At 42.9% G+C, this 144,179-nt stretch overlaps 1 protein-coding gene across 1 annotated transcript; it reads left to right on the top strand.

Annotated features, from left to right (window-relative positions):
- Window positions 1–32,038: 32,038 nt before the first annotated feature.
- Window positions 32,039–141,067, top strand: cfap46 (cilia and flagella associated protein 46; the record flags this gene model as incomplete). Its single annotated transcript, XM_084165574.1, has 60 exons — window positions 32,039–32,087; window positions 32,179–32,300; window positions 42,738–42,869; window positions 44,671–44,735; window positions 45,791–45,955; window positions 46,138–46,261; window positions 46,448–46,542; window positions 47,474–47,635; window positions 47,909–48,008; window positions 48,695–48,796; window positions 49,175–49,365; window positions 49,456–49,684; window positions 50,077–50,197; window positions 51,255–51,384; window positions 51,975–52,099; window positions 53,468–53,607; window positions 62,591–62,703; window positions 63,247–63,459; window positions 63,731–63,956; window positions 67,713–67,862; window positions 72,893–73,003; window positions 73,407–73,588; window positions 74,069–74,200; window positions 74,412–74,577; window positions 74,783–74,852; window positions 75,322–75,469; window positions 76,715–76,898; window positions 77,491–77,644; window positions 77,754–77,816; window positions 79,731–79,954; window positions 80,209–80,346; window positions 80,592–80,756; window positions 81,683–81,831; window positions 82,509–82,607; window positions 82,748–82,823; window positions 83,391–83,543; window positions 83,746–83,946; window positions 84,051–84,157; window positions 84,413–84,595; window positions 84,727–84,859; window positions 87,566–87,763; window positions 94,266–94,454; window positions 94,631–94,759; window positions 95,533–95,715; window positions 95,906–96,079; window positions 96,394–96,491; window positions 96,847–96,923; window positions 105,144–105,313; window positions 106,322–106,428; window positions 115,244–115,329; window positions 120,009–120,176; window positions 129,925–130,004; window positions 130,410–130,470; window positions 130,852–130,884; window positions 133,409–133,511; window positions 133,696–133,808; window positions 136,646–136,727; window positions 137,059–137,195; window positions 137,359–137,460; window positions 140,722–141,067. 60 exons carry the CDS (start codon window positions 32,039–32,041, stop codon window positions 140,847–140,849), a joined length of 8,010 nt encoding a protein of 2,669 aa, XP_084021700.1. The 3' UTR covers window positions 140,850–141,067.
- Between the last annotated feature and the right edge of the window lie 3,112 nt (window positions 141,068–144,179).

The raw sequence follows: 144,179 nt of genomic DNA, 5'->3' as shown, positions 1-144,179 counted from the left end.
GAGTGAACTTTCAGTAGACGCCTGTTGGATGTTGACATGATTGTGTTTTTTCCCTCACCAATTATTGTGAAAGCCTCAAACTGAGACAGTTTGATGACAACTTGCTGATTTTAATAGCCTATTTGTTCCAGTAACACTAAAGGAAGAACATGAAGAGAAAGTTTGTACAGTAATATTATTCAGACTGAGGGAGGGGATGGGAAGAGGCAAAGGGAGAAGGCGAGGGAGAGAGAGAGAGGTTCTGTTCTGTTACCATGGTACTCGAGTGCAGCGGTTTTGCAGAGGCTTCAAGATCGCACTGGATCCTGATGCTTTTGATCTGGCTCCCCAATACGCATCCTTCTCCTCCTCAACAACCTGCCATGGACCAGTGCTTTACCATGTGCCCTGATAACAGGAACAGCCAAAAGAGAAAGATATTTCTCAAATGTACATGTATGTTTTCACCATCCAGGCACACTTCCATTATGATTGAGTCAAGCAGTTCTTGAAAAGAAATGTGACGGAAATAATCCACTTTTTACTAAACGAAAGTCACGCAGGGCAGGTGCAGAGACACCATTCCCCACATGCATATTTGATGTGCTAGAGTAGTTACGCAGTCCATTACGTAGCCTTTCACATGTTTTCTTGTTTACATTTTTGAGAACACCTCTAGGTTGTTTGGGCTAACCCAAATTGGGAGTCCTTTGTTACTGTAACATGTTCCTCACAGAAGTGGGATGATAGGAGCCCTGGGACAGTGGGGGGTCTGCTACCATGCAGGCCTGGTCTGGGATAAACAATGTCTGCTTAATGTGCTTACTCACACTCATTATCTCAGTGGTACTGTCTGTAGCATCACATTTCAACCTTTCATCTGTTCTGTACATCAGACGTGGGTTCAAATACTATTTGAAATAATTTCAAGTTCTTTAGCTGTGCTTGATTGAGATTGCTGTTGCAATGGAACCAATAGTTAAAATAGGATTTGAACCCAGTTTTGCTGTACATACAGTAACACAGAAGGTAGAGGGGAGAAGAGAACAAAGAGACATTACAGTATGTGGGTGAGACAGCTTTGTGGTGATTGGTAGTTAAGATCCTACATTATGTACTTGAGTGTGGATCATGTGGAAATGACTTAAAGAGAGATGAAAATAGCTATATGATTGTGATTCAAATAAACTGACAGTCCTTGTCAGTTATAACAGGGCTGAGGAAGAGGCATTTAACAGCTATACTATAGCCTAGCTATTACATGAAAATGTACAGTAATATGAACATAATATATTATGTGGCTTATGGACAGGCCAATGTAAGAAAAGTGTGAGGTTGAAGAGGAGGCAGAGGAGGCGTTAAAAGCGTGGGCAGATGCTGCAGCACCCTGCGTCTCCTCTCTGATGCCTGTCACTTCATACTTATGGGAAGCGGTGGACAAGAGTGTGGTTAATCGCTGCTGACAATATGTTGGCTGTGTGGAGAGCGAAGGAGATGGGAGATCTGAACACCAGAGGTTTGGCGACCCACTTAATGAGCAGATCAATCAAACCCGAGGCTTATCTCAGGGGAATCTAAACTAATAAAATACATCCAGCAGACTCATTTATCTTTCGAGCACTTGTCCGCACAACTGATTAATAAGTGCTCAATGGAGCCTCAATCAACCCCCATTGGAACCATTAGGATTCTTTAATCATTGGATTTTGAGCAATTAAATAGCGCTGTCTTTATTAGATGTGATTTAAGTGTGCTGGAGTAGGATCTGAGCTCACTAGTGTGATTGCCCACTTGTGGTCAAGGACTATTGGACAATCAGATGCCATTGGGCAGTATGTATGTGGGGGGATTACTTATAAACATGTTTATAGCTAATCCTTTTGATTCGCCAAATGTAAGACTGTATGTAGTAGTGAGTCTTATACATACAGTATCTCAAGGTTACTTGTGTAATCCCGGTTCTCTGATAATATTAGTGAGATATCTTTACTGTGGGATTCACTTGGGCGATCACTAATGTTGAAGAGACCAGTCACATAACCTCTGTCGGAGACAGACAAGTCAAGGGGCAAATAAGGTGAGCTCCTCCCTCCTTATAAGGCCCCACTCGCCCACCCTCTGGTCATTCACGAGCATGCCTCTATTCCTTGCGCGGTTGCGAGCAGAGAAATGCGGTGAGATACTCACTCATGTTAACAGAGAACCAGTGTTATGCAAGTACTTGTTTCGATTTCTCACAGTGGGATATGGCCAACCCCCATATCGCAGACATGTTCTCTGAAGCCAAGGTAGTCCCAACAACATCATCCCTCAGAGGCTCCGACACTGAGGACAGTATGCACCAATGAAGCGAAGATGAGCGAAAAATAAGATTATGGATATACTAACAAGATACTTGTCTCTCCGCCCTAAAAATGGGAGTCGTTGTCCACAAATCGGAACGGCGGGCTGTCTTGCTCCCCGCCTTTCCATTCTTTGGATTGGTGGATACATCTAATTATTTTAATGCTTTTTGAAATATTCAATGAGGGTTGTTGATGTCAATCGCCTGTAGTCCATGGAGAGAGATGCTATGCTACCAGCCTCATACCATGACTATGCATAGCCATCTCGAGACAACTCCGAAATAGAGTTGCCGGGATGTCACGTGTCCTACTTGTATCAGTACACACGTAACAACCTAAGCATTACAAAACAAATAAACCTCATGTAGCAAATAAGCCATTCTTTTTTTGTTGACCAAATTCGACACTCTCTCTTTGACCTCCATACTAAACCATCTTGCTTGGTGGGCGAAAAATAAAAGAAAATACCACCTGCTGGAGGGAGACAGATTTTCAGTTGAGTTGGGCCTCTCTCTTCGCCTCTTCCTCTCTGCAGAAAATGACCAGAGGGCGGGTGAGTGGCACCTTATAAGGAGTGTGATTGGTCTCTTCGTCATTTGTGATCACCCGAGCGAAACCCACTGAGATATCGAAACTAGTATTTGAAAGAGAGACAACTACATTATTCAAGCTGACATTTGTAGATGTAAAGCCAAATGTTTACCAAGGTCAAACAGAATTGATCAAAAACACATGAGCTATGGAATTGTTTTATGGGCTGCGTGCCCTTTTCTCATTTTGTTATCTTGCCTTCAACATACTACAGTACTGAACATCCACAGCATAACACCTTTTCATATGGTAAATACACTGTGCATACATACACATCAAAATTGAGCTTTAATGTAATTCTCTGCTGGCTTTCAGCTGTTCCAAAATCACTAATCTCTATGGAGAGCAATCAAATCATCAGAAAGAAGCTGAGAAGGATTGAGCGATGGTTCATATAGTTTTAGTGCTGAATTGACAGGGTGTCAAAGCAACTAAATCCTACTCAAAGTTATGTACATGGATAAATAAACCAATGTAATCTGACATCTACAATAAGATCACAAACTGTATACCCACGCTAGCTATGTAACTGAGCATATGTTTTAATAGATAAGAGTGCTTGGCTCCGTCTACCACTAATTCAAAAACTGCAATTATAAACCAGCAGATTTATAACCAAAGATTATCTTCCATATAAAACCTGCCAGCTCAAACTAAACCCAAATAGGACAGTGACTAGCACATACTTTAAGGACATTTCAAACTGTCCACTCCTGCATTGCAGAGGTCGGCAGTCGCACTACCAAAATCTGTAGGGAATTAAAAAGGAAAAATATGAAAATGTCCAATAGCTCACAATGAATGGAGAGAGTGATTGAGAAAGACAGGCTCTTTAAGTGGTGGAGTTGGGTAAGGAAAATTATTTTTCACGGAGACTGATAGATGAGGCATTAAAAACTCAAGCAATGTGCCAACCCACTGGGCACATCACGTCATTTTAAGTTGGACAATTGGGTAATATTTGGTTGAGACATTGATCAATGAGATTACAACCTCTTTTCACCCACTCAGACAGCCAAAACGTTAGTTGAATTTCCAATGTGTTATCACTATGCTTTCAACCAACTAAAAGCACAACCAAATTCCAATGGAAGAACTTCTGATTTTTGGTTTAGTTGTCACCCAAATGTTTATCACTGCGCTTTCAACCATTTAAAAGTATAGCAATGTTCAAATGGCAATAAAATGTTAGATATTTTGTTTATTTATACAACAAATGTGCTGGATTACAGTTGAGATTACATTTTAAAAGTACATGGTGCAAGTGATCAATGCCATTCGAGATTCTGCGCAGATTATTACAGCAATTGTGAAGATCTCCAATCCAAAAAATTGTCAAAGACTCCAGTCACCCAAGTCATAGACTGTTCTCTCTGCTACCTCACGGCAAGCGGTAGCGGAGTGCCAAGTCTAGGTCCAAAAGGCTCCTCAACAGCTTCTACCCCCAAGCCATAAGACTGCTGAACAATTAATAAAATGGCCACCTGGACTATTTGCATTGACCCACCCCCCCCCCCCCCTTTGTTTTTACACTGCTGCTACGCGCTGTTTATTATCTATGCATAGTCACTTTACCCCTACCTACGTACAAATTACCTGTACCCCCATACATTGAATCGGTACCGGTACCCCCAGTATATAGCCTCATTATTGTTATTTTATAGTATTTTTCGTATATATATATATATATATATATATATATATACAGTGGGGAGAACAAGTATTTGATACACTGCCGATTTTGCAGGTTTTCCTACTTACAAAGCATGTAGAGGTCTGTAATTTTTATCATAGGTACACTTCAACACATTCTATGATTTTTAAGTAATTAATTTGCATTTTATTGCATGACATAAGTATTTGATCACCTACCAACCAGTAAGAATTCCGGCTCTCACAGACCTGTTAGTTTTTCTTTAAGAAGCCCACCTGTTCTCCACTCATTACCTGTATTAACTGCACCTGTTTGAACTCGTTACCTGTATAAAAGACACCTGTCCACACACTCAATCAAACAGACTCCAACCTGTCCACAATGGCCAAGACCAGAGAGCTGTGTAAGGACATCAGGGATACAATTCTAGACCTGCACAAGGCTGGGATGGGCTACAGGACAATAGGCAAGCAGCTTGGTGAGAAGGCAACAACTGTTGGCGCAATTATTAGAAAATGGAAGAAGTTCAAGATGAGGGTCAATCACCCTCGGTCTGGGGCTCCATGCAAGATCTCACCTCGTGGGGCATCATTGATCATGAGGAAGGTGAGGGATCAGCCCAGAACTACATGGCAGGACCTGGTCAATGACCTGAAGAGAGCTGGGACCAAAGTCTCAAAGAAAACCATTAGTAACACACTACGCCGTCATGGATTAAAATCCTGCAGCGCACGGAAGGTCCCCCTGCTCAAGCCAGCGCATGTCCAGGCCTGTCTGAAGTTTGCCAATGACCATCTGGATGATCCAGAGGAGGAATGGGAGACATGTGGTCTGATGAGACAAAAATAGAGCTTTTTGGTCTAAACTCCACTCGCCGTGTTTGGAGGAAGAAGAAGGATGAGTACAACCCCAAGAACACCATCCCAACCGTGAAGCATGGAGGTGGAAACATCATTCTTTGGTGATGCTTTTCTGCAAAGGGGACAGGACGACTGCACCGTATTGAGGGGAGGATGGATGGGGCCATGTATCGCGAGATCTTGGCCAACAACAACCTTCCCTCAGTAAGAGCATTGAAGATGGGTCGTGGCTGGGTCTTCCAGCATGACAATGACCCGAAACACACAGTCAGGGCAACTAAGGAGTGGCTCCGTAAGAAACATCTCAAGGTCCTGGAGTGGCCTAGCCAGTCTCCAGACCTGAACCCAATAGAACATCTTTGGAGGGAGCTGAAAGTCCGTATTGCCCAGCGACAGCCCTGAAACCTGAAGGATCTGGATAAGGTCTGTATGGAGGAGTGGGCCAAAATCCCTGCTGCAGTGTGTGCAAACTTGGTCAAGACCTACAGGAAACATATGATCTCTGTAATTGCAAACAAAGGTTTCTGTACCAAATATTAAGTTCTGCTTTTCTGATGTATCAAATACTTATGTCATGCAATAAAATGCAAATTATTTACTTAAAAATCATACAATGTGATTTTCTGGATTTCTCACAGTTGAAGTGTACCTATGATAAAAATTACAGACCTCTACATGCTTTGTAAGTAGGAAAACCTGCAAAATCGGCAGTGTATCAAATACTTGTTCTCCCCACTGTATATTTTAACTATAGTTTATTTAGTAAATATTTTTGTAACTCTATTTTCTTAAAACTGCATTGTTGGTTAAGGGCTTGTAAGTAAGCATTTCACGGTAAGGTCTACACCTGTTGTATTCGGCGCATTTACAAATAAAATGTGATTTGATTTTGATTTGATCTCCGCAGACCTGTGACGACCTATGCATGCTATCTTGAACATGAACACTTTATATGATTACATAAGAAGAAATGTATAGTTACAGTAACTTCAAAATGTGGCCATGGATGTGTTACTCATTTTAAGGTTGAATGTTCATTAGATCATAAAATCGCCTGAACTTAAAGCTATTTACTGTATTACAAAAGTAATATTGAATTGTGTTTGGTTGACAATGCAACCAAATATCAACATTTAAAGGAGATGTACTGTATCTTGGATGTACTGTATCTTGGATGTACTGTATCTTGTAGGTACTGTATCTTGGATGTACTGTATCTTGGATGTACTGTATCTTGGATAGCCAGTGGTCCATCTGAGCCACTCGCTTAATCCCATTCTTTAACTTTTATTTTTGGTTGCGTTAGAGACATGAATCAAACCTATAATTTGTTAACTTGTCGACAAGTTAATAGGCTCAACCAAAAATAAAAGCTAAATAACAAGGGCTCTATTTTTCAGCTGCCGCTAAGGAGGCGCAAGTGTCAAATGCACATTCGTTTGCAATTTCGTCATGTAAAAACTGCCGCAATGGCATTTTCCAGCCCTAACACCAGTGAAATAGAGCAACCTGGCACTACGTGTTTGCTGACCTGTGACCCACTGACACCGCCCCCCGGTTAGAGGGGAGTAAGGCATCCCAAGAGTTAACACACACATGGAACTTTATTTATACACACTGACGAAGATGAACATGGGGCTGTGGTGGAGTAGTAGTGGTTCTGTAGAAGAAAATGAAAGGCAATGAATGAACTTTTCACATGATCACAAGAGCAGTAATAACAAAAATAAAGGACTGTGTAAATGGCATATAATCCCTGAACATGTTTACAGGTTACAAGCTGTACAGAGGCAGCATTCATAATGCAACAATAACAACTAACTATATATACATAAAATCAAATCAAATTGTATTTGTCACATGCGCCAAATACAACAGGTGTAGGTGGACCTTACCGCGAAATGCTTACTTACAATCCCTTAACCAACAATGCAGTTTTAAGAAAAACCAGAGTTAAGAAAATAGTTACTAAATAAACTAATGTAAAAAAAGTAACACAATAAAAATAACCACAACGACACTATATACAGGGGGTACCGGTACCGAGTCAATCTGTGTGGGTACAGGTTAGCTGAGGTAATTGAGGTAATATGTACATGTAGGTAGGGGTAAAGTGACTATGCATAGATAATAAACAGCGAGTAGCAGCAGCGTAAAAAAAATGGGGGGGGGGGGGTCAATGCAAATAGTCCGGGTAGCCATTTGATTAATTGTTCAGCAGTCTTATGGCTTGGCACACAACTCACTTTGTGCACACACACGCCATCCCACATGTCCAAAGAGATATGAGTCCAGCTGTTATAAGCTTGCTGCTCTCTCTGTAACTGCTTGAAGGAGACTGAGTTGGGGAGGCAGGAATTGGGGATCTGCCCCTGGCAACTATAACCCCTAGCAACCAATTGGTTTGAAGAGCCAGTTTACGACCCATAGCCTAGCCTGCTAGGCTCCAGAGGGGGAGGGGAGCCTACTGCAGGAGTTAGAAAGTTACAAAGGCACAACATGTCTAAATATTACTTTTCAACATTTCCTGCTCCCGAACGTTCTCACGTAATATTGTAGGGCTTCCCTCATGCCCCTTTTCATGACGGCGCTAGCAGCCGTGTGAGTGACTGATTGCAAGCTTGCAAAGACCAACAACACAAACAAACGGACTATACAGCTACAAGTAATGAGTGGAGTTACAAACAGACTATACAAAACAAGTGAACGAAGTTGGCTCTTTTACAATGGGGGTCAATAGGAAATAATGTTTGTTTCCCCCATTTGAGGGCGTGGTCGAGGGGAATTCCTTATTATGAGGTGAATATCAAGTCGGAGAATATGATACCCTTACCCTAGGCCTAGGCTACTAAGACCGGTTCAAAAACAATGCGTCCAGTCTTTTTTTATCTTCGCCTTGCAAAGTAGCCTATCCATGGTGTAAAAGGTGTAAACGGTCTATCCGTCAGTGCCTTGAATTGAAAATATAGGCCCTACTGCACATCCTAAAACATACACACATATGGCTACCTGCATACTTCATTTTGATTGTTCAAGTTCCCATCCCCTTCTCCAAAGAGCACCTCTAATGCAGTTAGGGATGGATCTAAATTTACATAATGGGTACCTGGAGGAAAATGGGGGAGGGTCATGCTTTTTAAATCTAGTCTAGGGGAGAATCATGTAATTTGTAATTAGTTGCTTATTAGGCTATATATCGATATGTGCCCGAAGCCTCCCCTCATTTCTGATTCTCCGCTGGGCGCACAATATCAAGTGCGCGTATAGACTATTTAGTGTGGTCTCAATCAAATGATCCATAGCCTATAGAGACAATAGGCTACAAAGTGCATGCTCGGAGAAGCACAGAGCAAAGTAATATTTCTAAGATAGCTGCTGGGATGGTGTAAATAAAACTAGGCTGCATTACACATTGCAATGAATATTCCAACGCTGACATTTTTTGTGTGCTCCCTAACCAATGGCTTTGCTGTGTATGCCAACGGTGGCAGTTCCGATTATTTTTTTTTTGATTAGCCTATAGCCTATGTTCTGTTCAGTTTGAGAAGGAGAACGCAAAGATGAGAAGGAGGACCAGAAATCTTTGATAGCTTGCTACTACTATAATTATCATGACTCAAAGGGCAGGTCGAGGACAGGCAGAGGTTTGTAATCAGGTCAGAGTCAGGCAGGTACAGGACGGCAGGCAGGCTCGGGGTCAGGGCAGGCAGAATGGTCAGAACCGGGAAAACTAGGAAATAAACACTTGAGAAACAGGAAAAGGGGAAAGCACGCTGGTAAGATCTGACAAGACAAGATGAACTGGCAACAGACAAACAGAGAAACAGTAGACAAAGGACAGTGAGACACAGGTTTTATCTTGGACACATGAAGCGTAGGATGGATACGGAGGGTGCGAGGCAACAGAAGACGAACAGCAGAGGGGCTAAGGATTTTAGAGATGGGGAAAGGGCTGATGAAACGAGGGGAAAGTTTACGGGACAGCACCCGGAAGGCCAGGTCCCAAGTGGAAAGCCATACCCTCTGCCCAAGCCGATAGCGGGGAGCAGGGGTCCGGTGGCGATCCACCCAATAAGGGTGGCCGACGACCCAATGAGGGTGCAGAACGCCTTCCAGAACCGGGACGAGAACTGGGGACCACGATCGGAGACCATGTCGACCGGAAGTCCATGGAGCCGGAAGATGTGTTGCACCATGAGCTGAGCCGTCTCCTTGGCTGAGGGTAACTTGGGAAGGGGAATAAAATGGTCGGCTTTAGAAAACCTATCCACCACCGTCAAGATAGTAGTGTTGCCGTCTGATGGGTGAAGCCCAGTAACAGAGTCCAGGGATATATGGGACCAGGGGTGTTGAGTTACAGGGAGTGGTTGAAGAAGGCCAGCCGGAGCTTGCCGCAGAGTCTTATTTTGTGCACACACCATGCAGGCGGCGACGAATGCGGAGACATCCGGCACCATGGAAGGCCACCAAAAGCGTTGTCGGACGGGAGCCTGGATGGCAGGTCAGTCTTGAGGAATGTGCCCATTCCAGGACCGGGAATGGGCAGAGTCCAGGACAAACATCTGGTTAGCCGGGACAGGACGGCCCCGACTCCGACATCCAAGGCATCGACCTCCACCACAAACTGACGGGACGGGTCCGGATGGATTAAGATGGGGGCTGTAGTGAATCGAAATTTGAGGTCCGAGAACACCTGGTCAGCTGCTGGAGACCACGTGAAGGGAACCTTGGGAGAGGTGAGTGCTGAGAGGGGGGAAGCCAGGATGCTGTAACCCCGGATGAAGCGGTGGTAGAAATGTACAAACCCCAGAAAACGTTGCAGCTGCACTCTGGATGTGGGTTGAGGCCAATCTACCACCGCTCTCACCTTCTGTATGTGTCCTGCAGCGATGACGTATCCTATGAAGGAGATGGTGGAGCGATGGAATTCACACTTCTCCGCTTTAATGAAAAGCTGGTTCTCCAGGAGACGCTGAAGGACTTGTTGGACGTGTTCTTGAGCTGAACGGGAAAAGACAAGGATGTCATTGAGGTAGACAAACACGAACCGGTTCAGCATGTCCAGGAGCACATCGTTGACCAGGGCATAGAACACAGTGGGAGCGTTGGTCAGTCCGAATTGCATAACTAAGTACTCATAGCGCCCGCTAGCCGTGTTAAAGGCTGTTTTCCACTCATCTCCTTCCCATATCCGAACCGGTTGGTAGGCGTTCTGAAGGTCCAACTTAGAGAAGATGGTAGCTCCCTGAAGAGGTTCGAAAGCCGAGGAGATGAGTGGTAGAGAGTAACGGTTTTTTAACCGTGATGTCATTAAGGCCCCTGTAGTCGATACACGGGAGCAGGGTTTTGTCTTTCTCCACAAAGAAGAACCCTGCACCGGTGGGAGAGGCCGATGGACAAATACTCCCTGCAGCGAGAGAGTTCTCAATGTACTCCTCCATAGTCTTGGTCTCCGGACCCGACAGAGAGTAAAGCCGCCCCCGAGGGGGTGTAGTGCCTGGGAGAAGGTCAATGGCGCAGTCGTAGGGTTGATGCGGAGGGAGTGACGTAGCGCGGGCCTTGTTGAAGACCTCCCAGAGGTATAGGTACTCCACTGGAATGGCAGAGAGATCCGAGGCTTCTCCTAAGCCTGCAGGAGGACGTCCCGGGGCAGGCTGGGCCGAATGAAGACAATGAGCATGGCAGAATGGGCTCCAACCCACGATTCACCCGTAGCCCAGTCGATCAGGGGATTGTGCTTCTGGATCCATGAATATCCCAAAACCATGGGTACATGGGGAGATTCTATGAGCAGGAACTGCATACACTCACTGTGATTTCCTGATATTCGTAGGTCGATAGGATTCGCATTGCGGGTGACTCTGCCAATAGAGCGCCCATCCAGTGCTCTGACATCCATGGGAATGGAGAGGGGTTGAGTGGAGATACCCAGCTCCGACACCAAGGTTGCATCAATAAAGCTCTCATCGGCCCCAGAGTCAATGAGCACCCGGAGTGATTTGGCCTGGTCACCCCACAACAGAGTGGCATGGAGAGGGGTGCGAATAATGGGAGATTGGAAAATCCCTGTACGGCTCACCAGAGTGCTCAAACCTACTGATAAGCCTGGTCTTTTTAATGGACAGGTGAAAATATAATGTCCTGTAGTCCCGCAATAGAAACAGCTCCTGGTGTTCAGTATGCGTAAACGTTCATCCGGAGACAATCGAGCCCTTCCCAGTAGCTTGGGCTCGTGAGGAGGCGAGTCGACCGCCCTCTGTGATTCCCGTGAGCACTCGGGTGACATCGGATTCTCTCGGAAATGACTTTGGGGGTTTCCGGGATTCCTTGGAGGCGAGGTTGGAGGCAAGGGCAAGTGAGGGCGACAGGGAACAGATTCCCTCTCCCTCCTACGTTCTCATAGCCGCCCATCGATCCGGATGGTCAAGGCTACTATGGAGTCGAGGTCCATGGGCAGCTCCTGGGCTGCAAGCACATCCTTGATCACCTCCGATAATTCGTGAAGGAACATGTCGAACAATGCTTCCAGGTTCCAGGCACTCTCAGCCACCAACGTGCAAAATTCCACCGCATAGTCTGCCACACTACAGGAGTCTTGACTTAGCTGAAGCAGTTTACGAGCTGCAACTGGCAACAGACAAACAGAGAACACAGGGGAAAAATGGGGAAGATGGGCGACACCTGGAGGGGGGTGAAGACAAGCACAAAGACAGGTGAAACCGATCAGGGTGTGACAATAATTTATTTTATTAAAAACAATATGTTTCTTGCCCATGATGTAGGTTTATTTATCAGAGTTATTGACCTCACAATAAGCCAGATTCAAGTAACTTACATTGTGGTGCTGAAACATGAAGCAGCAGCAGGGGCACAATCAATTGGAAATGGACAGCTCATGGTGCTGAAAGTAGGCAAATTCGAATAGGCACAATTAATTTCAACCGTCTTCATTTTAATTAGACTTTACTAACAACAATAGGGCTTTGTATTGGAGCGTATTTCTTTTTATTTAAGAAAAAAGGGGGAGGCATACCTGTTTGACAGACACAATTAGGCTATAGGCTGCTATATCCATAGATTGTTCTGTCAATTCCTCCACCCACAATGCACTCTTTAAAGAACCTACAGTGAGGGAAAAAAGTATTTGATCACCTGCTGATTTTGTACGTTTGACCACTGACAAAGAAATTATCAGTCTATAATTTTAATGATAGGTTTATTTGAACAGTGAGAGACAGAATAACAACAAAAAAATCCAGAAAAACGCATGTCAAAAATGTTATAAATTGATTTGCATTTTAATGAGGGAAATAAGTATTTGACCCCCTCTCAATCAGAAAGATTTCTGGCTCCCAGGTGTCTCTTATACAGGTAACGAGCTGAGATTAGGAGCACACTCTTAAAGGGAGTGCTCCTAATCTCAGCTTGTTACCTGTATAAAAGACACCTGTCCACAGAAGCAATCAATCAATCAGATTCCAAATTCTCCACCATGGCCAAGACCAAAGAGCTCTCCAAGGATGTCAGGGACAAGATTGTAGACCTACACAAGGCTGGAATGGGCTACAAGACCATCGCCAAGCAGCTTGGCGATTATTCGCAAATGGAAGAAACACAAAATAACTGTCAATCTCCCTCGGCCTGGGGCTCCATGCAAGATCTCACCTCGTGGAGTTGCAATGATCATGAGAATGGTGAGGAATCAGCCCAGAACTACGCGGGAGGATCTTGTCAATGATCTCAAGGCAGCTGGGACCATAGTCACCAAGAAAACAATTGGTAACACACTACGCCGTGAAGGACTGAAATCCTGCAGCGCCCGCAAGGTCCCCCTGCTCAAGAAAGCACATATACAGGCCCGTCTGAAGTTTGCCAATGAACATCTGAATGATTCAGAAGAGAACTGGGTGAAAGTGTTGTGGTCAGATGAGACCAAAATCGAGCTCTTTGGCATCAACTCAACTCGCCGTGTTTGGAGGAGGAGGAATGCTGCCTATGACCCCAAGAACACCATCCCCACCGTCAAACATGGAGGTAGAAACATTATGCTTTGGGGGTGTTTTTCCGCTAAGGGGACAGGACAACTTCACCGCATCAAAGGGACGATGGACGGGGCCATGTACCGTCAAATCTTGGGTGAGAACCTCCTTCCCTCAGCCAGGGCATTGAAAATGGGTCGTGGATGGGTATTCCAGCATGACAATGACCCAAAACACACGGCCAAGGCCACAAAGGAGTGGCTCAAGAAGAAGCACATTAAAGTGCTGGAGTGGCCTAGCCAGTCTCCAGACCTTAATCCCATAGAATATCTGTGGAGGGAGCTGAAGGTTCGAGTTGCCAAACGTCAGCCTCGAAACCTTAATGACTTGGAGAAGATCTGCAAAGAGGAGTGGGACAAAATCCCTCCTGAGATGTGTGCAAACCTGGTGGCCAACTACAAGAAACGTCTGACCTCTGTGATTGCCAACAAGGGTTTTGCCACCAAGTACTAGGTCATGTTTTGCAGAGGGGTCAAATACTTATTTCATTCATTCAAATGCAAATCAATTTATAACATTTTTGACATGCGTTTTACTGGATTTTTTTGTTGTTATTCTGATTCTCACTGTTCAAATAAACCTACCATTAAAATGATAGACTGATCATTTTGTCAGTCTCGGACCTGCAAACACGATTCATGCAAGGCTTTTACTATAAAGGAGTTCTTTCCACCCCGACTCTTGTCCATGGTGGTCTGTGAACCCACAACCTTCTGGCCCTCAGCCTTATGTGCTATCAAAATGCCTGCGTTGCCCTGTAATGCTTACAGGACGAAGAACAGTTTCTAAAACTGCACATATAAGGCTTTGGTCTGTCCTATCCACTTTATGTTTTAATTATTATTTGGGGTATAGGGGAGGGTCACTTGTTTTTTTCAAACGTTCAGGGAGGGTTTAGGTAAAATGTATTTTGCTGAAGGGAGGGCCAACCATTTGCATTTCAGAGAGGTCCGATTTTCTTAATGTAACCCTTATTTGAAAAACCATTCACTCCCTTGCCAAAGTCGCGCTCCTCCAAACGTATTTAAATTATTCAGTCCTATAATACAATACAATTTACTGGAGCCTAGTATTTTATATTTTTGGAGAAGTGCGATGCGTAAGGACATGTAGGCTATGCTATACTCATTGAAACCAATTACAACAATGTTGGCTGCCAACACTCCAAACATAGGCTAGTAAGCAAACACTGGATGTTGATTTTTTTTACTGTTTCTATTACTCATTACTGTAGCCTATGCTATTTTATAAACTGTAGTATCAATCCACAATGGACCAGGCAGGGAGAGAATATTCAGTGACCACAGCTGAATTGGAGTTGATGACAACAGCAAAGACGTCAATAACTTACAGAACTTACAGAACTTGAGACAAACGCATACAGTATTAAGCCATGGAACTTGTTGATTGGCCAGTGAGTGGCCAAGTCCTTGTCAGACCTACAACTTGTTTATTAATCAAAACCCAGCCCTTTTGTGCCACCGCCAGCTATTGCCCTTCAAATTGTATTTGGTTGCGTTGACAACCATACACAATTCCATATCGCTAAATATCATTACATTTGAAATCAACCAAACCCTAGGCCTATTGTATTGTCTATTTCTAGTTTAATTATGTGTTGAATTGAATCAATAGCTGTTGATGACTTTGCAAATGCTATATAGGCCTAAGTAGCATCATTGATGATATATGAGTAATAATGTATGGTCACATTTCATTTGTACTGTTAAACCTACCCTTTGGAATGACTCTACTTAGTTTTCAAGTGATCTCTCAACAATCATTCTCACGATAGCACATTGGTAATAATTAGTGACAAATACATAATCCTTTTGTTTTAAATTTCACCCTCGAAACATCAGTTTATGTTGATGATTATTTTCAAATCTAATGTATTTTCCAAGTCACAATACGTTGACAAATTTACGTTGAAACAATGTTGATTCAACCAGTTTGTGCCAAGTGGGAAGAGATGGATTCACACCACTAACTACTCCTCCCCTGGTAGCAGCACATTATTATCTAGGATAGAGTTTGAATGTACAGATTTACGAACAAAACAGATCATGCGAGCATCATGTTATGCGAACATCATGTTTGGTGGTAGTCCACCAATGATTTGGAGTTATTACTGAATGGAAATGATTAATTCTTAATGACTGGGAAGAGATTGAGAGAGAGAACCATTTAAACTGCCTGGAACTCAGCCGCTGGCTCATTTGTCAATCAAAAGAGCTGAGTGTACTGGAGCAGATACTGTGTAGCCTGTTATATTGTTTTCAAGTGAAAAAGCCGGGGTGTGTGGTCAACCTAATCATGCCCATCAAAACCAGGGCATGCATGCAGCCAGAGACATGGTCCTCATGTGGATTGTCGCATGAAACAATGGGAAGGACATTGAGCACAGAGCAAAAATAGAGTTAGAGGAATGAAGTTAAGGCACTTAACCTACACCCCTACATATTTATTTGGACAGTGAAGCTAAAAAAATTAATTTGGCTCTATACTCCAGCATTTTGGATTTGAGATCAAATGTTTAATATGAGGTGACAGTACTGAATGTCACCTTTTATTTCAGGGTATTTTCATACATATATTTTTTACTGTTTAGAAATGAAAGCACTTTATGTATCTAGTCCCCCATTTGAAGGTGTCTTAAGTATTTGGACAAATTGTGACTCTACAAACTTGTTGGATGCATTTGCAGTTTGTTTTGGTTCTGTTTTAGATTATGCTGTGCCCAATAGAAATTAATGGTATAGTGTGTCATTTTGGAGTCACTTTTATTATAAATAAGAATATAATATATTTCTGAACACTTCTACATTAATGTGGATTTTACCATGATTACGGATAATCATGAATGAATCGTGAATAATGATGTTTGAGAAAGTTACAGAGGCACAATGATCATACCCCCAAGACATGCTAACCTCTCAGCATTATCAATTAACAGGGGAGGTAAGCATTTTTTGGGGGGTATGATATTTGTTCCTCTGTAAAGTTCTCACACATTATTCAGGATTTTTTATTATTTTTATTTAACTAGGCAAGTCAGTTAAGAACAAATTCTTATTTACAATGACGGCCTACACCGGCCAAACCCGGACGACGCTGGGCCAATTGTGCGCCACCCTATGGGACTCCCAATCACGGCCGGTTGTGATACAGCCTGGAATCGAACCAGGGGGTCTGTAGTGACGCCTCAAGCACTGAGATGCAGTGCCTTAGACCGCTGCGCCACTCGGGAGCAATTCATGAATATCCATAATCATGGTAGCATCCACATTCATGTAGAAGTGAATTTGTCAAAATACTTATGAAAATAAACTTGTTCAAATGGGGGGACTAGATGGTAAAACAGATATGTATGAAAATACCTTCAAATAAAAGGTGACATTCTGTACGGTCGCCTCATATGAAACATTTGATCTCAAATCCAAATGCTGGAGTATAGGGCCAGATTTTTACATTTTAGCTTCACTATCCAAATAAATACGTAGGGGAGTGTAGCTTTCTGTAAAATAAACCTGAGTGAAGGCACCTGCTAAGCAAGCACCTGTAGAGACAACATGTATTTTGGGGGGTACTACTGTGAAAAGTGAGCTTAGATGTATGAAGGCACAATTGACTTACAGGTACATTAACCTAAATCCTTCACAGCAAATGTTGGTGTATGTTTTTTCTTAGGACTAGGCATACTGTATGCCTTTGCCAGTGTGTGTGTGTGTGTGTGTGTGTCTGTGTGGATATGGGATATTGATTGCCTGATTGTTGTGTGGTATGCCAGGGCACTGTTAATTGCAATCCTCCTGCCATTGCATGTGTGATTTCACAATTAATGCCACGCTAGCTGGCATAGATTGATGTATTCTCCTGCCATTGCACATTGCATTTGTAAATCAGATTAATGAGCCTATATCGCTCTGTGCTTGATTGGATGAAATGCGATGGAATCAGCAGTCAAGTCCCTCCAGTGTAAACCACACCACACAAGTTATGTTATAATAACACCTACGATCACATAATCTCTGTTGTGTTACGAAATCCATAACTAGTTTGCGGCCATTGATGCCTCACTTTGTCTAGAGGTTCTGGGCATAGTTACATGGTCCGTAACCTGAATGAATGTGTGCATTTATGTGAGAAAGCGTTTCAGGACTGTGTTGGATGCACATGTGCCCAGGGAGACACCAACCTTACCTTAGGTCCAGGGCCAGCTCTGTCTTGACTCTTTTGTGTCGGCGAGCCCAAGCGGGTTATTATGTTCAGAGGGTGACGAAAACAAATATATACAAAAAGGAAAACTACAAATAACCTAAACTAAAGATTGAAAACCAAAACGAAGGCCTCATGGCCACCAAACAAAACCACAGGCTCTCCAAGCTGGCCTGCCCCCTGGGGGAATGGAGTGTGGAAGTGGTAGTGCGATGTAGTGTGCAGTCTACCTAACCTATTCCATAACAGTTGACATCGGTGTCCTGCTTACAAAATATTTTACAGTATAAGCTAGAGCTAACTTAGAGCCTCAGCATTTGAATAATAAGCTGTCTTTGGATTGCTGTATAACGTATTGTCATCATTGTCGCTGTCAAAGTGTTTCCTAAACAAATGGGTATAGAACTTTTTGCAACGGCAAAATCTACAGCAGTAGATATTATATCCATGTCTGTGTGTTTCAGTGTGATGGGACTAAAGTGTGTGTGTGCAGACTCAGCCTTGTGTTTACAAGCAGTCCCCTCCTGTACTCCCTGTTCACACATGACTGCATGGCCAGGCACGACTCCAACACCATCATTAAGTTTGCTGACGACCCAACAGTGGTAGGCCTGATCACCGACAACGATGAGACAGCCTATAGGGAGGAGGTCAGAGACCTGGCCGTGTGGTGCCAGGATAACAACCTCTCCCTCAACGTGACCAAGACAAATGAGATGATTGTGGACTACAGGAAAAAAAAGAGGACTGAGCACGCCCCCATTCTCATCGATGGGGCTGTAGTGGAACAGGTTGAGAGCTTCAAGTTCCTTGGTGTCCACATCACCAACGAACTATCATGGTCCAAACACACCAAGACAGTTGTGAAGAGGGCACGACAAAGCCTATTCCCCCTCAGGAGACTGAAAAGATTTGGCATGGGTCCTCAGATCCTCAAAGAATTCTACAGCTGCACCATCGAGAGCATCCTGACTGGTTGCATCACCGCCTGGTATGGCAACTGCTTGGCCTCCGACCGCAAGGCACTACAGAGGGTAGTGCGTACGGCCCAGTACATCACTGGGGCCAAGCTTCCTGCCATCCAGGACCTCTATACCAGGTGTCAGAGGAAGGCCCTCAAAATTGTCAAAGACTCCAGCCACCCTAGTCATAGACTGTTCTCTCTGCTACCGCACGGCAAGCGGTACCGGAGTGCCAAGTCTAGGTCCAAAAGACTTCTCAACAGCTTCTACCCCCAAGCCATAAGACTCCTGAACAGCTAATCATCGCTACCCGGACTATTTGCACTGCCCCCCCCACCCCCATCTTTTTACGCTGCCGCTACTCTGTTAATTATTTATGCATAGTCACTTTAACTCTACCCACATGTACATATTACTTCAACTACCTCAACTAGCCGGTGCCCCCGCACATTGACTCTGCACCGGTACCCCCCTGTATATATAGCCTCCCTACTGTTATTTTATTTTACTTCTGCTCTTTTTTTCTCAACACTTTTTTGTTTTATTCTACTTTTTTATTTAAAATAAATGCACTGTTGGTTAAGGGCTGTACGTAATCATTTCACTGTAATGTCTGCACCTGTTGTATTTGGCGCATGTGGCCAATAAAATTTGATTTGATTTGATTTGATTTATTACTATCAGTCTACACTCTTAGAAAAAAGGGTTCCAAAATGGTTATTCGGCTGTCCCCATAGGAGAACCCTTTTTGGTTCCATGTAGAACCATTTTTGGTTCCAGGTAGAACCCTCTGTAAAAAGGGTTCTACATGGAACCCAAAAGGGTTCTACCTGGAACCAAAAGGGTCCTACCTGGAACCCATCTCCTATGGGGACAGCCCTTTTAGGTTCCAGAAAGCACTTTTTTTCTAAGAGTGTACAGCAATTCTAGCCTAAATATGTCTGTGTGTGCTGTGTATGTGCACCAAAATGTTGTACTACATTATTGATGATAATTTGTTGGAGCTGGTAGAGCACGGCGCTTGTAACGCCAAGGTAGTGGGTTCGATCCCCGGGACCACCCATACACAAAAATGTATGCACGCATGACTGTAAGTCGCTTTGGATAAAAGCATCTGCTAAATGGCATATTATTATTATTATTATTTAACATCTCAGGGATGTGCTGATAATGTGTTGTTGTCAAGCAAATAACTGCCGGTCTCACGGTAACTGACCGTTAATTAACATTAACACATTTAGCATCTCCTGGCTTCCACGGATAGCCTACAAGCCACTGATGCAGACCTTTGGATCATCAATATTTAAAAATGTCTAATAAATCCATGTAATATAGCCTACACCATCACAATAAATCCATTATTTATTTTAGACAGGTCTAAAGAAACATGATATAAAGAAAATGTAGTCTATATTTCAGAAGAACAGAATAGCATACCCTGAGTTGTCCTGATGTTAGGCCCTGATCTGGCTATGCCATATGGCTGTGGGCTACACTAGTACATTTCGCAGACAAGATTTGCTTAGAATTTTGTGGCATTATTTTATCATATTTTATAGTATGAAGAATAGCATTGAACAGAGCTGAATAAAATAGAAAGGATATTTTCTCCAAAAGATTTGATGGAGTGCGCACATGCGGCTATTATGTGTTGAGCGGTTATTTTTGTCACTTTCGTTGTGATACAAATGTTGGGCTACAGTTGAAGTCGGAAGTTTACATACAGTGGGGGAAAAAAGTATTTAGTCAGCCACCAATTGTGCAAGTTCTCCCACTTAAAAAGATGAGAGAGGCCTGTAATTTTCATCATAGGTACACGTCAACAATGACAGACAAATTGAGAGAAAAAATCCAGAAAATCACATTGAAGGATTTTTTATGAATTTATTTGCAAATTATGGTGGAAAATAAGTATTTGGTCACCTACAAACAAGCAAGATTTCTGGCTCTCACAGACCTGTAACTTCTTCTTTAAGAGGCTCCTCTGTCCTCCACTCGGTACCTGTATGAATGGCACCTGTTTGAACTTGTTATCAGTATAAAAGACACCTGTCCACAACCTCAAACAGTCACACTCCAAACTCCACTATGGCCAAGACCAAAGAGCTGTCAAAGGACACCAGAAACAAAATTGTAGACCTGCACCAGGCTGAGAAGACTGAATCTGCAATAGGTAAGCAGCTTGGTTTGAAGAAATCAACTGTGGGAGCAATTATTAGGAAATGGAAGACATACAAGACCACTGATAATCTCCCTCGATCTGGGGCTCCACGCAAGATCTCACCCCGTGGGGTCAAAATGATCACAAGAACGGTGAGCAAAAATCCCAGAACCACACGGGGGGACCTAGTGAATGACCTGCAGAGAGCTGGGACCAAAGTAACAAAGCCTACCATCAGTAACACACTATGCCCCAGGGACTCAAATCCTGCAGTGCCAGACGTGTCCCCCTGCTTAAACCAGTACATGTCCAGGCCTGTCTGAAGTTTGCTAGAGTGCATTTGGATGATCCAGAAGAGGATTGGGAGAATGTCTATGGTCAGATGAAACCAAAATATAACTTTTTTGGTAAAAACTCAACTCGTCGTGTTTGGAGGACAAAGAATGCTGAGTTGCATCCAAAGAACACCATACCTACTGTGAAGCATGGGGGTGGAAACATCATGCTTTGGGGCTGTTTTTCTGCAACGGGACCAGGACGACTGATCCGTGTAAAGGAAAGAATGAATGGGGCCATGTATCGTGAGATTTTGAGTGAAAACCTCCTTCCATCAGCAAGGGCATTGAAGACGAAACGTGGCTGGGTCTTTCAGCATGACAATGATCCCAAACACACCGCCCAGGCAATGAAGGAGTGGCTTCGTAAGAAGCATTTCAAGGTCCTGGAGTGGCCTAGCCAGTCTCCAGATCTCAACCCCATAGAACATCTTTGGAGGGAGTTGAAAGTCCGTGTTGCCCAGCGACAGCCCCAAAACATCACTGCTCTAGAGGAGATCTGCATGGAGGAATGGGCCAAAATACCAGCAACAGTGTGTGAAAACCTTGTGAAGACTTACAGAAAACGTTTGACATGTGTCATTTCCAACAAAGGGTATATAACAAAGTATTGAGAAACTTTTGTTATTGACCAAATACTTATTTTCCACCATAATTTGCAAATAAATTCACTAAAAATCCTACAATGTGATTTTCTGGATTTTTTCCGCCATAAAAAAGACAGACTACGGTTTGCAACTGCATATGGGGACAAAGATCGTACTTTTTGGAGAAATGTCCTCTGGTCTGATGAAACAAAAATAGAACTGTTTGGCCATAATGACCATTGTTATGTTTGGAGGAAAGGGGAGGGGACTTGCAAGCCGAAGAACACCATCCCAACCGTGAAGCACGGGGGTGGCAGCATCACTTGCACTTGCACTTCACAAAATAGATGGCATCATGAGGAAGGAAAATGATGTGGATATATTGAAGCAACATCTCAAGACATCAGTCAGGAAGTTAAAGCTTGGTCGCAAATGGGTCTTCCAAATGGACAATGACCCCAAGCATACTTCCAAAGTTGTGGCAAAATGGCTTAAGGACAACAAAGTCAAGGTATTGGAGTGGCCTTCACAAAGCCCTGACCTCAAATCATATAGAAAATGTGTGGGCAGATCTGAAAAAGCGTGTGCGAGCACTCAGTTACACCAGCTCTGTCAGGAGGAATGGGCCAAAATTCACCCAACTTATTGTGGGAAGCTTGTGGAAGGCTACCCGAAACATTTGACCCAAGTTAAACAATTTAAAGGCAATGCTACCAAATACTATTTGAGTGTATGTAAACTTCTGACCCACTGGGAATGTGATGAGAGAAATAAAAGCTGAAATAAATAATTCTCTCTACTATTGTTCTGACATTTCATATTCTTAAAATAAAGTGGTGATCCTAACTGACCTAAGACAGGGAATTTTTACTAGGAGTAAATGTCAGGAATTGTGAAAAACTGAGTTTAAATGTATTTGGCTAAGGTGTATGTAAACCTCCGACTTCAACTGTATATGTTTAGATTTTTATTACATTCTAAGGCTGCATGATGCAACTCTAATGATGATTTGAAAAAAGTTGCATGAAAGGCATGAGCTCTGCTTAGTTCTTTGCACAGGCTGTACACACTTCATCAGTCTCTCATTCACAATTTGACAAGCACTTGATAATGTCTCAAATTATCCGGTGGCATCCCCTTTGTGTGGCTGTAATGCCCCCTAAACTAATCCATGCCTTTTGCGGCCAGTGGCTGTTGTGCCCTTGGGCTAAATATAATAATTATAATTCCCTTCTCCCGGCTGCGTGCTCCGAAGCACCTCTCACTCACATGGCTCTCCGTCATGTGATCGGGTCTTTTTCTCACAGGCTACAAGTGAAGACAGACACATCGGGGACGCAACTGCCTGGGTTCTTATCCAATTCCAAGGCGCATATTGAAGATATTGGAAGAACTGTCCACATTTCCTTTTCGTCAGCCAACAAGATGACTAACGAACAGCAAAAGCACTAGCCTGTGTCAATCTACTATCCCCCATAGTACAAAAGTTGGCCTATTTTGTGCGAGAAATAAATATTCCAAACATAGTCTGGGACAGTTGTGGGATGCGATAGATTCCAAATTAATACAACCACTAGCATTAAAAAACCTGTTTTGAGCAATGAGCCTGACGCAACAGATGAGAATGTTTAGCTTAAAATGTTGATAAACTATTAGGCTATTTCTTCACATTATAACCGCAGCAATGCGCACAGGGCAGTAGGCTATAAGCATGAATATTCCATTATCAGGAAAACACCATTCTCAAAAGTGACCACAAATGCGATTATGCATGTCATGCATTTATTATATAGGTGCATTTTTATGGTGAAAATGATCTTCCCCAAACTTGAAACTCACGCGTTGTGTATGTATGAAAGTTATCCTCTACACCCCTTGTAAAGTGGATTAATGTGCTTCATTTTCAGAAGTTATTTGGCCACTTTTCCCTAGGTATGTGTGTTTACACAGATAATGATTAATTGATATTGCTCATAGCTTCAGGGCTTTTGTAAATCTCCTCCTAAAGGCTGTTCTTGTAATTCACACAAGAAGCTGTAACAATTCTCATCCCTATGAACACGGCAGCATCCCTCATATTGGGTCATTGATTACAGAATCAGCCTGAGACAATCATTATTGCTAGTTTAAAACCTAACTTACAGAAGGTTTGTTTCTATCTTGCCACTCATTCTTATAATGAGTTTGTCCTGTGGGATCTCTCCATCCAGAACAGAGTGAGACTGACTGCCAGGCTGTATGCCCTTGAGGAACAGGCTGCTAACAGGATTAGCCTCGCTAGCAGGGTCCTGCTAATTACCAGATTTCTAAACTAACAGTTAAATCACAGCTTCGTAGTGCCATACTAAAAAAATCAAAATAGCTTATGAATCTCTTCACTCCTTTGCTTTCATCTGAATGCATGTGTTTATGAAAGATAATGAAGCCTCCAAATGTGATGCGTGACACAGGAGCCTTTTGGCTATCCCTTCTTCATCATTTGGAAATGCTTTTGTGATTAATTGAATTTACTACAAAGTTTATCTTTGTTTGCCACCTTGTTGGTGTAGTGTTGAGTTAACGTTGCTAATTATGCTGTGATGACAAGGAGGACCCGCTGACGCTGTATTTTCATCATAAGGTTTATTCATAACAAAGGGTTACAGCGTCGATTTACAGATACCTGCAGATACCCGGAGAATAATCGCCTCATCTCTAATATGATTATTCTGACCTCTTTTGTCCCAACTGTGGTATATATGCTATGTAATCTGATATGGGTGTTCCCCTACAGACCAATCACCTATCTCCACACAACAGACTTCCTCTGTTCTATGGTGTTCCTCTAAAACGGATCCCTCTAAAACTGAATAAACATCCTCTCAGGTTCCACTTGAAAACATTAGCAAAGTCATAATTCTTCATACACTACATTGGAAATCAGTGGTGGTGACAAACATGCCATGAAACGGTATCTTCGCAAGGAACATATCATTCAAGGCGCATTGATTTCATTCTTTTTGCTTCTTCTGATCTTACTGTCCTCATCCTGAGAGCTTCCTGAGACATACCATTTAATAATGGTTAATAATATGTCATTTCTATCCAATCTAATGTTTTGTTATTTTCTATAGGCCAACACTACAGGCTTGCAGCCTTCCTGCTTGCAGAAAAAGTAGGCTATGTGTTCATTGTGCCACAAGAGGTTTGGCGATCCCTAAATATTGAAAATTCTGAAATTCAAAACTGGGCCATGGACCAAATCCCAAAACCATGTGTAAATGGGTCAGGCAGGCACAATCCCTGCTGTGTGCAGGTTTCAGTAGTAGCTACAGTATTTGTGTTTCTTTGGAACACCACTTTATTTTACAGTTGGCGGCAAAGGTCTGACAAAGAGAGCAGAGATGATTATCTAATTTGCAATACATGCATATTAAGTCCTGTGGTGACTTAATATGCATCTACTGCACCAAGGATGAACCTGGATGTGAGTGCAAACAAACACAAACACAACAAACAAAATTCTGCACAGCATAATTAGTCTTCTAGTCAGTTAAGCTAAGGCAATTTCAATTTATTTTCCTTCATTAGAAATTCTAAAATACATTGAAATATGTTGGTTTAATTGTTCATAACATCTCCAAACCTTCAGTGCACATACTGTATGTAGGTAGACATACACTGAGTGCACAAAACATTAGGAACATCTTCCTAATATTGAGTTGCACCCCGTTTTGCCCTCAAAACAGCCTCAATTCATTGGGGCATGGACTATACAAGGTGTCGAAAGCGTTCCACAGGGATGCTGGCCCATGTTGACGCCAATGCTTCCCACAGTTGCGTCAAGTTGGCTGGATGTCCTTTGGGTGGTGGACCATTCTTGATACACATGGGAAACTGTTGAGCGTGAAAAACCCAGCAGCGTTGCAGTTCATGACACACTCAAACCGGTGCGCCTCGCACCTGCTACCATACCCCGTTCAAAGGCACTTAAATATTTTGTCTTGCCCATTCAACCTCTGAAAGGTACACATACACAATCCATGTCTCAAGGCTTAAAAATCCTTCTTTAACCTGTCTCCTCCCCTTCATCTACACTGATTGAAGTGGATTTAACCGGTGACATCAATTTGGGATCATAGCTTTCACCTGGATTCATCTGGTCAGTCAGTCATGGAAAGAGCAGGTGTTTGTAATGTTTTGTACACTTAGTGTATATACTACTCACACACTGAAATATTTACCTGAATTCCTTACCACCCCACTAAATTTGTCACTACCGAAACATAGAGAAAAAGTTGCAATAAAGGGAGAACCAAGCACAGTAGTGATCAATTTGATTAACCTTCAATTAAAGATTGATTTTAGAAATTTTATTTCAATGCCAAATTAACAAAATGTTTTCTGTAAAATGTTCAACGTTGATTGTATGAATCTGAAACTTGTTGATTGATTGAATTAATTACGTTGTTTGATGTTTAAAGATCACTTTACCTATCTTTATTTTGGCAAAATAACAGGCGTTTCGGTGTCAAGTGTCAATCATAAAGATAAATGGAAGACTATTGATGGATGTAACTCATTTTACTATAGACATTGCCATTGAGGGCTTTCACCAGTTAAAAGTAGTCAACTGAGTGGGAATTCCTATGGGTTGGGAGTGATCAGCCAATAATCAGAGAGCATTGTCTTCTTCAAATTGGATTGCCTATGGTTTGTAAACCAAAAACTAAGGTAATATCCAGGAACCAAGACCAAGATTTATACCAGCACATTGGTCCCAAGATCCAGACCCAGACTCAGTGAGTTGAGACCATGACAAGTTAAAGACCAAATGTATGTGGTCTTGAGTGGTCTCAAGACCAAGATTACTAGATCCAGCACAGTAGAATACAGTACAGTAGGGTACAGTACATTACATTACAGTACAGTACAGTACAGTAGAGTACAGTACAGTACAGTAGACAGTGGTGTAAAGTACTTAAGTAAAAATACTTTAAAGTACTGTACTTAATTCACTACATTCCTAAAGAATACATTTTCCCTGACACCCAAAAGTACTCGTTACATTTTGAATGCTTAGCAGGACAGGAAAATTGTCCAATTCACACACTTATCAAGAGAACATCCCTGGTCATCCCTACTGCCTTTGATCTGGTGGACTCACTAACACAACCTTAGTTTGTCAATGATGTCTGAGTGTTGTGTGCCCCTGGCTATCTGTAAATAAATAAAAAAGAAGAAAATGGTGCCGTCTGGTTTGCTTAATATAAGGAATTTGAAATGATTCATACATTTACTTTCGATACTTACGTATATTTAAAACCAAATACTTTTACTTTCACTCAAGTAGTATTTTACTGGGTGACTTTCACTTTTATTTTTACTCAATTATGACAATTGTGTACTTTTTCCTCCACTGACAGTAGTGTACAGTATAGTAGAGTAAAGTACAGTGCATTACAGCAAAGTACAGTATAGTACATTATAGACATCTATGTTTTGGCCAAATACTGTAGATGTCAAAGTTTGGGCTCTTGGGGGGTTGGAGCCACCCTGCTGGCTATGCATCTCAATAGTCTATACCTGAAGTGTGAACTTGTCCATTACCCACATGTTGGCCCTCTGTAGCTCAGTTGGTAGAGCATGGTGCATGCAACTTTAAAATGGAGATAGCCTCAATGGCGCTGCCCATGCTGTCACAGATGCCGTAATGGCACAGATACAAAGATGAGACCAATATATATCTCTATGATGTCAATTGTTTCAGTTTGGGTACTAGGCTGTTTAAATAAAAAACGTAAACTATAAGTCTGACATAAGTATGACATTGATAGCGTCATTGCGCAAAATGGTACGCAGCATCATCTGGATATGTGTGCAACAGAAGTTCAACATTCACCTTCTGCTACCATTTCTGACAAGCCGTCTACGCACACAGTTTGACGCATACCTATGCACCACACAGAATGCACTGCAACTGCCTCTGTACCGCAATGCTGCAAGGCAAACGCAACACTCCATTGGAAATGAATGTACTTCTGCTGTACCAGAATGCAATGATGCTATCGGTGTGATCGAGGCGTAATGGTTTAACTGCATTGAGAGTGCAGTATAACTGCAGTATGCGGCAAATACTGCATCCAAAATTACACTGTTTTCTTTACTGCAGTAATTTTGCAGTGTAACTGCAGTTAGAGTGCAGTATAACTGCAGTTCAACTGCAGTACAATGCAGTTATTCTGCAATTACTGTGTCCAAAATAGAACAGTTGACTGCAGTTTCAGCGCTTTTACTCCAGTTTCAAAACTGCAATATTTTTTTGTAAGGGCAATGTTGTGCATTGTACTGCCATACAGTGGATTTAAGCGGTACTACATGACCTATGACTAATTGCATATTGCATCTAGGGTGAAAAATACAGATATTCTACTCATAATCTTGTTTTAACTTTATAATTTCAATTCATAAATGTTTAATATTTCTTATTAAAACTGTAAATAATGTTCTGTAAATGAGTTCATGCCAACAAATCCAATACATGTCATTAAAAAATGTATGTTCAGTAAGCGCAACATTTATTTTGAAACGATCACGCCTCGATCACACCGTTAGTGTATTTGCATTTTGTTACACCAGAAGTACATTCATTTCCAATGGAACGCTGCGTTTGCCTTTCAGCATTGCGTTGCAGAGGCAGTAGCAGTGCGTTCTGTGTAGTGCATAAATTGGATTTATCAAACGTATGCGTCAAACTGTATGCGTAGACGGCTTGACACAAATGGTAGCAGAAGGTGAATTTTGAACTTTTGTCACACACATATTCAGATGATGCAGCGTACCATTTTCCAAATATTCACAGTAGGTGTGATCAAGGCGTCAGACCAGGGATTCCATTTCTTTTACACCTGCTATGTTAGGTTAGGGGTGAAAAACATACTACTGCAACCTGATTGTCTTTAGGCGATATGCAACATCCGGGGCTAACATTTAGCATGGTGGTGGAAAATGGTGTTTCATAAAGAAAGTAGGCATATTTCCCCCGTTTTTTTCCACCTTCTCACCATTAAATCGAGTTACGGAGGAGTGTATTACCTGCTTGGCCCATTAAGCCCAGACGATAGATCCATTGCGCCCACTAGCGGCTGCCCAGGCTACATCAGCAGTTGCATACAGCAGCCTATGCACCCTATTCAGTATCCATCTGGCCAGGTTAAATTAATTGGTAAAGTTATGTATGCTATTTATAGTCAATTTGTTTGTTTTAGGAGAAAATGTGAATGTGATCAAATTTGGTTTGTATTCAAAATTATTAAATGGTATTAATCAAGTGATGACATACATTTTTTATTAGGCCTACAGCTGCATAGGCCTGCCCTACACAATGCAAACATGCATAAGAAAGCTCAGCCCTGTGAGTTCTATTATCCATCAGTTGTTGTATCTGTCTCTGTATAGAGGAAACCCCCCTGTTAGTCTAGTCTAAATATAATATGAAAAAGTACAAGGTCTCTGTGCAAAATGTCCAAATGACATCAGTTTGACCGGTTGTAAGGAAATAGAAAGCTGTGAAAACGAACCAAAAGGTTTGCCTGCGCTACAGACGGCTATAAAGGTCTGCTAATACAGGACTAGTAAAGGCCCAGTGTACTTTTGTGAAGAAACCTGATTTTTCAGGGGGTGCTGCAGCACCCTCAGCACCCCTACTTCCCGCGGCTATGATCCTACACACTAATGCCAGATAGCCTAAAATAATGAAAGAAAAACCTCAATGCAGCCTATAGATATAAATTGCACAATAATTAAACATTTATGGACTTAAGGTATTGTTTTATTTTTTGAGTCAATCCGAGAATCACTAGGCCTACTGCAGATGTTATAATAACATTCCCTGAAGATTGTAATATTCCGACCCCTTGACTTTTTCCACATTTTGTTACGTTACAGCCTAATTCTAAAATTGATTAAATTGTTTTTTTCTCATCAATCTTCACCATAGCAACACCCACCCGTAGTCTGCGCTCCAGCAGGTATATCTCACTGGTTATCCCCAAAGCCAACACCTCCTTTGGCCACCATTCCTTCCAGTTCTCTGCTGCCAATGACTGAAACGAACTGCAAAGATCTGTGAAGCTGGAGACTCTTATCTCCCTCACTAACTTTAAGCATCAGTTGTCAGAGCAGCTTATTGATCACTGCACCTGTACACAGCCCATCTGTAATTTGCCCACCCAACTATTACTGTTTATCCCATATGTAACTCTGTGTTGTTGTTTTTATCGCACTGCTTTGCTTTATCTTGGCCAGGTCGCAGTTGTAAATGAGAACTTATTCTCAACTGGCCTACCTGGTTAAATAAAGGTGGGAAAAAATTAAGATAATAAAAACCCATAATGACAAAGCAAAAACAGGTTTTTATAAATGTTTGCTAATTTATTAAAAATTAAAAACAGAACTTTCACATTTACATAAGTATTCAGACTCTTTAATCAGTACTTTGTTGAAGCACCTTTGGCAGCGATTACAACATCAAGTCTTCTTGGGTATAATGCTACAAGCTTGGCACACATTTATTTGGGGAGTTTCTCCCATTCTTCTCTGCAGATCCTCTCAAGCTCTGTCAGGTTGGATGGGGAGCGTTACTGCACAGCTATTTTCAGGTCTCTCCAGAGATGTTTGATCGGGCTCTGACTCGGCCACTCAAGAACATTCAGAGACTTGTCCCGAAGCCACTACTGCGTTGTCTTGGCTGTGTGCTTAGGGTCGTTGTCCTGTTGGAAGGTGAACCTTCGCCCCAGTCTGAGGTCATGAGTGCTCTGGAGCAGCTTTTCATCAAGGATCTCTCTGTACTTTGCTCCGTTCGTCTTTGCCTCAATCCTGACTAGTCTCACAGTCCCTGCCGCTGAAAAACATCCCCACAGCATGATGCTGCCACCACCATGCTTCGCCATAGGGATGGTGCCAGGTTTCCTTCAGATGTGACGCTTGGCATTCAGGCCAAAGAGTTCAATCTTGGTTTCATTAGACCAGAGAATCAAGGCCCGTCTCCCCCGATTGCTCAGTTTGGCCGGGCGGCCAGCTCTAGGAAGAGTCTTGGTGGTTCCAAACTTCTTCCATTTAAGAATGATGGAGGCCACTGTGTTCTTGTGGACCTTCAATGCTGCAGACATTTATTGGTACCCTTCCCCAGATCTGTGCCAAGACACAATCCTGTCTTGGAGCTCTACAGACAATTCCTTTTACCTCATGGCTTGGTTTTTGCTCTGACATGCACTGTCAAATGTGGGACCTTATATAGACAGGTGTGAGAAAAAATGCACTCACTAACTGTAAGTCGCTCTGAATAAGAGCGTCTGCTAAATGACAAAAAATGTAAAATGTAAATGTAAATGTGTGTGCCTTTCCAAATCATGTCCAATCAATAGAATTTACCACAGGTGGACTCCAATCAAGTTGTAGAAACACCTCAAGGATGATCAATGGAAACAGGATGTATCTGAGCTCAATTTCGAGTCTCATAGCAAAGGGTCTGAATACTTATGTAAATAAGGTATTTATGTTTGTTATATTTAATACATTTGCAAAAAGTTCTAAAAACCTGTTTTCGCTTTGTCATTATGGGGTATTGTTTGTAGGTTGCTGAGGAGATTATTTATTATTTTTACCCATTTTACAATAAGGCTGTAACGTAACAAAATGTGGGAAAAGTCAAGGGGTCTGAATACTTTCCGAAGGCACTGTATGTAGCGAGTCTAGGATAAATACTTTTTCTGGTGTCCACACTTTTGCAGTGCGTTCAATTTTTCTTCTTTATTTTTGCAGCCCATCTAAGAATTTGGTCAGGTAAAACTTTATTTGAACTCACATGTCACAATTTGACATGATGGCAGTAAACTTTGTAGGCTTTACATTAGATATTTGCAATTTTTTCATGGTTTTAGGTAGCTTACATTTTTAAGCGCTACTGAACGAAGAGCGATTTGGGAGCCAAATTACCGTCTCTTTTAACTGAATGGAGCCAAATGGGCCGGCCCACTGAGAGTCCCTTCCGCCGTTACTTGTTGCTAAGATACACTCCCAATTTCCTAACAACAACAAGCTTAGTAGTGGTGCTACAGGAGACGCAAAACCTTGTCAGTATAGCTACTAGTTTAGCTAAGTATTTAGCGAGTAGTATCTAGCAAAGTAGTAGTGACATATAACTGACTTACCAGGTTAATTATGTTAGCAATACATAACGTTAGCTAGCAAGTTAGTTATTTGCTAAACTAAAGCTAGCCGGGCCCGGCTAAGTTTAGCACAGCAACCACCTGTCAAGACTGAGCATCATGGATCTTCACATTCGCCAGTATTTGACCAAGGCACGCCAACAAAAAGGTAACACACTACTAGCTAGTGTCTTAGCTAGCTAACTAGTTGACTGACAATGTTGTTGAACACGTTTCACATCATGTGGTTTTGTCTTTAGACACTGATGCTCTGAATGCAGCCTATGACATGATCAGAGAGGGGACACCTGAAGAGACCGCGTCAGATACGCGATGCTTCTGCCCAGAGTTGTACGTTCTGTGCGCAGAACAAGCCCTACAGGTAGGCCTATGCTGTGCTATAATGTTGCAAACAATTCAATTAGCTAAACTGTTACATTGTTACAATTGTAAGCCAGCTAGTGACGTGTTGTTCGCTACAATCATGCAGTGGCGATTTTAGCATGTAAATCTTGGTGGGTCAAACTCTACATTTTGTTTTTAGATGCATGCCAGCAAAGCCACTACACAACACTAAATTAATTGCACTATAATGCTGACAAACGGTGCCCACAAACTGTTAGGGCCTACATTTTATTTATTTATTATTTATTAATTTTTTAGTCATTTTAGCAGACGCTCTTATCCAGAGCGACTTACAGTTAGTGAGTGCATACATTATTATTTTTTTCATACTGCCCCCCGTGGGAATCGAACCCACAACCCTGGCGTTGCAAATGACATGCTCTACCAACTGAGCTACACGGGACCTGAGCTACATTAAGCTGTCCCAACCTCAGAGCTTTCTTTTCAGCACCATGGAGTGAATCCTTACCACCTTATACCTGGCTATCAGCGGTGTTTAAAAACAAAGCTGATATGGCTGACTTGCTTAAACAAATGTGGTTTCTACTGACAATTGAGATGTACAATCTATAGCATAAGGGAACGATGAGCAGGTAAGAGGCAATACGTAATTTCGATGAAGACTTTAATGAATGAGCTAATATAACTATTTGTTCAGCACTTTTGATTTGTACAGCGACAGAATTCAGAACATGGGCCATTCTTACAGTATTCTCCCTGTATTCGATGATGACATTTCTCTAAAACAGATTATAGGCCACATGTACAGTGCCTTGCAAAAGTATTCATCCCCCTTGGCGTTTTTCCTATTTTGTTGCATTACAACCTGTAATTTAAATGGATTTTTATTTGGATTTCATGTCATGAAAATACACAAAATAGTCCAAATTCGTGAAGTGAAAATGTGACTGTAAGTCGCTTTGGATAAAAGTGTCTGCTAAATGGCATATTATATTATTATTTTATTATTAAATAAAAAAAATATTTTCAAAAAAATAAAATAACGGAAAAGTGGTGCGTGCATATGTATTCACCCTCTTTGCTATGAAGCCCTTAAATAAGATCTGGTGCAACCAATTACCTTCAGAAGTCACATAATTAGTTAAATAAAGTCCACCTGTGTGCAATCTAAGTGTCACATGATCTGTCACATGATCTCAGTATATATACACCTGTTCTGAAAGGCCCAGAGTCTGTGACACCACTAAGCAAGGGGCACCACCAAGCAAGCGGCACCATGAAGACCAAGGAGCTGTCCAAACAGGTCAGGGACAAAGTTGTGGAGAAGTACAGATCAGGGTTGGGTTATAAAAAAATATCAGAAATGTTGAACATCCCACGGAGCACCATTAAATCCATTATTAAAAAATTGAAAGAATATGGCACCACAACAAACCTGCCAAGAGAGGGCAGCCCACCAAAACTCACAGACCAGGCAAGGAGGGCATTAATCAGAGAGGCAACGAAGAGATCAAATATAACCCTGAAGGAGCTGCAAAGCTCCACAGCGGAGATTGGAGTATTTGTCCATAGGACCACTTTAAGCCGTACACTCCACAGAGCTGGGCTTTACGGAAGAGTGGCCAGAAAAAAGCCATTGCTTAAAGAAAAAAATAAGCAAACACGTTTGGTGTTCACCAAAAGGCATGTGGGAGACTCCCCAAACATATGGAAGAAGGTACTCTGGTCAGGTGAGACTAAAATAGAGCTTTTTGGCCATCAAGGAAAACGCTATGTCTGGCGCAAACCCAACACCTCTCATCACCCCGAGAACATCATGCTGTGGGGATGTTTTTCATCGGCAGGGAAACTGGTCAGAATTGAAGGAATGATGGATGGCGCTAAATACAGCGAAATTCTTGAGGGAAACCTGTTTCAGTCTTCCACAGATTTGAGACTGGGATGGAGGTTCACCAACCCCCCAAAAATCAATTTTAATTCCAGGTTTTAAGGCAACAAAATAGGAAAAATGCCAAGGGGAGTGAATACTTTCGCAAGCCACTGTACACCACCAAGTCAGAACAGTAGGCTAAGTTAAGAGGGGGAAAGTGACCAAATTATTAGGGTGTGGCACATGGGCTACTAACAGCTTACTACACAACATACACTTAGCATTGCTTTCTTAGCTACAGTATACATATCTCCCTGGCATATTACATCATTTATGCAGCAGCATTCAATACATGTTTGGACTCACCTTGTTGTGCTTACTTAAACAGGAAGGTGGCGCGGCGGTCCTTGTGGGCAAATTTTGTCGTCAAACTTTGTCATCAATGTCTGGCATTCTCTGTATTTATGGCACTTTCAAACAACTGGGAACTCTAAAGAAAACAAGGTTGAATCGTGACGTCAGTGATCTTCAGGTCGGGGCTCTAGAAAGAGGCCAGAGTTCCCATCTTGGAATTCCGAGTTGGATGACTGTTCAAAACCTATTTTCCCAGTTGTCTTGAACTCACTGAAGTCTGAGATTTCCCAGTTCCGAGTTTCCAGTTGTTTTGAACGCTGCACAAGTCATGCTCGATTGACAGCATTGCCAATTTATTCAACCTTTTCATGCCCATGGTGTTGCTTGTGAATGTTTATCCTTTTAAGCTTGGAAAAGAGACCCTTAAACACCAGACTTGGACCACACACCCTCTCCACTGAATAGCAGGCTGGTGATTGCTTTGCAAGGCTTGCAGTTTCGCACTGATTCCTTCCAAACCACTCATTGTTGAATTTGCGATTTCCAACTTGTTGTGTAATGTTTATGTCCAATGGCCGATGAGCACCGATACGTTTTATCTATAATTTCTCTTCATATGACAAGGATTGAAAAGGATTTGCCAGTAGATTGTCGACTTGATTCATGATGATGACTGCTTGTCTAGCTTGCTAGCTAAGATTTTGAAAGTATGATGTTGACATGATCAGTCCAATCAAAGCTACGGTAGATTTAACGTGATTTGACGTCATTTTATCTGTGGCCAATAACCTTGAGCCTTCTTGGATGGGCACTTCTAAGGTAAATCTATGGCAGCACCCAAGGGGCTAGATTTTTTGAGCTCTCCCTGTAGATTTTGCAGTGATGTAGTGTCCCCATGAGTGACAGAACACTGAGACAATCACGGTGCAACTAGAGAACATTACCAACCCCTACGATCTGTATTTTCCGCTGTCTGCCTCACCACCACAGAAAGCACTGAGCTAGGCTGAAACACCTGCATTTAGGAGCTGCCTTACTCAAGAAAGAAAAAAAGAGACCATGTTTGTATGCAGCTTTATTAACTCAATGATTTTATTTCTCCATTGTTTGCAAACTGATATGTGACACATATTAATGCCAAAGTAACATGCAAAGCAGGCAAAGAAATAAAATATAATATAACGTATGTATATATATATATATATATATATATATATATATATATATATATATACAGTGAGGGAAAAAAGTATTTGATCCCCTGCTGATTTTGTACGTTTGCCCACTGACAAAGACATGATCAGTCTATAATTTTAATGGTAGGTTTATTTGAACAGTGAGAGACAGAATAACAACAATCACAGAGGTCAGACGTTTCTTGTAGTTGGCCACCAGGTTTGCACACATCTCAGGAGGGATTTTTTTCAACTCCTCTTTGCAGATCTTCTCCAAGTCATTAAGGTTTCGAGGCTGACGTTTGGCAACTCGGACCTTCAGCTCCCTCCACAGATTTTCTATGGGATTAAGGTCTGGAGACTGGATAGGCCACTCCAGGACTTTAATGTGCTTCTTCTTGAGCCACTCCTTTGTTGCCTTGGCCGTGTGTTTTGGGTCATTGTCATGCTGGAATACCCATCCACGACCCATTTTCAATGCCCTGGCTGAGGGAAGGAGGTTCTCACCCAAGATTTGACGGTACATGGCCCCGTCCATCGTCCCTTTGATGCGGTGAAGTTGTCCTGTCCCCTTAGCAGAAAAACACCCCCAAAGCATAATGTTTCCACCTCCATGTTTGACTGTGGGGATGGTGTTCTTGGGGTCATAGGCAGCATTCCTCCTCCTCCAAACACGGCGAGTTGAGTTGATGCCAAAGAGCTCGATTTTGGTCTCATCTGACCACAACACTTTCACCCAGTTCTCCTCTGAATCATTCAGATGCTCATTGGCAAACTTCAGACGGGCCTGTATATGTGCTTTCTTGAGCAGGGGGACCTTACGGGCGCTGCAGGATTTCAGTCCTTCACGGCGTAGTGTGTTACCAATTGTTTTCTTGGTGACTATGGTCCCAGCTGCCTTGAGATCATTGACAAGATCCTCCCGTGCAGTTCTGGGCTGATTCCTCACCGTTCTCATGATCATTGCAACTCCACGAGGTGAGATCTTGCATGGAGCCCCAGGCCGAGGGAGATTGACAGTTATTTTGTGTTTCTTCCATTTGCGAATAATCGCACCAACTGTTGTTACCTTCTCACCAAGCTGCTTGGCGATGGTCTTGTAGCCCATTCCAGCCTTGTGTAGGTCTACAATCTTGTCCCTGACATCCTTGGAGAGCTCTTTGGTCTTGGCCATGGTGGAGAGTTTGGAATGATTGATTGATTGCTTCTTTAGACAGGTGTCTTTTATATAGGTAATAAGCTGAGATTAGGAGCCAGAAATCTTTCTGATTGAGAGGGGGTCAAATACTTATTTCCCTCATTAAAATGCAAATCAATTTATAACATTTTTGACATGCGTTTTTCTGGATTTTTGTTGTTGATATTCTGTCTCTCACCGTTCAAATAAACCTACCATGAAAATTATAGACTGATCATGTCTTTGTCAGTGGGCAAATGTACAAATTCAGCAGGGTATCAAATACTTTTTTCCCTCACTGTATATATATATATATATATATATATACAGTGGGGAGAACAGGTATTTGATACACTGCCGATTTTGCAGGTTTTCCTGCTTACAAAGACATGATCAGTCTATAATTTTCATGGTAGGTTTATTTGAGCGGGTCTGTAATTTTTATCATAGGTGCACTTCAACTGTGAGAGACGGAATCTAAAACAAAAATCCAGAAAATCACATTGTATGATTTTTAAATAATTAATTTGCATTTTATTGCATGACATAAGTATTTGAACACCTACCAACCAGTAAGAATTCCGGCTCTCACAGACCTGTTAGTTTTTCTTTAAGAAGCCCTCCTGTTCTCCACTCATTACCTGTATTAACTGCACCTGTTTGAACTCGTTACCTGTATAAAAGACACCTGTCCACACACTCAATCAAATAGACTCCAACCTCTCCACAATGGCCAAGACCAGAGAGCTGTGTAAGGACATCAGGGATAAAATTGTAGACCTGCACAAAGCTGGGATGGGCTACAGGACAATAGGCGAGCAGCTTGGTGAGAAGGCAACAACTGTTGGCGCAATTATTAGAAAATGGAAGAAGTTCAAGATGACGGTCAATCACCCTCGGTCTGGGGCTCCATGCAAGATCTCACCTCGTGGGGCATCAATGATCATGAGGAAGGTGAGGGAATCAGCCCAGAACTACACAGCAGGACCTGGTCAATGACCTGAAGAGAGCTGGGACCACAGTCTCAAAGAAAACCATTAGTAACACACTACGCCGTCATGGATTAAAATCCTGCAGCGCACGTAAGTCCCCCTTCTCAAGCCGGCGCATGTCCAGGCCCGTCTGAAATTTGCCAATGACCATCTGGATGATCCAGAGGAGGAATGGGAGAAGGTCATGTGGTCTGATGAGACAAAAATAGAGCTCTTTGGTCTAAACTCCACTCGCCGTGTTTGGAGGAAGAAGAAGGATGAGTACAACCCCAAGAACACCATCTCAACCGTGAAGCATGGAGGTGGAAACATCATTCTTTGGGGATGCTTTTCTGCAAAGGGGACAGGACGACTGCACTGTATTGAGGGGAGGATGGATGGGGCCATGTATCGCCAATAGAATAGTAACCCAATAGAAAATCTTTGGAGGGAGCTGAAAGTCCATATTGCCCAGCGACAGCCCCAAAACCTGAAGGATCTGGAGAAGGGCCAAAATCCCTGCTGCAGTGTGTGCAAACCTGGTCAAGACCTACAGGAAACGTATGATCTCTGTAATTGCAAACAAAGGATTTCTGTACCAAATATTAAGTTCTGCTTTTCTGATGTATCAAATACTTATGTCATGCAATAAAATGCAAATTAATTACATAAAAATCATACAATGTGATTTTCTGGATTTCTGGATTTCTTTATTTTTTTAGATTCCGTCTCTCACAGTTGAAGTGTACCTATGATAGAAATTACAGACCTCTACATGCTTTTTAAGTAGGAAAACCTGCAAAATCGGCAGTGTATCAAATACTTGTTCTCCCCACTGTATATATATACAGTGGGTGAAAAAGGTATTTAGTCAGCCACCAATTGTGCAAGTTCTCCCACTTAAAAAGATGAGAAAGGCCTGTAATTTTCATCATAGGTACACGTCAACTATGACAGACAAATTGAGAAAAAAAATCCAGAAAATCACATTGTAGGATTTTTAATGAATTTATTTGCAAATTATGGTGGAAAATAAGTATTTGGTCACCTACAAACAAGCAAGATTTCTGGCTGTTTTTCTGCAAAGGGACCAGGACGACTGATCCGTGTAAAGGAAAGAATGAATGGGGCCATGTATCGTGAGATTTTGAGTGAAAACCTCCTTCCATCAGCAAGGGCATTGAAGATGAAACGTGGCTGGGTCTTTCAGCATAACAATGATCCCAAACACACCGCCCGGGCAACGAAGGAGTGGCTTCGTAAGAAGCATTTCAAGGTCCTGGAGTGGCCTAGCCAGTCTCCAGATCTCAACCCCATAGAAAATCTTTGGAGGGAGTTGAAAGTCTGTGTTGCCCAGCGACAGCCCCAAAACATCACTGCTCTAGAGGAGATCTGCATGGAGGAGTGGGCCAAAATACCAGCAACAGTGTGTGAAAACCTTGTGAAGACTTACAGAAAACGTTTGACCTGTGTCATTGCCAACAAAGGGTATATAACAAAGTATTGAGAAACTTTTGTTATTGACCAAATACTTATTTTCCACCATAATTTGCAAATAAATTAATTAAAAATCTTACAATGTGATGTGATGTGTACCTATGATGAAAATTACAGGCCTCTCTCATCTTTTTAAGTGGGAGAACTTGCACAATTGGTGGCTGACTAAATACTTTTTTCCCCACTGTATATGATGCAGAAGGGAATAGCCTATGTTGTTTAGTAAATAAAAAGTTATCAATCCATCAAAATACTATTTAATTCCTAATGAGCCATCCTTGTTTACAGCAATTAGAGACTCGGGCTAATGACAAATATGTTGTTGTTAAGATGAGCAGAGATGTATTTTTGTTTATATATGGGTCAGGGTGGATAGCACAGAAGATGTCAGAGTGAATAAGAATCACGTTTGTCTTCTTTTGCTCAGAGATCCATGGGCCATAAGGAATGGTTGAATATTACATAATTCTTGCCAACAGCAATATGAGCTCACTTGGGGCAAATCTTAGGCATGTAGCCTACATGCTTCACAAGATTAAGCATTATTCATATGAACCCTTTCAGAAGACTTAAGTGAACCAACAAAGACTCATCATGATTGTATGCTTTTGCCGAGAGAAACACGTGCCATAAGGATTGTTGAATACATTTACCAAACTGAATATTTATGTAAATTAAGTTTGATTCTCCAAGATATCCCTAAGGCATAGTGTTCAGGCTGCACAGTGTACATCAGGGGTACTCAAGTACTACACTGAACAAAAATATATACGCAACATGTAAGTGTTGGTCCCATTTTTCATGAGCTGGAATAAAAAATCCCAGAAATGTTCCATACACACAAAAAGCTTCTTTATCACAAATGTTGTGCACACATTTCTTTATATCCCTGTTAGTGAAGAGTTTCTGTCTGTAATAAATCCCTTTTGTGGGGAAAAACTCATTCTGATTGGCTGGGCCTGGCTCCCCAACTGGGTGGGCCTATGGTCTCCAAGGCTGCATCCCTGCCCAGTCATGTGAAATCGATAGATTTGGCCCTAATGAATGTATTTCAATTGACTGATTTCCTTAAATGAACTGTAACTCAGTAAAATCTTTGAAATTGTTGCATGTCGCATTTTTATATTTTTGTTTAGTATATTTGAGAAGGTCTGGTCACACGCATTTCCTAGGTGACAATGGTCTGTATGGATATATAATTTATCGGCATACCCCCACCTCACAACCCATGCAACCCCAATCTGTTCACACCCCTCTTATTGGCGGAGAGAAAATTGTGCAGTTTTAATGCTAATTTACTGCAATTCTACACATTTTGCCATGTAATGATACCAGGCTGATTTTCCCCCAACATTTTTTATTTATTTATATACAGTGCTTTTGGAAAGTATTCAGTATCCCTTTTTCCACATTTTGTTACTTTACAGACTTATTCTAAAATTGATGAAATTCTTTTTTTCTCATTAATCTACACACAATACCCCATAATGACAAAGCAAAAACTGGTTTTTAGAAATGTTTCCATATGTATTAAAAAGAACAAACAGAAATACCTTATTTACATAAGTATTCAGACCCTTTGCTATGAGATTCGAAATTGAGCTCGGATGCATCCTGTTTCCATTGATCATCCTTAAGATGTTTCTACAACTTGATTGGGGTCCACCTGTGGTAAATTCAATTGATTGAACATGATTTGGAAAGGCACACACCTGTCTAATATAAGGTCCCACAGTTGACAGTGCATGTCAGAGCAAAAACCAAGCCATGAGGTCGAAGGAATTCTCCGTAGAGCTCCGAGACAGGATTGTGTCTCGGCACAGATCTGGGGAAGGGCACCAAAACATATCTGCAGCATTGAAGGTCCCCAAGAACACAGTGGCCTCCATCCTTCTTAAATGGAAGAAGTTTGGAACCACCAAGACTCTTCCTAGAGCAGGCTTCCTAACTGGTCAATCGGGGGAGAAGGGCCTTGGTCAGGGAGGTGACCAAGAACCCGATGGTCACTCTGACAGAGCTCCAGAGTTCCTCTGTGGAGATGGAAGAACCTTCCAGAAGGACAACCATCTCTGCAGCGCTCCACCAATCAGGCCTTGATGGTAGAGTGGCCAGACGGAAGCCACTCCTCAGTAAAAGGCACATGACAGCCCACTTGGAGTTTGCCAAAGGGCACCTAAAGGACTCTCAGACCATGAGAAACAAGATTCTCTGGTCTGATGAAACCAAGATTGAACTCTTTGGCCTGAATGCCAAGCGTCACGTCTGGAGGAAACCTGGCACCATCCCTACAGTGAAGCATGGCGGTAGCAGCATCATGCTGTGGGGATGTTTTTCAGCGGCAGGCACTGGGAGACAAGTCAGGATCGAGGGAAAGATGAACGGAGCAAAGTACAGAGAGCTCCTTGATGAAAACCTGCTCCAGAGCACTCAGGACCTCAGACTGGGGCGTTCACCTTCCAACAGGACAACGACCCTAAGCACACAGCCAAGACAACGCAGGAGTGGCTTCGGGACAAGTCTCTGAATGTGCTTGATTGGCCCAGCCAGAGCTCGGACTTGAACCCGATTGAACATCTCTGGAGAGACCTGAAAATGGCTGTGCAGCGACGCCCCCCATCCAACCTGACAGAGCTTGAGAGGATCTGCAGAGAAGAATGGGAGAAACTCCCCAAATACAGTTGTGCCAAGCTCATACCCAAGAAGACTCGAGGCTGTAATCACTGCCAAAGGTGCTTCAACAAAGTACTGAGTAAAGGGTCTGAATACTTACAGTGAGGGGAAAAAAGGATTTGATCCCCTGCTGATTTTGTACGTTTGCCCACTGACAAAGAAATGATCAGTCTATAATTTTAATGGTAGGTTTATTTGAACAGTGAGAGACAGAATAACAACAAAAAAATCCAGAAAAATGCATTTCTAAAATGTTTTCATTTGATTTGCATTTTAATAAGTATTTGTAAATGTGATATTTCAGTTTTTATTTTTAATACATTTGCAAACATTTCTAAAAACCTGTTTTTGCTTTTTCATTATGGGGTATTGTGTGTAGATTGAAAACAATTTAATAAATTTTTTAATAAGGCTGTAACGTAACAAAATGTGGAAAAAGTCAAGGGGTCTGAATGCTTTCCGAATGCACTGTATATTTAATTTTACTCTGTTCTGGGTCCGGATCCGGACCGCGGTCAGCCTGTTGAGTATGACTGGTCTACATAGCTTTAGCCAGTGAAATACTGGCTTCCATTGCAAAGTCAACTTTGTTTAATGGGAAAACACGTGCATACAAAGAAGGAAATAAATCCACATCGAACTCTTACATTCTCAGACTTCTGTCAACTTGTTTAATTACAGATTAAAAGTAGAATAATGTGCGAAGACAGCATATTTCAGGGTCTGTTTTGTGTTTCAGCTGGGATGTGCAGATATCAGCCGAGACTGCCTAATGATGTACTTTGAAGGGAAACCCCCAGCCAATCAATTCATGTGCCGAGCGTACCTCTGTCAGGGCCAGCTGAAGTCTCCACAGAGCTTTGGGAGTGTGGTGAGGACAAACGCAACTAAAAGTCTACTCGTTTGTGGTTGTTCAGCGATGTTCGATCGTCTCAGCGCATCTGCTCTGATAACCATTGGTTTGACATTTTATAATGGATGAACAGAGACAACCTTTGTGACTCTAGCAGCACTGTCTGTATTTTCCCATAGAACCAGCAGCTTAGCATTGGTTCCTCTGGTCTGACCTCTGCATACTTCCATTTGAAGCTCTGGGCCCGGTTGCATAAAACACCTTAAGTTAACTTCCCCCTTATCTTTTCCCTTAAAGTTTCCTTAACTTTAAGTCCGTTGCACACATTTTTTAAAGGTGAATTTCCCCCTTAAAATAAGTGAAAATGTTAAGGGTGCCCATGAGGTCCCTTAACTGCTTCATTCAGTATGGATATCAATGTAAACAGCATTTGTGGAGGTGAATGTTGCTTTCATCTGCTCTGGTTACAAAAGGAAAACATCAACCAGCTAGCTACTTAGCTAAACAATGGAAAGTGCACAATCCATGGCTACTGTAGCTGGCTAGTTAGCTATAGCTACTCTGTAGGCTAGCTTGAGGTACTAGAAAGTAATATAAACAAGTTGAGAAAAAAGTAACTACAAGAAATGTGGTTTATTATCTTCTGAATCAATTTGGTTATCCTGTCTTGATTGTAGAAGTTCTATTTTGCTATCTATACAAAATGAAAGCGATCTCTTTGAGAGAAGTTTAGTCAGTGAAATCAGGCCATCTCCATGGAAACCAGATACTCTTTCTGCCATACATACCTTCAAACTACCGTAAAACCCCTTAAGAATGCCCTCAACTAAGGAAATATTTGAGGGGCTCTATGCAACGCCCTTAAGCAATTCCCTTAGGTAAGGGAACATTATGCGTTATCATAAAACATCTGAAGTTATTTTTCCTCTCATCTTTTCCCTCAAAAGTTTCCTTAACTTTAAGTCAGTTGCACAAAACATTTTAAGGCGAATTTCTCCCATAAATTAAGGGCCCAGTTGCATAAAACATCTTAAGTGTTTCCCTTAAGGGTTTATCTTTAAGGAATCATTTTCCTTTACCTAAGGGAATTGTGTAAGCATAGTGTTGCATAGAGGCCCTTAAACATTTCCTTAAGTAAAGGCATCTTTTAAGGGTTTTATGGTAGTTTGAAGGCATGTAAAGTAGAAAGAGTATCTGGTTACCATAGAGATGACTTGATTCACTGACTGAATGTCTCTTCAAAGAGATCACATTTATTTTGGGTGATTGCAAAATAGAACTTCTACATTCAAGACAGGAGAAACAAATTGATTCAGAAGATAATAATAACGCGTTTCTTTAACTTTTTTCTCAACTTGTTTCAATTACTTTCTAGCAAGCCAAGCTAACTTACAGAGTAGGTAGCTAGCTAGCCAGCTAGCTTTGTAGCCATGGATTGTGCACATTCCATTGTTTAGCTATGTAGCTAGCTAGATATCTATTTAGCTGGTTGATGTTTTCCTCCCTCCACAAATGCTGTTTACATTGAGATCCATACTGAATGAAGCATGTAAGGGACCTCATGGGCACTCTTAACTTTTTCATTTAATTTAAGGGGGAAATTCACCTTGAAATGTTTTGTGCAACTTTAAGGGAAAAGAGAAGAGGGAAATTAACTGAAAATATTTTATGCAACAGGTCCCAGATCTCAAGCTTTGATAGAAATACGATGAATGACTCATATAACATAAATCTATAGTGTTTATAATGTTATTCCTCCTCTGACTGTCTGTTATTGTGATTTTTCCCCCCTCTTTCATACTCATGATTTCTCTCTTAGGAGGAGATTGAAAAGGCTGTGATTTATTTTCTGAAAGCTATTGAGATTTCAAAGGTCAAACCAAGGTATGCAATTTAACAGGAACCTGTTTCATAGGAACATGAGTCATTTTCCTGTCTCCATAGTTGACCAAAGTGAGCCGTGCCCACACTCTTTGTGACAGAAAAGTTGAATTATTTATTTGATATGTGTTCCGTCTTTCATATTGTCTAGCACAAAGTGGCATCATGTCAGTCTATGTTAAAAGAGATCATAGAGGGGAAATATTCACAGGATGACGAGAGGCTTAGGTGGGGAGTATGGGGGATGAAAGTTTACTCTGTTGCTGTGGCACAGAAATATCCAGGAGTGGGAGACTTAGTGAAAATGTAGGCCTTTATCGATGTAGTTCATCTCTTGGTCCACAAACATATGAAACAAATATGAAGTTGCTCTTAAGATTCATATTTGTTTCACATAATATTCTCCCTTAAGTGTGAAAAGGCTAGCCATAAGCAAATAGCAAAGCAATAAGAATATCAAACAGAATTATCTGCTGGTTTATATGCCCTGTGACTGTACACAGATATGTTATGAGATTTATGCAAAAAGGTCTACAGACAGTAAGAGGTGCATTATGAAGTCATAATATCATATAGGGCCCACAGAGATCCTATTAAATTACAAATCTAATATGTAATTATATGTGTCAATAAAGGGCTGCCGGAACGATCCCAATTAAGACCAAAGGGAATGCCTAACACAGCCCAGACTAATGTACGCAGTCATCCCTGGTGGATAAATTAGTTTGAATATGTTAGAAAAACTCAAATAATCTCTGCACCCTTTTTATTTGATAAATTCCACCCTCATGGCCTGTAAGCCAGTAATGGCTGTACTCCAAATGGAGATTTACAATAGGGCTAAACTCTCCACTGACTCATTGAAAGACTGATATACTGTACTGTGTATATTCATTTGCAATTCATAGGAATTTCCATCCCAAAGTCAACACTTGGCCTAAATTAAAATGTACTGTATAACTGTACTAAAAAGATCAGATAGTGTTTTTCTGCTGTGTAAATTATTGATCTGTAAAACAGTTTTTCTTCTTTCCCTCATACTCTTTACTTTCGGGCAGATACCACTTTTTGGTATTCAATGCTTCGGTGCTCTACTTCCAGATGGTCCGGCCGCTCCTGCGGCCCGGGCCACGCCAGCACCTGGTGCCCACCCTCACTCAGGTGGTCAAGGCCCTGGAGGAGGTTGGGGAACCAGACTACAGTTGGAGGGCTCAGCTCATGCTGTAGGTAGCTCTAACTGTCATGCTCTGTCTCATCATACACTAACAATCAGTAATGCCAAATGCCCCTCAATTATGACTCAGAACATTTATGAATCAGATTTTTAAAAAATATATTTCAGTACAACGATTTGTGTTGAGGTGCAGAGTATATTGATTGTTGTATCCATTGTCTCAACATGCAGACACCTTGTTGAATGCCTTGTGGATGCTGGGAAAGGGAAAGAAGCTTCTAGTTTTGCCATGGCCACCTCAAACTTCATAGAGTCACATATCCCTGACCTGTATCCAAAAATATTTTCCCTACAGGTAAAGCCTTCTCTTTTTTAATGTGCTGACTAAAGTCATGAACTCCTTTTCGGATGTGGTGTCAGGTCCTGGAAAGACACAACCAGCGTCTCACTTGTTTTGACTGTCTTTGGGTAGAGCATGGTTACATGTGGGGTTAAACTGGGTAGTTCTATTTATCTACTAATACAATTATGTTGCTCCTAGGTACGACATAAGCTGTTTGACTTCAATAAAACCCCCAAGAAAACTGAAGCAAGTCCTGTTTTATCAGTCATCTACAAAATGCAGAAGCTCAAACAGTAAGTGTTTCCCCCCCTTTATCTAACATGATATTATTTTGTTTAATCAACTTAAAAGTTCTTTGTCACTTAACTTTTCCATGCCCCGTTGAGCGTCTTCGTAGGCTCAATGTTTTTTGAGGCAAGATATTCCCAGAGATTACGCATCAGAGTATGTTTATTTTCAAATTATGGATGTATTCTGTATCTTCAGTTATGAGACTGAAAAGCAATAACCACAATAACCGTTAAAAAGTTGCAGCTACGTATTTTGAAAGTGCTTTTGGGATTAGGTTGTGATGTGTATATTGATAATATTTTGCTTTGAAAATGCATTTGAAGAATCATACTGCAGGCACTGTTATTTTTTCAAAAGTTGTTTGCAAGAAGCAAAAAGCTTTGATATCATTATTTGCTTTTTGCTGAAGAGTTTTAGGCCTACACAGCCATACACATTGTGCCTTTTAAAAACTAAAAGGTTATTGTTTACTGTGGTCTGTATGTTATTTGTTTTCCATGGTTTAAGAGTTGAGAGTGGGCAGTTCTTTATAAGTGGTCCTAAAGATCACATTACATAAGTTGATTTGGACCTTCTGTACTCACTGGACCTAGGTCATTGGGTTAGGGATATGCGGTCTCTCAGCTAGACCCGGAGCATCTCAGAGGGGACAAGGTTATTAGACCGCTGATATTTATTACCCGTTAGCTTTTGGTACTACTGAGAGGAAGACCAGCACCCTCTCCGCAGGCGTGTACTCTACATGTCAGACCATCTCACGGTTAACAAGCTGAGCTATAGACATGGGCAGCATGACTCATACCATCACCCAGACCCTACCATCATTATGAGAATGATATACAGTAGGTTAACATGCCCTGGGTTCAGTGTGTGTATGTGTGTGTGTGCACTAACATGCATGTGCTTTGTGTGTGTTCATTCTGTGTTCCACAGTAATGTTAATGATCTTTGTGAGGCCAGAAAAGAGGATGCTGCCAGGATGAAGGAGATTTTCCTGCTCCTTATGCATTCAGCTGCAGCCCAATCCCCTGCTACAGCTCAAGGCTCCAGCCCTTGTCTTGCAGAGAGCCCCTCACCCATCCCTCCAGCTGACAGGTCTACATCTCCTCTCCTGTTGCAATACTTACTATCATCACTACAATTGGCCTAGTAATTGGCCATATTTTGTTTGACTCTATTGACCTGTTGTTGAATTCATTTGAATTGATAGTCTATCTTCAACACCAATACAGTGGCTTTACATCTCAGTAGCATCAGTCTGAATATTACATGGCTAAATAGTTTTTTACTCTTACAGATGATCAAAGTGTTGTGAATGTCTTATGAATGTCTCATTAACCATGTTAATCTTATAAATTGTTTCTAAAGAGTTGCCTTCCTCCTGGAGCTAGCTTTTCTGGCCTTGCAGTTGAAACATCACCAGATGGCAGCGGACTGTCTGAGAGAGCTGAAAACAGCGGGAGTCACTGTGAGTGGCGGCCAGTCACAGATATCTCTATTATCATGTCTCTATATGCCATATAGAGTAATGCAATTATGCAAACATATGCACGTAATTGACCCAATTTTTCAGCCGAGGTCTCGACAAGAGACTTGATTAGCTAGAAGAGCTGGGGCCCAAGAGGCCCACATATTCCCTTTACCCTCAGTAGTATTTCTAATACGTTCAGTGATTCTACATTACATGTGTAATTGGGCAGCAGGTAGCTTAGTGGTTAAGAGCGTTGTGCCAGTAACCGAAAGGTCGCTGGTTCTAATCCCAGAGCCGACTAGGTGAAAAATCTGTCTGCAAGGCACTTAACCCTAAGCTCCTGTAAGTCGCTCTGGATAAGAGCATCTGCTAAATGACTCAAATGTAAAATGTAATGTGTGGTTGGAAATGGGTATTGGGTAACTTCAATACTGTGATTCAACTTGAGCCATCTGGGCCTGTTTTCACAGAGCATCTCAAAGAAGGAGTGCTGATCAAGGATAATTATTATCTCATTTTGATCATAATGAAAACGATTATGGACATTGGGGACCTGATCCTAGATCAACTCTCTACTCTGAGACTCTGTGAATGCACATGGCTGGTCTCACTATAATTTAGCAGTAGAAATGCCATTCTCCTTACACGTTTTGTATTTCACGTTTCAAATTCTCTATTTGTAGAGTGTTGGCCAGTGCATCATGATGGAGTGTGTCCAGTGTGACCTGGACCTCCAGAAGAAGCAGGAGGGGGGGATGAAGGACTATTCCAAAGCCAATGTGGAGGTGCCCTCTCCTGTGCATGAATTAGCAGCATCAATATGCCAGTTTGCCACCCAGAACATATTACAGTACATCAATACAGTGTTAAATGAGCTCAAAAGAGCCTTATACCTTTAAAGCCTGGCAATGTTCTTTCCAATGCAGTGTTATTTCTAATGCATTTGTTCTTTTGAATTCAAGCCAAGCTGTGGATGTCATTGGAAATGTGTGTTGTAGTATCATGATGTTATTATATAATTATTATATTGGTAGCGTTATTAAATATATATTTTTTGTTCTGTTTGGCAGTTCTACCTGTGTTGCAACAGTGTTGCACCATACTTTGTAGAATCTGTAGATTCGTTAGGCAGTCCTTGCTGTAGTTGTTGCCTGGTCCCTTAGGCCCAGCTGAAGGTGATAGGCAGACTGGACAAGGTGCTGCAGAGTGCAGTAAGAGAGGAGGATGCCAAGGTGATGCAGGCGGTGTGTGCCTCACAGTGGAACGCCTGTCTGCCCCTCCTTCAACACAACCTCAGGAGGAATGTCAAGGGGGCGCTCCTCAAAGTGGCCCAAGTCCTGGAGGACACTCACAGGTGACTCACACTCAAAGAGGCCATTATGTGTGTGTGCACTTTCATGCCTGCATGTGTGTCCAATCTAAAGTGTTAACTTTGTTCTTTCAGTGTGCAGCTGGAGATGCGCTGTCAGGTCCACAGTGAGCTGGCAGTGATTGAGGAGGAAGAGGGGAGGCTGGAGCCTGCTCTGCTCCACCTCCAGAGGGCCCTGCTGCTGGACGAGAGGGGCGTGCACCACGAGCGCCTCACCTCAGCCCTCAACCTCCTGCAGCTCCGCGGCACCCTATATCAGACCCCCAGCAGGACAGAGGACCAGGCTGCCATGCTCATCCAACAGGTCTGCTGACCCCTTACACTCAATACAAAGCAGGACTGGGGAGACTTGACCTGACTTAACTTACTGTAAGATGAAACCTGACAGTAGGGTGAAGCAGACATTCATTATAATTTCTGTGAAATATAGCTAGTGATGTTCCTGATAGGCATGTTTGTTGTTGCCCAAGTGTGTGATGAAAAGTCAAACTGTGATGATATGTCAAACTGTGAGATGATCAGTCAATTGGTAACATGCTTTGAGTAGACATCAGAGTTGGCCTGCTGAGAGGAGAGATCATAGTAGGTGAAAACAGCATGGGTGTCAAAGTCTCTCTGTCTGTCTGTCTTTCTCTGTCGCTCTCGCTCCATCGCTCTCTGTCGCGCGCTCTCTCTCTCTCTCTCTATTTGTTAAAGGCTAAGAATGGGCAGCCACAGGAGGAGGTGAGAAAGAGACGGCCTATGCTGGTCAACGCAGGCCTCACCCTGGCCCCCGACGCTTTCCAGGTGGTGCTCGACGCAGATAGCGCGGCAAAAAGTACAAACTCCTTCCCTTGAACTATCTTTTTGAATAGCCATTTCATTTTAGAATGACTTTGATGTAGTGTCTTTCACCAGCCATGTATAGGATTGCCTAATCCTGCTATCCAAAGCTCACGTTTGGTGATAAAGGTACCCTCAAAACTAAGACTGAGTTTGGAGGGCGCTTAGTTGGAGAGAGAGGCTTACTTACTTCACAGCCCAACATCCAAGTACTAGAACCATTTCTTGGAGGATTTGACTGACTCCTTGTTTCGATATGTCTGCATGACAAAATCCCTATAGCTCCGATGCACTGGATCATAGAGCCTATGGAGTCCTGGGGCTAAGGGGCTGGCACTCTTTGATCTCTCCCCTCTCGGGCTTCCAGGTGCCCAGGATCAAGTGAACACTCTGATGCCTAACAACCGAGCCAGGGCCCTGCCTCTGACAGCCAGGCCATGAGACTGGAGCTGACTAGCTGTTTATACAGGCACGGGTCAGGTGTGCAGGTCACGACTACTTTTACCTAGTGATACTTCCTGTGTTACAACAGTAACACCTCAAGCACAAGCTGGCTTTTGAGGCCTAAGACAAAGAAACCCAATGATGAAGCCGTTTGAACATCCAAGCAACCCGAGTGACCCCGGAGATTGGAGAAATATGCTGAGCATGTGCTGAAGATGAACAAATTAATAATATAATGTAGTTTTTGTACCATTCTGTTATTGGCCCCCAGACTGTCATCAGCAATGTGCTGTAGTGAGATATGTCTGGCTGTCTGTGAGCTCCGCAAGCGAGAGTAAGGGTCTAACCTGTTGCAGACACAGTTGTGTGGATCCTTTGTTCAGAGATGTAAAATTTTGATTTCTGATTAATCAGCGATTCAGCTTTTTATTTACCTGATTTTATGCCAATCACAACACTGTTTGTCAGGGCTGGGAAGAGTCTGTGGCAAATTGCAGCCTCCCTGGATTCGTTCTAATTTCAAAGTGATTGTCCAATATGATGGACTATTTATCACTATTCCAATGCAGTTGGTTTCTTAATGTAAATGTGTATTCAAATGTGTTTAGTCCCCTCAGGCACCAGTGGACCTGGCGGTGTGGCTCATCTCTCTGCTAAGGCTCAGCACCACTCTGCATGTGTTGAGAAGGTACAGGGACACCTGGCCAGACAGAGAGCTGGCAAGAATGACAGGGAGAGGTGTGTATTATGTAAATATGAGTGAATGTGTGTGTGCATACGTGTTTATGAGTGAGTGAGTGAGAGGGTGAGTGAATGAATGAGAGGGTGAGAGAGAATATATCAAGGTTTTCTATGAACATGTGCTCTTGTCTTGATATCTTACAGGCCTTAACACAAATGAGTGCACATGGTGCGTAATCAAAATGTTATGAACATTAACCATTTGGTAGCTAGCGACTTTAAATACGTTTCTATGTCCTAGGACACTGTGAAGCCAAGCTGAACTATGTGGCTTATTCATTTTTAGTGCATAATACTGATACTGAATATCATTAGTAGGAGGTTTTTCAGGGTGAGGATATGGAATGATGTGTAGCAGCACAACCAGCCTTCCACCAGGCTTCACTAATACCCTGTAGAATAAACACATAAAAAAGGCATGGCATCACGGTGGGGGGAGAACATACAACCAGTGCGGTCGAACTAGCCAAAGGAAACATTTATTATTTAGCATTGCCCAAACAAACACTTTTCCAATACAGAATGTTCTCATGGCAGACTCCTACCTATGGGAAAGTATGGAACATTTTATTTGTTATTTTTTTCAGGGTGAAATTGTGGGCAGCCTTGGCAAAGACAGCTAGGAAGCAAGAGGTTTGGGATGTGTGTCGAGCTGCCTGTCGTTTCTGTCTGCTCTACGATGATGGAAGATGGAAAGCTCCTAAATCAGACTGTGAGGAACTTTCACTTTGGCAACAGAAGGGATATATATATATACACTACCGTTCAAAAGTTGCAAAGAAAAAGCCATATCTCAGACTGGCCAATAAAAAGAAAAGATTAAGATGGGCAGTCTGAGATATGGCTTTTTCTATACAACTCTGCCTAGAAGGTCAGCATCCCGGAGTCGCCTCTTCACTGTTGACGTTGAGACTGGTGTTTTACAGGTACTATTTAATGAAGCTGCCAGTTGAGGACCTGTGAGGCGCCTGTTTCTCAAACTAGACACTAATGTATTTGTCCTCTTGCTCAGTTGTGCACCGGGGCCTCCCACTCCTCTTTCTATTCTGGTTAGAGCCAGTTTGCGCTGTTCTGTGAAGGGACTAGTACACAGCATTGTACGAGATCTTCAGTTTCTTGGCAATTTCTTGCATGGAATAGCCTTCATTTCTCAGAACAAGAATAGACTGACGAGTTTCAGAAGAAAGTTATTTGTTTCTGGCCATTTTGAGCCTGTAATCAAACCCACAATTGCTGATGCTCCAAATACTCAACTAGTTTCAAGAAGGCCAGTTTTATTGCTTCTTTAATCAGAACAACAGTTTTCAGCTGTGCTAACATAATTGCAAAAGGGTTTTCTAATGATCAATTAGCCTTTTAAAATGATAAACTTGGATTAGCAAACACAACGTGCCATTGGAACACAGGACTGATGGTTGCTGATAATGGGCCTCTGTACGCCTATGTAGATATTCCATAAAAAATCTGCCGTTTCCACCTACAATAGCCATTTACAACATTAACAATGTCTACACTGTATTTCTGATCAATTTGATGGCAAAAAAATTACTTTTCTTTCGAAAACAAGGACATTTCTAAGTGACCCGAAACTTTTAAACGGTAGGATATATATATATATATATATATATATATATATATATATATATATATATATATATATAGCAAGCATAACTAATTGTATCAAGAGGAATTTATTATTAATCCTAGCCCAGGAAACCTAAGTAGTGGGAATCTTTACTCTGGAGGATTGTAGCGTCTGGTACGCTTTGAGGTTACATTTACATTTTTAAAATGTTTTCACAGCCTAATTGATTTCTCAAAGTCAGTCTATCCACAGCGCTCAACTGCTTCATTGAAATCATTATGGGGATATAGAATAAAATCATCTTACATGTTTATTTGGGTGCAAATGAGTTAATTATCAACCAGTGCTATTGATAACTAGCAGGTGGCTCACTGGGTAGTGTCAGCGGTAATGGAGATTAGTGGAGGAGGGAGGAGAGACTGTGTTGTTTACGGAAGCTCTGATGCATAACTGCACACGCTCACTCTGGCTCACTCGATACCCTCTGGTCCCCAGGTGAGCGCAAGGCGGGGGACGAGAGCCCAGTGGAGGGTGGACTCCATGGTGACGGGCGTCCATCGGCAGGGCGACTGGCCCAGAGTGCGGAGAAGGACCTGCTCCGTCTGCTGGCTGAAGTGTGCTTCATCAATGCTGAGGTCAGATGACCACCTTTGACCCTTGACCCCTTTCTCTTAATATGCTTTTTTTCTACAAGCGTCACAGGACTCATCTGAAGTCAGTACCGCCGATCTGCCAACTTCTGTTTGTAGAGTCCGAACGGTTTGGGCTACACATGAACATGTACATGTCGGTTGTTTTGCTCAAGGACACCCACAAGCCTCAAGACTCGTCTGAAGGTAGTCTGGTACCAGTTAAAAAAATTAATGAAAGTAGTTTAGTGCCCAGTTTTCTGGGTAGAATATGGGTCCAAAAAAATATCAATAATTTCCTGATCTTTCTTATATCTCTCAGATATTGGACACACACTTTAAAACAAACTTCCTTTTGATTTATTTTTGACTATCTGTTTTTCTATGTATGAATCTGTTATTCAATGCGTTTCTATAGGCTAATAGCAGTAAGGCCAAATTCAGTGTTTCATCAAATAATGTTAATTCTAAAATCCAAAATCAAATGGCTGCATGATCCTTGGTATGACCATCTTAAAACAATTCCATATGTTAGCTTAGTAGAACCCCCCCTCCCCCTCAGTTCTCCTGACCACACACTATAGTCACTATGACTTTTCTTATAGACAATGATTGAATCTATTGATGCAATTAATGCAAAGTAAAGACAAAATACCAATATTAGCAGTAGAGTGGCGCTGTGGGATTTAATCAGATTGAGCCCAGCGGAACAGAGGGGGTGTACTATGATACGAGATAGAACAGTTAGTGAGCTAACTTTGGTCAGCTGAGTTCAACTCGGGATAACCGGGCACACGAAAGTGACTCACCTTTTATGGCAACGAATCCTTCGGGAAACTAACCTGCTCCGGGGCAGACTAACTCAGGGCTAACTCCACTTATTCTGAATGAAATCAGATTCCCTCTCGCAAAGATGGCGTCATCATCCCCTTCGTTTGAGGAAGACGACTGATTTAAAGGTAGAGTCAGCGATATGATGTATACTGAACAAAAATATAAATGCAACATACAACAATTAAAAATATTTTATTGAGTTACAGTTCATATAAGGAAATCCGTCAATTGAAATAAATTAATTAGGCTCTAATCAATGGATTTCACATGACTGCGAATACAGATATGCATCTGTTGGTCACAGATACCTTTAAAAAAATGGGCCTCACAATGGGCCTCAGGATCTCGTCACAGTATCTCTGTGCATTCAAATTGCCATCGATAAAATGCAATTGTGTTCGTTGTCCTTAGCTTATGCCTGAACATTCAATTCTCTGGCAACAGCTTTGGTGGACATTCCTGCAGTCAGCATGCCAATTGCACTCTCCTTCAAAACTTGAGACATCTGTGGCATTGTGTTGTGTGACAAAACTGCACATTTTAGAGTGGCCTTTTATTGTCCCCAGCACAAGGTGCACCTGTTTTGCTAGCACAGACTGGAATATGTTCCGGGATTCTTCCGATAGCATTGAGGAGTACACCACATCAGTCACTGGCTTCATCAATAAGTGCATTGATGATGTCGTCCCCACAGTGACCGTACATACATACCCCAACCAGAAGCCATGGACTACAGGCAACATCCGCACTGAGCTAAAGGGTAGAGCTGCCACTTTCAAGGAGCGGGACTCTAACCCGGACGGTTATAAGAAATCCCGCTATGCCCTCCGACGAACCATCAAACAGGCAAAGAGTCAATACAGAACTAAGATTGAATCGTACTACACCGGCTCTGACACTCGTCGGATGTGGCATGGCTTGAAAACTATTACAGACTACAAAGGGAAGCACAGCCGCGAGCTCCCCAGTGACACAAGCCTACCAGACGAGCTAAATCACGTCTATGCCCGCTTCGAGGCAAGCAACACTGAAGCATGCATGAGAGCATCAGCTGTTCCGGATGACAATGTGATCACGCTCTCCCTAGCCAATGTAAGTAAGACTTTTAAGCAGGTCAACATTCACAAGGCCGCAGGGCCAGACGGATTACCAGGACGTGTACACCGAACATGCGCTGACCAACTGGCAAGTGTCTTCACTGACATTTTCAACATGTTCCTGACTGAGTCTGTAATACCAAAATGTTTCAAGCAGACCACCATAGTCCCTGTGCCCAAGAACACTAAGATAACCTGCCTAAATGACTACCGACCCGTAGCACTCACGTCTGTAGCCATGAAGTGCTTTGAAAGGCTGTTCAACACCATTATCCCAGAAACCCTAGACCCACTCCAATTTGCATACCACCCCAACAGATCCACAGATTATGCAATCTCTATTGCACTCCACATGAGAATGCTATTAATTGACTACAGCTCAGCGTTCAACACCATAGTGCCCTCAAAGCTCATCACTAAGCTAAGGACCCTGGGACTAAACACCTCCCTCTGCAACTGGATCCTGGACTTCCTGACGGGCCGCCCCCAGGTGGTAAGGGTAGGTAACAACACATCTGCCACGCTGATCCTCAACACGGAGGCCCCTCAGGGGTGCATGCTCAGTCCCCTCCTGAACTCCCTGTTCACCCATGACTGCATGGCCAGGCACGACTCCAACACCATCATTAAGTTTGCTGACGACACAACAGTGGTAGGCCTGATCACCGACAACGATGAGACAGCCTATAGGGAGGAGGTCAGAGACCTGGCCCTATTTGCATTGCCCCCCCACCCCACCCCACCCCAACCCCCTCTTTTACGCTGCTGCTACTCTCTTTATTATTTATGCATAGTCACTTTAACTCTACCCACATGTACATATTACCTCAATGACCTCAACTAACCGATGCCCCCGCACAGTGACTCTGTACTGGTACCCCCTGTATATAGCCTCCCTACTGTTATTATATTTTACTGATGCTCTTTTATTTTTACTTATCTATTTTTTACTTAACACTTTTTTATTTTATTTTATTAAAAACTGCATTGTTGGTTAAGGGCTTGTAAGTAAGCATTTCACTGTAAGGTCTACACCTGTTGTATTCGGCGCATGTGGCAAATACAATTTGATTTGATTTGTGTAATGATTAGGGCTGTCCCTGACAAAATCTTGGTCGAGCGAGAGTCGTCTGTTCTTTAGACCAATTGATTGGTCAAAATGTTACGTGTATTTTTCCATATATAGACACGTGTTTTAATTAAATCAACTACAGTGCATTTGGAAAGTATTCAGACCCCTTGAATTTTTCCACATTTTGTTACGTTACAGCCTTATTCTAAAATTGATTAAATACATTTGTTTCCTCATCAATCTACACACAATCCAGTTTCCATTGATCATCCTTGAGGTGTTTATACAACTTGATTGGAGTCCACCTGTGGTAAATTCAATTGATTGGACATGATTTGGAAAGGCACACACCTGTCTATATAAGGTCCCTCAGTTGACAGTGCATGTCACAGCAAAGTGGATAGCACAGATCTGGGGAAGGGTACCAAAAGGTCCCCAAGAACACAGTAGCCTCCATCATTCTTAAATTAAAGAAGTTTGGAACCACTAAGACTCTTCCTAGAGGTGGCCGCCCTGCCAAACTGAGCAATCGGGGGAGAAGAGCCTTAACCTGATGGTCACTCTGAAAGAGTTCCAGAGTTCCTCTGTGGAGATGGGAGAACCTTCCATAAGGACAACCATCTCTGCAGCACTCCACCAATCAGGCCTTTATGGTAGAGTGGCCAGACAGAAGCCACTCCTCAGTAAAAGGCACATGACAGCCCACTTGGAGTTTGCCAAAAGGCACCTAAAGACTCTCAGACCATGAGAAACAAGATTCTCTGGTCTGATGAAACCAAGATTGAACTCTTTGGCCTGAATGCCAAGCGTCACGTCTGGAGGAAACCTGGCACCATCCCTATGGTGAAGCATGGTGGTGGCAGCATCATGCTTTGGGGATGTTTTTCAGCGGCAGAGACTGTGAGACTAGTCAGGATCGAGGGAAAGATGAACAGAGCAAAGTACAGAGAGATCCTTGGTGAAAACCTGCTCCAGAGCGCTCAGGACCTTAGGCTGGGGCGAAGGTTCACCTTCCAACAGGACAACAATCCTAAGCACACAGCCAAGACAACGCAGGAGTGGCTTCGGGACAAGTCTCTGAATGTCCTTGAGTGACCCAGCCAGAGTCCGGATTTGAACCCCGATCGAACATCTCTGGAGAGACCTGAACATAGCTGTGCTGCGACGCTCCCCCTCCAACCTGACAGAGCTTGAGAGGATCTGCAGAGAAGAATGGGAGTAAAGTAAAGGGTCGGAATACTTATGTAAATGTAATATTTCCGATTTGCAAAAATGTCTAACAACCTGTTTTTGATTTGTCATTATGGGGTATTGGGTGTAGATTGATGAGGGGAAAAAAACAATTTAATCAATTTTAGAATAAGGCTGTAACGTAACAAAATGTGGAAAAAGTCAAGGGGTCTGAATACTTTCTGAATGCACTGTATGTGCACTGAGCTTGTCTGATGCTTTAAGCGGACTGTTTGATGAAATAATTAAGACACACAAATGACTAAAGGGATTGTGCCGCCTTGTTCAAACTTGCTGTGCTAAAAAAACTAAAACAAAAAACAGCGAGTGACTGTGTGACTAGCACCCGTTGTCTCTCTCCTCCCTGCTGCAGCGACCACCACAGAACATCAGTGTGTATAGCGCTGTCCGTGTTGCTGAAGCTGCAACATAATTACATCAATTTCTGACTGAAAAGTTGTGTTACCGAAATCCCTAATTTGTTTAGGAAACACATTAAATATTCCCTCAACCCTTGCTCTCTTTACGTGACACATGTATGCTTCGCAATGCACGTGACTAATAGAGCCTGACCTATAGCATAATCATGATCACATCAATAAATTGGTTATAACAAACTCTGAACAACGTAACACCTGACAGCAAAATGGATGCAGAGGACGTGACAAATAAACTCGAAATGGGGGAATGTTTACTGGTTGCGCAGGAGGTAAAGGGGAAGTCAGATGTGTGGAATAAATTTGACTAGTTGTGGAAAATAAGGAATGGAGCAAGCGCTGTGTGCATATTAGGCCTATGTGTGCCAAACAGGTGCTGTTAGATTACAATATACTTTTTCTTACCGTTTGGAACAGTGTAAAAAACACAAAATAAATTATAAGCATACCATAGAGTCTGTTGTAATGTTTTTTAGTTTTTTTGTAAAGCCTTTATTACAGCATAGACTGAAAACAGTTGCATTCATTTGTGAATGCAATTTCAGAAATGGAACGGTTTAGGCCTATTTATTGTTTACGCTAATTATTCAATGGTCGCTTTATTTTATTTTAAAACTAAAATGCTTGATTGCATTTCACATCATGAATGACTCGTATGCTGTGTGATGACATGAACGAATGATTGATTGATTGACACAGTAGCCTATATAAGGATTGAAATATAGGCCTGAGTAAGTTATGGTATTAAGACTAAACAGGATGTGCTCTTAGGCCTACAGCTCGATGGTGGTTATACAAGGCTGCTATGCTAAGCCTACTAATGATAATGACATTACTTATTATTATAATGATGATCATAATAATAATAGTAATAATAACAATAAGAAGGAGATCAAAGAAAAAGGAGGGTTATTATTATTATTATTATTATTATTATAAATATAATTTTTCTGACAATTATAAATCAAACCAGAGAGGCTGGTCTAACAAAAACAAGTGTAAAGCCTTTATTACAGCATAGCAAAGATTAAAAACAGCCAGATTAGTGAAATTGTTGCGTGAGGCTTGGTGCTCATGGAATCAGTAGGCTATCAACCAAACACTCAAACAGACAACAGAAGCAGGATCTGTCTTATTTCTGTAAATATGTATGGATGATTTATAAAGCCAGGCACATTTAACAGTTAGGCTATTGATTATAGACCTAGTTAAGTTAGGGTTTCCTCTCTCCTCACTTTTCTTAGACAATTAAGGCAAGGGATGTTTCCTCATCTCCTAACTCGGCTGCTGCTTCCGCCGCATTGTTCTCAACACTAACATGGTCTGGGAAAAGGCGCCAATTCAACAGCGCAATGATGTGTTTCAGAACCGCAGACAGCGACCACTATCTAACGCGGGAGAAAGCGCATTTGTTATAAAATAATATAATTTGTATTTGTGTTGCATGTCTTAGACTGATGGACTGTGCCATCCCAACGGCCTCCACAATGGATCAGTCCACTCAGACAGGCCCAAATCAGACAGGTGTCTTGTACACCATTATTATTTTTTTATTTTTTGCGCTACTGCTTGACCGACAGCCTATCGACCAAACAATTGACCAGTCGTCTCTAAATGGGGTCAGCCCTAGTAATGATCGTGCTGTTTGATCAGTTTCTTGATATGCCACACCTGTCAGGTGGATGGATTATCTTGGCAAAGGAGAAATGCTAACAGGGATGTAATCAAATTTGTACACAATTTGAGAGAAATAAGCTTTTCGTGCGTATGGAAAATTTCTGGGATCTTTTATTTCAGCTTATGAAACATGGGACCAACACTTTACATGTTGCGTTTATATTTTTTGGTCAGTGTAGATGCAGAAAGTAAACAGCATTGTGGGTCATTTTCCGCAACATGAAGAGCTCGCCGTTTGACTCACTGGGCTTATCCGTGTGCGACATGTAAGCGCAGTTACAAGCCTGGCTGGAGTTAACGGCAGGTGGAGGATCAATATCCACCTTCATAACATGGATGAAGCCTGAGCTGAAATGTGAAGCTAACTGAAGCTGGCTAGCTTTATAAAATCCTGAGTAGATTTAGCTTGTATCGTAGTATACCCCTCTCAGGGTTCTCTCCAGGATGTTTTAACAAGAAGAAGGGCAGTGCCCACCTTAGGATTCTGAGATTTTTATGTTTTTGAACACCTGTAACTGACATTTCCTGCAAGGGTGTGATGCCTGACCTTAAATAAATAAAGTAAAAAAAATAACAAAATAATTTTTTATTACATACAGCCAGTCCACAAGGTGGGGCAGCGCCACTCTTACATTCTTTGAGGAGAACCCTGCCTCTGGTGTTGATTTCTTCTGTCTTGTTCACTCTTCTTGATACCTTGATGCAACATTGTTCTGCTCATCAGACTGTGTGATTCAACAGACCCATCGGACCTCTGGCGCCAAGCTTTTAATAAATATTCAGAGATACAGTGCATTCGGAAAGTATTCAGATCCCTTGACGTTTTCCACAGTTTGTTACGTTACAGCCTTATTCTAAAATGTATTACATTGTTTTTTCCCTCATCAATCTACACACAATATCCGATAATGACAAAGCGAAAACAGATTTTTAGCATTTTCTGCAAATGTATTACAAATAAAAAAATTAAATATCACATTTACATAAGTATTCAGACCCTTTACTCAGTACTTTGTTGAAGCACCTACAGCCTTAAGCAATTACAGCCTTAAGTCTTTGTGGGTTTGACGCTACAAGCTTGGCACACCTGTATTTGGGGAGTTTCTCCTATTCTTCTTTGCAGATCCTCTCAAGCTCTGTCAGGTTGGATGGGGAGCATCTCTGCACAGCTATTTTCAGGTCTCTCCAGAGATGTTCGATCAGGTTCAAGTCTGGGCTCTGGCTGGGCCACTCAAGGACATTCAGAGACTTATCCCGGGTCATTGTCCTGTTGGAAGGTGAACCTTTGCCCCAGTCTGAGGTCCTGAGCGCTCTGGAGCAGGTTTTCATCAAGGATCTCTCTGTACTTCGCTCCGTTCATCTTTCCCTCAATCCTGACTAGTCACCCAGTCCCTGCCACTGAAAAACAACCTCACAGCGTGATGCTGCCACCACCATGCTTCACCGTAGGGATGGTGTCAGGTTTCCTCCAGACGTGACGCTTGGCATTCAGGCCAAAGAGTTCAATCTTGGTTTCATCAGACCAGAGAATCTTGTTTCTCATGGTCTACTGACGAGTGGCTTCTGTCTGGCCACTCAACCATAAAGGACTGATTGGTGGAGTGTTGCAGAGATGGTTGTCCTTATGGAAGGTTCTCCCATCTCCACAGACGAACTCTGGAGCTCTGCCAGAGTGACCATCGTGTTCTTGCTCACCTCCCTGACCAAGGCCCTTCTCCCCTGATTGCTCAGTTTAGTTGGGCGGTCAGCTCTAGGAAGAGTCTTGTTGGTTCCAAACTTCTTCTATTTTATAATGATGGAGGCCACTGTGTTCTTGGGGACCTTCAATGCTGCAGAAATGTTTTGGTACCCTTCCCCAGATCTGTGCCTCGACACAATCCTGTCTCAGAGCTCTACGGACAATTCCTTCGACCTCATGGCTTCGTTTTTGCTCTGACATGCACTGTCAACTGTGGGACCTTATGTAGACTGGTGTGCCTTTCCAAATCATGTCCTATCAATTGAATTTACCACAGGTGGACTCCAATCAAGTTGTACTAACATCTCAAGGATGATCAATGGAAACAGGATGCATCTGAGCTCAATTTTGAGTCTCATAGCAAATGGTCTATTTTTTATTTTGAATAAACTTGCCAATATTTCAAAACACCTGTTTTCGTTTTGTCATTATGGGGTATTTTGTATAGATTGATGAGGGAAAAAAATATTAAATACATTTGAGAATAAGGCTGTAACATAACAAAATTTGGAAAAAGTCAAGGGGTCTCAATACTTTCCGAATGCACTGTATTAACTTGACAACGCTGGCTTCGAAGAACAGACAGACATAACAATCTAGAAATAAAGCGATGACCTTGTCGAATTCTGAATTGGATCATCTGCGGCCCCTCTTTTTATAATATCCATCTCTTTGTTCTAAGATAATAGGTTCCCTTTGTTCTTAGAGAGGTTGACTCTTCAAAAAGTGCCCCATGTGATGATACACAAAACTTTTAAAGACTTTCATCTCAGTTGTCAGACAGCTACAGGAGTTAAAATCATTGTTTCTCTGAGCTCACCAGTTATATTGGCTGCCTTTGATGACTATGGCTGTGTGGGGAGGGCAAGTCATCATCAATATAATTTGAGGTTGTACCTTACAGGCCACCATACACAAGCTCCGCTCTGAGGGGGTACAGCTCAACACCCCAGCCGTCCCTCCTGAGGAGAGAGGACTCCGCCTCCCTGAGGACAATCCACAGTGGGCTGTCTACAGGTGAGGACACATGCACACACACTCACGTTTGTTTTCTTCTTTCCTCGTGGGGACCTAAAATGTATTTCCATTCAAAATCCTATTTTCCCTTACCCTATGCCTAACCTTAATCTATAACCCAAACCCTAAACCTAATTCCTAAACCTAACCACTAACCTCTTACCTTAACCCTAATTCTAACCATAACCCTAATTGTAACCCTAAACCGAACCCCTAAGCTTAAAATAGCCTTTGTCCTCATGAGGACGTGGGACATTTTCCTTGTTTTCCTATCCTCGTGGGGACTTTTGGGGATTTTAGGTCCCCACAAGGCTGGAAGAATCAACACACACACACACACAAACAAAACATGAAGATAAACGGACAAAGCAAGCCAAGTGTGTAAATGTGTATGTAGTCACAGAGCTTGGTTCACCAGTTTGTTATATGTAATAAGTAGTGTGTTATACAGTATATTAAATATAAAGTGTGGCTTCCTTTGTTTTCTCATATATTATGCATTGCAGACAACATAACTATTGTTCCCCTCCTTTCCACTCCCAGAGATTGGATCCAGGACTTATCTGCCTACGCCACCTCCAACTTCCTGCGGGCAGCCGAGCTGGGAGCAGAGATTCGTGAGGCCTGGGTGGTGGTCAACGCTGCCGTGTACTTATGGAACTACAACAGCCACCTGCTGGCAGCTGGGGAGCAGCGGCGCCTCCTGCCCACCTTTCAGAGAGCCGTGGAGCTGCTGAGACAGACCGGACACGCTGGGTAGGTCTAAGAGGAACATCTCACTGACACTTAAACACTACTAATTGTAACATTTGCTTGTTGCTGACACACACTTACTGCTCATCAGCCTTTTAATGACATAGTACATATAAGCACAATTACATTACATGAAAAGTAGTCCATTAAAACCACAATAGGGCAATGCAGGTGCTGTAAGGGCTTTGCTATTTACATAAACCTCTCTCAGTTAAGATGTTGTAGCTGATGTCAGTTTGTATGTACAGAGTATGACGCTCTTCTGTGCTTCCAGGGAGCCGGTGCTGTTGGTTATGCTGTGTGATGCGGTGGCCCAGGGGCTGATCCAGCCCTGGTTTGTGTCGGCTGCTGGGCTGGGAACTGGCCAGGGAAGGGAGGACAGCGGAGGCAAGGGGGAGTTGAGGAAGAAAGGAGCTGGGAAGGGAGCCGAGAGGACAGGCAGCATCCACAGCCTCACCCTGGACCACGCGGCCCTCCAGGACATGCGGAAGGCTCTGGAGGTGTGTGTGTGTGTGGGTCAAGTAGTGAGCTAGACAGGAGATGGGGCCATGGGAGATTTAAATGGTGACTTGCTAATTAGGATTGGCAGAGAGTCAGGTTCTATTATCCTTCAATGTGCTGTCAAGGGTACTCCCTCCCCTGAAGAGGTCTTAATTTGGGCTCTGCAAAAACAAACACTCTCTCCCACTCTGAGCTTATTGGGATAGGCAGATGGCAGAGGTGGACATGCAGAAAGACCTGAACTGTGTTACTGCAGGGTAGTTTGAGGGATCAGAGAGCTGTGCCTGTGTATTCGTCAAGGGCAGCCTCTGGTCTTCAGGTTTCCCAAGTCTCTCTGAATAAGTTATCTCTAAATAAGTTCCTTGAGGGCTGTTGAAAATCTTTCTGGCTTACATCTTACTATCTCCAGTACCTCCTAGATGTGCTGTTGTACATAAAAAGCAAACAAAATTGAAAAAGGGGGCACAAAGAATGAAAGAATCAAGGCACTTTGAAACATGCTGCTTTTCAGAAATACTCTAAATACAACTAGGGCTCTGTTTTAACAAATAACTATTTCTAACCTAGCGCTATGGTAAATCTTAGCGTAGCCGCTGTTGAGTTGTGGGTGTTAGAAATATTTCTGCTATTTTCACAGCGGGAATCATGGGCGCACTAGCTGGCGGTGGCGAGGAAAGACTGGGTTTTGATGAATAAATAAGTTGTAGGTGTGGGGAGGGCTTGACCACTCACTGGCTAATAAACGTTCTCCATGGCTTAATGCTGCAATTAGGCTATTGACAGTCTGCGTTATCATCAACTCCAATTCGTCTGGAGGGCATGGAATATTCTCGCCCTAGTCCATTGTGGATTGATACCGTTTATTAAATAGCATAAAGTAACGAATAATAGCAGTAACAGTAAAATACATTGTTTCGCATGTTTGCAATTCACATTGTTCTATTCGGCTTCAACATGTAAGCCTAAATGTCTTTACGCATCACATTCGCACTTCTCCAGAAATAAAAAAATATTAGGCTCCGATTAATTGTGAATTAAGCAAAAGCATGAGGACAAAAACCTCAAATATTTCAAGGCACTCTCATGAGTAGACCATTTAAAAACCTTTCATTGATAGGCTACTTGGCTAATGTATGGCCAGGATTTTTTTTAAAGACGCACAGATACATTGCTGTAGAACCAGACTTCATTATAGTAGGGTTAGCCTACTGCGGGTTTTGTTTTTAATCAAATAAAACCGAAAACAAGCAATTGAACAGGAAAATAACTTAAATATTTCTAAATATGAGGGTCACAGGCATCATCGCATCGCTCGTTCCATGATGGGCATGTGGACACAAAAAATTAAAAATAAGCACGCAAGCTGATGTTAGACAGGTAAATTACAAGCCTAAATTGCCAACTACCGTGCATTTGACAATAGCGCCGCCTTAGGGGCAGCCAAAAATAGAGCCCCTAGTCTGTGTGAACCCCAAGTGACTCATTCTGACATTCACCCATTTTCACCCATTCACCCTGCTTTGTTTTTTAAACGTTTTAACTATTTCATGTGAATTAAGTCTTTATTTTCTGCTGCATTTGTTCCCAATTAAATCCCATTTCCTCCATCTATTCTGCTATTCTCCAAATGGTCTGCTATGTCATCAGCACATACTCTGGATAAAAGTAACTTTATTAGTGAATTATTAACTAAGTGTTCTCTTTCAGAACAGAAGATAAAAATGGTTCTCCATTTTCAACATATAGGCGTATACAGTGCATTCGGAAAGTATTCAGACCTCTTGACTTTTTCCACATTTTGTTATGCTACGGCCTTATTCTAAAATTGATTAAATAAAAAAAAATCATCATCAATCTACACACAATAGCCCATAATGACAAAGCGAAAACATTATTTTTTTGTGTGCAAATTTATAAAAAAACTAAAACAGAAATACCTTATTTACATAAGTATTGAGACCCTTTGCTATGAGACTCGAAATTGAGCTCAGGTGCATCCTGTTTCCATTGATCATCCTTGAAATGTTTCTACAACTTGATTGGAGTCCACCTGTGGTAAATATAAGGTCCCACAGTGCATTTCAGAGCAAAACCCAAGCCATGAGGTCAAAGGAATTGTCCGTAGAGCTCCGAGACAGGATTGTGTCGAGGCACAGATCTGGTAAAGGGTACCAAAAAATGTCTGCAGCATTGAAGGTCCCCAAGAACACAGTGGCCTCCATCATTCTTAAATGGAAGAAGTTTGGAACCACCAAGACTCTTCCTAGAACTAGCCAACCCAGCCAAACTGAGCAATCGGGGGAGAAGGAAGGGCCTTGGTCAGGGAGGTGACCAAGAACCCGATGGTCACTCTGACAGAGCTCCAGAGTTCATCTATGGAGATGGGAGAACCTTCTAGAAGGACAACCATCTCTGCAGCACTCCACCAATCATGCCTTTATGGTAGAGTTGCCAGACGGAAGCCATTCGTCAGTAAAAGGCACATGACAGCCCGCTTGGAGTTTGCCAAAAGGCACTTAAACAAGAAACAAGATTCTCTGGTCTGATGAAACCAAGATTGAACTCTTTGGCCTGAATGCCAAGCATCATGTATGGAGGAAACCTGGCACCATCCCTAAGGTGAAGCATGGTGGTGGCAGCATCATGCTGTGGGGATGTTTATCAGCTGCAGGGACTGGGAGACTAGTCAGGATCGAGGCAAAGATGAATGGAGCAATGTACAGAGAGATCCTTGATGAAAACCTGCTCCAGAGCGCTCAGGACCTCAGACTGGGGTGAAGGTCTGAGGTCCTTAGGTTCGTTGTCCAACAACGACCCTAAGCACACAGCCAAGACAACGCAGGAGTGGCTTTGGGATAAGTCTCTGAATGTCCTTGAGTGTCCCAGCCAGAGCCCAGACTTGAACCCGATCGAACATCTCTGGAGAGACCTGAAAATAGCAGTGCAGCGACGCTCCCCATCCAACCTGACAGAGCTTGAGAGGATCTGCAGAGAAGAATGGGAGAAACTCCCTAAATACAGGTGTGCCAAGCTTGTAGCGTCATACCCAAGAAGACTCGAGGCTGTAATCGCTGCCAAAGGTGCTTCAACAAAGTATTGAGTAAAGGGTCTGAATACTTATGTAAATTAGATATTTCAGTTTTTTGCTTTTAGATGAATCTGTTTTTGCTTTTTCATTATGGGGTATTGTGTGTAGATTGATGAGGATAAAAAACAATTTAATCAATTTTAGAATAAGGCTGTAACATAACAAAATGTGGAAAAAGTCAAGGGGTCTTAATACTTTACGAACGCGCTGTATATCAGATAAATCTTAGATAGCTAACTTAAACAAACTCAGATTACGCAATGGATTTTCTCTAGATACTGTCATATGTGAAACTGAAAGCCCTGGCTATGGAGTCCCAAGGTTGTGGGTGTATGTTGATTCGAAAAGTGTCTTGTGCAGATTCACATGGTTTGGTTGGTTACTTTGCTAATTGCTATTGTTATGCAAACAATTTAAACCTTTTGCTTATCAGGCAGCCTAGCGGTTAAGAGTGTTGGGCCAGTAACCGAAAGGTCGCTAGTTCGAATCCCCGAGCCGACTAAGTGAAAAATCTGTCTGTGTCCTTCAGCAAGGCACTTAACCCTAATTGCTCCTGTCAGTCACTCTGGATAAGAGTGTCTGCTAAATGACTAAAATGTAAATGTAACCCTTATGCTGCTATGGTTACTATGCTAACTTTTATTTCCCCCACTTTATGGACTTTTAGCTGTGTGACTATGCACTGCACCTGTCTAATGGCAATGTGCCGGGAGAGAGCGTCCCTATCGCAGCGAGGAAACAGGTCATTTCTACGTGGGTGTGGACCAAGAGGCTCCTCCAGCAGCAGATTGGACAGAAGCTAGACATTGACGATGAGGTACAGTAACATAACGTTCCAGGTCTCCCTTTGGAAATAGGTTTTCTGTCCTCAATGGGACTTCCTGGTTAAATAAATGTTAGATAAAATCAAATAAAAACATGCTCACTCAGTCAAGTTAGTCACTATGATAAGCTGTTTATGAATCTGCCTGGCTGTCGGCCCACCACCTCAAGCTCAACCTCGTCAAGACGGAGCTGCTGTTCCTCTTGTGGAAGGCCTGCCCGTTCCAAGACCTCTCCATCACAGTTGACAACTCCACGGTGTCTCCCTCCCAGAGTGCAAATAACCTTGGCTTGACCCTGGACAACCCTGTCGTTCTCCACAAACATCAAAGCATTGACTCCCTCCTGCAGGTTCATGCTCTACAATATCCAGAGTACAACCCTACCTCGCACAGGAAGCGCCACATGTCCTAATCCAGGCACTCGTCATCTCCCTTCTGGACTACTGCAACTCTCTGTTGGCTGGGCTCCCCGCTTGTGCCATCAAATCCCTGCAACGCCACAGCCCGCCTGGTGTTCAACCTTCCCAAGTTCTCCCATCTCACCCCGCTTCTCCGCACACTCCACTGGCTTCCAGTCGAAGCTCGCATCCGCTTTAAGACCCTGGTGCTTGCCTACGGAGCAGCAAGGGAAACTGCCCTTCCCTACCTTCAGGCTATGCTCAAACCCTACACCCCAACCCGACACTTAACCCGACACTTACAGCGCCGGAAGAAGATGGCTGCCGTTTTACAGCCCTCTAACCAATTGTACTATTATGTGTGTTTTTCCGCGTTATTTGTAATTTATTTTGTACATAATGTTTCTGCCATCGTCTCTTATAACCAAAGAGAGCTTCTGGATATCAGGACAGCGATTACTCACCTCGCATTGGACAAAGACTTTTTCTTCAACGAGGCGTTCGCGAAGGATATTCTACAGACACCCAACAAGGCCCAGATCCCCGTCATTCGCGTGAGGAAGAGACGGAGATATCGTGGACGCAGATCCGGGTGCCTTGTAAGGATCCGACGGCGTGCGAGTAAACTGCCTCTCCCATCAATCCTATTAGCCAACGTTCAATCTTTTGAGAATAAAATTGACGATTTAAGATTACGGTTATCCTACCAACGGGACATTAAAAACTGTAATATCTTATGTTTCACGGAGTCGTGGCTGAACGACAACAATGACAACATTCAGCTAGCAGGCTATACGCTACATCGGCAGGACAGAACGTCTGACTCTGGTAAGACAAGGGGCGGCGGTCTGTGTATATTTGTAAACAACAGCTGGTGCACAAAATCAAATACTAAGGAAGTCTCGAGGTTTTGCTCGCCTGAGGTAGAGTATCTTATGATAAGCTGTAGACCACACTATTTACCAAGAGAGTTTTCATCTATATTTTTAATAGCTGTCAATTTACCACCACAAACCAATGCTGGCATTAAGATTGCACTGAATGAGTTGTACAAGGCCATTAATCAACAGGAAAACGCTCATCCAGATGCAGCGCTCCTAGTAGCCGGGGACTTTAATGCAGGGAAACTTAAATCCGTTCTACCTAATTTCTACCAGCATGTTAAATGTGCAACCAGAGGGGAAAAAACTCTAGACCACCTTTACTCCACACACAGAGACGCATACAAAGCTCTCCCTCGCCCTCCATTTGGCAAATCTGACCATAACTCTATCCTCCTGATTCCTGCTTATAAGCAAAAACTGAAGCAGGAAGCACCAGTGATTCGGTTAATAAAAAAGTGGTCAGATGACGCAGATGCTAAGCTACAGGACTGTTTTGCTAGCACAGACTGGAACATGTTCCGGGATTCTTCAGACAGCATTGAGGAGTACACCACATCAGTCACTGGCTTCATCAATAAGTGCATCGATGATGTCGTCCCCACAGTGACCGTACGTACATACCCCAACCAGAAGCCATGGATTACAGGAAACATCCGCACTGAGCTAAAGGGTAGAGCTGCCGCTTTCAAGGAACGGGACTCTAACCCGGACGCTTATAAGAAATCCCGCTATGACCTCCGACGAACCATCAAACAGGCAAAGAGTCAATACAGGTCTAAGATTGAATCATACTACACTGGCTCTGACGCTCGTCGGATGTGGCAGGGCTTGAAAACTATTACAGACTACAAAGGGAAGCACAGCCGCGAGCTGCCCAGTGACACAAGCCTACCAGACGAGCTAAACCACTTCTATGCTCGCTTCGAGGCAAGCAACACTGAAGCATGCATGAGAGCACCAGCTGCTCCGGACGACTATGTGATCACGCTCTCCGTAGTCGATGTGAGTAAGACTTTTAAGCAGGTCAACATTCACAAGGCCGCAGGGCCAGACGGATTACCAGGACGTGTACTCCGAGCATGTGCTGACCAACTGGCAAGTGTCTTCACTGACATTTTCAACATGTCCCTGACTGAGTCTGTAATACCAACATGTTTCAAGCAGACCACCATAGTCCCCGTGCCCAAGAACTCTAAGATAACCTGCCTAAATGACTACCGACCCGTAGCACTGACGTCTGTAGCCATGAAGTGCTTTGAAAGACTGGTCATGGCTCACATCAACAGCATAATCCCAGAAACCCTAGACCCACTCCAATTTGCATACCGCCCCAACAGATCCACAGATGATGCAATCTCTATCGCACTCCACACTGCCCTTTCCCACCTGGACAAGAGGAACACCTACGTGAGAATGCTATTCATTGACTACAGCTCAGCATTCAACACCATAGTGCCCTCTAAGCTCATCACTAAGCTAAGGATCCTGGGACTAAACACCTCCCTCTGCAACTGGATCCTGGACTTCCTGACGGGCCGCCCCCAGGTGGTAAGGGTAGGTAACAACACATCTGCCACACTGATCCTCAACACGGGGGCCCCTCAGGGGTGCGTGCTCAGTCCCCTCCTGTACTCTCTGTTCACCCATGACTGCATGGCCAGGCACGACTCCAACACCATCATTAAGTTTGCCGACGACACAACAGTGGTAGGCCTGATCACCGACAACGATGAGACAGCCTATAGGGAGGAGGTCAGAGATCTGGCCGTGTGGTGCCAGGACAACAACCTCTCCCTCAACGTGACCAAGACAAAGGAGATGATTGTGGACTACAGGAAAAAAAAGAGGACTGAGCACGCCCCCATTCTCATCGACGGGGCTGTAGTGGAACAGGTTGAGAGCTTCAAGTTCCTTGGTGTCCACATCACCAACGAACTATCATGGTCCAAACACACCAAGACAGTCGTGAAGAGGGCACGACAAAGCCTATTCCCCCTCAGGAGACTAAAAAGATTTGGCATGGGTCCTCAGATCCTCAAAAAATTCTACAGCTGCACCATCGAGAGCATCCTGACTGGTTGCATCACCGCCTGGTATGGCAACTGCTTGGCCTCTGACCGCAAGGCACTACAGAGGGTAGTGCGTACGGCCCAGTACATCACTGGGGCAAAGCTCCCTGCCATCCAGGACCTCTATACCAGGCGGTGTCAGAGGAAGGCCCTCAAAATTGTCAAAGACTCCAGCCACCCTAGTCATAGACTGTTCTCTCTGCTACCGCACGGCAAGCGGTACCGGAGTGCCAAGTCTAGGTCCAAAAGACTTCTCAACAGCTTCTACCCCCAAGCCATAAGACTCCTGAACAGCTAATCATGGCTACCCGGAATATTTGCACTGCCCCCCCCACCCCATCCTTTTTACGCTGTTGCTACTCTGTTAAGTATTTATGCATAGTCACTTTAACTCTACCCACATGTACATATTACCTCAACTACCTCAACTAGCCGGTGCCCCCGCACATTGACTATGCAACGGTACCCCCCTGTATATATAGCCTCCCTACTGTCACTTTATTTTACTGTATATATAGCCTCCCTACTGTCACTTTATTTTACTTCTGCTCTTTTTTTCTCAACACTTTTTTGTTGTTGTTTTATTCTTACTTTTTTTGTTTAAAATAAATGCACTGTTGGTTAAGGGCTGTAAGTAAGCATTTCACTGTAATGTCTGCACCTGTTGTATTCGGCGCATGTGACCAATAAAATTTGATTTGATTTGAAGCACTCAGTTCTGCCACCTCTGGTCTCTTGGCCCTCCCACCCCTACGGGAGGCCAGCTCCCGCTCAGCCCAGTCAAAGCTTTTCTCTGTCCTGGCACCCCAATGGTGGAACTAGCTTCCTCCTGACTCTCATCCCCTTCACTCAAAACTCAGTCATAGCAGCAGCCGGACAAGGGGAAAGAGACTTCTTCAAATATGGGGACTCTTTTATTCCAACAGCCATTAAGCTGTATAATAGATAGTTTTTTGGTCCCTAGAGTATATAGCAAATTGCACTTTCACTTTAAATGTGTAGCTATAGCACTTTTAATTTATTCTATAGTGTAGGTTCTGTGTTTTCATGTTTTATGTACCGTCTTTTTAAGCACATGACCAAATGAATTTCCCCTGGTGGATCTGAAGGACAGCAGAGTACCTGCCCATCTTTTGAAAACATCTGAATTCCCCCACACACAAAACACAACTAACTAACACCCTTGCCTTTCTTAAACTAAATCTTGCACTTGACTTTTTCCTGCTAGCACTGGCTTTGCTGATAGCTACTTTGAGGAAAATGTTTCTTACTATAACTGAGATGTGGTTGTCTCACCTAGCTATCTTAAGATGAATGCACTAACTGTAGGTCACTCTGGATAAGAGCATCTGCTAAATGACTAAAATGTACAATTACAAAATGTCGTTATTCCCCCAAACTCTGTGTCAGTGCAATGTTAATGTGAGAAGAAATATGATTCATCACCCAACCGTCTATATACAGTAAAAATCATTGTTTTAACTCAGTAACAGTGTCACAACGGGATAGTGAATCATTTATTCATTTCAAATGTCAGTCTCATTGATATACTGTACATGTATGATTGTGCCTGTCAGAGATAGCATTGTTAATAAATGTCTATGGTTTTGACTGGTAAGCCACGGTACCATTGTGATGAAATATTCAGTTGTATCTCTGTTTGTCTTTCCAGTGTAAGAATGAGGCAGTGTCAGCCATGACACGTGTGCTGGTTGGAGTGGAAATGCTGCTATGCAACAGTCACCCCAGGCATATAGAGTTCTCTGTCCCTAGTCTCTCTACGGTAGGTCCTGCTTTCTTGGCCAGGTGGAGACAGATGCCTTTAGAGCAGAGTGTCTCTCAAGTGTGTTTGTTCTTACTTATTTTTTGGCCAGGCGACAACAGGGGCCTTGAGACCGTACTGGTAATCAGAGCATTTGTCCATGTCTATGTCTGTGAGTTTGGTCAAAAATGCTTCCTCAAATTAACATCTTATTAGATTTGTTTGTTTAAATTTCCTAGCCCTGTAGGACTGTATGCATTTCAGTCCTGCATTCTTGCATCATTAAACCCCAGTTCTAGGGATCCAGAGGACAGAGCACTCATTGCCTCTTTCTCCCTCATCTCCCTCCCCTTCTCCTCCTTCCCTACTATTTTCCTCTCCTTTCTCCTCCCCTCTCCTCTCCTCTCTCCATCCTCTCCTCTAGCTGGTCCGCATGGCATCAGACTGCAAGTGGAGTGACCCTGTGGTCGAGCTGCAGGTGTGGACACACCTGGCTTGCTTCTCTCACCAGGCCCAAGACCACAACCTGGTCATGACCTGCAGCCACAATGCACTGCAGCTGGAGGCTGCTGCAGCTCAGAGGTTGAAGGTCATGGCCTATGCTCTGTAGGTGTTGGTTACTATGGTGACTTTGATTCCATCAGTTTTATCAAGGCTGAAATGGTCAGATCTTCCCTGTATGTTTTACCTGATATCTACCCATTTCGGTCAATTTGCCTTTCAATACAAATATGGGATGGGATCACGTGTTTGGTTACATAGCAAGATGAGGTGCAAATGACACCTACAGTAGTGTCCACAAGATAACATTACAATATACTCACGGCCATGTGTGCAGTAATAATTTTATGTTACAACAATGTGCAATATACTATCATCGAATTACTTCAGTAAATGGTTATCTTCAAGGCTTTAAGGTCCCACTCTTTGTAGGGTTCTGACAATCAGTCATTCTAAAAAATGGTGACTGTCAATGTCTACATTACTGTAGCAGTGACATTTTGTCAAATTTCTGACTGGCTGACTGATTATCTGAACTACGTATTTGTCCGCTTATTTAATAAAAAAATGTTTGACCTTTTCAAGGTACAGCCGGTCAGCCGTGGAGGAGATGTTGAGCAATGCTGCATGTCTAAGAGGATTGAGCATGGTCCACAAGTCAAATGGACATCCTCACAGTTACAGAGAAGCCTTGCAGATGCTCCAGTCCAGTGTCAGGTTAGTTTCTGTTATCTGTCATTCCTAAACAATAGTTTGCTCATCACTTTGTTCTCTTTTTGTCTCCCCTACGTCTCTTTCTCTCTCGCTTTCTCTCTCTCTCTCTCTCTCTCGTTCTCGATCTCTTTCTCTCCTCTTTATGTTTCTCTCCATTTCAACCCTCTTCATATCCATTTGTGCCATAACAACCAATGCTTTCTCTCTTCTTCAGCTATGCGGAGCGGGCAGGTAACTCTGTCCTGTGTATGGCTACAGCGCGCCACTACTGGAACAACTGCCTGCCCCTGACTGAGACCTCACTGGAGAGACAGCAGCTCCGACAGCCTCTAGAGAAGATCCTGAAAGCCCTGGTCCACACCAGCAAGAAAGACCCAACTGTAAGAACCCCATCTCGAACTAGCCTGGTCCCAGATCTAGTTTTATAGCAAACTCCTATCGTGTTTCTCTGGTACGAGCCCCTCTCCCAACTGGCTTCTGTACAGTATGTGTATCATTGGTGCTGTCACTGTAAAATTACTCCTATTCAATCTAGTGGGGTTTGAAGTGTTCATGTGTATGATTAATTTTCTCTGGTGGTTTAAGCAAGGGGAAGAGAAGGGATGGTCTACCCTGACTGTGATGCCCTCTGTGACCTCACCGCTGGAAGCCTCAAGTGATTCCACACACAAACTTCAAATGCTCATACCGCACAAACCTTTGACTGCTGTTTCACAGCTAACTACTACTTTTTATTCTATAATCTTGTTTATGACTTTAATTCCATAAGCCTGCTTATTCATTTATTTCCAAAACGGCCTATCTCGTGCTGTATCATTCTCAAACACCACTAGTAGACATGATAGATTAAGTCACATTCCCACGCACACCAGTAGGCCATTAGATCTGTGTCATTTACATCCAAGCAGTCACATAGAGTATTGCCTTTTCCTGAAGTTCTCAGTTACCCAACCTATTCACTCTCTATACACTAGCTATGGAATCCAAATGAATTTGTATTCTCATGATCTATTCCTTTCTTTCTGTGTGTGTGTCTGTGCATTTGTGTTTGCATGTGTGCGTGTGTGGGTTTATCTATGACCGTGTTTGTGTGTGTGCGTCTCTGTCTGTGTGTGCGTGTGTAGGCACGGGCAGCCCTGAGGATGATCTGACCCTGAGAGCAGCCATGTACGGCCTGCTGTTCCACATCCACGCAGACAGCTCAGATTGGACAGGAGCTCTGACGCTGCTGGAGCAGGCTATCAGAGACATGCCCCGCACCAGACACAGGCTGTGAGTGCTGGAGAGAAATGATGGTGGAAATAAGGGAGATAGAAAGGGGGAAGGCCAGGAGGAAAGGGAGAGAGATGGAAGAGGTTAAAGGCTGTGAGTACTACACTGACACTAGGAGAGAACGGGTGAAAGGAGAGCAGGGAGGGAAAAGGTTATACAGGACTGCGGACTTCTATTTGTATTTTTTAGGGATCCCCATTAGCTGCTGCCTATTACTCTTATTTTTATATATTAGTCATTTAGCAGACGCTCTTATCCAGAGCGACTTACATGAGCAATTAGGGTTAAGTGCCTTGCTCAAGGGCACATCGACAGATTTTTCACCTAGTCGGCTCGGGGATTAGAACCAGCGACCTTTCGGTTACTGGCACAACGCTCTTAACCACTAAGCTACCTGCCGCCCGGACTCTTCCTGGGGTCCAAACATATTAAAGCACTTACATTACATATAAAACAAAAGATAAAACAGAACATCATATAACATTATTACACTGCTACATATCTACAATACAAAATGTTTAATACCACCATACAACAATATCACAATGTGTGCGTATGCATGTGTCTGTAACTTTGTTTACCTTTCCTATCACTGGCATCATCACATTTCTGTGTGCTTATTTGTATGCATGTGCATGCTGTATGCATGAGTGCATGTTAATATGCCTTGATATGAATATGACGTTATAAGTAAGTATGTGGGTAGATGTGTGTTTTATGAAATGTCATATTTTGGATATGGGCAATTCCATCATTATGGAAGCCTCAGCAAAAAAGCCTGACCCTTATTGGGTGAATGAGTATAACTTAAAATGTTTGATTTGTAAAATCTACTTCTTAAATGATTTAGTTTTTTGTGTGTGGTTTGTTTCAGCTTTTGAGTGTAAAATCCATAGTTATGAAAACATTAGGTCTTGACAGTTTAGCCGGAGGAGATGCCCTTAATAAAGCATCACACAAGTTTTTCAATGTTTGAAAAGGAAATATGAAACTTAACTTTTTCATGGCCATTATCACGATCATATTTCTGTGGAGTTACTCATGTGTGAGAATGTGATACCCTTTTCACACTACTGAGCCAAGATAAGCTGTACTGTGCTGGCCTGGTTACAGATCCACATAGTTACTGGAAATGACAATGTGAAAAGAAAATGTCTGAGCCAGTATGGTTTGGGTTGGCACGATGGTGTGAAAAGGGCATGAGAATGTGAAACTGTGCTTGTCCTCTCCCTGACTGTGCCCTAGGCTCCTGTTCAAGCACCGGGTACTGGTGAGGGCCCGGCTGGGGGAGAGTGTGGTGATGGACATGCAGAAGTTCCGGGATGAAGGGGAGCTCTACTGCTCCCACATGTGGCACCGAGTGGCGCTGTGTTCTGGGGAGATGCTGCAGCAGTTGGCCTGCTACCAGAATGCCATTACCTCTTTACTGGTAGGGAAAGGGAAAGGGGATGTCTAGTCAGTTGCACAACTGAATACATTCAACCGAAATGTGTCTTCCGCATTTAACCCAACCCCTCTGAATCAGAGAGGTGCGGGGGGCTGCCTTAATCTAGGTCCACGTCATCGGAGCCCAGGGAGCAATTGTTGAGGGGGTTAGCTGGCTTGCTCAAGGGCAGAACAGCATATTTTCCCACCTTGCCGGCTCGGGGAATCGAACAAGCAACCTTTCGTTGGCACACCTCTGCTAATACAGACACATTCACACACACATGCACAAACATATACACACGTGAAGACACATTCATGTACAAACACACCTACACCACAGACATACACATTCAATTTTGCATTTTCACTGTTGATTACTTTACATACATACACATACAGTTATTCAGTGTGCTCTTCGAAGTGTGAAAGATTGCAGCACTTCCTTGCCAGGTCTGAATCCAAGTGGCGCTATTGAGCTAAGGGACTCTAGCAGCATCTAGTGGAAGCTTAGTGCTATTGCAGCCAGGCTCTGTGCACTGCTTATGCTGTAGCTATGAATGGGTGAACCTTATGGGTTTGTTGTGTTTGTGTAGAGTGTGAAGAGTCAGTGGCAGAAGGTGGATTACCTGTTGGAGTTTGGGGAGTGGCTGTACTGTCAGAACTTTCCCCTGGCTGACGCCCAGCACCAGATACAGTGGGCTATCGACATCCTCCTGCACATGATCACAGACCAGGAAGAGAGCAATGGTATGTTTCTTGTCATTGTTATGTGTTTGTATGATTGCTATGTAAAGGTCTGTTAAGTTACTGAAGAATAGTAAACAATTACATTTTTAATTTTAATTTTAATTAATAGAGAAGACTGGTTCCAAGGGTAGCAAACTGAAAGAACCGGCGAGGAGAGAGAATTCCCAACGAGGTACTGATTTCTCTTGGGATGAGTCTACACATGTATGTTGAATGCTGTGTGTGTGTGCTTGTACATGTACACCAGACTTGGGTTCAAATACTATTTCAAATGTTTTCAAATATTTTAGCAGAGGTTGATTGAGCTTGCTTGGACCCAAGATAATAGTCTCAAAACTGCAACCCTGCCACTCTAGCACTACAGACAGGCCAGAGCAAATGGGAAAGTATTTTAAAGATTTAAAATAGTGTTTGAACCCAGGTGTACAGTATGTGGGGAATTCCGACCCGAGTTAAGCATGCGTAACTGGAACGTAGTTCCCTTTATATGCACTTTTCTCTCTATGCGTATTCTGACCTTGAACTTAAGCATGAGAATAGCATCCTATTCACCTGCTATTAGTTTGGGGTGGAGATCTAAGAAATGAAGGTGTGGTGGAGGTGTGTCTACAGATACGCCGTATTCTGACTTTTACTTTATTCCCTCATAATTCCACCACCTTTACTCGCGATGAAATTATGATTAAGGTCGAGCAACCTGTGGAACAACATCTACTTATTTTTTTCTGATAGAAATAACACCATTCTCCATGCACTGTAATTTACAAATTGATAAGAGCTAGGTAAATGAGTAAGCCGTTTGGATAAGGGGATTGTAAATATAAATTACAATTGTTTAAGATCTATTTTACCTTATGATCGCTGGGGACAAATGTGAAACCAGTCATATGGCAGCAAACTGAAGCATATCAACATATCACCTTTTCCACAGTGAAGTTTATGAAATGCTGGCCTTAACACTTGTAAGGATGACATTTGGAGACCAAAGCTATAGGCTTCTGTAGCCATGTGCAAATGACAGTAGGCCTATAGCGCCAAACCTACCAAGTTGATTGATGATTTCTAAAATGTTTTAATTATGGCCAGACTTTTCACTGTATTAAAAAAAAAAAAAAAGTATGGTGTTAAATATTAGCCACTATCGGTAGCCACCGTCAGTAACCCTACATACATTTATTACTCTCACTTTTGTTAGTTTCCTTACATTTTGCATGATTCCATTACATCGTTAGTTTACCTTTATTTCATCTGTCACGTTTGTGTGGTTGTTCCTTAGGATTGCTAGCAATAGTGGATCATATTAGGCTAACGTATTACAAGTTGTGCAATAATTTGGGACATGTAGCCTATTTGAGTCATTATGGAACGCAGACCATACATAGCAGTTTAAACCTGGAGCATAGCGCATGGTTCATGATGACCGTTGTCATCACAGTTCTATGATTAGTGAGGATTATTAGGGTAGATTTATGACTACTGTTCAACCCCTATTGTATGCTGACCTTCCAATATTTAATGTATTGAACAATTGAATATGGCAACTTCAGGATGAATCAAACCACTGTATTTTTGATTCACCAATATATTTACTGCGTAAAGCTCTCCAAATCTTATTCATTCATAAATACATTCTAACCCTAAATAATATACAAGATCAGAATATTTTTAAATCTACCAATTGATGCTGAAAGGAGACGAATATGCGTGTATTTAGGCTTACATGGCTTTCTTTCATTGATCCCTAATATTCTGAACCGTTCTCTCCATATATTCTAGTGAGTCTGTCGAGAAAATTCAAACTAGAGGTACCCAAATTTAAAGGGATGGCTTTAGATAAATGTACTGAAAAACCTATTGAAGGAAAACTCCACAAGAAAATCTGTTGGCAAGTGGGAGGGTTTTCAGATGTTGAATTACATTTATTTGGTGCGTGCAAAGGAACCATGCCTACAAAGCCTGTTACGCACCTGCATAAGGTAAGTCTGAATACCAACTACTGAGAAGTGCGTAGGAAAGGCGTGCAGAAGAAGGCGTACATTTCTTAAGTCTGAATCGGGGCCTATGTGTGTATCCTCCTTCCTTACAGATGAGTCGGGAGAAGGGACATTGCTGATACCAGTGAAGGTTCAGTCCCACATCGGGGTGCAGGGGGTGGTGTCTGGGCCCTGTCTCTCTGACCTCAGGGAGGTGAGGCGTCTGGACAGCCTGGTCAGAGCACACACTCTGCTGGCCGCCATGGGGGACAGGGCATCCCCCCACCACCAACAGAACCTACTCAGGGCCTATAGCCTAGTGCTGCAGATCTGGCAGGTAGGGACTCCTTTAAAAGCGACCACACCTAAGTTGTGTTCATGAGGGCACACCGTAGCAAAACATTTTGTAATAGACAACAGGTTCAGATAGTACCTTTTACGTTTCATGCCTACTGAACACGATCCAGTAATTTCACTATGTTTTATACCAGCAGATGCATACAGTATAAGCCACAAAATGGTTTCTCAGTTGTTGTTTTTTTATTTACGTTTAACAAAACGACGAGTGATAGCATTGCACTCCCATCGCAGGTGTCCATGGCAACTGCACGTGAGGTAATCAGGGAGATGATGAAGAATCCTCTAGTCCCAGCGTCCCGGCCATGTCCCTCTGCAACAGCCAAAAAAGACAAAGATAAGGAGAAGGACAAAGGCAAAAAGTCTAAAGAGGTAGACCTGACAACCCAGACAGACTTCTTGAGAGAAGTCCATGGCTATTTTAGTTGTTTTCTCATTGTATAGCATTGCAAATGACAAGTAATGAATAATACGATATGTTATTTTACCATTGTACAGTCTTGCCAATGTGCAGTTTACAGTATTTGTACAGTTAAATTGTACACTTTTGCCAGCTGAAAGCAATTAGGAATGAATATTATGCCAAGGAATACCAGAGCTTTTCTGTGTTTAAACAGCCACCCCCTATTGAGGAGAAGCCCAAAGCCCGGAGGCCACAGGATGATGTGTTGCCCTCCAGCCCAGAGGAGTGGGCACAGTTCGACTGTCCCGAGGAGGTCCGCCAGGCCTTCAGATTCGACACCAGCCCCCACTGCATCAACAAACGCAGCATCAGCAAACAGGCAGGCACCACTAAGCTCTCTCTTACTGCCTCTGTCATAGAGCTCAATGGGGCCATATTCATTAGGGCACACCGTAGCAAAACGTTTTGCAACGGAAAATGGACAAGTTCAGGTAGTCTGTCCCTATTTCAGTCTGTTTTCTTCCTTTTGGTCCCTAATGAATATGTCCTTGAGTCATTATCGGAACAGGGACTGTTTCAATTGGCCGTGGCGGCTCAGGGTCGAAGGCTTGAAAGCCGGAAACATCGACAAGATATTGATCCTCGTCTTGACAAGTCATAATTTGTTTGTTGGATGTTGTGTTGCAAATCAGAATGTTGAGATGAAAAATAAGTGTATTAAATTAAGCTTAAATTAAAGACATGTAGTGATAATCCTGTGTAGCTCAGTTGGTAGAGCTTGCAACGCCAGGGTTGTGGGTTCGATTCCCACGGGGGACCAGTATGAAACTGTATGCACTCACTAACTGTAAGTCGCTCTGGATAAGAGCGTCTGCTAAATGACTAAAATGTAAATTTAAAATGTGATTGATTTATCTTATGCCACTACAGTATGATAGTATTATGTGACACAATTATGCTTGGTAATCATACAAATTAAATGAGAACATGCTCAGATGGTGCAGTCCTACACAGTGTCAAATATGCTAAATGATGACCAGTCCAACACTTCATGTGATATCAGGCTGTACTGTAGTGCATTTTTTTCTCTGTTCTGTTCCACAAGCTGTATCACCACAGACAAGTTCTTATTGTCTATGGCTCAAAGTTTGTCCTACACGTTCTACACATCAACTTTAACCACTGTCCTGCACTTTAACTACTTATTCAATTACTAATTACAAAGGCATGATGTTAATGAAACAAAAGAGTCATGATTAAGTAATGTATTTACTTCCTTTTCTTCCTGTGTCTGGGTGATTACAGACTCAGAGCTTGTTCTTCCTGGACCTTCTGGTAAAAGAGCTGCAGTCTCTCTCTCTCACCCACCTGACTCTTCCCATACTGCACCTGGCTGAGGTCATTGCCCATGACCTGCTGGACAGAAGAAGCCTCTCTGACCTCTACCGTCTCAGGTGAAGCACGCCAATATGGCGTCAAGAGTTTATTCTTTCTGTGTGTGCACAGGTGCAATACTGCTACTTTCACTGGAAATAGTCTCTGGGGCGTTTTACCAGATACCAGGCTAATACTGGACTAAAAAGCACTTTCAATGGAGATTCTCCATCTACCTTGCTTTTCAGTCCAGGACTAGGCTTAATATGTGTCCAGGAAACTGTGCATGCAAAACATGAAGAACACCTGCTCTTTCTATGACAGAGTGACCACCAGGTGAATCCAGGAGAAAGCTATGATCCCTTATTGATGTCACCTGTTAAATCCACTTCAATCAGTGTAGATGAAGGGGAGGAGACAGGTTAAAGAAGGATTTCTAAGCCTTTGAGACAATTGAGATTGTGTACAGTATGTGTGCCATTCAGAGGGTGAATAGGCAAGACAAAAAATTTTAAACTCAATATTAGGAAGGAGGTCCTAATGTTTGGTATACTCAGAGTATGTTAGTTAAGGCTACTGCTTTTACTTTTGTCTTGTCAATTATTGAAAAATGGTATAGAGCTAAACATTCAATATGAAAGTTTTTCCACATTTATGTCAATGTGTTGTCCAAATTCTGCCCATTGCAGAATCATTGATTTATTGTGAAATATTACCTAATAGTTTTCTTATTTATGTCCTTATTCTAACGTTTTAGAATTGTGAGGAGCTGTTCTCAGCTGGTTATGGAGACATCTACAGTGTACCACGAGAAGCTCCTGAGCCTGACTGGTATCCATGAGCAGGAACAAATGGAGTATGTGTGCCCCACTCTTTCCCACCAGCTCCTGTACATACTGAATACTAATTTGTATTGGATCTGTAGTGTTTACTCTTACTCTGTTACTAGTGTTTTGTCCTGTTTTGATCTCCTGTACATTCATTATTTCATTGCAGGTGTCGCAAAGCTATAGCTTTACAAAGAGAGAGAAACAGCCTGTATATGGATTATAATTGCAAAACTGACAATGAGGTTAGTTTCAAAGCGCCATAGCTGAAATGACCAAGCAGGAGAGACTAAATCTCTGTACCATACAAGGTGTATTATCACTGCAAGTGTTTATAGACCTAGAATTTAAGAGAAAGAAAGCGAAATGACCCCTGAAATGAATAACTGAACTAGTTCTTAGTTTGATTATACTTTTATTATAGTTGAAAGCATGATTGGCAAGCAGCACAGGTGGATTACAGTCAAACGCAGACAGGGATTTATGTCCTAACTGCACTATCATAATGTGAAACTCATATCACATCATTATCACAGGTTCATGAGAGTTTAATTAGTTGCGTCATTAAATTTCATATGGCCATCACTCATGTCAATCTTGCGAGCATTATTAATGGTTGTAATTTCTCATTGCCTTAACCAGAGATCTGTAGCCCATTAACAATCCTTTAGATTTACAGTATGTTCAGACCTAACCTATTGAGTTCATTCCATAATTCCATATTTTCCATGAGGTGCAGGGCCTGGGGATTGAATAGAATTGAGGGATCAGAATTCTGACAATGCTGCCTTTGTCCATTTCTCCATTTACAGAAGTCTGAGGTTGACCACATCCGTCTGTCTGGGAAACAGTGTGGGGATCTGTGTAGTCAGGATATCTGGCTTGATAAGGCTGAGATATGCCTTGGTATGGGGCTGTACCAACCAGCCAGACAGCTACTGGCAGAGGCCCATCTGGTGGCTAAGGTGAGTTCTTTCATTTTGAGTAATTTTGTCAATAGTTTGGTATTATTTGTCTAAGTAGTCCACTGCATCTTTGTGAAGTGTTTCTGTGTTTCGGTTAAAACGTGTCTCCTATTTATGTGTATGTGAAGCTCTTGTCATAACAGTTAAGCAATTATTAAGCAATTCACTTTTATTCTGTTTTATTCTTATATTGTGTGCTCAGGAGCTGGGAGATCAGGCTGCAGTAGGGAGGAGTCTGCTTTCTCTTGCCGTCCTGGCCAGTAAGGAACAGAACCACTCTCAGGCCTTGGCACTACTAGAGAAGGCCCAAGGCATGGGAGGTGACGAGGACTTCTGGTACAAGCTCACCCTGGCCCTGGTGATAGCTACGGTGGCCCAGAGGGGCCAGGATACAGACACCAAGGTCAAGACTGTTCTGTTCTATTCTATTTTATTATATTGAAGCTCATTTACCTCCTCTGAAGCAAATCTTGTCCTTTTCAATGTGACCACTCTCTCCCGTTACAGGCAAGTCAAATAGTAAAGCAAGGCTGTGTAGCCCTGAAATTGATGCTGGAAAAGAGGCGGAACCGAGGTCCTGATCTCAGGTTTCTGATCACGTCTCTGGAGAGCAGGTAAGGCTCTTGCTGTTAGTGTTCTCCAACTTCGGTCCTGGAGAGCTTCTGAGTTGTGCAGGCTGTCGATCCAGCCCCGCAGGAAATCACGTTATGGTCCAGAGTCAGACTCACCACCTTGATTAGTTTGATATTTGAATCAGGTGTGGTACTGCAGGGTTGGATCAAAAGCCCTGGTGTCAAGTGTTCTCCCCTCTGCTGTGACCAAAGCAGACCTCTAGATGTCACTGACTCACTGTGATGTCTGTCTTTCAGAGGGGCGGTGGAGCGTGTGCATGCAGCCAGCCCTGTCGAGCCCAGTGAGGCTCTGTCCACCCAGTCAGTGCAGAATCTCATGGCTGCCTGTGACACCCTGAGAGAGACCGCCAGTGAGTTCCTCCGACTGGGCCACAGAGAGCAAGCTGCCGAAGCTCTCCTGGAGCACGCACATGCTTTGAGGTCAGACATCACCACAACACCTCATAGTACGATCTATCCAATTTGGGATCAATATCATTCATTCATTCATCCTGTCTACTATTCCTCTGTTGGTCCGCTTCAAATCATTCACAGCATGTTCTGCTTTGTAGGATACTGGCTAAACACACTGACAATGAGGGGAAACGGCGCCACCTGCTGGATGCCTACTCCTTCATGCAGCAAGCCGTCTCCGCACAGGAACATGTGGTTCTGAACGCCCAAAGCCTGTTCCCATCACAAGAGGTAAAGCACATACTGTATATCTTCCCAATATCAGCCTTCAAGTCAGAACCTCACAAACAGAACATACCATACAGTTCAAACTCTTAGGTAATACTTTGGACTTATTTTTAAACCCGTTGTAATTTTACTAAACATCACCACCAGCTTGAGTCAAGTTATTCTGTTAGATTCTGATCTAAGGATGACGTGTGTATGAAACAGAAAACAGAACGTGTTTATTTATTTATTTTATTTATTCTGTAATTTTTACCACCTTTTTTCACCAATTTCGTGATTACGATCTTGTCTCATTACTGCAACTCCCAAACAGGCTCGGGAGAGGCGAAGGTCAAGTAATGCGTCCTCCGAAACATCACCCGTCAAACCGCGCTTTTTATGACCCGCTCGCTTAACCCGGAAGCCAGCTGCACCAATGTGTTGGAGGAAACACCGTTCAACAGACGACCGAAGTCAGCCTGCAGGTGCCCGGCCCGCCACAAGGAGTTGCTAGTGCGCGATGAGCCAAGTAAAGCACCCCTGGCCAAACCCTCCCCTAACCCAGCCGACGCTGGACCAATTGTGCACCGCCCTATGGGACTCCCGGTAACGGACGGTAATGACACAGCCTGGAATCGAACCCCAGGCTAGGCTGTAGTGATGCCACAACACTGCGATACAGTGCCTTAGACCGCTGCGCCACTCGGTAGGCCAGAACGCATTTATTGGAACCATATCTCAGCAGTGTTCTTCATTGTAATGGAATTTGCAAATCCTGTTTTGCTCAGCTGTTACAGTTCCTCAAAACAGAGTTCTGGCTATCTGTCCTGGAACTGAAAGCATTTGCAGATGGCAAACAAATTACACTCTATTTAGAGAGTAACTGAACATGTTGGCAGGGTTGAGATTTGCTTGTGAAAAGTCCATATATAGCTTGTCAGAAAGGCTGATTCGCTGCTTGGACTCCTGTCGACCCAGGGCTGCCAAGTCCAAGTCAGTGCTGCTAAATTATTTATTGAATTAATTTTGCCCTTTGTTTCACTAGGGATCTACATTGTTACATTTTCCAAATGGATTATTGTATTATAGAACAAGGAATTCCTAAAAAGGAGAGAACCATTCATTATAAAGCAGATAAATATACCTATAAAGAAGATAAACCTCCTGATCTGCCTGTTAATACTCGCTCAATAAAAATGCCATAATCTGGGGTTTCTTACTGCCCATGGTATCTCAGCCAGTGGTGATTCTAGCATGTAAATCTTGGTGGGGCAAACAAAAACAAAAATGTGTGGATGCATGCCAGCAAAGCCACAACACAACACTAAACAATACATTAATTGCACTATAACGGTGACAAACGGTGCCCACAAACTGTTAGGGCCTACATAAAGCTGTCCCAACAGCAGAGTCCCAACTGCAGAGTCCCAACAGAGTTACCACTGCTACACCTGGCTATCAGCGGAGCCTTGTCTGGCAGCAAAACAGTTCATTCAGCCTTTAAAAAAAACATAGCTGATATGGCTGACTTGCTTAAACAAATGTGGTTTCTACTGACAATTGAAATGTACAAACTATGGCATAAGGGGACGACAAGCGGATAAGAGGCAATATAACTATTTGTTCAGCATGGGCCGTTCTTACAGTGTTCTCCCTTTACACCAAGTCAGAACCGTAGGATAAATAAAGGGGGCGTATAAGCAGACAATGAAAGCTCTTACAATAGTCGATGATTACATTTCTCTAAAACAGGTGACAGAACACTGAGCCAATCACGGCGCAACTAGAGAACATTACCATCCCATACGCTCCGTATTTTCCGCTGTCTGCCTCACCACCACAGAAAGCACTGAGCTAGGCTGAAACCCCTGCATTTGGGAGCTGCCTTACTCAAGAAAGCAAAAAAGAGACCATGTTTTCAAACTGATATGTGACACGTATTAATGCCAAAATAACATGCTAAATGTGGGGCTCTGCCCCACCTGCCCTGAATGACGGGTCGCAACTGATCTCAGCCAAATCATTACTGAACGTGTGTGGCCTCTGGTGGACCCACCTATTTGCTCCAGACCTCAGTTCATATTTGAAGTACATCTTGATCTAATCATGAAAGGACATTGAAATAGCCTCTTGCTTCATTATTAAAACACCTGCTGAAATCTAGAAGAATCCAGTTAGCTAGATACAATCTAGTTTGAAGGTCTAATTCTGCATTTAGGATTCACTGTCTGTAGCCCTGTGCTTTCAGCAGATGGTGCTGCTGCCCCAATAAGTTACATGGAAATGACAAACCAAATATGAAACCAGCAGTGTATATGAATTAATTTACTCTCGTGGAACCAGACGAGTGTCTGGAAATTGCATATAAAGTTTGTCACGGAAGATTTGAGTTCATTTGACCCAATCTACATTTATTTCTTGGTAACTTCCCTTTCATTACGTAGTAAATGAAGGTGTCACTTTTGTTCAGTCTGAAGATGTACATCGATATACATTTATCTTCTTCATAAACTTTTCCATTATAAAGGAAATCAAATTCAGATCTAAGGCTTTTAAAGCTATCTTGCACTGGGTTGAAAAATGAGCTGGGGCCAATAAGACATTTCACTTCTTGCATTTGCATTTACAGTGGTGTCTGTGCGTGTGTGCTTGTTGTTGTAACGTGTCTGTCTGTCTTTCTTTCTCTCTGTCTCTTTCTATCTCTCTTTCTGCCCTCTGTACCTTCCACAGTGTCAGCCCCTGTCTCTCCCAGCCATGAGGAGGCTGTTGCGGGTCAGACTGGCTCTGGCTGAGCTGTCCTTAGGCATGCTGGAACAGGTGTGTGCTGAGGAGAACAGACTAGCCCTGGCCCAAGACAGGAAAGCCTCTGTGGAGAGAACCATTGAGGAGTTTGTACGCAATACACCAGACCTCGGCTCTGTAGAGCAGGTAAGGGCATAGACAAGAGGCTGTGTCCGAATATCCATACTTGTGTTCTAAATAGTAGGCTTTTTGGGTATGCGAAAATTGAACGTTTTATAGTATGTGACCTTTCTAAAATGTTTTACGCTTTAAATACCAGGATGTCATACTCATTTCGCTTTTCATCAAGTAGAATTCGCTGCACACTGAGGAAGAGAATCATATTTTCACACTCACTTGTGTTTGACAACAGTTGATAACAGTGGCGGCTGGCCGATAGAGGGCGCTAGGGCGCCGCCCCCTTAAATAAAATTATTTTAAAAAATAAAATAAAAAATAAATAAAAATAATAATAATAATAATAAAAACATCAGTATGTCAATATTTGTGTGTTTGAAATATGGAATGCACACAGTAATATGTGTAAGATATGATAGAAAATCATATTCGCAACCTTTCCTCTGCCTGTCAAACGCCTCGTCAGCTCTGGGCGATACAGAAAGTGCCCCGAGGAGGCGGGTCTACGTAGCAGTTAAGCCAATTGCTAATTTAAGATATGAATGTATGACATAAAATGTAGCCAATCAGCGATCTTAAATCGAATCCAAGGAGGGCGATTATTTTATCGCCCCAAGCTCGCCCCTGATAAAATAAGGACCGGGCTCCAGTGGCGCCATTTTTACTAGACGACAATGGCGAGCGCAAACGTTACTCCTCCAAGACCCAACCCTAACTCGGTGAAATCTCTCCTCCAAGATCCGTTTGAGAGGAGAACTTTGTCAGAGAAAGTTCGGGTGAAAGAGCTGGGCCCAGATCAACCTGACCTCTCAATCAGACAGCAGGCTAGCGAGAAAGGGAAGCAGTATATGCGCGGCTTCTCCCGTAGCTGGTACACCAGGAAGGCTTGGCTAGCTGGGTGCACTGATGCTAATGCTTTATTTTGCTTTCCGTGCTTGCTTTTTAAAACGACGGGGTCAGATTCAGCATGGACAGGTACCGGAGTGAGGGATATGAAGCACCTGTCAGAGAAGGTAAAGAAACATGAGAACACCAGGGCACACATGGACAACTCTGTAAAGCTAGCTGTATTAGGAAGGGTGAACATTGCTACGCAGCTGGATGACGGCCACAGGATTGCGGTGAGGAAACACAATGAGGAGGTGGATAAAAACAGGCACATTCTATCCAAAATTATCGATTGTGTGAAGTTCTGTGGGGCTTTTGAGTTGGCCTTGCGTGGGCACGAGGAGACTGACTCCTCGGACAACCCCGGCATTTTCCGGGGCTTAGTGGATTTTGTTGCCTCCCTCGACAGTGTGCTGGAGGAGCACCTGAAGACAGCTACCGTTTTTAAGGGCACGTCAAAGACGATACAGAACGAGCTGTTGGACTGTATGCTGTCAGTGCTTAAGGATTACATCCTGGAGGAAGTAAAGAGTGCTGATTTTATCGCCATTCAAGCTGACGAGACGACTGACGTTTCCACCCACTGCCAGTTGGTCCTTGTGATACACTACATCGATGCTAAAAGTAACGTCCAAGAGCGTTTTTTCGAGTTCATTTTGATCGAGAACGCAACCGCCGACACCATCGCTACAGCGCTGCTGGAGAGGCTCAGCACCATACTCTCACATGGACAAAAGGCCAAACTTATTGCCCAGGCTTACGACGGAGCAAGTGTGATGAGGGGAGCCACCGGCGGAGTGCAGCGTAAAATAGTGGATGTGTACGAAAATGCGCACTACGTCCACTGCTATGCACATCAGCTGAACCTCATCATGCAGCAGGCTACTTCACGCATCCCCAGGATCGGCACTTTCTTTTCCGACCTTGCAGGATTTTCTGCTTTCTTCTCCAGGTCTCCCAAGCGAACCACCGTGCTTGACGAAGTGGTTGCGCATAGACTCCCCAGAGCCTCTACAACACGGTGGAACTTCCACAGTCGCGCTGTAAACACTGTGTACGAGTACAGGGATGACCTCCTAACGTGTTTCCAGACCATCAGAGACTCTGGGAACTTTGATGCCCCGACTGTCAGAGAGGCGGGGGGCTTTGTGAGGATGCTCGAAGACGAGGCTTTCTGTTTTTTCCTGGCACTGTTCCACAAGATCATGCCAAATGTGGACATGCTTTTCAGCCAGCTGCAGAAGAGGAACATCGACCCTGTCTTCATTAAAGCACTTGTCCAGAGGTTCACAGACAGCATGCTAACAATCAGGTAAATAACTATATTTACTATTGGCTGATAAAGATGTTGTTAGAAAGATGAATAGTTCACTTACAACAGTTTAAAAGCCTAAATGTGTCTGGTCATCAAAGTGAGTGATTATCATAGAGCCGTCACAATTATATTTGTTTTAGTATTTTAAAAGGAAAGAGAAGACACAATCAGACGTTGATAATAATGCAGGAAAGTACTACACAGTTTGTAATAATTATTCAGGTGTCCACCAGGTCAATTTCTAGAAGAGGCCTAGTTGTTATTGAAGATTAACTTTATTGCTAAGTGCACAGCAGAACAAAATGATGTTGCATCCCTCTCACAAATGTAATAGAAAAAGGCTTTAAAACGTAATAACATCAGTTAATTATGTACATCACAGGTTAAAAGCAGTTACTAGACATAGTTTGTGTGTATATACACACTATCTGTCTGTCTGTCTGTCTGTCTGTCTGTCTGTCTGTCTATATATATATATATATATATATATATATATATATATATATAAAAGTCACTGGTTGTGTGTTGAGGGGGAATTACAGTGAGTTAAGAAGTCTGATTGCAAGTTATCAAATTAAACTTTATTTTTTGGACCCAGGGCCTCAATTCCCTCTTTGTGTGGGGACAGCGCATCTGACGAGCAGCAACAGCCCATCAAGCGACGGAGGATGCTGGGACCAGGAGAACAACAGAGGTTGGCTATAGAGGTAAGTTGTGATGTAATTGTCAGTGTTTCCCCCTAGAACTTTTTTCAGGCCTGGTAGTATGTAGCCAAAACCCTGAACAATCAGCACCTTGGTAATCATATACTTGAGTTGGACATAGGCATGTGTCAGTCAGGATCACTTGCATCAAAATAGCTTAATTGCAAATTAAAGCTGATGATGTATCTTTTACAGGTATGTGATACCATCCTGAGTCATGCCAAAGAGAGGTTCTCCTTCACCCAGCACCTCATCAGCGCAACACTATTGCACGGAGAGTTGTTCCCACAACACAGTGTGAAGTTCCCCGATACAGCGCTTGAAACAACCGTGGAGGCGTACCCCATGTTGAACAAGGCCAAGCTCAAAACCGAACTGTCCCTCATCTATGAGAACAGTGAGTTCAAGGCTTGTAGTGGTGCAGTGCCCCTGTACCAGTTCTTCATGGAGAACAACCTTCAGAGCACTTTCACAGAGACTGCCAGCCTCCTCAAGATCCTCATCACCACACCCATGACAACTGCTGAGTCAGAAAGGTGCTTCTCTACACTGAAAAGGATCAAGACCTTCCTGAGAAACAGCATGACACAGGATCGCCTGAACGCTCTGGCCATGCTCTCCATGGAGAAGAAACTTGTCAGGGACATTCCTGACATTAATCAAAGGGTCATTGAGAGGTTTGCCACTCAGAAGGACAGACGGGCAAAATTCCTGTACAAATAAGATGACAGACACACACACACAGAGCAGCTCTGGCCGCATGTTTCTTTGTATATAGTTGACCTTAGCATAAAAAATCCAGTTATATATGGTACTCTAGAAAGTCTTAATAGTGTCTTTGCTAATATTACTGTATATATGTTGTTTTGTATCAATTAATTGTTGCAGTTCTGGAGCACATTAACAATTAGTCACATTTAGTATGATCATAAAATACTGTATGCTATTCTTCCAGTCAAAGGTTTGAGTTCATCCACTTGATATCCATTTCTATATTATACATCCTTTTATACAGTGTAAGATTTCCTATAAACTTTATAATAATTTCATGTTATTGTCCACTTTCCACTCTGTTCTGACAGCATGCCTGTTGCGTTGCCTGTTTACTACCAATGGTGAAAAGTTCACTTTAAATGCAAATGAAAGGCTTGGGTTTGTGTAATATGTTTTTGTGTAAGAATGCCTCAACTTTTTAATATTGGCATTAAATAATTACTGAATGTTTCACTGAGCACTGCTGTCCTGCAGTTTGTGTTAAAATATATCGCGATGGTTACAGGAAAAAAAAAGTATGGCACAGCCCCACCGAGAATATTTTTCACCAGCCGCCACTGGTTGATAATCAGAATAGGGGATACGCTCAACAAAAAAAAGAAGGAACAAATGGCAGCGAACAAGCGCGAACGCGCATTCAGTATGAATGAGTAGTATGTTGATATTTGTTGCATACGTTTTTACTAAACAGTACGTTCTAAATAGTATGTAGTGCTATTAGTACACAGTATGTAATTTAGTAGTAGACAAGACAGATTTCGGACATGGCCATAGACCGTCAAGCCCCGTTTCACTGGCACTTAAAATTGGGGCTGGTGATGCCGTTACTATGCAACCACCAAGCTGATCATTGCTGGAAGCTGACACAACGTTTAGCTAGCTCGTCTGAGCTTGTTGCTGTTAGCTAGCACATGGACAAGCAGTACTGCAGTAGTCTGTTATGCTAGCGACGACGCTAACCATTTAGCTAGCTAGCTAACGTCAGCAAGCTAAATTCATGGCTCGGAGTCTGTAAGGCACTGGCAGGAGTATGGGGTAACGTTAGTTACAGCATGGTGAGGGTGAATTAAATTCTTCTTCTTGCTAGCTAGCAACATTAGCAAAGCTAGCTGCAGTTACATGTTGGCTACCTAGCAACATTACATCATTTCTGGAGGCAGTGGAAATTTGACCTAGCCCACCAAGGCCAGCCCAACCTGGGTTGACTTCAAAGTCCCAATGGAAACGGGGCTTAAGCCAGTGTCAATGCGATCGGTACCCCTCCCCTTGGCCCTAATTACCCCTTCAATGTTTGCAGATCTGTAAGGTGAAAGTAATATGGTGGAAGCTTTACCACTACACCTATACAGCCTCTTCAGACATGCTAACATCAAGGAATTAGTGCCAAGGGGGAGGGATAAGGAGCAATTTGGGACTGGTGGATAAACATAGCTAAAGAAAACTACTAGCCTACACAGTTACAAAACTATTTCCTCAATTCTGGGAGGATTAATACAAGTCAATGCCTGACTTGTGAGAGCGGGATAGGAGATTGCCGATTGCATCAACTAGCGCTTTGAATTGAACATTTTCGATCTAATATTTATGTGTGAAGCTGATGATTAAGCTCAGACAGAGGAGGCCTCGTGGGATATGGGCATGCAGACTGCAGAGCACACACTCCTCTGGTCGATCTTCAGTAGTTCTGTGGGAGGAGCGCAATCATGTCTGTCTGATAGTAAAGGGCTTTTCTCCCAAAGTGAAATCTCCACCACTATTTATGGGGCTGATCTGATCAATACTGGCAGTGATTAAGCTTATTGCTGGATGACTCGCTTCATGTTGTTTCTCTCTGTTGCTGCTCCCCGTAATATCAGCTCCCCCTTGAAAAAACTAAGCGAGATCTCACTAAGAGTAAGATCTGTCCTGTAGCTACAACCTTTAAGGTTTTTTTGTTGAGAAATGGCCCTTCTTCTGCAACCAAGACAATTCATTAAACCAATGTGCTTTTGATTTGGAGGAGTTTGTGTTTGTCTTGAAATTCCCGAAATGTGTACACGGGAGGGAGAAGCTCCTCCATTAGAAGAAGTCCAAGTAGGTTTTGGAATAAGGATTAGGCCTACCTAGTGCAGTGTTTCCCAACTCACTTATAAATGTGACCTGTGGAATGCACATGGAATTTAGACTTGGGAGCACTAGTGCCAGTCAGATAATACATTAAATGGCACATGGTTACAACTGTATCGTTGTTTCAAGTCCAGTGTGCTCAGGCTGTTGTTACATTTGTATCATTTGAGGGGCGTGCATCACCAGCAAAGTCATTTGTATCATTTTTCTTCTGTGAAAACCATTAGCACAGGCAAATCTGATTTAGGTTTATGCAGAGTCATTTATTTCTTAATACATGGCTCTGGGCTTAGCTATACCACAGCCCTGCCATAGAAACAAACAGAACATGACTTTGTGTCCGTGGTTGCACCTTTTATAATGCAGAAAACCGCTCGTTTGTAGCCCAAACCGTTCAAAACTAAAGACCTATTTTATCAGAGCTACATTTTCTTCTTGGTGCAGATTCGCGGGACGCTCTTACAGGGGTACACACAAATTAACTATCATGAGTAAGGAACAATCAAAACTATGAAAATATTTCAAATAAACCCTATTTAATCTCTCAACTTTTGTCACAGAAAATAGATGATTTGCAGTATGGATCAGATGAGATGCAGGTCATTACCACTAAATAAATGAATAGGGACATTTTAGGTGTGCCGCAGAATTTCTTCCTTTATACATACCTCCATTTCCTCTGTGGCCCCCTCTAACCACCCCCTCCCCTTTGTTCCCTCTGTAGGAGTGGATATCTACAGGGAGGACCCTGGGGCAGGTGGCTTTGAGCCAGCTGGCCACGGTCAACTTCCTGTCCCTGGGCTGTGTGGAGACCAGAGCCAGCTCTCTGAGCCTGATGGGGAAGTGCCTGAGGCTGCTAGCCATGCAGAGAGACCCGCTCTACCCCTTCACCCTCTGGGATGGACACAACCTGGTACGGACACTCTGACAGACATTACCAAAAACAGTAAAAATTGACTAAAATTGACTTTTAGGGGGGCTCAAAGTGACTTTTAGAGATGTCATTCCTCTTCACAAAAATCTAAGAGCTCAAAAACAATTGTCAGCGTTCATGACCAGATTGTAAACTAATCTTGATTCTATGAACAGGAGGAGGACCAGTCAGAGTCTAAAGCCAGCCCTGAGGAGGAGGAGGAGGAGGAGTTAACCGGAGAGAATGGCCGAGAATCAAGCAGAACGGAGCCCAGACATTACACAGCCAAATGTGCTGAGTTGCAGGTACTGTATAGTCTACCTGGAACCTTTCCTCCACTTTAATCTGGTGTCTTTAGACAAAGCCTAGTCTATCTTATCTTCAACAGAAGTCACGTTCTTGGCTAGTCTTTATTTATTGTAAAAGACAGATAGTCTTTATTTTAAAAGTAATCTTGGTTACCCAGAAGTAAAAATTATCTCATTAAAGTTTGTAGTTTCCTGTTTTACTTCTGGGGGGAATGCTGTTAACAATTGTGATTACCTTTGTGCAAAGGAAGGAAGCGAAGTCTCCTCCCTCGCAAACGGAAACTCTCGGCCAAACCCCTCCCTTCCGCTAATTTCACCCGTGTTTATCATGGCCAAAAAGGACATTTTTGTTTTCATTAATTTTTACGATACAGCCAATTTTGACTTTGTGGCTGTGGAATCTAGTGGAAACTGTTTATCATCCGCACACGGGCTTGAAAATCACAGCACAAGTTTAAGCACCGCCCAATCCTGATTCGTCCAAATAATCAATGACGAAAACCCCAAACCAGGAACTACTGTTGCTCGTAATCACATAATTCTACGTGCGCTTTGACAGATTCTCGCAGTTTCATCTGTCCACGAGAGATTATATTAAAAGTAACCTAAGAATGTCAAGTCCATCCAGAAATGTAACTCTGAAGTTGGTGCAATAGATGAATAGCAAGTGGCATAATGATAGCATGTTGGCATACACAACTTGTAGCTACTTGTGTTCTCTCTCTCTCTGTGTGTGTGTGCGCGCGCGCCCGTGTGCGTGTGTATTCCAGAGGAGAAAACGTTCTGCCCAGCAGCTGCTGGCTCAGGCCAGTGAGACTTTAGCCCAGGCCATCAGCCTCTCCCTCCAACACAAACTCCCCAGCTCCATCCTCTCAGAAGCCTGTCTCAATATGCTGGAGTGTCACGGCCAGTTTGACCCCTGTGCCACCGGTCAGTACCTGGCCCTGCTCCAGGTACAGTGTACATGCATGTGTATGTCCGCGTGTCTGCACGTGTGTGTGCAAGTGTGCGTAGTTAGACGCTGTTTTGGTCACTGTAAAATGTGTGTCACAGTCTAACTGTTTGTGTGTTAGTGTCCCTACTCCCCTTATAGCAGATATTGATTGTGTGCTTTTGCTCATCTCTGTTAATCTCTATTCCCAGAGCTGCTCCTGCACTGCTATGATGGCTGACATTCTAAGATCTGCTTGCACTGACACTCGTGTGTCCCAGCTCTCTACGTTACTCAACCTACACAGGAACCTGCTCCCCTCACAGGAGGAGACCCCCACTAGTCTGCTGAAGGGAGTGGAGGACTCACTCAATGGCCTCTCCAAGGTACCGTCCCACAAAACACCCTCAATACAACATATGTTTTCTAGGCACCATAGAGATACACTTGAACCCCCATTACTGGTTCCTCATAAATGTAATGCAATATATTAAATATGCCTTGTTTTGTTTCACACATTGAATGCCATGTGGTCTCTCTGTGGTGTATCCATCTTTCTTAGCTGGCTAATTGCCCTTAAGAGTGTGTTCATTACAAGCTTTGGATAAAGTATTTATTTGCAGTTGCCATTTCAATTATGTATCAACATAAATAATGTACTCAGTATAAATGTATCAGCATGTATCAAATCCGTGCCCAGGCCTACAGCCACCTGACCATCAACCCAAGTCACCTGAGTCTCCTGGGAGAGCTGCCCTCTAACCTGAAGATCCTGCTGCTTCAGCACACACAAGATAGGTACATGTCAACGGGGGCTTTTAGTCTGTCCACCGTGTGTCAGACACACACAAGCCCACAAGTCTACTCTGGCACCATCTGTTACGCTGGCTCATGGTCTGTAATGTTATGACCGCGTGGTCACATTTCACATTAGGTTAGTTTACATACATTTTCTGGAGCAGAAGTGGCCTGGGTGCAATACCTGATGATGCCACAAGAGGGATAGTGTCATCCTATGTCCTCTGTAGAATCAGCACAGTCGGACTCCTGCTATACCATTTTAAATACTTCACTGTAAATGCCACCCATACGTATAAAGTACTGTCGTGACACAGTTTGCAGGCAAATAGGTGAAATGTGTGTTCCTTTTTAGGTCAACTCTCTATGGAGCTTTCTATGAGAGGAGCAAACTAACAGAGAGTCAGAGAGGGAAGGCCATGCAGGTTTCTGGTGAGGCTTCTCAACCTTTGGAATATTTTCATTTAGTACATGTTCAGTAGGTGGTAACCAGTAGCACACTTGCATTTATGGGATAAGAAGATGGATGCCAACCTTTTAAAGGTTTATTTTTGTGTGTGGGTGGGATTTTCATTGCTATGATATGCAAATCGTTTTTTAAGACTAGGCAAAAAGTCCATTGATATGCTGCAGCACTGACCTTAAGTGTTATCAGCATTCAGAATTAAACTTTAAAGAAATAAATCATTCCAGCGTAACATTTAGTACGCCAGGTCTCTCCCTAACAACAGGGCCCATGAAAGGTTCAGAGCTAATTTAGACAAAGAGACACATGCAAAGATGTACACCTCAAGCTGAACCTCGGCAAGACGGAGCTGCTCTTCCTCCCGGGGAAGGACTGCCCGTTCCATGATCTCGCCATCACGGTTGACAACTCCGTTGTGTCCTCCTCCCAGAGTGCGAAGAGCCTTGGCGTGACCCTGGACAACACCCTGTCGTTCTCCGCTAACATCAAGGCGGTGACCCGATCCTGTAGGTTCATGCTCTACAACATTCGGAGAGTACGACCCTGCCTTACACAGGAAGCGGCACAGGTCCTAATCCAGGCACTTGTCATCTCCCGTCTGATTACTGCAACTCGCTGTTGGCTGGGCTCCCTGCCTGTGCCATTAAACCCCTACAACTCATCCAGAATGCCGCAGCCCATCTGGTGTTCAACCTTCCCAAGTTCTCTCATGTCACCCCGCTCCTCCGCACACTCCACTGGCTTCCAGTTGAAGCTCGCATCTGCTACAAGACCATGGTGCTTGCCTACGGTGTCACGGTTTTCAAAGCCAGAACCCAGAAGCAGACCAGGACAAGGTAAGTTGAAACAAAGGTGAGTGTTTATTTAACAGATCCACGAGTGAGGCTGAATAATCCAGGGAACAGAGCGGGCGGCGTGGATGGGTTGTTGAGGGTGCAGTGGTAGGTCCAATAATGGCTCGGCAGCCGCCGACCATCAGGCAGAGGTTGGGTGAAGGTTCCGGACGAGTGACTGCAGATGGAACAAAACGGAGGTAAGTACACAACAAGCAAACAAGGTGCAAAACAACAAAACTAACGCTATATGCTCTAAGGCTGATCCACTGATAAACATACTGTTCATGGCTAACGATCCGGCAGGGAATGGATGTTAGGACAGAGCCTAAGAAGGGTGATGATCAGGACCAGGTGTGCAGATTGCTGATGGGATGCAGGTGCGGAAATCAAGAGAGCTCCCGCCTAGCAACGTTGCCCGGCAACCAGGCAGGGAGCGTTCCAGAACCCTCGGGAAACTGGAGATCCCGAGCAGAAAACTAGTAACCTAGACAGGAACCGACTCAGACTGCAGGGTTCGTTACAGTACCCCCCCTCCGACGAACGCCACCGGGCGGACTCCCCGGAGCGCCAGGATGGAGGCGGTAGAAGTCACGAATGAGGTCAGCATCCAGGATCTGTCGCCGCGGAATCCAACTCCTCTCTTCAGGACCATACCCCTCCCAGTCCACGAGATACTGGAAACCCCGGCCCCGCCGTCTGGAATCCATGATGCGTCGCACCGTGTAGGCAGGACCACCTCCGATCATCCGAGGAGGAGGAGGAGGAGGCGGAGGAGGCAACAGAGGACTGAGGAGAACAGGCTTGAGGCAGGAGACATGAAAGGTGGGATGGACTCTGAGCGTTCTCGGTAGTTTGAGTCGAACTGCAACCGGATTGATCACCTTCTCCACCACAAACGGACCAATGAACTTCGGTGACAACTTCCTAGACTCAGTCCGTAAAGGAAGATCCCGTGTGGCCAACCAGACCCTATCTCCGATGGTATAGGTGGGAGCGGGAATCCGGCGACGATTCGCCTGGAGCTGATACCGGTCCGAAACTCTAAGGAGTGCCTTTCTGGCCCGATGCCAGGTCCGGTGGCAACAACGAATATGGGCCTGAACAGATGGCACTGAGAGCTCCTTCTCCTGAGAAGGGAACAAGGGAGGTTGGTAGCCATACAGGCACTGGAAGGGAGACATCCCAGTGGCAGATGTAGGGAGAGTATTGTGGGCATACTCAACCCAAGGCAACTGAGAGACCCAGGAGGTGGGGTTGGAGGAGACAAGGCAGCGTAGCGTGGATTCCATCTTCTGGTTGGCTCTCTCCGCCTGACCATTAGATTGGGGGTGAAAACCAGATGTGAGACTGACTGTAGCTCCAATGGCCAAACAGAAGGACTTCCAGACAGCAGAGGTAAACTGAGGACCACGGTCGGAAACGATATCACTGGGCAAACCGTGGACCCTGAAAACCTCCCTAACCAGGATCTCGGACGTCTCCGAGGCAGAGGGAAGCTTGGCAATTGGCACAAAGTGGGCGAACTTGCTGAATCTGTCCACGATAGTCAGAACGACCGTGTTCCCCTCAGAAGAGGGCAACCCAGTGACAAAGTCCAGGGCCAGATGCGACCATGGTCGCCGGGGAATAGGAAGGGGGTGAAGTAGTCCAGAGCTGGGCCGATTGGTACTCTTATTCTGCGCACACACTGGACAGGCAGCAACAAAACCCCGAGTATCCTCGGCCATGGCCGGCCACCAAAAACGTCTGCGAAGAAACGCCATCGTCCGAGCCACGCCAGGGTGACAAGCCATCTTGCTGGCGTGGGACCATTTGAGGACAGCAGGACGAACCGACTCAGGCACAAACAACCGACCGGGTGGACCGTTACCGGGACCGGGCTGCGTCCGAAGGGCCGCCATCACCTCCTCCTCAATCTTCCACATAACTGCTCCCACGACACAGTTCCGGGGGAGAATCGTCTCGGTCTTGGACCCACTCTCCTCCGTCTTGGAGAACATCCGGGACAAGGCGTCCGCCTTGCCGTTCTTAGATCCAGGTCGGAACGTCAGGGAAAAATTGAATCGTCCGAAAAACAACGCCCACCTGGCCTGACGGGAGTTGAGACGTCTAGCCGATTGCACGTAAGCAAGATTCTTGTGGTCAGTCCAGACAATAAACGGTTGCTCCGCCCCCTCCAACCAGTGGCGCCACTCCTCCAAGGCAAGTTTCACCGCGAGAAGCTCCCGGTTACCCACATCGTAGTTCCTCTCCGCAGGCGAAAGACGACGAGAGTAGTAGGCGCAGGGATGGCGTTTACTGTCCGTGGAGCATCGCTGCGACAGAATGGCGCCAACTCCCACATCAGACGCGTCCACTTCAACGACGAACTGACGGGCCGTGTCCGGTTGAGAGAGAATCGGTGCGTTGGTGAATCGCCTCTTCAAATCCAGAAACGCTCGATCCGCCTCCGGATTCCACTTGAAGGTCCTGATACTGGAAGTCAAGGCAGTTAACGGAGCGGCCACACGGCTGTAATCCCGGATGAATCTGCGGTAGAAATTCGCAAACCCCAAAAATCTCTGGAGCTGCAATCTCGTACCGGGCTGGGCCCATTCCAGAACCGCTCTAACCTTCTCCTGGTCCATCCTAATCTCTCCCCTGGAGATGATGTACCCGAGGAAGGATGTCGTGTGGGCGTGAAACTCGCACTTCTCGGCCTTCACGAACAGGCGATTCTCCAACAATCGCTGCAGAACCTGTCGGACATGCTGGACGTGGTCGGAAGGTTCCTTCGAGAAGATCAGAATGTCATCCAGGTAAACAAACACAAAGAGACCGATCATATCTCTCAGGACGTCGTTCACCATACTCTGGAATACCGCTGGAGCATTGGTCAGTCCAAACGGCATCACCTGATACTCGAAGTGACCCATCGGTGTATTGAAACCCGTCAACCACTCGTCCCCCTCTCTGATCCGGACCATGTGATACGCATTGCGTAGGTCTAGTTTGGTGAACACCGTAGCACCCTGTAAGGAGTCGAAGGCAGAGCTCATCAAGGGCAGGGGATACTTGTTCTTGACCGTGATGTCATTCAACCCCCGATAATCAATACACGGTCGAAGAGAGCCATCCTTCTTACCCACAAAGAAGAATCCTGCCCCCAGGGGTGATGACGAGGGACGAACGAGACCAGCAGCTAGGGACTCCTTGATGTAGGTCTCCAAAGCCTCACGTTCAGGTCGGGAGATACTGTATAACCTTCCCTTGGGGTAGACAGCTCCAGGGAACAGGTTGATGGCACAATCATATGGTCGGTGGGGAGGGAGTGACAGAGCCTTCTGCTTACTGAACACTTCCCCCAAATCGTGATATGTCTCGGGAACCAGGGACAAATCTGGGGGTTTAGCCTCAATCACCTGACTGGGAACCGAATGGGGACAGGCAGTCTTGAGACAGTTAGCATGACACTCAAGGCTCCAACTCGTTACCTTGCCCGTCACCCAATCGAACGTGGGATTGTGTTCCTTCAGCCAGGGGTATCCAAGGACCAGAGGAACATGGGAAGACGGCAGAATGAAGAATGAAATCATCTCAGAATGATTCCCCGACAACAGCATCTTAACCGGTTCAGTCCTCATCGTGATACGTGCCAGACTACTGCCGTTCAGAGTGGTAGCTTCAATGGCTTCCGGCAATTGCTCTTTGGAAAGCCCCAGCTGTTCCACCAACTCGGCATCAAGAAAGCTTCCATCGGCACCTGAATCGATAAAAGCGTTAATCGCTAAGCTCTGATTCCTGTTCATAAGGGTAGCCGGGAAACGGGGTCTGACAGAGGTATTGAGAGGTCGAAACTGGCTCGCTAAAAGTCCTCCCAACTTTAGCGAGCCGCGCAGTTTGACGACCGCCGGGAACAAGTGGCGAGGTAATGTCCCGAACCACCACAGTAGAGGCAACAGTTAGTCCTACGTCTGTGTTGGCGCTCCTCCTTGGTTAACCCGTGCCGCCCCACTTGCATGGGTTCAGAATCGGGAGACAGGACCTCTCCACTAATCCTGTGTGGTGGACGATGATCGACGTATTCTGGTCCAATCCCCGACCCGACTGGAACCTGAGACGCTGATCGGTTGGACGGGGCCCATTGCTTCTCCCTCCTTCGCTCTCGGACTCGATTATCCACCCGAATAGACAAGGCTACCAAGCTGTCCAGGTCACTAGGCTCCGGATAGGAGATCAACTCATCCTTGAGCTGCTCCGACAGACCCTGGTAAAAGGCCGCTTGCAGAGACTCCTCATTCCACCCACTCTCCACAGCCAACGTCTTGAACTCGATCACGAAGTCGGCCACGCTGCGAGTTCCTTGGCGAAGCGAAAACAGGCGCCTAGCTGCGTCCCTCCCTCGGACGGAATGGTCGAAGAGCTTCCTCATCTCGGCCGTGAACCCCTGGTATGAAGCCATGCAGGGGTCCTGTCGTTCCCAAACGGCTGAAGCCCACTCCAGCGCTCGACCACGCAGCAACTCAATCACAAAGGCTATCCTAGCCTTGTCTGTGGCATAAGAGTAGGGCTGTAGATCGAACACTAACCCACACTGCATAAGGAAAGAACGGCATCTTCCCAGCTCCCCCTCATATTTATCCGGCGTCGGAACCTTGGGCTCACGGAACGACACAGCTCCAGAAGCGGCAGGCCAGATGGGTGAAACCGGTAGTGGATTCTCCACCGGAAACTTGCGCTGGTTCTGGACCTCCGTCAGACCGGTAGAAAGGTTCCGAACTGACAACGCGATCTCCTGTAGTACCGTGCTATGATGGCCCAACATCTTCTCCTGATGGGTAATGGCATGGCGAACAGAATCCAGGTCCGCTGGGTTCATTACGGGCCGGATCGTTCTGTCACGGTTTTCAAAGCCAGAACCCAGAAGCAGACCAGGACAAGGTAAGTTGAAACAAAGGTGAGTGTTTATTTAACAGATCCACGAGTGAGGCTGAATAATCCAGGGAACAGAGCGGGCGGCGTGGATGGGTTGTTGAGGGTGCAGTGGTAGGTCCAATAATGGCTCGGCAGCCGCCGACCATCAGGCAGAGGTTGGGTGAAGGTTCCGGACGAGTGACTGCAGATGGAACAAAACGGAGGTAAGTACACAACAAGCAAACAAGGTGCAAAACAACAAAACTAACGCTATATGCTCTAAGGCTGATCCACTGATAAACATACTGTTCATGGCTAACGATCCGGCAGGGAATGGATGTTAGGACAGAGCCTAAGAAGGGTGATGATCAGGACCAGGTGTGCAGATTGCTGATGGGATGCAGGTGCGGAAATCAAGAGAGCTCCCGCCTAGCAACGTTGCCCGGCAACCAGGCAGGGAGCGTTCCAGAACCCTCGGGAAACTGGAGATCCCGAGCAGAAAACTAGTAACCTAGACAGGAACCGACTCAGACTGCAGGGTTCGTTACATACGGAGCTGTGAGGGGAACGGCACCTCCGTACCTTCAGGCTCTGATCGGTCCCTACACCCAAACGAGGGCATTGCGTTCATCCACCTCTGGCCTGCTGGCCCCCCTACCTCTGCGGAAGCACAGTTCCCGCTCAGCCCTTGTCAAAACTGTTCGCTGCTCTGGCACCCCAATGGTGGAACAAGCTCCCTCACGACGCCAGGACAGCGGAGTCACTCACCACCTTCCGGAGACACTTGAAACCCCACCTCTTTAAGGAATACCTGGGATAGGATAAAGTAATCCTTCTACCCCCCCCCCCCCCCCCCAAAAAAAAATAAAAAAAATAAACATATTGTAAAGTGGTTATCCCACTGGCTATAAGGTGAATGCACCAATTTATAAGTTGCTCTGGATAAGAGCGTCTGCTAAATGACGTAAATGTAAATACCTGGACACGGACCCTTTCACCTTTCGTCTGCAGTCGCTAGCCAAGCATGGGAATAGCAGATTTTCTCATTCCAAAAAACAAAGTAACGTTTATCTCCTCAAATGATCTTTCTGTAGACTCTGCTGTTCGAAAAAGCACAGGCTAGCATCTGGACTTGTTTCGGGAGAATGAGATCAAATACGTTCATCACAAAGAAGAGAGGGGGAGGGAGGGAGAGACAGGGTTCGTACGGTCATGAAAATACTGGAAAAGTCATTGAATTTTAAAATGGTGTTTTCCAGGCCTGGTGTATCCAGGTGTTTCCACCGACACTTGCGAATAAGGCCGTACAAAATTGATTAACTTTTTTGAACGATTCATATGATTAATTTAAACAATTATTTTTGATGAAACGAACGATTCACTTTGCTATTCTATTAGTTGGGATCCAGTTAAATCGTGGTGAGTCGAATCATGTGAATCAAAATAATAATTATTGAATCGTGAACATTAATTTTAGGAAAAAATATTAGATTTAGCCTTTCTTTTGGATTATGTGGCTTCAAAACTTGTTTTATAGATATTTCCAGTTGATTTTGGCATCCAATGTATGGGACATTGCAACTCCATAGATGTTAGTCAGCCTGCAAAGTAAACACTTCTAAGGTAGCTAAGATAAATATTTGAAAAAGAAAAGGCGAGCCGCACACTCTAGAAGCTCAGATGCAATAAATTAATAACAATGTTTTGACAGCCAAGATGTCTTCATCAGGGTATAGGCTAAGATAAATATGACTAAACTAGAAAAGGTTAATTTCCTGAAGAAAATGTGTGTGCTTGCTTCAGCAGAATAAAATCATTTGTAGCTTACCATAGCCATTTGATCTTTGATATATTGAATGAGCAAATTATTTAAGAAGGCATAAAATGTATTTGATTGTAATGTTGCAACGTTTTACATCAAGGGTGGTCAATCATCCTCCAGGAGAGCTAATGAGTGTGCATGCTTTTATTCCAGTCCCCCTCTAACAAACCACATTTAATAAATGAGCTGGTCAACCGGACCTTGGTAAACTAGCTCTGATGTGTTTGAGCAGGGCTTGATGAAAAGCCTGCAGAACCTGTAGTTCTCCAGACTGAGGGTTGACCACATGTCTTTTAAACAGTTGCCTAACAGGTATTCTACTTTGTGGGTGGTTAAGTGCCTTGCTCAACGACAGGAGGTGGTACATGGGATCAGAGCGCAGCCACCCATAGTGTCGATACCACATTACGCTTACTTTTTTATACGTACATAGAGACGCTGCCAATTGTTGGTCATGGAAATTTGGTTAAAAGTCATGGAATTCCATCTTTCAAAATGTGTATGAACCCTGGAGAGAGGGAGGGAGAGACCGGGAGGGGAGAAAGAAAGAGAGATGGGAGGAGGTACTGAGCAGAGAAGGCGGATGGGGGCTCGGGGGGACCAATTACAGAGGCTGTGCTGTTCTTTTGTTGCAGGTACGCTGGTCTGTACCAGGGTCGCCAAGGTTGCTGTCCACCCCAGGGCTCTGCTTGATCTCCGGGACAGAACACAAGCCTTCAGACGCGAGACCAAACACAACTTCTTGAAGGAGGCGCATTGGCTTGGCAATGAGGGCAGGGCGGGGAGCGAGCGTCACATTCACCCAGTAGGTCACAAACCCTCTACAACCCCTTTATGAACCCTCTACGACCCTTTGACTTGGCTGTGCAAGTAACATTTTTAATTGGTCGCATCGGTGCGAGCTGCAAATTCTAGTATGCTTAATTCCAAAAAGCTGAGTTACTGTATCTCGATACAGGTGCATGGGAATAATGTGATTACTTCAAAGAAAAGAGAAATCCGCACACTGCTTTTGCTGGCATCATACATTTTATTAAAGCTTTCGTGTCGGCCTCTTGGCCTTCGTCAGAGCTTTGAGCTTTAATAAGTGACACAAGCAAGAGCAGTGTGCAGGTTTGTCTTTTCTTTGAAATACTTTTGCTGCAACTTTTTTTAGGACATTATATGTACTGTTAGTTTTATTAATTACACAATGGTGAATTAGCCCCAAATGAATTAGTCTATGTCATATTGGTACACAAAAGTGATTAAGCAAATGAATCTCTATTGAACAAAAGGAATATGCAATTCTGGAGCCTTATTTTGAGAGTAAAATATAGCAACAATAGCCTAATTGTCAACCCAAAATGTATGACAATCACTTTTTTAGATTGCACACAGAAATATCTTGATCCTGCTTGGACTTGTTAGATTAAACGTATTTCTTGAAACATACCATCTATGTAGCACTGTGAATTACTTTATGAGATGATTGCAAAAAAAATCGATTTTATGATGCCTCAACAACATTATGGTGCGACCAAATCATGACCTGGTGCCACCAACTGAAAATGTTAGTGGCCCTGCTCTATTACCCCTCCACAAACCCTCTCTTTTTCTCTTTTAATATGATCGACTGGCCTCATAAATAAACCAGTCTACAACAATATCCCGGAGCTGAATGTCTCTCTCTCTTCCCTCACTTTCTTACGATATCGGATTTTAATGTCCAAACATTGTTCAAGTTATGTAGGTCTGTGTAATCATTGTCAGTGCTCGAGACAAGTGTTGATCTTACATGTCAGCTAGGCTTTTACTTTTTGTCTCTGTACAGAAATCGAACTCAGAAGAGAAATTGGAATCTCATTTTAAAGCCATTGTACAAGAAATGGAGGACTATTTGTGTCCAATCCTCTCTCAATTTGACTTCTCATGCTTCAGGTAAGTCAGTACAGGTCCGGATATTGTCCTGTTTTGTACAACTGTCATTTTAGGGTAAAACAATTTTATACATTTTTCTTAGCTGTACTGGGAGGTCAAAAACAGTTCTGTTTATTGCCGAACCTAAACTTAACCCAACCCCTTACCCTAACGTTAACCAATTGGGATTACTTACTGTACCTAAACGTGACCAACCTCTTTTCTTGGCTAAACCACTCAACCAATGACATTGTTTCTGCCCTTGAGGCAGAGCTGCCCTGGGAACAAGATTGAATAAGGAAAACTCCAATGCAGTTGATTTTATCTACAGTTCATCATAGAGCTGGGCGATATGGGCAAAAATCCATATTGCAATGAATTGCCTGAATTGATGCGATAACGATGAATAGAACGATAAGACAATAACATTAATGTGCACCACAGATTATTTGTTATTATCCTTTAAACTACTACTAGTAATTTGATGGTAGCCATCAATTGTCATATTAACCCATATTAGCAAACTTATTTCATTTCTAGTATACAGTGAGGGAAAAAAAATTTTGATCCCCTGCTGATTTTGTACGTTTGCCCACTGACAAAGAACTTATCAGTCTATAATTTTAATGGTATGTTTATTTGAACAGTGAGAGACAGAATAACAACAAAAAAATGCAGAAAAACGCATCAAAAATGTTATAAATTGATTTGCATTTTAATGAGGGAATTAAGTATTTGACCCCCTCTCAATCAGAAAGATTTCTGGCTCCCAGGTGTCTTTTATACTGGTAACGAGCTGAGATTAGGAGCACACTCTTAAAGGGAGTGCTCCTAATCTCAGTTTGTTACCTGTATAAAAGACACTTGTCCACAGAAGCAATCAATCAATCAGATTCCAAACTCTCCACCATGGCCAAGACCAAAGAGCTCTCCAAGGATGTCAGGGACAAGATTGTAGACCTACACAAGGCTGGAATGGGCTACAAGACCATCGCCAAGCAGCTTGGTGAGAAGGTGACAACATTTGGTGCGATTATTCGCAAATGGAAGAAACACAAAATAACTGTCAATCTCCCTCGGCCTGGGGCTCCATGCAAGATCTCACCTCGTGGAGTTGCAATGATCATGAGAACGGTGAGGAATCAGCCCAGAACTACACGGGAGGATCTTGTCAATGATCTCAAGGCAGCTGGGACCAAAGTCACCAAGAAAACAATTGGTAACACACTACGCCGTGAAGGACTGAAATCCTGCAGCACCCGCAAGGTCCCCCTGCTCAAGAAAGTACATATGCATGCCCGTCTGAAGTTTGCCAGTGAACATCTGAATGATTCAGAGGAGAACTGGGTGAAAGTGTTGTGGTCAGATGAGACCAAAATGGAGCTCTTTGGCATCAACCCAATCATTACATTTTAGTAATTTAGCAGACGCTCTTATCCAGAGCGACTTACAGTTAGTGAGGGCATACATTATTATTTTTTTGATTTTCTTTTTTATACTGGCCCCCCGTGGGAATCGAACCCACAACCCTGGCGTTGCAAACGCCATGCTCTACCAACTGAGCTACCTCCCTGCCAGCCATTCCCTCCCCTACCCTGGACGACGCTGGGCCAATTGTGCGCCGCCCCATGGGTCTCCCGGTCGCGGCCAGCTATGACAGCGCCTGGATTCAAACCAGGATCTCTAGTGGCACAGCTAGCACTGCGATGCAGTGCCTTAGACCACTGCGCCATCTCGGGAGACAACCCAACTCGCCGTGTTTGGAGGAGGAGGAATGCTGCCTATGATCCCAAGAACACCATCCCCACCGTCAAACATGGAGGTGAAAACATTATGCTTTGGGGGTGTTTTTCTGCTAAGGGGACAGGACAACTTCACCGCATCAAAGGGACGATGGACGGGGCCATGTACCGTCAAATCTTGGGTGAGAACCTCCTTCCCTCAGCCAGGGCATTGAAAATGGGTCGTGGATGGGTATTCCAGCATGACAATGACCCAAAACACACGGCCAAGGCAACAAAGGAGTGGCTCAAGAAGAAGCACATTAAGGTCCTTGAGTGGCCTAGCCAGTCTCCAGACCTTAATCCCATAGAAAATCTGTGGAGGGAGCTGAAGGTTCGAGTTGCCAAACGTCAGGCTCGAAACCTTAATGACTTGGAGAAGATCTGCAAAGAGGAGTGGGACAAAATCCCTCCTGAGATGTGTGCAAACCTGGTGGCCAACTACAAGAAATGTCTGACCTCTGTGATTGCCAACAAGGGGTTTGCCACCAAGTACTAAGTCATGTTTTGCAGAGGGGTCAAATACTTATTTCCCTCATTAAAATGCAAATTCATTTTTTCGATTGTTATTCTGTCTCTCACTGTTCAAATAAACCTACCATTAAGATTATAGACTGATCATTTCTTTGTCAGTGGGCAAACGTACAAAATCAGCAGGGGATCAAATACTTTTTTCCCTCACTGTAGGCTATGATCGGTATGGTCAGTGGCGATTATTTTCTGTTTACCTTCCCAGCTCTAGTTCATCATGTCTGACTTATTCATTTGTTGTATCAGCTAGACATTGCAAGATATTAAAATGAGTTTTTGTGTCGGTGTGGCCTGTGATCTTTCTCTCTCTCTCTCTCTCTCTCTCTCTCTCTGTGTGTGTTTGGTTTTACTATCCTTATGGGGACCAGAAGTCCTCACAAGGATAGTAAAACAAGGGACATTTTGACAAGTGGGGACATTTCGCCAGTCCCCACAAGAAAAAAGGCTATTTTTGGTACAGTGCCTTGCAAAAGTATTCATCCCCCTTGGCGTTTTTCCTATTTTGTTGCATTACAACTTGTAATTTAAATTGATTTTTATTTGGATTTAATGGACAAAATAGTCCAAATTGGTGAGGTGAAATATTTAAAAAAAACTTGTTTCAAAACATTCTAAAAAATTAATAAAGGAAAAGTGGTGTGTGCATATGTATTCACCCCCTTTGCTATGAAGCCCCTAAATAAGATCTGGTGCAACCAATTACCTTCAGAAGTCACATAATTAGTTAGATTGCACACAGGTGGACTTTATTTAAGTGTCACATAATCTCAGTATATATACACCTGTTCTGAAAGGCCCCAGAGTCTGCAACACCACTAAGCAAGGGGCACCACCAAGCAAGCGGAACCATGAAGACCAAGGAGCTCTCCAAACAGGTCAGGGACAAAGTTATGGAGAAGTACAGATCAGGGTTGGGTTATAGAAAAATATCTGAAACTTTGAACATCCCACGGAGCACCATTAAATCAATTATTACAAAAATTGAAAGAATATGGCACCACAACAAACCTGCCAAGAGAGGGCCGCCCACCAAAACTCACGGACCAGGCAAGGAGGGCATTAATCAGAGAGGCACCAAAGAGACCAAAGATAACCCTGAAGGAGCTGCAAAGCTCCACAGCGGAGATTAGAGTATCTGCCCATAGGACCACTTTAAGCCGTACACTCCACAAAGCTGGGCTTTATGGAAGAGTGGCCAGAAAAAAGCCATTGCTTGAAGAACAAAATAAGCAAACACAAAAGGCATGTGGGAGACTCCCCAAACATATGGAAGAAGGTACTCTGATCAGATGAGACTAAAATTGAGCTTTTTGGCCATCAAGGAAAACGCTATGTCTGGCGCAAACCCAACACCTCTCATCACCCCGAGAACACCATCCCCACAGGGAAGCATGGTGGTGGCAGCATCATGCTGTGGGGATGTTTTTCATCGGCAGGGACTGTGAAACTGGTCAGCATTGAAGGAATGATGGATGGCGCTAAATGCAGGGAAATCCTTGCAGGAAACCTGTTTCAGTCTTCCAGAGATTTGAGGCTGGGACGGAGTTTCACCTTCCAGCAGGACAATGACCCTAAGCATACTGCTAAAGCAACACTTGAGTGGTTTAAGGGGAAACATTTAAATGTCTTGGAAGGGCCTAGTCAAAGCCCAGACCTCAATCCAATTGAGAATATGTGGTATGACTTAAAGATTGCTGTACATCAGCGGAACCCATCAGACTTGAAGGAGCTGGAGCAGTTTTGCCTTGAAGAATGGGCAAAAATCTCAGTGGCTAGATGTTTTTTATTTTTTATTTAACCTTTTTTTAACCAGGTAAGCCAGTTGAGAACAAGTTCTCATTTACAACTGCGACCTGGCCAAGATAAAGCAAATCAGTGCGATAAAAACAACAACACAGAGTTACATATGGGGTAAAACAAAACATAAAGTCAAAAATACAACAGAAAATATATATACAGTGTGTGCAAATGTAGCAAGTTATGGAGGTAAGGCAATAAATAGGCTATAGTGCAAAATAATTACAATTAGTATTAACACTGGAATGATAGATGTGCAAGAGATGATGTGCAAATAGAGATACTGGGGTACAAATGAGCAAAATAAATAACAATATAGGGATGAGGTAGTTGGGCGGGCTAGTTTCAGATGGGCTGTGTACAGGTGCAGTGATCGGTAAGGTGCTCTGACAACTGATGCTTAAAGTTAGTGAGGGAGATAAGTGTCTCCAGCTTCAGAGATTTTTGCAATTTGTTCCAGTCATTGGCAGCAGAGAACTGGAAGGAATGGCAGCCAAAGGAGGTGTTTGCTTTGGGAATGACCAGTGAGATATACCTGCTGGAGCGCATACTACGGGTGGGTGTTGCTATGGTGACCAATGAGCTAAGATAAGGCAGGGATTTGCCTAGAAGTGATTTATAGATGGCCTGGAGCCAGTGGGTTTGGCGACGAATATGTAGTGAGGACCAGCCAACAAGAGCGTACAGGTCACAGTGGTGGGTAGTATATGGGGCTTTGGAGACAAAACGGATGGCACTGTGATAGACTACATCCAATTTGCTGAGTAGAGTGTTGGAGGCTATTTTGTAAATGACATCGCCGAAGTCAAGGATCGGTAGGATAGTCAGTTTTACGAGGGCATGTTTGGCAGCATGAGTGAAGGAGGCTTTGTTGCGAAATAGGAAACCGATTCTAGATTTAACTTTGGATTGGAGATTCTTAATGTGAGTCTGGAAGGAGAGTTTACAGTCTAACCAGACACCTAGGTATTTGTAGTTGTCCACATACTCTAGGTCAGACCCGTCGAGAGTAGTGATTTTAGTCGGGTGGGCGGGTGCAAGCAGCGTTCGGTTGAAGAGCATGCATTTAGTTTTACTAGTGTTTAAGAGCAGTTGGAGGCTACAGAAGGAGTGTTGTATGGCATTGAAGCTCGTTTGGAGGTTTGTTAACACAGAGTCCAATGAAGGGCCAGATGTATACAAAATGGTGTCGTCTGCGTAGAGGTGGATCTGAGAGTCACCAGCAGCAAGAGCGACATCATTGATATACACGGAGAAAAGAGTCGGCCCAAGAATTGAACCCTGTGGCACCCCCATAGAGACTGCCATAGGTCCACACAACAGGCCCTCCGATTTGACACATTGAACTCTATCTGAGAAGTAGTGGGTGAACCAGGCGAGGCAGTCATTTGAGAAACCAAGGCTATTTAGTCTGCCAATAAGAATGCGGTGGTTGACAGAGTCGAAAGCCTTGGCCAGATCGATGAAGACGGCTGCACAGTACTGTCTATTACCGATTGCGGTTATAATATCGTTTAGGACCTTGAGCGTGGCTGAAGTGCACCCATGACCAGCTCGGAAACCGGATTGCATAGCGGAGAAGGTACGGTGGGATTCGAAATGGTCAGTGATCTGTTTGTTAACTTGGCTTTCAAAAACTTTCGAAAGGCAGGGCAGGATGGATATGGGTCTGTAACAGTTTGGATCTAGAGTGTCACCCCCTTTGAAGAGGGGGATGACCGCGGCAGCTTTCCAATCTCTGGGGATCTCAGACGTTACGAAAGAGAGGTTGAACAGGCAAGTAATAGGGGTTGCGACAATTTCGGCGGCTAGTTTTAGAAAGAAAGGGTCCAGATTGTCTAGCCCAGATGATTTGTAGGGGTCCAGATTTTACAGCTCTTTCAGAACACCAGCTGTCTGGATTTGTGTGAAGGAGAAGCGGGGGGGGCTTGGGCAAGTTGCTGCGGAGGGTGCAGAGCTGGTGGCCGGGGTAGTGGTAGCCAGGTGGAAAGCATGGCCAGCCGTAGCAAAATGCTTGTTGAAATTCTCGATTATTGTAGATTTATCGGTGGTGATAGTGTTTCCTAGCCTCAGTGCAGTGGGCAGCTGGGAGGAAGTGCTCTTATTCTCCATGGACTTTACAGTGTCACAAAACTTTTTGGAGTTAGTGCTACAGGATGCAAATTTCTGTTTGAAAAAGTTAGCCTTTGCTTTCCTAACTGCTTGTGTATATTGGTTCCTAACTTCCCTGAAAAGTTGCATATCGCGGGGGCTATTTGATGCTAATGCAGTACACCACAGGATGTTTTTGTGCTGGTCAAGGGCAGTCAAGTCTGAGGAGAACCAGGGGCTATATCTGTTCTTAGTTCTGTATTTTTTGAATGGGGCATGTTTATTTAAGATTGAGAGGAAATTACTTTTAAAGAACAACCAGGCATCCTCTACTGACGGAATGAGATCTATATCCATCCAGGATACCTGGGCCAGGTCAATTAGGAAGGCCTGCTCGCTGAAGTGTTTTTGGGAGCGTTTGACAGTGATGAGGGGTGGTCGTTTGACCGCGGACCCGTTACGGACGCAGGCAATAAGTCAGTGATCGCTGAGATCCTGGTTGAAGACAGCGGAGGTGTATTTAGAGGGTAAGTTAGTCAGGATGATATCTATGAGGGTACCCATGTTTACGGATTTAGGGTTGTACCTGGTAGGTTCGTTGATAATTTGTGTGAGATTGAGGGCATCTAGTTTAGATTGTAGGATGGCAGGGGTGTTAAGCATATCCCAATTTAGGTCACCAAGCAGTACGAACTCTGAGGATAGATGGGGGGCAACCAATTCACATGTGGGCCAGGGCACAGCTGAGGGCTGAGGGGGGTCTGTAGCAAGCGGCAACAGTGAGAGATTTATTTCTGGAAAGGTGGATTTTTAGAAGTAGGAGCTCAAACTGTTTGGGCACAGACCTGGATAGTATGATAGAGATGTGACAATCTTATAGAGACATACCCAAGAGACTTGCAGCTGTATTTCCTGCAAAAGGTGGCTCTACAAAGTATTGACTTTGGGGGGGTGAATAGTTAGTTTTCAGTTTTTTTGTATTTCTTGTTTGTTTCACAAGAAAATATAGGTAGGCATGTTGTGTAAATCAAATGATACAACCCCCCCAAAAATCTATTTTAATTCCAGGTTGTAAGGCAACAAAATACAAAACATGCCAAGGGGGGTGAATACTTTATAGAGGCTATGTTTAGGGTTAGATTTACAATTAGGGTTAAGGTTAAAATTAAGGTTAGGTTTAGGGGTTTAGGGTTAAGGATAGGGTTAGGTTAAGGGATAGGCTTGGGCGGTATATCGTATTCTGTATACCGTATACCGGAGTATTTGGAAAAAGCCACAGGAGGGTTTTTCAATACCGTCAAAACAGTTTCTTTGAAGTTTTTCAATAAATGTGAATATTTATAGCTACTTTTTAAATTAATACCAGCAGTCAACATGTGCAATACGTTAGGAGATAAAGCAGATAGCGTTCTTCATTTCACCTGTCACATTATTTTACATTATGAAGCCTACCGTAGTTCCCCAGAACAGTTGAGCCAGTCACTTGTTTGTTTTTAAATAGGAGAAAGCAGGAACTGGTGAGCCCATAGCGTTCTATATCTATCGGCCAGTCTCTGTTGTGCGGCGCACATGAGGTGATGAAGTTAGTCTTATGCATTTCAGTACTAAATGTTTGCCATCAGATATCTTATAACGGCTTTCTGCTGTGTTTGAGAAGTCAAAGAGCCCTCTGAATAATTTATCTGTACGGCTGCCATTTTTTCCCTGTGCTTCCTACTAGCGTTTTTTTTCCTCCTCCATTCTTCTCCCCTCTACTCCGTGTACAGATGCTGCTCTTCCTTTAGAAAAGCATGCATCACAACTGTGTTCATTTGCACTATTTCTCCCATTCACTTTCGCTTGTAAATGTCCACGCTCCCGAAAAATTATATTCGGTAGCTACTAGTTATGCTTGTATAACTTTATGAGGTGGATTTGCCTGTCTTTGCATTGAGTTCATTTTAGTTTTCACTCGTTAGCATTTAGCTAACAGCATCTACGTGATTTCGCTATTACTTGTGCTAAATTTGTTAGCATTCTGGTAATAGAGGCCCAATGGACTTTTCTGCCATTTTTAACGGCCTCTTGTGTGCTATGCCGGTAATACCGTAAATCCCGGGATGGCAGAATAACGGTATGAAAATCTGGATACTGCCCAAGCCTAGTTAGGGAAAATAGGATTTTGAATTGTAATCAATTGTTTGGTCCCCACAAGGATAGTAAAACAAATGTGTGTGTATCAGTGGAGGCTGGTGGGAAGAGCTATAGGAGGATGGGCTCGTTGTAATGGCTGAAATGGAATTTATGGAACGGAGTCAAATGTGGTTTCCGTATGTTTGATACCATTCCATTTATTCCATTCCAGCCATTACAATGAGCCCGTCCTCCTATAGCTCCTCCTACCAGCCTCCAGTGGTGTGTATGTTTGTGTGTGTGAGCGCATGCGGAAGCGCGTGTGGGAGTGAGTTTCTTTGTGCATGTATGTGTCCGCATGCGTTAGTCTGTCTATTTGTCGAGCTAGGTGTCAGCTGTCACGTTCCTCTGTATCCTCCGCCTCCTCATGCTTCTCTGGGCCTTATTGATTAATGTTCTCATGTCTGGATCAGGTCCCCACTGTATCCCTCCTGATCCTCCCTGTCCTTATCTACTTCACTCAGGCACCAGACGCCATCAATTTCCATCCCGGAGTCCACCCGGACCAAAGAAAAGGAGGAGAAAGCAGGCCCAGATAAAGGTCTAGCGGGTGCGTGTTGCTCGTCCCAAAAACCTGATAGGCAGTAGAGGATATATACAGTGAATGGACGCCCCCATCTCCCATGTCTTTCATTTCTGTTATACCAGTTTGTTTATTGACCAAATTATGTACAGTGGAGCCACATCAGCATGTTTTTACATGAAAGGCAAATGGAATTGAATTCCCTAAATACAATACTAACTGAAATATATATGATGTTCAAATATTTACACTAGTGCGAGATACAGTACAGCTATAGTATATGTAATGGAACATATAATTTACCAAATAGCCAACTGGACCTGGGCTTAAGAGACCCATTTCAGATGGTGATTTATACTTTGGATTTCCCCTCGCACCATTACATGTATAAGTATACACTGAGTGTACAAAACATTAGGAACACCTTCCTAATATTGAGTTGCTCTTAGGGCTGTGGTGGTCATGACATTTTTTCAGCCAGTGGTTGTCAAGCAAATAACTGCCAGTCTCACGGTAATTGACCGTTAATTAACATAAAATAAAATTTATATAAACACATTTAGCATCTCCTGGCTTGCACACATAGCCTACAAGCCACTGATGCAGACCTTTGGAACAGTTACATTAAATAAATATATATATATATATATATATATATATATATATATATATATATATATATATATATATATATATATATATATATATAATAAATCCATTGCCTACACCTTCACAATAAATCCATTACGTATTTTAGACGGATCTGAAGATATTTCAGAAGAGCAGAATAGCATACTCCTTGTCCTTATGTTAGGCCCTGATCTGGCTATGCCATATGGCTGTGGGCTACACTAGTTCATTTAGCAGACAAGATTTGCTTGGAATTCCGTGGCATTATTTTATAGTATGTAGTATGAAGAATGCAATTGAACATAGCTGAATAAATTCTGTGTTGACCGGTTAACAAATATATCCTGAATTTAGAGTTATTTATGCAAATGTAGTTGTGATCAAAACATATAGCCCAACGTTTGTATTTTTAATAAGTTGCATGAAAGGCATGAGCTCTGCTTTGTTATTTGCGCAGGTTGTACACATTTAATCTGTGTCTTATTCACAACACTTGATAATGCCTCGAATTTCCCAGCGGCATACCCTTTGTGTGGCCATAATGCCACCTAAAAACAACCATGCCTTTTGCGGCCGTTATGCCCTTGGGCTGAATAGAATAATTATAATTCCCTTATCCCGGCTGCGTGCTCCGAAGCACCTCTCACTCACATGGGTCTCTCAGATAGCTCAATTCTTATTAGCCAATGCCCGTCACGTGATCAGCTCTTTCTCACAGGCTTTTCGTCAGCCAACAAGATGAGTACATTTTTACATTTTAGTCATTTAGCAGACACTCTTATCCAGAGCGACTTACAGGAGCAATTAGGGTTAAGTGCCTTGCTTAAGGGCACATCGACAGATTTTTCACCTAGTCGGCTCGGGGATTAGAACCAGCGACCTTTCGGTTACTGGCACAACGCTCTTACCCACTAAGCTACCTGCTGCCTAACGAACAGTAGGCCTAACGAACAGCAAAAGCACTAGCCTATCAACTTTTGTACTATGGGGGATAGTAGATTGACATAGGCTGCTATGTCAATCTACTATCTCCCATAGTACAAAAGTTGACCTATTCTGTGCGAGAAATAAATATTCCAAAAATAGTCTGGGACAGTTGTGGGATGCGATAGATCTCAAATGAATACAGTATAACCACTAGCATCCCTCCAAAAATGTAAGCAATGAGGCTGATGCAACAGATCAGAACGTTTAGCTTAGAATGTTGATAAACTATTAGGCTTTTTCTTCACATTATAAGCGCAGCAATGTGCACACGGCAGTAGGCTATAAGCACGAATGTTCCAAAATGCAATCAATTAGCGGGAAAACACCATTTTCAAAAGTGACCGCTAATGCGATTATGCATGTAATGCCTTTATTATAAAGGTACATTTTTATGGTGAAAATTATCTTCCCCAAACTTGAAACTTACGCGCTGTGTATGTATGCCAGTTAGGCTGTACACTGTTGTAAAGTGAATGAATGTGCTTAAATTTAAGAAGTTATTTGGCCACTTTAGTTGTGATATAAACCTTATCAAAACATATAGGCCTATGGGCTAGGCTACATGAGGTGTGCGACTATGATTTGAAAAAGTTGCACAAAAAAAAGCATGCGCTGTTTCATGCCTTACTGCACACAAGCTGGGCATCACTCACAAGTGATAATATATCATTCACAAGTGAGTTAGCAAGTTTGGTAGGCTACTAATGACCATCAGCAGCATCAGAGCTTGGAGAAGCCTAATTACAGTAACTAAACGGTCACGTGGAATTTGACTGCCATCATGACTCGTGATTGCCGGTGTGGCGGTAATACGGTCACCGTAACAGCCCTAGTTGCACCCCCTTTTGCCCTCAGAACAGCCTCAATTCGTCTACAAGGTGTTGAAAGCGTACCACAGGGATGCTGGCCCATGTTGACGCCAATGCTTCCCACAGTTGTGTCAAGTTGGCTGGATGTCTTTTGGGTGTTGACCATTCTTGATACACACGTTAAACTGTTGAGTGTGAAAAACCCAGCAGCGTTGCAGTTCTTGACACACTCAAACCGGTGTGTCTGGCACCTACTACCATAACCCGTTCAAAGGCACTTACATTTTTCGTCTTGCCCATTTACCCTCTGAATGGCACAAACACAATCCATGTCTCAATTGTCTCAAGGCTTAAAAATCCTTCTTTAACCCGTCTCCTCCCCTTCATCTACACTGCTTGAAGTGGATTTAACAAGTGACATCAATAAGGGATCATAGCTTTCACATGGATTCACCTGGTCAGTCTATGTCATGGAAAGAGCAGGTGTTTCTAATGTTTTGTATAAAGTACAGTGGGGAAAAAAAGTATTTAGTCAGCCACCAATTGTGCAAGTTCTCCCACTTAAAAAGATGAGAGAGGCCTGTAATTTTCATCATAGGTATATGTCAACTATGACAGACAAAATGAGAAAAAAAAATCCAGAAAATCACATTGTAGGATTTTTAATGAATTTATTTGCAAATTATGGTGGAAAATAAGTATTTGGTCACCTACAAACAAGCAAGATTTCTGGCTCTCACAGACCTGTAACTTCTTCTTTAAGAGGCTCCTCTGTCCTCCACTCGTTACCTGTATTAATGGCACCTGTTTGAACTTGTTATCAGTATAAAAGACACCTGTCCACAACCTCAAACAGTCACACTCCAAACTCCACTATGGCCAAGACCAAAGAGCTGTCAAAGGACACCAGAAACAAAATTGTAGACCTGTACCAGGCTGGGAAGACTGAATCTGCAATAGGTAAGCAGCTTGGTTTGAAGAAATCAACTGTGGGAGCAATTATTAGGAAATGGAAGACATACAAGACCACTGATAATCTCCCTCGATCTGGGGCTCCACGCAAGATCTCACCCTGTGGGGTCAAAATGATCACAAGAACGGTGAGCAAAAATCCCAGAACCACACGAGGGGACCTAAGGAATGACTTGCAGAGAGCTGGGACCAAAGTAACAAAGCCTACCATCAGTAACACACTACGCCGCCAGGGACTCAAATCCTGCAGTGCCAGGCGTGTCCCCCTGCTTAAGCCAGTACATGTCCAGGCCCGTCTGAAGTTTGCTAGAGTGCATTTGGATGATCCAGAAGAGGATTGGGAGAATGTCATATGGTCAGATGAAACCAAAATAGAACTTTTTGGTAAAAACTCAACTCGTCGTGTTTGGAGGACAAAGAATGCTGAGTTGCATCCAAAGAACACCATACCTACTGTGTAGCATGGGGGTGGAAACATCATGCTTTGGGGCTGTTTTTCTGCAAAGGGACCAGGACGACTGATCCGTGTAAAGGAAAGAATGAATGGGGCCATGTATCGTGAGATTTTGAGTGAAAACCTCCTTCCATCAGCAAGGGCATTGAAGATGAAACGTGGCTGGGTCTTTCAGCATGACAATGATCCCAAACACACCGCCCGGGCAACGAAGGAGTGGCTTCGTAAGAAGCATTTCAAGGTCCTGGAGTGGCCTAGTCAGTCTCCAGATCTCAACCCCATAGAAAATCTTTGGAGGGAGTTGAAAGTCAGTGTTGCCCAGCGACAGCCCCAAAACATCACTGCTGTAGAGGAGATCTGCATGGAGGAATGAGCCAAAATACCAGCAACAGTGTGTGAAAACCTTACAGAAAACGTTTGACCTGTGTCATTGCCAACAAAGGGTATATAACAAAGTATTGAGAAACTTTTGTTATTGACCAAATACTTATTTTCCACCATAATTTGCAAATAAATTCATAAAAAATCCTACAATGTGATTTTCGGGATTTTCTTTCCTCATTTTGTCTGTCATAGTTGACGTGTACCTATGATGAAAATTACAGGCCTCTCTCATCTTTTTAAGTGGGAGAACTTGCACAATTGGTGGCTGACTAAATACTTTTTTTCCCCACTGTATGTTGTATGGATTTTGCGATCACATTTTATTTTCACTGTATACCCATGTGTGAATGGCAACAAAATGACTATATATACACTAATATAAACAGTTTCACAGCAAGCTGAGCATATTGTATTGACGTTTGTACACTGTGTGTGTGCACATATGTGTCTGTGTCTGTTTGTGTGTACAGTGGGGTCTCCTGCAGAGCTCGGGGAGTATGTCGTGCTCCTGGCTGACTGGATGCTCATGGAACTACCTCTGGAAGCGTTGGCCATCCTGCAAGAAGAGGGGCTGAGCTCTGTATCTCGTGACTTCTCACTGCAACTCCTCCACACTCGCCTGCAGAGAGAGGAACCAGGTGAGGGGTTACACACACACACACACACACAGACACACACACACACACACACACACACACACACACAGGGAGTTCTTAGTTGCAATTCAGTTTTCATTCTATTTCATTTCAAAACACAGCAAATCTTCATTAGCCTGCCCACACTAGTCGTATTAAAGGAAGGTAGACTCCGCGATATGACGTAGATGTAGAAAGTAAACAGCATAGTGCGTCAGTTTCCGCAACAACTAAGAGCATTGAAGCGCGAAGCTCAACTTCTCCTCTGTTTTGGTGCCCTGGCTACCACGCTGTTAACAGTGTGAAACAAACCTGTGCACATGCGCAGATACTGTGTGTGACTGTGCGAGAGCGAAGTGTTGCCTCCCCTTCATTGCAATATCTCCGGTGCTGCTTGTGGCAATGTCATTTAGCTGAGTCTACCTTTAACAAAAATATTATTTAAAGTAGTTCATCACACATGCATAAATTAGGCAACTTGCAAACTTTGCAAGTGCAAATTAGCTAATCTCCTGCTGACTGTTGGTTTGTGGGCATGGAAGTCGTGAGGTATTTTAGGCAAGTCTAAGCCCGTCCAGAGGGTTTTGTTCTCTACAAGCATTTAATCTATTCTTACCCCTCCATCCAATTGGCAAAGCTTCATTAAACTTTTTGGAATACTAATGATGTTTTCATGACATAATTTGTTCAGGCAGATTAACATCCTCTCCCATACTGTAATCTTTATTTTTTTTAATTTTTTTTTATTTTTTTCGGGGGGATGGATCAGCTTAATATTGCAGATAGATTGTATCTTCTATCAATGTAATTGTCTGCATCACTTCCAATCCCCCATGTTTATTTTTATTTTTTATATATATTCCCCTTTATTACTTTTCAACCCCACCATCCTTTCCCTACTTGGAGTAAATTAGTGAACAACAACGCCCAGGCCTCTACTTTCGGTCTACTGTAATCTTGTTAAACCTCCGGTAGAATGACTTTGACCGTGTTTGCATGGCTACAACACTCTATTCCAGCCATACTCAATAGGCGGACTGTGGTCCGGACCCGGACCGCAGTCGGGCTTTAATCTTACTGTTGAGTGAAAGTTACTGTAATAAAAGAATGCACAAGGTGCAATTTCGAAATCAACTAGCCCATGTCAGCATTTTTGTTTTTAGGCAGGTAAGTTAGCTGGTTAGCCTATCTAAACCTTGTAGTTCTCATGGCCAAATTCTGTGCTGAGGCCCCCATTTGATTTGGTTGTAATGTTTGAGTCACTCAGATATCATATGAACACACATAAGACATGGAAAAATGTGTAGAATTGCAGGAAATAAGCTTTAAAATGGCAAAATGTTCCCTCCGCCAACGAGGGTTGTGAACCGTTTGTGTTTGTGTATGAAAAATGTATGCACTCACTAACTGTAAGTCGCTCTGGATAAGAGCGTCTGCTAAATGACTAAAATGTAAATGTAAGTTGAAGTTTTATTATCGCATGCACAAGTACAGTGAAATGCTTAACTTGCAAGTTTTACCCACAGTGCAGTAATCAATGTCAAAATAGAATTAAAAAAAAAAAATATATATATATATATACACTACCGTTCAAAAGTTTGGGGTCACTTAGAAATGTCCTTGTTTTCAAAAGAAAAGCAATTTTTTGTCCATTAAAATAACATCAAATTGATCAGAAATACAGTGTAGACATTGTTGATGTTGTAAATGGCCATTGTAGCTGGAAACGGTTGATTTTTAATGGAATATCTACATAGGCGTACAGAGGCCCATTATCAGCAACCATCAGTCCTATGTTCCAATGGCACGTTGTGTTTGCTAATCCAAGTTTATCATTTTAAAAGGTTAATTGATCATTAGAAAACCCTTTTGCAATTATGTTAGCACAGCTGAAAACTGTTGTGCTGATTAAAGAAGCAATAAAACTGGCCTTCTTGAGACTAGTTGAGTATCTGGAGCATCAGCAATTGTGGGTTCGATTACAGGCTCAAAATGGCCAGAAACAAATAACTTTCTTCTGAAACTCATCAGCACAAGTATAAATGTAAACTAAAATGACTGACAACTGTTCAATAACTGCACTACTAAAGTGTCCTATATACAGTATCAAACCTTTATCCCTAAAATATACTTACTGACCTGGACACTTAACAACAGCAACACAATTTCCTGTAACAAGTAGCAAATTACGTCCTGTGCCCTAAGACAGAGAACATTTCTGTTGCAGACAGGTTACATTTCAGAAAGATCAAGTTTGTCAGCGTTCTTGCACTGAGCCTGGCATGATGAGGGCACATGATGAGACCTCCATGACTAAACACTCTCTCCACTGGGGCACTGGTGGCAGGCACAGCCAACCTGCTTGAGCCTTGGAAAGTCTTTTGCATGGATTTTCCAAAAATCCAAGCAATCAACTTCAATTTCATCAGAAGATACTTGAATGTAGCGAATAATCTCTGCTCTGACAGATGACTTTATATCTTGCTGATCTTGTTGCGGTAGCCAGACAACAGTCTGGAGGTTTCGGCAGGTGGTTGTTGTTCTTCTTCTCCACTACTGCTCTCCGTAACGGTGACTATCCGTGCCTCAGCCAAAACAAGGTCTGAAAAAAATTCATAAAATTATGTATATAATCAAGAATATAACAGTATACATTATACATTAAATCAAATCATTATTATTTGAATGCAAGTGACATAGAAAATGTTGCATGTTGCAATGCATTGTACCTACCAATCAGACTCTCCTTCAATTCAGCTTTATCTTCATGTGGTATGAGGACATCATGATCAAGCCAGAACAGCAGTGCAGCCATTATGTATACATTTTCACCAAATGGAAGTTTAGTTGCATGTTCATCCGTGTGCTCCATTCTGACATTCACAAACACCCCCTCTGCGTTTGAGTGACTGCTGCAGTGCTTTTGCTCACCTTCGATGGCCACTGGCACGCTGGAGAAGTGTGCTCTTCACGGATGAATCCCGGTTTCAACTGTATCGGGCAGATGGCAGACATTGTGTATGGCGTTGTGTGGGCGAGCGGTTTGCTGATGTCAACGTTGTGAACAGAGTGCCCCATGGTGGCGGTAGGGTTATGGTATGGGCAGGCATAAGCTACGGACAACAAACACAATTCAATTTTATCGATGGCAATTTGAATGCATTCCTGGAAGCTGAAAATGTCCCTGTTCTTCCATGGCTTGCATACTTACCAGACATGCCACCCATTGAGCATGTTTGGGATGCTCTAGATCAACGTGTACGTCAGCGTGTTCCAGTTCACGACAATATCCAGCAACTTCGCACAGCCATTGAAGAGGAGTGGGACAACATTCCATAGGCCACAATCAACAGCCTCATAAAACTCTATGCGAATGAGAGGTTGCGCTGCATGAGGCAAATGGTGGTCACATCAGATACTGACTGGTTTTCTGATCCATCCCCTACCTTTTTTTTAAGGTACTATATATATACAGTGGGGAAAAAAAGTATTTAGTCAGCCACCAATTGTGCAAGTTCTCCCACTTAAAAAGATGAGAGAGGCCTGTAATTTTCATCATCGGTACACGTCAACTATGACAGACAAAATCAGAAAAAAAAATCCAGAAAATCACATTGTAGAATTTTTAATGAATTTATTTGCAAATTATGGTGGAAAATAAGTATTTGGTCAATAACAAAAGTTTCTCAATACTTTGTTATATACCCTTTGTTGGCAATGACACAGGTCAAACGTTTTCTGTAAGTCTTCACAAGGTTTTCACACACTGTTGCTAGGGTATTTTGGCCCATTCCTCCATGCAGATCTCCTCTAGAGCAGTGATGTTTTGGGGCTGTCGCTGGGCAACACAGACTTTCAACTCCCTCCAAACATTTTCTATGGGGTTGAGATCTGGAGACTGGCTAGCCCACTCCAGGACCTTGAAATGCTTCTTACGAAGCCACTCCTTCGTTGCCTGGGCGGTATGTTTGGGATCATTGTCATGCTGAAAGACCCAGCCACGTTTCATCTTCAATGCCCTTGCTGATGGAAGGAGGTTTTCACTCAAAATCTCACGATGCATGGCCCCATTCATTCTTTCCTTTACACGGATCAGTCGTCCTGGTCCCTTTGCAGAAAAACAGCCCCAAAGCATGATGTTTCCACCCCCATGATTCACAGTAGGTATGGTGTTCTTTGGATGCAACTCAACATTCTTTGTCCTCCAAACACGACGAGTTGAGTTTTTACCAAAAAGTTCTATTTTGGTTTCATCTGACCATATGACATTCTCCCAATCCTCTTCTGGATCATCCAAATGCACTCTAGCAAACTTCAGACGGGCCTGGACATGTACTGGCTTAAGCAGGGGGACACGTCTGGCACTGCAGGATTTGAGTCCCTGGCGGCGTAGTGTGTTACTGATGGTAGACTTTGTTACTTTGGTCCCAGCTCTCTGCAGGTCATTCACTAGGTCTGGTTCTGGGATTTTTGCTCACCGTTCTTGTGATCATTTTGACCCCACGGGGTGAGATCTTGCGTGGAGCCCCAGATCGAGGGAGATTATCAGTGGTCTTGTATGTCTTCCATTTCCAAAGAATTGCTCCCACAGTTGATTTCTTCAAACCAAGCTGCTTACCTATTGCAGATTCAGTCTTCCCAGCCTGGTGCAGGTCTACAATTATGTTTCTGGTGTCCTTTGACAGCTCTTTGGTCTTGGCCATAGTGGAGTTTGGAGTGTGACTGTTTGAGGTTGTGGACAGGTGTCTTTTATACTGATAACAAGTTCAAACAGGTGCCATTAATACAGGTAACGAGTGGAGGACAGAGGAGCCTCTTAAAGAAGAAGTTACAGGTCTGTGAGAGCCAGAATTCTTGCTTGTTTGTAGGTGACCAAATACTTATTTTCCACCATAATTTGCAAATAAATTCATAAAAAATCCTACAATGTGATTTTCTGGATTTTTTTTCTCTCAATTTGTCTGTCATAGTTGACGTGTACCTATGATGAAAATTACAGGCCTCTCTCATCTTTTTAAGTGGGAGAACTTGCACAATTGGTGGCTGACTAAATACTTTTTTTCCCCACTGTGTGTATATATATATATATATATATATATATATATATATATATATATATATATATATATATATATATATATATATAGTAGTCAAAAGTTTGGACACACCTATTCATTTCAGGGTTTTTCTTTATTTTGACTATTTTCTACATTGTAGAATAATAGTGAAGACATCAAAACTATGAAATAACACATATGTAATCATGTAGTAACCAAAAAAGTGTTAAACAAATCAAAATATATTTAGCCACCCTTTGCCTTGATGACAGCTTTGCGCACTCTTGGCATTCTCTCAACCAGCTTCATGAGGTAGTCACCTGGAATGCATTTCAATTAACCAGTGTGCCCTGTTAAATTGTGGAATGACTTTCCTTCTTAATGTGTTTGAGCCAATCCGTTGTGTTGTGACAAGGTAGGGTTGGTATACAGAAGATAGCCCTATTTGGTAAAAGACCAAGTCCATATTATGGCAAGAACAGCTCAAATAAGCAAAGAGAAATGACAGTCCATCATTACTTTAAGACATAAAGGTCAGCCAATATGGAACATTTCAAGAACTTTGAAAGTTTCTTCAAGTGCAGTCGCAAAAACCATCAAGCACTATGATGTAACTGGCTCTCATGAGGACCGCAACAGGAATGGAAGAACCAGAGTTACCTCTGCTGCAGAGGATAAGTTAATTAGAGTTACCAGCCTCAGAAATTGCAGCCCAAATAAATGCTTCACAGAGTTCAAGTAACAGACACATCTCAACATCAACTGCTCAGAGGAGACTGTGTGAATCAGGCCTTCATGGTCGAATTGCTGCAAAGAAACCACTACTAAAAGGACACCAATAAGAAGAGACTCGCTTGGGCCAAGACAATGAGGAATCGACATTAGACCAGCCCAAATTGGAGATTTTTGGTTCCAACCACCATGTCTTTGTGAGACGCGGTGTAGATGAACGGATGATCTCCGCATGTGTATTTCCCACCGTAAAGCATGGAGGAGGAGGTGTTGTGGTGTGGGGGTGCTTTGCTGGCCACACTGTCTGGGATTTATTTAGAATTCACTTAACCAGCATTGCTACCACAGCATTCTGCAGCGATATGACGTCCCATCTGGTTTGGGCTTAGTGGGACTGTCATTTGTTTTTCAACAGGACAATGACCCAACACACCTCCAGGCTGTGTAAGGGCTATTTGACCAAGAAGGAGAGTGATGGAGTGCTGCATCAGATGACCTGGCCTCCACAATCCCCCGACCTCAACCAAATTGAGATGGTTTGGGATGAGTTGGAACGCAGTTTGAAGGAAAAGCAGCCAACAAGTGCTCAGCATATGTGGGAACTCCTTCAAGACTGTTGGAAAAGCATTCCAGGTGAAGCTGGTTGAGAGAATGCCAAGAGTGTGCAAAGCTGTCATCAAGGCAAAGGGAGGCTACCTTGAAGAATCACAAATATAAAATATATTTAGATTTGTTTAACACTTTTTTGGTTACTACATGATTCCATATGTGTTATTTCATAGGTTTGATGTCTTCACTATTATTCTACAATGTAGAAAATAGTCCAAATAAAGAAAAACCCTTGAATGAGTAGGTGAGTCCAAACTTTTGACTGGTACTGTATATATAAAAGTATGTGGACACCCCTTCAAATTAGTGGATTAGGCTATTTCAGCCACAGCCGTTGCTGACGTGTATATAATCGAGCACACAGCCATGCAATCTCCATAGGAAACTTCGGCAGTAGAATGGCCTTACTGAAGAGCTCAGTGACTTTTAACGTGGCATCGTCATAGGATGCCACCTTTCCAACAAGTCAGTTCGTCAAATGTCTGCCGTGCTAGAATTGCCCCGGTCAACTGTAAGTGCTGTTATTGTGAAGTGGAAACGTCTAGGAGCAACAACGGCCCAGCCGCGAAGTGATAGGCCACACAAGCTCACAGATGGGACCTCCGAGTGCTGAAGCGCGTAAAAATCGTCTGTCCCTCAGTTGCAACACTCACCACCGAGTTCCAAACTGCCTCTGGAAGCAACGTCAGCACAATAACTGTTTGTCGGGACCTTTATGAAATAGGTTTCCATGGCCGAGCTACCGCACACAAGCCTAAGATCACCATGCACAATGCCAAGCGTCGGCTGGAATGGTGTAAAGCTCGCTTCCTATGTTTGTCTATGGAGATGACATGGCTGTGTGCTCAATTTTATACACCTGTCAGCAACGGCTGTGGCTGAAATAGCCGAATCCACTAATTTGAAGGGGTGTCCACATACTTTTGTATATATAGTGTACGTCTTTACTATTAGACCCACGAATGTCATGGTTTAATTCACATTACGCATTTAATTTGCACTCTGGGAAACAGGATGATGGTATCAATCCTATAAATGTGTTCGCCTGGCACCTACTACCATACCCCGTTCAAAGGCACTTAAATATTTTGTCTTGCTCATTCACCCTCACATATACAATCCATGTCTCAATTGTCTCATGGCTTAAAAATCCTTCTTTATCCTATCTCCTCCCCTTCATCTACACTGATTGAAGTGGATTTAACAAGTGACATCAATAAGGGATCATAGCTTTCACCTAGATTCACCTGGTCAGTCTGTCATGGAAAGAGCAGGTGTTCTTAATGTTTTGTACACTCAGTGTATGTCACATACAGTCAGGTCCAAAATTATTGGCACCTCTGATAAAGATGAGCAAAAACGACTATAAAATCAATAAAACAAATGCTGAGCTATATTGTATGCTTAAAATAATTTATTTCATACTAATACAATTGCTCAGAGAAATTGATTTAGTTTAGTAAGTAATATTTTATTTTCTACATAATATAGGGGTCAAAATTATTGGAACCCCTGTTTTCAATACCTTTCAATACCTCACCTTGTGAGGATAACAGCACTGAGTCTTTTCTAAAATGTTTTCTGAGATTGGAGAACACATTGAGAGGGATCTTAGACCATTCCTCCATACAGAATCTTTCCAGATCATTGATATCCTTCGTCTGTGCTTATAGACTGCCCTTGATATCCCTTCAATTTAAAACAATTTATATTACTTGTTAAACAAAATCTATTTCTCTGAGCAATTGTATTAGTATAAAGTAATATAATTTCCATTTGTATTAGCATACAATATAGCTCAGCATTTGTATTATTTATTTTATACAGTCTTTTTTTCTCATGTTTATCAAGGGTGCCAATAATTTAGACCTGACTGTATATGTCTTTACTAATGCAGAGAGGTCGTGGTACTATGGGGTTCCGGCTGTGACGTCTTTGGTTGCGTTTGAAGGTTTCTGTGGACAGACTCAGATAACTAGGCCAATGTAATTTAGGTCTTGCCACAGTGCGTCATAGGTTTAGTTACCCTATAGGATATGCAGACGGATATGTAGTGGGTTGTGTGCTTGGCTTGAGGAGAGAGGACCTATTCCCCTCATCCCATAGTACATTTTTTTCCTAGAATTGTGACAGAAACATGGCTTGCAAAATTCATACCTGCTTGAACTTTAAACGACATCAAAATGATCAATCTGTCAGGCTTTGGTTATCTTACCCCGTCTTGCCTCCTTCAGGTTTTGTTTATTAAACTTAGCCGATGATAATACTACAACATAACATTTCTGATGATAAGACTTGATTGTGTTTTATTTATACATGGAGATTTGTGATGCATCTCGCAGCCTGTCTGGATGTAAAACAAGTGTAATAAACATCAGACATGCATTCAACATTTTGCACCTCTGAAATGTTCTTCACTTGTAAAATTACAGTATGTAAAAAAAAAAAAAAAAAAAAGGTATTTTCAAGGATGATGTTTTCTTAACCTTTGCAAAAATATGCACATTTGGAATTTCCAAAAGAAAAAGTAGTTTTTTATATTATGTTTGGGCAATCTTATCTAACTTTAAAAAGGTTAAATCATTTGCATAACACCAGTGGGTGCTCAAAGGTTACAAACTTAAATGATCAGAGACGTACATAGGACATTTGGAATCTGGTGTGTGTGTGTGACGCGTGCACACAGATGTCGTACTGATTAGAGATTGTATGTGGATGAGGGTGGCTGGAGTATATATAAAAAAGTGACATTTACTTTCCACACCTAGGACAAACATTACCATAATTTTGACATCTATAGTTTACCATTGTGTCAAGAAGATGTAGTGCCTGAAGCACCTTTTGGAAAGGGCTCTTTGATATTCAACGCAGTAGTTTGCATGAAACATGCACAAAATGAATTGGAGCATACAAAAGACTCCCTTTAGGAAAGCAATGGTTATTTTGTTTAGGTATCTGTCTGTTGTTTCTGGATTTAATTATAAGGTACATTTACTGAAAAGTAATAGTACAAAGCCTGACGTTTAAGGGTTCAATGCTTTGCAATTCACTAGTTTACTAATCTCGGTTAACACAGAACTAAAATCTTGCTTAATTTGGTCAGACATAGTCTGTCCACGAGAGATTACTAGTTCGCAAGTGGTCACTGCAGAAGGAAGTATTTGTGGGTCATAGGAAAACTTTCGGAGAGTTGCTCTATTCTTTCAACGTCTTCAATGATACCTAAATGTTGTTGGCTTTGGCAATAAACCTGAAAGTAAAGTAAAGTCATTAGAATTTCAGTCAAAATACTTTGTAATTTAACCCACCAGACAATTGCTTCCTTTATTATTTCTGCATCCTGTTTGTGGCAGTTGAAAGTGACAACAAAAAGGAGACCAAAGGTGGAAAGGGAGCCAAGGGGAAGGGAGATCAAAGCAAAGCCATCAAAATGGTGAGTTCAGTAAATTAATCTGGGCTTGCCAGATAGAGCCGCAATATTACTTTTACCTGCCTTCAGCACAGGCAATTATTTAAGTCCCCTTGCTCGCTTGTGACTTCTCAATCAATTACATAATGTTTCTGTAATGATCCTGTGTCTTGCTTCTAAATCATATTTATCCCGTCACCCTTTCACTCTTGCTCTCTTTCTCTCTCTCTTCCTCTGCCTCTCTTTCTCCCCATCTATCTCTCTCTCTCAATCCCGCCCTCTCTCTCTCCCCCTCTCACTCTCCCTACCCCACTCTCTCACTCCCAAGTCAAATTTTTCTCTTCCCCTCTTGCTGTCACAGATGTTTGTTTGGATGTCTCTATCCAATATTAGTCTACCTGGATTTAATCTGTGTTTCTTGTTACCCAGGTGCCAGTCAATCGTGTCTTGCCCCCCAACACCCTCCCAGTAGACACACACAACTTCAAATGTATCTTTTCCTCGTTTGGCTTCAATAATGACCTTTAACACTTCCAATAAGTATTTAACTGATTCTCAGTGGTAAGATAGTCAGTATTTCTAGGAATTTCCTAGATACAGTAGGTATTTCTTAAATATCTTCCCGGTACAGCCAGAGGTTTTTTTCCTATGTTCCTGCTTTCTAGGGAGTTTTTCCTAGCCACTGTGCTTCCACCTATGCATTGCTTGGTCTTTGGGGTTTAAGCCTGGGTATCTGTAAAGCACTTTGTGACAACTGCTTATGTAGAAATGGATTTATACAATTACATTTGATTTGGGAAATAAGATTATTTGTAATGCCAGGCCAGTGAAACACTGTGGAGAAAATGGTCCTTAATACACCTCACCTAAGATATCATAGACCCTTACAACGAAGAGCAATATGGTAAGTAAACATGATCTTAGTTGTCATTATTATGTTTCTGATTTTGCTAATAATTTCCCAAGAAAATCGTTGATCAGGATACGGCCCCAGACGATAAGCTATGTTGTTCTGACAACCTGGGCCCATATTCATCAAGTGTCTAGGATCAGATTTGCCTTTTATATCATAAATAATACGATTATATGGACAGAGGGTACCTGATCCTATCAGCACTCCTACTCTGAGACACTTTATGAATATGGGCCCTGATCTCTACTGATATCTTTGTAACTGTGCTATGATGGCTTTTGTTGCAGTAGACACCTACGGGCATGTCTCTCCTGAATGAAACATCCAAGAATACAAAGTACAAAGTAATGGATTCAAGATAGCACTGTTTTCCAATCCCGATTTTATCTTTCGTTTTAATAAGCATGAAAATGTGCCAGCACCAAATATAAGTGATTGTAATGATCAGAGTTTTTAGCCTTAACAAGACTTTTATGTTGATGTCCCTAAGCGTGGCTGTAGTATGTGAGTGGACGTTTACGAAATCTGGCTTGCCTACTACTTACTTAAACTGCATACTGTGTACTAATCATACAAAATACTATATAGAACCTACTGTTTAGTAAAAACGTATGCAGTAAGCAACAAATATCAACATACTACTCATCCATATTGAGAATGCCTCATTGAATGCGCTTTTTCCCCGGCATTCATTAATTTTTGTAGAACACATCCCCTATTCTGATTATCAGCTGGTGTCGAACACACTTGGGTGTGAAAAAACGATTATGTTCTCTGCAGTGAATTCTACTAGATGAAAAGCCAAAATGAGTATGACATCCTGGCATTTAAAGTATACTCGATTTTCAAAATTTCACATACTATAAAACGTTATTTTTTCGCATACTCAAACTGCCTACTATTTAGGATGCAAGTATGGGTATTTGGACTGGATGTGTCCAAATACCCATACTTGCATCCTAAATAGTAGGCTGTTTGAGTATGCAAAAAAAGAATGTTTTATAGTATGTGAAATTTCGAAAATCAAGTATACTTTAAATGCCTGGATGTCATTCTCATTTCAGCTTTGACAACAGCTGATAATCATATATGGGGATGTGCTACCAAAATTAACCAATAACACAAAACAACGCAATCGTGCATGACGCATACTCAGTATGTGAAAATATAACTTTTTATAGTATGTGAATTTTCAAACAATAGAGTATGGTTTAAATGCCAGGATGTTATACTCATTTCTGATTTTCATCTAGTAGAATTTGATGCACACTTTTCCACAATGCATTGGAAGAGGTGGGCTGCGATTGATAGGCCCTAGTTCTCTTCAAGTAGCCAAACAACAAAACTAGACTACTTAATTGGGAAGATGGATTTCTGTTTTCTCTTTGAAAAGTGTTTCTTGTTCTCTTGGCGTTCATCAGAGCTTTTAAACTAAATTTTAAACAATTTTTGATTTCTGAATGTGTCAGCACCAGGGACTCAGGATGTGGCTACGTCATTGATGTCATGTTAATCAGGTCTTTTTTATTTGAACATATTGTTATAGTTTTGTAGGCTAGGCTACCTATTTAATTATTACATTTATGGATCAAGCCTTTGCAGTCATTCTCATCTCGTTCCCAATGATCAGTGCTTTAGTTTATTATGTTGCTGTCCAACGGTTCTGAATTTGTGATGAACCCGACTCTCCAATTTTTTCTGTGCAATAGCCTTTTGATTTGAGCATTTGAAAAGTTTTGGTGTGTGTACTAGGCTATTTGATTTCATTTATATATGTTACAGCACTTAGGTTTCACTAATAAATATGTTGAAAAGGAACCAAATTATACATTTTAATAGGATAGATGGGCTATATGGGCTACGGTATAGGTTGAATGTGATAGTCTGCCTATAACCAGCCTGAGTAGTCTGCCTATAACCAGCCTGAGTAGCCCATTACTCCATTCCTATTCTATTCAGAGCTTTGAGAAATTAATCGAATTAGAAATGAGCTATTATCAGGCTCGTTAATAAGATGCATTTGGAAAAATCCACCCACACTGCCTGCGTTGCGGCCGTGGCATAATGCATACTTTTTACTAAACAGTACGTGCTAAATAGTATGCGACGAAAAGTACATAGTATGCAGTTTAAGTACAGTATGTAGTATGCTAGTATGGGTATTCGGGCACGGCCTCTGTGTTTAGAGCTAAGACTCCTTCTCAGCCTCAGCAAGGAGAATTTTGCATTGATTAATGTGCTGTTTGCCAAAACCCAATGGACTGTTGACTGGCCTTGACATATCCTCCCCCCTCTCCCCAAACGACCTTCACACTTTACATTTTGTCAGTGCAATTTTTTGGTACAGATTTAGATTCTGCAATCCAGCTTCTACTATACATTGGGTGGTCCTACAGTAATGTACCTCATCCAATGATAATAAGTTATGAAGTACCTGTAACTATTGTGTTTATTCTCTATGTGTGTGTGTGTTCATGTGTGCGTGTGTTGTGTGGGGGGGGGGTTAATGTGTCAGAAGGCAGCAGCCTGACAGAGAGGATGAAGAGGACTCTGGAGGCATACAGCCAGCAGTTCACCCCGCTGTGGGAGGGCTTCATGGGGAGTGAACACACTCCCAGGTCAGGAGTCACCTTCACTCAACACACTCACTAGCAGTACTGACACAAGTGCTCCAGTAGGGTTACATGTATGTCATGTATTCCTGTCCACTGGCATACCATTCTGATGGCTGATGTGTTTTACGTGATGTTTTTGCATGGCCTGCTGCACTCTACGCCACTAATACTGATATGTGTGTGTCAGTCTCGCAGAGCTGGAGCAGCTGCTGACAAACTGCAGTGCTTTCATCTTCCATGGAATGGAGCGCTTTCTCGCAAACATCCCACCATCCAAGCTGGCTGCCCTCAACCTTTCTGGTACTGTATCCAATACCTATCTACTTTTTTTTGGTTAAGTTATGATGGGGAATATTTGTAAAAATCATCCTAAAATGTCACGTTATGTCAAAGATCTGAAGGTCTTTGGATATTATGTGGTGATAATATGATTTATTTAATCAAATTAAGGATTTTCCAGAGTCAGTGATGGAGAGAAAAAATCCCCAATATACATTTTAAATAGGACTGTGTGTAGCTTATGTACGTAAATGGAGCAGTAGGCTTAATCTCTTTAAACACATCAATCTTTAATTCCCTGAGTGGATATATTTAGAAAGACAGCAATGTGAAATCAATTAGATTTTATTATAGGCCCTTTGCTGTTACATTTTCCAAGTTTCACCAAGCACTTGTAGAAATGATACAGAGATTCAGAATGAATGGATTAGGAATAATCAGTAGGGTTAGATCATTTATTAACATGATATAGGCCCAGTAATTGTTTGATGTAGGTTTAATGTAACAAGTGTGCATTGGAGATGTTAATCAGATTGTTCTGAATCTGTCGCCTGGAGTTGAAGTAGTTATTATAGGCACTAGAGAGCAAGCTGTCAATTAACGTTCATCTCACATTGAATAGTTCCCTGGACAGGAACACTGGCGTTAACATTCCAGCAGATCAGAGTCTGGAGCTGACAGTGACCCACCTGTGGCCTAACCGGGTGTGTTACACTTTGGCAGATCCATTGACAAACACCTCCGCAGTTGATTTTGACTAGGGGCCTTGTCTATAAACATTGCTTACACCAATTGCCACACAAAAATCTGTACAAGGTCGTAGTGCTGTAGTACATTAAAGAGTAAATGGAAATAGACACTTGACTAACACGTTCATTGACCATAAATAATTACATGTTTTTGCTGAACTTACAGTATGTTATGAAAAGAATAGCTACGTTTTTTCTTCTCATTTGCATTATATGAAATTAAATACCAGTGTCTGAATAGAGCATAAAGCAGCCCCGTCCAGAGGTAAAAAAATTGGTTTTTGGGTTGATTCTCATAATGTTCATATTGCAGGCCTTTTGTATTTTGGAGACAGAGACTCTACCCTTTCCTCAGTGGCTGCTGTCTTGATTCCTTTTTTAGGATACTTTTTCCCCCAATCTTCCTTAAATAACTGATCACACACCCCAAAAAGCCTTCCGACTTTTCACACCTTTCAAACCCTTTTCATACTTTTCAAACCCTTTTTCACAGGCATGGCTCTTGGCCTTGATTTATTATTTTTTTACTTCCTCCAAAACAAAGGATGTTTTGGGTGTGGATGACACTGGGTGTATTTGATCTGATTGACAGGGGAAGTCAGGCTGACCTTACACATCACCCTGGGCCTCACAATACCATCCACTATCATAGACAGGCTGGGCTTTGGCACTTCTAACCCAACAAAGTGGTGAGGAATGTTCAAACTATGTTGCCTAGTCTGAATAACAGCTGTTACTCGATAACAAGCCAACCCCACTCAGTGAACAAACCAGCAGGAACAAGGTGTTTGCAGATGTTATAGATAGTTTCAAGTTTTAATATCACATGCACAAGTACAAGTACAGTGAAATGCCTTTTTTGCATCAGACCAAGATGTTCAGAACTGATCTAGAGCAGAGGGAGGGAGTATGAGTTATAGATGAGTCACTTCCTGCACTCACAGTCTAATGCCTGAAGAGATTTTTGGCCATAACTAACTGTGCTTGTTGGAAGCATGAACATGAATCAACAGCTCTCTTCTCTTTTTCCTTTCGTCTAGCCTCACACACTGGCCTAAATTCATTGACCTTCCTTCATAGCATATCTAGGGGCTACGGACGAGAATTTGCCCTTTTACTAACTCCGGCACCTTTACATTGATGTAAACAAGGAAATGTTAATTAATGTGCACGGTCCCTGACAAATAAATTCCATAAATAAATAATTACAATAATACATAGGTGAGTCATTCCACCAATAGAGTGCCTTTTGGGTAGTGTAATTTGCTCCCCATAAACTATTTATTTCACCTAATTTCAACATTTTGTCATAAAGAGCACATGGTCAACTTCATAAAAAGCATGTTTTCACATCTTATAAGGGTTACATTAAGTGTCATTTAAAGTAACAGGGTTGACGTAACAAGGCTGACGATTTCATCTTAAATCAGCCATAACTCCCCTTGTGACAGGGGGAATGGAAGCTTGTTGTGTGCAACATGGAGTGGCAATTGAATGTAAATTACATTTTTTTTTTTTTTTTATGTCTAGCCTATCAATGGTACAGGGTTGACGTGTTATGCTCGACCCGTTCAGTTTTCCACCACAAAACACCAGAAAATGGCCAATAAGAGTAGAACCAGCTCACCTGCTTTTACACTGACTTGACTGATGTTTCTTTTGAAAATATAATTTAAAGGAATAGTTTCACAATATTAAAATGAGAGTTCAGAAGAAACAGGGTTGAGCTTAAAATGAGGGACAAATATAAATTAATCACTAATAATGTGAAATAAATAATAATCTTCAGAAATGACTTTGTCAAACAACGAAGTAACTAGGGCTTTACAATGATGGTGAAAACTTGTGGACATTTTTGGATAAAGTGGTTAAAATCTTCCTAGAAATCGGAAAAACATGCACTTTAGCAAGTTTTTGTTCATATAAAAAATCTAATTTTATAGAACTTTCCATGTGGTTTATATTAGGTGCACTTAATTTAATATAACAGGCTTTTAATATGTAATATTGGTGCACAATTTTACATAAAATATCAAAGGGATTCAAAAGTCACTATTTGTGGAACGATCCATGACCAAATGATGATAATGTGTTGTTATTTGTCCTCAGAGTGCCAGATGGCTATCCTTTTTGACCTCGTCCAGAACAGCGCCAGCATGCTACGGCAATCCAAGCTAGATGTGCAAAAGAGGTAACGCATTGCATGCGCTTACTATGACATTATCCAATGAAGTGTATTAAGTTGCATCCCCTCTTGCCCTCCTTCACAGGCAGTGCACAATACAGCACATGTAGTACAGCTGTTTGATGCTTTGTCTCAGGATGGTAATGAGAAGACACTGGACAGTTCCCTTTTAGTCTTCATGTGTCTCTGTCTCTCTTTCTATCCATCTTTCTATCCCTCTTTCTACCTCTATCTATATATTCTCAATCTATCTCCCCCTCTGTCACTCCCCTTTCTATCCATCTCTTTTTCTCTCTCTTTCTCGCTGTCTATCTCTCTCGCTCTCCCTCTCCTGTAGTGATGGGCACCTGGCCCTGGAGAGGCCCCTGGAGACGGCCCTGCTGCTCACTCTGAGTGGTGTCCGTTGTGTTCTGCTCAACCAGTGGCACAGTAGTCCCCAGAGGAACATAAATAACATGGACTCCGTCATGGAGAGTGAGTTCAATACACTGTTACTGATGCACATTACTGTATGTAAATTAAAAACAGTTTCATATAAACCTAAACTGGGACATGCCAGCATTAATTTAAGGTGTGATATGAAGTCTAAGAATAGCCCTAATATGTGTTGTGTACTGTGTGTTTTCATGTGTTGTAGATCTCCTGAGGGTGGGCCTGACCTCTGGCCAGACTGTCCATGCACTGAGGAAGGGAGAAGTCCAGAGCACAGAGAAAGACACAAACACTGCAGGATCAGATGGTAGGCTATATACTGTATACCATCACTACAACTCTGGGGCTGGGCCATATTCAATCATATCTGGTAGCCTGGATTATAAATTAGAGATAGTATTCTGTTAGGGAGTGAGAAAATATGTTGAAATTGATATGTTGTCAAATATACCTATTTGGAAGAATGTTGAGTGCTTTTTGCATAAAAAGATGCCATGGGATGAATTTGCTCCATTGTTTACAGTTTTTTTGGTGGCACTATGCTGGAATGAGCCTTTAACCCTTTACACTCTTGGGAATTGGCCTATATGGATTGGGCTGAATTGAAATGTTTCTTACAGAAGAAATATGAAATGCATATGCATAACCATGGTAGCAATTGAAAGGGAACAGTTTGGAGATAATGGGACAATTATTAGACCAAAGGTGAGTACAAAACAGTTCACCTGACACAACACTGAATCCAAAGATTACACTGTTGATGTTATGTGCATTTTACATTTACTTGACTTTTCACCATATTTGTTGATAACGAAATCTGAAAATGTTCTGGATACATTCAGTAACAAAATAAGAATATTCCTGGAAAATGTTGGGTAGGTGCAACACAAATTGCAAGGGTTTGAGTGAGCCAACTAACTGGTGTCTCCAAGCGGCCACACACCTCCAAAGTGTGCACAGTTCCTAAGCAATTTCAACTACAGTTGAAGTCGGAAGTTTACATACACTTAGGCTGGAGTCATTAAAACTCGTTTTTCAACCACTCCACAAATTTCTTGTTAACAAACTATAGTTTTGGCAAGTCGGTCAGGACATCTACTTTGTGCATGACACAAGTAATTGTTCCAACAATTGTTTACAGACAGATTATTTCACTTATAATTCACTGTATCACAATTCCAGTGGGTCAGAAGTTTACATACACTAAGTTGACTGTGCCTTTAAACAGCTTGGAATATTCCAGAAAATGATGTCATGGCTTTAGAAGCTTCTGATAGGCTAATTGACATCATTTGAGTCAATTGGAGGTGTACCTGTGGATGTATTTCAAGGCCTACCTTCAAACTCAGTGCCTCTTTGCTTGACATCATGGGAAAATCAAAAGAAATCAGCCAAGACCTCAATTTCCAAACGCCTGAAGGTACCACGTTCATCTGTACAAACACCATGGGACCACGCAGCCGTCATACCGCTCAGGAAGGAGACGTGTTCTGTCTCCTAGAGATAAACATACTTTGGTGCGAAAAGTGCAAATCAATCCCAGAACAACAGCAAAGGACCTTGTGAAGATGCTGGAGGAAACAGGTACAAAAGTATCAATATCCACATTAAAACAGCAAGGAAGAAGCCACTGCTCCAAAACCGCCATAAAAAAGACAGACTACGGTTTGCAACTGCACATTGGGACAAAGATCGTACTTTTTGGAGAAATGTCCTCTGGTCTGATGAAACAAAAATGTAACTGTTTGGCCATAATGACCATCGTTATGTTTGGAGGAAAAAGGAAGTAACTTGCAAGACGAAGAACACCATCCCAACCGTGAAGCACGGGGGTGGCAGCATCATGCTGTGGGGGTGCTTTGCTGCAGGAGGGACTGGTACACTTCACAAAATAGATGGTATCATGAGGAAGGAAAATTATGTGGATATATTGAAGCAACATCTCAAGACATCAGTCAGGAAGTTAAAACTTGGTCGCAAATGGGTCAAAATGGCTTAAGGACAACAAAGGCAAGGTATTGGAATGGCCATCCCAAAGCCCTGACCTCAAATCCTATAGAAAATGTGTGGGCAGAACTGAAAAGGCGTGTGCGAGCAAGGAGGCCTACAAACCTGACTCAGTTACACCAGCTCTGTCAGGAGTAATGGGCAAAATATTCACCCAACTTATTGTGGGAAGCTTGTGGAAGGCTACCTGAAACGTTTGACCCAAGTTAAACAATTTAAAGGCAATGCTACCAAATACTAATTGAGTGTAAGTAAACTTCTGACCCACTGGGAATGTGATGAAATAAATAAAAGCTGAAATAAATCATTCTCTCTACTATTATTCTGACATTTCACATTCTTAAAAGAAAGTGGTGATCCTAACTGACCTAAGACAGGGAATTTTTACTAGGATTAAATGTCAGGAATTGTGAAAAACTGAGTTTAAATGTATTTGGCTAAGGTGTGTAATGTAAACTTCCGACTTCAACTGTATAAGGTACTTTTTTTTCAAGCTTTCCTAGCTGTGCTGTTAAGGAACTAGAGGAAGCATACTTGCAGTCGTTTCATTTGGAACACAACCCTGCATCCCTGCTATCACACAATTACTGTTGTTGTTTATGCAATCGAAAAACGGTCCATTATAAATCACAATCTGGGTCAGGTGGGCATGACTTGAAAGCTTGTTCTATTGCCAACATGACTAGCTAAGTTATAAAATATAATTTTACATTGTTAGGCTTTCACGAGGCAATTCAAAGAAACAGCTCGTAGTTTTGGTGCGTATAGAGAGGAGTCATGAGTGTATTCAGGTGCGTGTGCCGCAGTTACTTTTATTCAAAATATACAAACTTAGGCTCATTCTGTTCAGAACAATCCAGGGTATGACGCCATGTAATCTTGTAACTGTACATCAAACATAGTGATCATGAATATTGACACTGTATGTGACATGAGTTTGGAAATGTGAAGTGCACATTTGGAGTCACGGGTGTTTGGCTTGCTTTTATGACATCAAAGCGGTATTTATTATAATCCTCAACATCTCATCTTTCAAAATACACAGAGTCATCTTAATTTACAGCATTTTCCTCACTCAGACAACAAAACATTTACAAAAGTTGCCCATTTAACTGGGAGGGATGGGGGCAACTTCTTGTCACATGCGGTGCTCAAGTTCAGAACAGCTGTCAGTCAAAACCCATACAGAGCTGTAAAGCGGAGAACCTGAGCTCTACATCATGTATAGCATGTTACTGTACAGCCACTGTGTTCCAATGTAGGTTCTTATTAGTGCTCAAATCTGCCATTTACAACCCGTATACGGGTACGAGTGTAAAGGGTTAAGTGCATGTATTCAGACGTCAATCAGTCTTGAACCAAGCAAAATGTGATTTTTTACTTATCCCATTCATGACACAGTTCCTAGAATTAAAATGTTCCTAAAACGGAATACTCTGTCAATTATTATGATTTGAAAGACGGAGCACATTGTGTGTGCTACCTATGTCACTCTCACTCCCTTTTAGTCCTCATGTGTCATCTCTCTCTCTCTTACTCTCTCTTTCTCTTTTCTCTACAGATACCGTATGTCATGAAGATTCAGGAAATAGAGATGGGAATGCTCATGACGCTCAACCAAGAGTGACCCCTTCACCATCAGCCTTCAATTGTGTCATCTATGGACTGCCTAACTTAGTTGTTACATGATACACTTCAGTCCCTCGTAACATGCCTTCAAATGTAAGGATATTCGTAAATGGTTTTATTACAACATAAGGTAATCTAATAACACAGTTATTCCTAAGGCTGTAAAATTACAAACAGATCCAAAAAATGTATTACCCAAGAGTAATCCTCAGTTTCTCTAAGAGACAGTTCACCATTCTTTGCTTGGCTTCAGTTAATAAATATATTGTTCGCCTCCACTTGTTTCATCTGTTATATTGCGCCTAGCAGAAATAAGCCATCTAATGCACCTGGTGCCAGTGGTGGGATAGACAGGGTTGGGTAAGAGGGAACTCACTAAGGCATTATCGTCCACTCCCCTAGGAGAGAACAGTTGGGCCCCTACTTATGGAGCTCTGCCATGCTTTGGAATTACACTGTTATCAAAGCCAATAATGCAATAAAACTATATGAAAACATAGGGATATACAGTACATAATATTTGGACCACATGGGTTAATTGTGAGAGGACTAGATCTACAGTAGGCCACAGGACAGCACCTGGGACTGTATGTATAAAGCGTCTCAAAGTAGGAGTGCTGATCTAGGATCAGGCCCCCCCTGCTGTCTGTGTGACCTTATTCATTGTAATCTAAAAGTCTAATCTTATCCTAAATTAGCACTCCTGACACACTTGGTACATACGGTCCTTGGTCACAAATAGCATTTATGCCACTTGACGTCCCAGCAGATGCAACTGAAGTAGTTTTGTGTGTTGCTCTTGACATCTTTCACCCTGTCGATAAATCACACATTTGTTAACAACTCTGTTGTTTATAGTGCTCGCTTCCGTGTTGTCTTTTGGTTTTGTGTTTACTCAAGATATACCTTAACGGTCTACTCTAGCTGATAAGTGGGATGTTGGCTGTTATCTGGTATCCAAGACTCACTGCAAAACTCTCAAACAACCCTTTCTATCGATATTTATATGTCTCTTTCTTTCCATCTCTTGGAGATCACTCAGATTAACATAAAGGATTGAATGGTAAATGAGTTGTTAAAAAAACGATCTGACCAAACATAATTTAGAGGAGCCATAGGAAGTCCAAATACTCTTCTCGTAAAGCAGGGATGCTGTGTGTTATTGTAGTTGCAAGAGGCTTCGATGCTTATTGAGTGAACGTTTGCCTTGAGGCAGATTTTTAAGTATGACCACCTGAGTCTCAAGGCAAAGTGACTGCGAGCCATCTTTGAATTATGTGATGCGGTCAGACCATCACATAATTGGCATATATATTACTCTTACTGAATTTCCACGTGGGCGAGGATATTGGAAATGTAATCAAAGCCTATTGGATGATAACTTGTTTTTAACTAGGACAGAAGAATTTATAACTGACTTTGTCCGACATAACATAGGTACAGCAGATCCCCTTATTGTATGGGACACTTTTAAATGTGCCTTTAGAGGCCATGCAATTCAGTACTCATCTCTAAAACAAAAGCAATTTAGGTCAAAAGAGTCCATATTAACAAAGGAAATGGAAGGACTAACAGTACAGGTAGATAGCAATAAAAACTGTACCAGAGGCTCAGAATAAGTTAGAGGAAAAACCAAAAGAAATGGAGGAACTTATTCAAGAAAGATCAAGTGTAATATATTCTAAAAAATAAAGCGAACTGGATGGAATATTGGGAAAAATGCACAAAATTATTTTTTAATCTTCAACATAGAAATGCTACCAAAAATAATTTACTGAAACTTGTTACAAATGATGGAGTCACCACCCATGATTCACCAAACTATATTTTGAAAGAGGAAGTAAAGTACTTTAAGCATATGTTTTCGTTTCAGTCTCCTCCATCTCCACTAAACTGAGTGGCGCAGTGGTCTAAGGCACTGCATCGCAGTGCTAACTGTGCCACTAGAGATCCTGGTTCGAATCCAGGCTCTGTCGCAGCCGGCCACGACCGGGAGACTCATGGGCGGCGCACAATTGGCCCAGCGTCGTCCAGGGTAGGGGAGGGAATGGCCGGCAGGGATGTAGCTCAGTTGATAGAGCATGGCGTTTGCAACGCCAGGGTTGTGGGTTCGTTTCCCATGGGGGGCCAGTATAAAAAATATATATATAATAATAATAAAAAATATTTGTATTCACCTAACTGTAAGTCGCTCTGGATAAGAGCGTCTGCTAAATGACTCAAATGTAAATGCAAATGTTGTATGGATTTTCTTTCTTGTAATAATGTAAAATTAACAGCTGTGTTGTTGGATATTATTCATCCTAATCAGACAGGTCTTTTACATGGACGATACATTGGAGATAATATCAGACAAGTACTGGAAACAATAGAACACTGAAAAATCTGGGAAACCAGGCCTGGTATTCATAGCAGACTTTGAAAAGGCCTTTGATAAAGTATGACTGGAGTTTATATATAAATGCCTGGAATATTTCAATTTTGGAGTATCTCTTATAAAATGGGTTAAAGTTATGTATATTAACCCTAGGTGTAAAATAGTAAATAATGGCTACTTCTCAGAAAGTTTTAAACTGTCAAGAGGAGTAAAACAAGGTTGTCCACTATCGGCATATGTATTTATTATTGCCATTGAAATGTTAGCTGTTAAAATCAGATCCAACAATAATATTAAAGGGTTAGAAATCCAGGGCTTAAAAACAAAGGTGTCATTGTACGCTGTGTGGCAGCCCAGGGTGTTTGGTCAAGACGTTTACACAGATCAGACACGGACAGAATTGTATTAGCTCGGTTTCAATGGTGTTTATTTAAATAATAAACAAAGAGAAAAGAATAGGTCTCCTCCAGGAGACCTCCTCCAGGATACCGTCTTCTGGGCTCCGGGTTCTTGCTGTATCCTGTGGGGAACACAACCAAGCTCCCTCCGTTATCTCTGGTACTGAGCACGACTGTACGGGAGTAATCTCTCTTCCCCAGTTCCCACTCCTGTCTGCTGCCCTTCTGGCAGCTTTATGGGACTCATCCAGCTGGTGAGCAATCAGCCCCTTGATTACTCACCAACCACAATCAGCCCCAATTAGTCCTGGCCGGAGAGCCCGTCGAGACCTGGCACGTCCAGCAGAGGGAGACATCGCCGCGTGATGTAGACTGTCTGTCACCAGGCCTCGACGAGTCTCCCCCTGGTGGCTAACCTGCTGTACTTTTTTTCTCTACGTATCAGCTTTCGGCTTATGATTGGGTGCTCCTCCCCATTGTGTACCTGGGACAGGACGGCCCCTAGTCCCATGTCGCATGCGTCCTTCTGGACCAACATCGGTACCTGGAAATCGGGCGTTACGAGAATCGGATGGGAGCACAGCGCTTCCTTCAGTCGCCTGAATGCCACTTCGG

This window comes from Coregonus lavaretus (assembly GCF_964263955.1).
Source record: "Coregonus lavaretus genome assembly, chromosome: 1".
Classification (NCBI taxonomy): Eukaryota; Metazoa; Chordata; class Actinopteri; order Salmoniformes; family Salmonidae; genus Coregonus; species Coregonus lavaretus.
The sequence above is the reverse complement of the archived record's forward strand: the minus strand, read 5'-3'. Positions and strand labels throughout refer to the sequence as shown.